At 36.6% G+C, this 144,179-nt stretch overlaps 2 protein-coding genes and 2 pseudogenes across 5 annotated transcripts; 3 read left to right on the plus strand and 1 right to left on the minus strand.

The window, feature by feature from the left end:
• The first annotated feature begins 16,486 nt into the window (after positions 1-16,486).
• On the plus strand, positions 16,487-16,959 carry LOC123576142 (annotated as a pseudogene).
• Positions 16,960-27,756: 10,797 nt separating this feature from the next.
• LOC123610351 lies at positions 27,757-32,889 on the plus strand (annotated as a pseudogene).
• Positions 32,890-44,067: 11,178 nt separating this feature from the next.
• DNAJC19 (DnaJ heat shock protein family (Hsp40) member C19) lies at positions 44,068-48,850 on the plus strand. 4 transcript variants are annotated; one of them, XM_045502871.1, is made up of 7 exons: positions 44,068-44,234; positions 44,731-44,842; positions 45,074-45,125; positions 45,205-45,278; positions 46,359-46,438; positions 46,996-47,066; positions 48,561-48,850. In XM_045502871.1, the coding sequence occupies exons 2-7, from the start codon at positions 44,768-44,770 to the stop codon at positions 48,629-48,631; spliced, it is 423 nt and encodes a 140-aa protein (XP_045358827.1). In that variant the 5' UTR covers positions 44,068-44,234; positions 44,731-44,767; the 3' UTR covers positions 48,632-48,850. The 4 variants fall into 4 exon arrangements, with proteins under 4 accessions (XP_045358827.1, XP_045358826.1, XP_045358829.1 ...); XM_045502870.1 differs by having other exon boundaries at positions 44,734-44,842; XM_045502873.1 differs by lacking the exon at positions 44,731-44,842.
• Positions 48,851-56,981: 8,131 nt separating this feature from the next.
• On the minus strand, positions 56,982-117,930 carry FXR1 (FMR1 autosomal homolog 1). The gene is given in 19 exon segments (XM_045502869.1): positions 56,982-57,406; positions 58,172-58,263; positions 61,791-61,860; positions 61,862-61,872; positions 62,586-62,786; positions 64,545-64,748; positions 69,698-69,760; positions 69,848-69,905; positions 71,317-71,403; positions 76,349-76,458; positions 80,138-80,216; positions 81,510-81,680; positions 83,388-83,504; positions 83,928-84,021; positions 84,244-84,392; positions 84,813-84,884; positions 95,244-95,337; positions 96,950-97,002; positions 117,652-117,930. Coding segments are annotated over 19 exon segments (1,947 nt in total). The 5' UTR covers positions 117,703-117,930; the 3' UTR covers positions 56,982-57,235.
• Positions 117,931-144,179: the final 26,249 nt, after the last annotated feature.

Consider the following 144,179-nt stretch of genomic DNA (forward strand, 5'->3'; position numbering starts at 1 on the left):
TTATAACGACAAGGTGTAGTGCATAATCATGGATTGGTTCCTTGATTGTAAAGAAAAAAATGTTACACTGTCATTGATTCAAGGCAATAAACCATTCAATCTACATCAATTTTTAATTGAATCAGTTCTACCATACATGATTCAGAAAACAGAACCAGACAATCATGCTGAAAAATTAGTATGACTTCTGCTTTTAGGAATTAACACTAAAGAAATAAAGATATTTCAAATAGTTAACAATGTGAGCATATTTATTATAGCATTATTTATAAGAGCCAATATTTTGAAAATAATCTAAATGCCCGTATTGTAACATGTTTTAGGTTGCAAATGACCAAGAACTCAACTTAAAAGGGTTTAAACAGAAAGAAACGTTATTTGTTGGCTCTTATAACTGAAAAATCTCCAAGAGAAGAAGATTTTAGGGGTCTCTTCAGGTTTCATTAATGTCACCAACACTCATCCTTTGATTCTGCTTCATTTTTTTTCTGAAGGTCAGTTTCATCTTCTAACTGGTCCACTTAATGGTTATTATTTGAATACACCAAACAGAGTATGAAAATCTTATTCCCAGAAGTTCTGACAAATGTCTTCTTAAATCATACAAGCTCTAACATGGCTACATGTCCACCCTGAACCTGATCATATGGCTTTGCTAGAGTAATCTCACCCATAACATATGGCTAAAAATTACATAGTGGGAGTTTACCAAAGAAATGCAGAATACAATTACTACTAAGAGGGAGAACTGATACTAAGCAACAGACACAGGTATCTCCCATGATGTCCAGGATTAAGCCACTGCTCAAATATAGTATGATACATCCATTAAAATTAGGTTGAAGAAGATTATTTTTTTTACATGGAAAGATTTCCACAATATATTAAGATAGGAGAAAGCAGTAACTAAAAGAATAAAATTATTTACAACATATTAATAGTGGAGTTTATGAATCCTCTGAACTTAGAAGCAAAATTCTGTGTGAATAAGCCATTTAGTATGGATATGCTTCATAGTAATTATCTGGTTCTCAAAGGGTTATAGTTCCCAAAAAAGGAAAGAATGAATGACGAGGGTGCCCTTGCAATTTTGAAGAGGAGGAAACTGAGGTTCAGAGGGATTAAATGCCTTCCCCAATGTCACAACCATCTGCTAATATCAGAACAAGGCAAGATTCCAGTCTTCTGATCCCTGAACAAATGCTCTTTCCATGTTGCCACGCTGCCTTAACTTAGCTCACTGGGCAGTATGGTCCAGGTTGCAACTTCTTTCAAATTAAAATTTTATTAAAAGTTGAGAACTGGATAAGCTTTTCTATTTTCAAATGTATCACAGAAGTTCATAATGTGAAAGGAAGAAACTAAAAAAAGCAATTTTTCTCAAATATGGATCCACTGATCTCTTAGAAATGTGCACCATAGACTTATTCCCAAAAGTCAACAAGTTCCTTATAGCAATATGTTTATGTCTGATTTATAATAATCTAAAATTAATATTTCAAATCTATATTGATACTCCTAGTAGAATACAAGCTCTCTGAGGGCTGAGCTTTTTTTTTTTTTCTTTTTTGTTCACTATTTATCCCCAGTGCCTAAAACAGGGTCTGAAACATATAAGTATCTGACATGTGAATTACTAATGAACAAATCAACTCATAACTAATTTCTGCCACATAAATCCATTACACATGTTTGTGTCATGTTCACACTGGCACTAAGGTGTCCTGTTTCTATTGTTAAAAGCTAAAGAGAGGCTCCTGGGTGGCTCAGTCAGTTGAGCATCTGACTTTGGCTCAGGTCATGATCTCACAGTTCGTGGGTTCGAGCCCAGTGTCGGGCTCTGTGCTGACAGCTCAGAGCCTGGAGCCTGCTTTGGATTCTTGTGTCTCCCTCTCTCTCTGCCCTTCCCCTGCTCACACTCTGTCTCTATCTCTGTCTCTCTCTCAAAAATAAAGATTAAAAAAAATTTTTTTTAAAAGCTAAAGAGAAAAAGAGAAAGGTAGATTAAGTAAGTAAATGATATGCTTGCACTTACTTGAGACCAAATAATATCTCGGTTTGCTGTACAAATGAATAAAAGAAATTGGTTAAACAGTTGAGTCATGACTGGGCACTATTAATTAGATATGCCAAATTAAAACAAACTTACCCCATAACAGACAGTATCAAACACAACTTTCAACAGATGATTTGGTTTCAGCAAACAACATCATCCAATGTAGTAAATTAAAATTTTTGCTTGTTTATGCTTAATTTATTGATTCCCTTCAATTTTGTAGAAGCTACAAACATAAGAAATGCATGCCTAATTTTAGATTCTTAAACTTTTACATACTTCACAATTATTTAAGTCAGTATCATAAATCTAAAATACTTTTTCCTCTAAAAGTTGTCTTTATATTACTCAAGTTTTAAAACCTATAAAGTAGTATATGTGTGGATCAAAAATTAGGAATTAAAAAAGGTAGGAATTCAAATCCGTTTCATAAAAACCTTATTATATAACCCTGAGTTCTAATACCACTGTGGCTCCGTTTTCATTCGTAAAGGTGAGAATAACTTGAAAAGTATCCAGCAGAATAATTTTATTAATCATAAATTTTAAAAATCTGAAATAATCTGGAAAAGTAATATCCAGTCCAACATTCATTTTACAAATGAGGAAGCTCAGGGGAATTAGAGTGACTTGTCCAACATCAACTAATAAGTCATGGTAGGAATGGGCTGAGAACCTAGATCTAATCATTGCATCTACTGAGAAATGCCAAGCATTGTAAAAATACCTCTTAATCACAATGATGCTTTAACTCAACAGCCTATTGTTCTTAAATTGATTCCTGGGCACTGTTCTTGTTACATTCCTTAAGTACAAAGAAAAGCAGCATACTGTTCTGGATTTATACAATCAGATTTGAGGGCTGACATTATTGTAATTGCTTGGTCCTTGAGTCAACTGGCAGTGCATCAACCATTAAAATCAAAAGTATGTTAAAAAGCAGGAAGATCCTGGCAATGTATAAATGCACTTACAAAGAAAAGTCAAATTTGAACCTATCAACCTTGGCAGTTTTCCTTTAAGAGAGCCCAGAAAAGCCACAGTGGCCATGGAAATTAAAACTGTGTCTTAAATGAATGAGATGCTGAAAATATGAGAAGCTAAGGAAAGAATAATAAGCACTTGAAGCCTCTATACACCAATCAGGGTTTTTAAGATACATTCGGGATTCCATGTAATAGATGAAGCATTGGAGTGAATAATAAGACCAAACTATAAGAATAATTCTGTACTCCTTATCCTAGACTCAGACCAATCAGTGTGATAGTGTACAATTTATATTTAAATGTAAATTTCAAAACTAATTATGATTTCCAAATAGCAGATGGTAATTCAGTTAGAAACACAATCAAAAGAAAGATTCATTTAGTTTGCTTAAAAGGTTTTAGCAAACAGGATGAAAAACAAAGTTCATACTGGTCATGGGTTTCAGAAAGTACACTGGAAGCTGTGGACATCCCATGGATATTATAATCAATTCCATTTAATCAAGATCCTAACTGAACCAGAACCTTCTGATTTCTCTCTGAAGCTGTTCTGAAAACTTGCAGAAAACCCAGCATCAACCCATTCCCATAGGGGTTTCTCTTTAGGAACAATTCAGCCAGTAGATGCGCTGGTTTTCTTTGCCAGGCATCTTAGGCCTATCCTTATAGGCTACCACATACTATATCGTATATCCTAGATTTGCTGAAATGATCTCAATCCCAATTTTTGTATCCCATTATCAGAATCATGAGTCCCAATATTTGGCTAAAGAAATATGATCTCCATGACTTGGCACAAAAGTGAACCAACAAGGCCCCATTAAGGGGACTCTCAAATCTTTGAAGCAGGCCTAGAATTTAATATTAAATTTTTTTAAATGTTTATTTATTTTTCAGAGAGAGAGATAGAGTGCAAGCAGGGAAGGGGCACAGAGAGAGGGAGACACAGAATCTGAGGCACGCTCCAGACTCTGAGCTGTCAGCACAGAGCCGAACACAGGGCTGAAGTCAAACGCCTAACTGACTGAGTCACTCAGGCGTCCCTAGAATTTAATATTAAAGATGAGTTCCTGGTTACCATCATGTGAAAGCCAGTTTCTTACTGGCTTCTCTCTCTCTCAAACATTTTTTTTTAATTTATAAATAAATAAATAAATAAATAAATAAATAAATAAATAATATAGACACTAAAAAAACAATAGAACAGATCAATGAAAGCAGGAACTGGTTCTCAAAAAGATCAACAAAATTGATAAACTTCTAGCAAGACTCATGAAAACAAAAAAAGAAAGAGACAGGACTCGAATAAAATCAGAACTGTAAGGGAGAAATAACAACCAATATCACAGAAATACAAAGGATTGTAAGAGAGTATCACAAAAAATCATATGCCAACAGATTGGGATACCCTGGAAGAAATGGATAAATTCCTAGAAACATATAACCTACCAAAACTAAAGCAGGAAGAAATGAAAAATTTGAACAGACTCATTACCAACAATAAAATTGAGTTAGTAGGATGCATGGGTGGCCAGTCGGTTAAGCATCCAACTTCAGCTCAGGTCATGATTTCATGGTTTGTGAGTTCGAACCCGGATCAGGCTCTCTGCTGTCAGCACGGACCCTGCTTTGGATCCTATGTCCTCTTCTCTCTGCCCTTCCCCTGCACTCGCTCACGCTCTCTCTCGCTCTCTCTCAAAAATAAACAAACATTAAAAGATTGAATTAGTAATCAAAAAACTCCCCAAAAGCAAAAGTCCAGAACCTGATGGCCTCACAGGCAAATTCTACCAGACATTTAAAGAAGAGTTAAAACCTATTCTTCTCAAACCATTCAAAAAAACAGAAGAGGAAGAAAAATTTCCAAATTCATTCTATGAGGCCAGCATGACCCTGATACCAAAATGTGATCTAGACACAAAAAAAAAGAGAACCACAGGCCAAGTATCTCTAATGAACATAGAGGCAAAAATCCTCAACAAAATACTAGCAAACCTGATTCAACAACATATTTTAAAGACATCTCACACAATCAAGTGGGATTTATTCCTAGGATTCAAGAGTGGTTCAGTATTCATAAACCAATCAATATGATACATCACATCAATAAGCAAAAGGATAAGAACTATATGATCTGTTCAAAAAATGCAGAAAAAGCATTTGACAAAGTACAACATATATTCACAATAAAAACCGTCAACAAGGTAGGTATAGAGGGTACATACCTCAACATAATAAAAGCCATGTATGAAAAACCCACAGCTAACCTCATACTTGATGAGGAAAAACAGAGCTTTTCCCCTAACATCAGGAACAAGACAAGGATATCCACTCACACTCTCTGATTCAACATAGTACTGGAAGTCCTAGCCACAGCAATCAGAAAAGAGAAAGGAATAAAAGCCATCCAAATTTGTAAGGAAGAAGTAGAAGTTTCACTATTTGCAGACAACATGATAATATATATAGAAAACTTGAAAGATTCTACCCAGAAACTGCTAAACTAATAAATGAATTCAGTGAAGTCACAGGATACAAAATAAATGTACATAAATATGTTACATTTATATATATTAATATTGTAAGCACCAGAGAGAGAAATTAACAATCCCGTTTACAACTGCACGAAAAATAATAAAACACCTAGAAGAAAACTTAGAGGTAAAAGACCTGTACTCAGAAAACTATAAAACACTGATGAAAGAAATTGAATAAGACACAAACAAATGGAAAGACATTTCATGTTCACAGATTGAAAGAACGAATATTGTTAAAATGTCTATACTACCCAAAGCAATATACACATTTAATGCTATCCCTATCGAAATACCAACAGCATTTTTCACACAATAAGAACAAACAATCCTAAAATTTACATGGAACCACAAAAGAACCCAAATACTCGGAGAAATATTGAGGAAGAAAAATGAGGTATCACAATTCTGACATCAAGTTATATTACAAAGCTGTAGTAATCAAAATAGTATGGCAATGGCACAAAAAAAGACACACGGATCAATGGAATAGAACAGAAAACCCAAAAATAAACTCACAGTTATATGATCAATTAATCTTTAATAAAGGAAAGAGGAATATCCAATGTGAAAAAGACAGTCTCTTCAACAAATGGTGTTGGGAAAATTGGACAGCTATGTGCAAAAAAAGAATGAAATTGGACCACTCTTCACTATACACAAAAATGAACTCAAAATGGATTAAAGACCTAAAGGTCACACCTGAAAACATAAAAATCCTAGAAGAGAATACAGGCAGTAATTTCTCTGACATCAGCCTTAGTAACTTCTTTCTAGATATGTCTTCTGAGGCAAGGGAAACAAAAGCAAAAATAAACTATTGGGACTATATCAAAAGAAAAGCTTCAGCAAAGTGAAGGAATCAACTAAACTAAAAGGCAACCTCAGGAATGGGAGAAGATATTTGCAAATAACATATCAGATAAAGGGTTAGTAAAAAAAATAGAGAGAGAACTGATATAACTCAACACCCAAAAAACAAACAATCCAATTAAAAATGGGCAGAAGATTGGGGTGCCTTAGTGGCACAGTCGGTTAAGCGTCCGACTTGAGCCCAGGTCATGATCTCACACCTCGTAAGTTCAAGCCCCACACTGGGCTCTCTGCTGACAGCTCAGAGCCTGGAGCCTGCTTTGGGTTCTGTGTCTCCCTCTCTGCCCCTCCCCCATTTGCATTCTCTCTCTCTCTCTTAAAAATAAACACTTTCCAAAAATGGGCAGAAAACAACAGACATTTCTCCAAAGAAAACATACAGATAGCCAACAGACACATAAAAAGATCCTCAACATCACTCATCATCAGGAAATGTAAATCAAAACTACAATGAGATATCACTTCACATCTATCAGAATGGATAAAATCAACAACACAAGAAACAACAAGTGTTGACGAGGATGTGGAGAAAAAGGAACATTCATGCACTGTCAGTGGGAATGCAAAGTGGTGCAGCACTGTATAAAACAGTATGTAGGTTCCTCAAAAATTTAGAAATACCTACCATCCACTACTAATACCATTACATTATTTACTCAAAAAAAATACAAGAACACTAATTCAAAGGGATACATGGACCCCTATGTTTATTGCAGCATTATTTGCAATAGTCAAATTATGGAAGCAGTCCAAGTGTCCATCAATAGATGAGTAAAGAAGATGTGGTATACATATGTGGTGGAATATTATTTAGCCACAAAAAAGAATGAAATCTTGGCATTTGCAATGACATGAATGGAGCTACAGAGTATAATGCTAAGTGAAATATCAGTCAGTAAAAGACAAATATCATGTGATTTCACTCATATGTGAATTTATGGAAAAAAACAAATGAACAAAAGAGAGAGAAAAAACAAAGAACAGACTCTTAACTACAGAGAACAAACTGATGGTTACCAGAGGGGAGATGGGTTGGGGGATGAGTGCAACAGATGAAAGAGATAAAGAGTACACTTATCATGATGAGTACTGAGTGATATACAGAATTGGTGAATCACTGTATTGTATACCTGAAACTAATATAACACTGTGTATTAACTAACTGGAGTGAATGAATGAATGAATGAATGAACGAATAAATAAATAAATAAAGACTCGTGATTAGTTGGAAATATTGAGATGATTGGTTCTGTAAGAGAAGCTTTTTTCACTAGCAGGAAAGCAAAGGAATGTTCTGGTATTCAATTGTCACTCACCCATCCAGGAGTGGATAGTGACACCACAATTGAAGTATTCTCTTGGGAAGCTGATTTTGAATTTTTCTTTCTTTTTTATCTTTAAAGTTTGCATGCCTTCCTCAGAGGAAAAGCACACCTCTCTTTGATCTCAGTGGTATCATGAGACTAAGATGCTGCTATGGACTGAAATGTGTCCCTCCAAATTTATGTTGTCGTCCTAACCCTCACTATGACTGCATTTGGAGATAGGACCTTTAAAGAGGTAATTAAGGGGGCATCTGAGTAGCTTAGTCCAACTTTGGTTCAGGTTATGATCTCACAGTTCATAGGTTCAAGCCCCGTGTCAGGTTCTGTGCTGACAACTCAGAGCCTGGAGCCTGCTTTGGATTCTGTGACCCCTCTCTCTTTGTCTCTCCCTCCCTCCCTCTCCCTCTCTCTCTCTCTCTCTCAGTCTCTCAAAATTAAATAAATATTTTTAAAAATTTTAACAAAAAAATAAAGAGGTAATTAAGGATAAACGAGGTCACACAGGTGGGGCCCTCATCCAATAAAACTGGCATCACTATAAAAAAAGGAGAAACATCAGGGGTCTCTATGCATACCTAGAGAAAAGGCCATGTGAGGATACACCAAAAAGGCGGCCATCTGCAACCAGCAGGAAAAACCAAACCTGCTGACACCCTGGTCTTGGACTTCCAGGTTTCCAAACAGTGAGAAATAAATTTCTGCTGTTTAAACTACCCATTCCAGGGTATTTTGTTATGGCATATCTAGAAGACTAATGTGGATACCAAATCCTTAATATAACTTCTCCTACTAGACGGTGCCTGAAACTTCACCTTAGGTACTCCTCTTAAATTATTTAAAGAGCACACAGCTAAGGACCAAGTACATGACATTTGGGACACTAAAAATTAGATAGAAACATACAGTCTTATGAACTCAACACGTTAAGGAAAGACTCCAAGATAATCACATCTGGGAAGAAAGGACATCCCAGAAAGAAGAGAGCCAGAAAAGAGTGTCCTAGATTCTGTCTATAATCTCTGCTCAAATCTCTGGCTAACTCTTGAACCATGTTTGCACAGGGCAAATTGCAATCAGCCTAGATAAGGCTAGAGGAGCTAAAATGAAACTTTAGCTATTGCTCTCTTATAGAAAAGACCAAATTTTCAGTTTGAGCTGAGCCAAACTGACAAAACAAATCAGTATCTTCAAAAAAATAACGAGTGACATTACTGCAAATGGCAGAATGGAGAACTCCAAACCTTCATCTCTCTTAAAGCAATCAACAAGCTGACAAAAAAAAAAAGTCAGAATCAACTTTTTCTGAACTCTGGATATAATAAAAGACTTAAAACATCCAGAAGAACACATAATAAAGAAAGAAACTACTGAGTTTTGGTAAGAGAGGACTGTAGCATTTATTTACCTAAAATCCCCACCCCACCCAGATCAGGTGGCAACCATGAAGATAGTGGCCCAGATTCCTGATGCAGCTTTCTGGTGACAAAGGTGAACAATATGAACCTTGTCCTTAAAGAACTGTAGTTGTGTTTTTGTTCTATCTGATAGCTCACTGAGGTGTCACCTCAGGGACTTCTCTACTCCCTCTTTACACCCACATAATTTAGAGCTTTCTCAGGCCTGAAGAGTGGTGGGAATATAAAATTATGCAGTTCTTTTGGAGAAGAGGTTAGGATTTACTCAAAAATGTAAGCAGAGAATTAACATGTAACCCAATAATTCCAATCCTAGGTACATATCCAAAAGAATTGAAAATAGGTGTTCAAATAAAAACTTGTACATTAATGATTCTAGCAGTTCTATTCACAATAGCCATAAGATAGAAACAACCCAAATGTCCAACAACTGGTGAGTGGATAAACAAAATGTGGCATATCCATATAATGGAATATTATACAGCCATAAAAAGGAGTGAAATACTCATAGACATACTACAACATGGATTAACCATGAAAACATAATGCTAAGTGAAAGAAGCTAGACACAAAAGACTACATATTCATTATTTGACTTACATGAAAAACAGAGTCAGCAAATCCATAAGAAAGAATGCAGATTAGTGATTTCCAGAGGATGGGGGCAGGGGAGAATGAGAAGTGAGTAACCAACTGACACAGGTTCCCTTCTAGAAGATGAAAATGTTCTGAAACTAGATAGTGGTGACAGTTAATATTATGAATACACTAAATGCCAGTAAATTGTAAACTTTTAAATGGTTAAGGGCGCCTGGGTGGTTCAGTCAGTTAAGCGTCCAAGTCTTAGTTTTGGCTCAGGTCATGATCTCATGGTTTGTGAATTCAAGCCCCAAGTCAGGCTCCGTGCTGACAGCATGAAGCCTACTTAGGATTCTCTCTCCTACTTTCTCTCTGCTCCCCATCCCCACTCACTCACATGCTTTCTCTCTCAAAACAAATAAACTTTAAAAATAAATAAACAAATAAATAAAATGGTTAAAATGTTGGGTTTTATGTTTTATGAATTTTATGAATTTATTAGAATAAATGAATTCAGTAATGTTGTAAGATATAAAACCATTACACAAAAATCTGTTGTATTTCTATACACTAATAACAGACTATCAGAAATGAGAAATTTGAAAAACAATCCATTTAGAATTGCATCAAAAAGAATAAAATACCTAGAAATAAATTTAAGTAAGGAAGTGAAAGACTTGTGTAGTGAAAATCTATGAGACATTAATGTAAGAAATTGAAGATACAAAAAATGGAAAAATAATTTTTGATCATGGATTATAATAATAAATACTTTTTAAATGTCCATACTACCCAAAGCAATCCACAGACTCAACACAATCCTTATCAACATTCCAATGGTATTTTTCACAGAAATAGAAAAAACAATCTTAAAATTTGTATGGAGCCACAAAAGGCCCCAAATTCCCAAAGCAATCTTGAGAAAAATGAACAAAGCTAGAGATGTCACACTCCCTGGTTTCAAACTCTATTACAGAGCTATAATAATTAAAACAGTATAATTACTGGCATAAAAGCAGACAGATTAATCAACAGAATAGTGAGCCCAGAAATAAACACATGCATATTTGGTCAATACAATTACAAGAAAGGATCCAAGAATATATAATGGAGAAAGGGCAGATCAATAAACAGTGCTGGGAAAACTAGACAGTCACATGCAAAAGAATGAAACTGGACTTTCATACACCATACACAAAAATTAACTCAAATGGGTTAAAGATATGAATGTAACACCTGAAATTATAAAAGTTCTAGAAGAAAACATAGATGGTAAGCTTCTTTTTTTTAATATTTTTTAAAGTTTATTTATTTATTTTGAGAGAGAGAGTGAGTACATGAACAGGGGAGGGGGCAGAGAGAGAGAAAGAGAGAGAGGTAATCCCAAGCAGGTTCTGCAGGGACAGCACAAAGCCCAACAGGGTGCTCAAAATCGCAAAACTGTGAGATGATGACCTGAACTGAAATCAAGATTTGGATGCTTAACTAACTGAGCCACCCAGGTACCCCAGGTGGTAAGCTTCTTAACATAAATTTTGGCAATAATTTTTTGAATCCGACACCAAAAATAAAAACAAAAGCAAAAATTAGCAAGTAGGACTATATCAAACTAAAAAGCTTCTGCACAACATAGGAAAATAATCAACAAGACAAAAAGGTAACCTACTGGATGGGAAAAGATATTTGCAAATCATATATCTTGTAAAGGGTTAATATTCAAAATATATAAAGAACGGTAACAACCCAATAGTGAAAACAAATAATTCTATTTAAAAATGGGGAGAAGATCTGAATAGACATTTTTCTAAAGACATACAAATGGCCAACAAGCACATGAAAAGATGCTCAACATCATTAATCTTCCAGAAAATGAAAATCAAAACCACAATGAGATATCACCTCACACCTGTCAGAATGGCTAGTATCAAAAAGATAAGAAATAACAAGTTTTGGTGAAGATATGGAGAAAAGAGAAAACTTGCGCACTCTTAGCGGGACTGAAAATTGATACAGCCACTATGGAAAACAGTTTGGAGGTTTCTCACAAAATTAAAAATATAATTATCAGGGTACTTGGGTGGCTCAGTTGATTAAGCATCTGACTTTTGATTTCAACTCAGGTCATGATCTCAGTTTGTGGATTCAAGCCCTGCATTGGGCTCTGCACTGACAGCACAGAGCCTGCTTGGGATTCTCTCCCTCTCCCTCTCTCTCTGCCGTTCCCCTGTTCATGCTCTCTCTCTCTCAAAATAAATAAGTAAACATTAAAAAAATAGAATTATCATACGATCCAGCAATTCCACTTCCAGGTATTTACAGGAATATATATGAAAAATGAAAACACCAATTTGAAAAGATAATAGGCATCCCTAGGCCCACTGTAGCACTCTTTCCAACAGAAAAGATATGGAAACAATCTAAGTGTCCAATGATAGATGAATGGATAATAAAATTGTGGTATATATACCACGGAATATTATTCAGCCTTAACAAGGAATGAATCTTTTTCATTTGCAACAATATGGATGAACCTCAAGCCTTGAGGATTTTATGCTAAGTGAAATAAGTTAGAGAAAACCAAATACTGCATAATCTTTTATTTGCCATCTTTAAAAAACAAAAAAAACAAGATCATAGATACAAAAAAACATATTAGTAGTTGCCAGAGGCAGAGAGAGGGTAAGAGAAAAGGGAGAAGAGGGTCATAAGTAAAAAAAAAAAAAAAAAAAAAAAAAAAAGTTTTTAATTAAAAAATAATTTAAACAAAATTTTTTTAACGTAATAAAATTCAGTCTCCATAGTCTCCAGTATTTTTCACAATGTCCAGGATACAATACAAAATCACTTAACATATCAAAAAATAGAATAAACATTATTTATACTCAAACAGAAGGACAGGAAAGTGTGACCTCAGGATACTCTGGACTTTAAAATTAGCAGACAATGATTTTTCTTAAGTTTATTTCTTTATTTTGAGAGTGAGGGAGAGAACACCAGCAGGAAAACTTCTGCTCTGTGAAAGCCGCTGGTAAAAGAGTGAAGAGAGAAGTCCAAGACTTAGAGAAAATATCAACAAAATATATATTGGAAAGAAGACTCGTATCTAACACATACCAAGAATTCTTAAAACTGAACAATAAAAAAAATAACAATAAAAATAGGGAGATTCATGAGATTCTTTGATGGACTATACCCCACTTCCAGTGCCACCATTCTGTCACTGAAATTATTCTCAAGAAACTGAATGACCCATTGGAAAAAGCCAGGGCTGTTAACATGGGTGTTGCTGTGGGCTTGTCATATATGGGCTGTTCATTACATTAAGGTATATCTCCTCTACACCCAGTTTGAGTTTTTACCATGAAAGGATATTGAATTCTATCAAATGCTTTTCCTACATCTATGGAGATACTTATATGACTTTTATCCTTCATTCTGTTAATGTGTATCGCACTTGATTTATGGATGTTGAACTATCGTTGCATCTCAGGGATAAATCCTTCATGATGATGGGATATAATCCTTTTAAAGTGCTGTTGAATTCAGTTTGCTAGTATTCTGTGGATGCTGCCCCATAATGATGTTTTCTCAATCTTAATATTCAGGGTCTTCCAACACAATGGATGGTCCTCACACAGAGCTCCCAGTCAATCTTCATTTTCCTTCATTTCCAAACCAAGAATAGGCAGATAAAAATCATCATATATTTAAGCAAAATCTACAGCATGGAAGAAAAAAATCATGGGAAGCACAGAAAGAAACTGTCCTTTTAGGAAAAAGCAAGAATTAAAAGGAACAAATAAAAACCATTTTAAAAGTATGCCCTGATTGAAGTAGTCTTTGGAGAGCCAAATATTTCAAACTTATCTCTTGTTTGATACACTGGGATTGTGAAACTTTGGAACAATAAACCAAGATTTGGAGTGGATAAAAGCTACGCTCTTCTTGCATTCTGAACAAAAGTTTATGGCCGGTAGACCCTTAGGAACATTGTCATATATCCTCAGAGATACAAGCACTCTAAAGATTGCTGTCATGTTCAAATCAAAACTAAGATATTAAAGGGGCACCTGGCTGGCTCAGTCAGTGCAGCATGTGTCTCTGGATCTGAGGGTCATGAATTCAAGCCCCACATTGGGCAGAGAGACTACAAAAACAAAACAAAAAAACCACTAAAATATTAAAAAATTTTGATGAGGGGAGGCTTGGTGGCTCAGTCAGTTAAGTATCCGACTTCAGCTCAGATCACAATCTCACTGCTCTTGGGTTCAAGCCCTGCGTTGGGCTCTGGGCTGACAGCTAGGAGCCTGGAGCCTGCTTCATATTCTGTGTCCATTTCTCTGCCCCTCCCCTGCTTTCACTGTCTCTCTCTCTATATATATATCCCTGTCTCTCTCTCTCAAATATAAAATAAAACATAACAAAAATTTTTCTCATTAAAAAATTTAGATGAAGTGTTTGATTGTTATAAAAGAAAAATTAACAGAGGAACCTGGGTGGCTCAGTCAGTTAAGCATCCAACTCTTGATTTCAGCTCATGTCATGATCTCATAGTTAGTGGGTTCAAGCCCTGCATCAGGCTCTGTGCTCTCAGGAGATTCTCTCTTCCCTCTCTTCCTCTCTCTGCCCCTGCTCCACTCACACACATGTGTGCGTGCTCTCTCTCTCTCTCAAAATAAATAAATGTTTTTGAAAAAACAAAAATTAACTCTTTAAAAAAGAGTCAATTAACAATTGACTCAAAATGAAGTAAACAGGGGCGCCTGGGTGGCGCAGTCGGTTAAGCGTCCGGCTTCAGCCAGGTCACGATCTCGCGGTCCGTGAGTTCGAGCCCCGCGTCGGGCTCTGGGCTGATGGCTCAGAGCCTGGAGCCTGTTTCCGATTCTGTGTCTCCCTCTCTCTCTCTGCCCCTCCCCCGTTCATGCTCTGTCTCTCTCTGTCCCAAAAATAAATAAACGTTGAAAAAAAAAAATTAAAAAAAAAAAAAAAATGAAGTAAACAAACTGAATGGAATAAACTGAAGTGGCAAAGTTCTACATCCCAGTTTTCACCAATGCATGAGAGGGAGAGAGAAGGAAAAAAGAAACCAGGCCCAAAGAGCTTTACTTGTTAATCTTCTATAAAGTCAACAAGTAACAATTATTAAGTTATTTAAATTTTACAGCCTTCATAAAAAGATAGAAAACTTCCAGGGCACCTGAGTGGCTCAGTTGGTAGAGCATCCGACTTCAGCTCAGGTCATGATCTCGGGGTTTGTGAGTTCGAGCCCAGCACCCTGTGCTGACAGCTCAGGCCTGGAGCCTGCTTTGGATTCTGTGTCTTAGTCTCTCTCTGCCCCTCCCCCACTTGTGCTCTGTCTCTCTCTGTCAAAAATAATAAATGTAAAAAAAAGAAAAGGAAAAAAAAATTCCCAAGCAAAAATAATATATTAGCAAGTTTGAATTCAAAATTTGATTAAGAAGATAATATGTCATGATTAAGTAAATATTACCCACAGATGTCAGCAAAACTGGCAGGATAAGAAACTCTGAAAGTTCAATCCTCCATAAAATCAATGAAGAAACTTGCAAAAATTGTCAGAATTTATTTAGTCAAGAAAAACTATTAGATATTGGTTAGAAGAGTGAGCTTTGTGGCATTTTAACTTACCCTACTCCCATCTCCTGCTTCCTAGCTATTCAGCAGCTTTGAAAAAACAACAATCCACATTTAGGTACTGGAGGGAGCAAAACAGACCTAGAGCTCTTTCAGAGGCTCAGTTCCAAAAAGGAGTCAGTATTTGATCTGTCTTGTTCCTATAAGGCCCTACTCAAAAGATCTGTCGTTATCAATAAGCAAGAAGGAAATGCCTCATCATATACAAGGGATTCACAATAACATTAATTGCTAATTCCCCACCAGAAACCATGGAGGCCAGAAGGAAGTGGGAAGACATATTCAAAGTGCTAAAAAATTTAAACTATCAACCAAGAATTCTATATCCAGCAAAATTAACCCTCAAAAATGAAGGAGAAATTAAGACATTCCCAGATAATAAAAAAAGTAAGATAGTTCTTCTCTAGCAGATCTGCCCTACAATTAATACCAAAGGAACTTTTTCAGACTGAAATAAAAGGATACTAGACAGTGATAAAATAAAGAGCACCAATAAATGTAACTACATAGGTAAATATAAAAAATGGTAAAAATGTGTTTTTTGTTTTTAATTTATTTTCCATCAAATATAAATGACAGCTGCATAATTCAATAATTACAAATCTACTTTGGAAGGCAAATAAAATTATAAAGATGTAATTTGTGACATAACAGCATATGAGGGTGGGTGGAATGGATCTATAGAGGAGCAAAGTTTTGTATACTGCCGAAATTAAGTTGGTGTTAATTGAAACCAGATTGTTATAAATTAAGAGGTTAATGGTAATCCCTAAAGCAATCTAAGATACATAGCAAAAGAACTGACAACTGATATTTTCTATAGTAGAAAATATCTGCTCTTTCCTTGCGGCCACCCAGTTGCGTGGAGGCGGAGGCTCAGGTGCAGTCAAGATTCAGCTCCACATGGGTGCCTGGGTGGCTCAGTCAGTTAAGTGTCCAAATTCAGCTCAGGTTGTGATCTCACAGTTTGTGAGTTTGAGCCTCGCATTGGGCTCCATGCTGACAGCTCAGAGCGTGGAGCCTGCTTTGGATTCTGTGTCTCCCTCTCTCTGCCCCTCCCCTGCTCATGCTCTGTCTCTCTCTCTCTCAAAAATAAACATTAAAAAAATAGTTGTTGTTTTTTTTTAAAGATTCAGCTCCACCCATAATCTGCCACCATGGCTGAGGAAGGCATTGCTGTTGGAGGTGTAAATACTGAGTTGCTGAAGGCCACTCTCATCCATGATGAGAGTACATGGCCTAGTACATGGAATTCGCAAAGCTGCCAAAAGCTTAATAAGCGCCAAGCCCATCTTTGTGTGCTTGCATCCAACTGTGATGAGCCTATATATGCCAAGTTGGTGGAGGCCCTTTGTGCTGAACACCAAATCAACCTGATTAAGGTTGATGACAACAAGAAGCTAGGGGAATGGGTAGGCCTCAGTAAAATTGACAAAGAAGGAAAACCCTGTAAAGCGGTTGTGTGGTGGCTAAGGACTATGGTAAAGAATTCAGGCCAAGGATGTCATTGAAGAATACTTTAAATGCAAGAAATGAACAAATAGAAAACTTGGTTCTTGTTCCAAGAAAAGAAGGAAAGAAAGAAAGAAAGAAAGAAAGAAAGAAAGAAAGAAAGAAAGAAAGAAAGAAAAGAAAAGAAAAAGAGAGAAAGAAAAGATCTGTTTAACACAAAAGAAAGGAGTAATGGAGAACTGGAGGATCAAAAAAAAAAAAAGACATAAGATATGTTAAAAACAGCAAAATGTGTAATTCCTACCTTATTAGTAATTGTATTAAATGTAAACAGATTAAACTCTCCAATTAAAAGGGAGACATTAATGAACAAAGAAACATGATGAAGCTATATGCTTTATACAATAGACACACTTCAAATTCGAAAACACAAATAGGTTAAAAGAAAATGGAAAAAGATACACCACGTGAAAAGAAATGAAAAGAGCTAGAGTAGTAATATTAACATCAGACAAAACAGAATTTAAGACAAAAATTGTTACTAGAGGGGCACCTGGGTGGCTCAGTCGGTTAAACATCCTACTCAGCTTCAGCTCAGGTCATGATCTTACAGTTCATGGCTTCAAGCCCCACATTGGGCTCTGGACTGACTCTATGCCTGCCTCTCTTTCTGCCTCTCCCCCATTCACATGCACGTGCTCTCTCTCTCAAAAATAAAAAATTGTAATAATTTTGTATTATTATAATTTTTGTATATAATAATTTATTATTGTAAATAATAAAAAAATTCAAAAAATTGTAGTAGAGATAAAGAATGACATTTTATAATGATAAAAAATGTGAACCAAGAAGATATAACATTTATAAACATATATGCATCTAACAGAGCTTCAAAATGCGGGAATAAAAAACTGACAGAATTAAAGAAAGAAATAGTTAATTCAACAGCACTAGTTGGAAATTTCAATATCCTCATTTTCTTTTCATTTTATTTTATTTTTTTTTTTTCAACGTTTATTTTTGGGACAGAGAGAGACAGAGCATGAACGGGGGAGGGGCAGAGAGAGAGGGAGACACAGAATCGGAACCAGGCTCCAGGCTCTGAGCCATCAGCCCAGAGCCTGACGCGGGGCTCGAACGCACAGACCGCGAGATCGTGACCTGGCTGAAGTCGGACGCTTAACCGACTGTGCCACCCAGGCGCCCCAATATCCTCATTTTCAATTATGGACAGAACAGCTAGACAGAAGATCAGTAAGGAAATAGAAGCTTTAAACAACACTATAAACCAACTACACCTAACAGACATCTACAGAATGCTCTGTAACAGAAAAATACATATGCCACTCAAGTGCACATGGAATATTCTCTAAAACAGATGATATTTTAGGACATAAAACAATTCTTATTAATTTGGGAACTGAAATCATGCAAAGTGTATTCTCTGATGACAATGGAGTGAAACTAGAAATCAATAACAGAAGGAAATTGGGGAAATTAAACAACACATTCCAAAATAACCAATGGGTCAAAAGAAATCAGAAAGGAAATTAGAAAATACTGTGAGATTAATGAAAACAAAAAATACAACTTCTAACAATGTGGAACTGAGTCAAAGCATGGCTCAGACGAAACTTTATAGCTGTAAATGCCTACTAATAGAAAGAAGCTAGGGGCATCTGGGTGGCTCCAGTTGAGCATCTGACTCTTGGTTCCTGCTCAGGTCATGGGTCCTGGAATTGAGCTCTGTGTTGAGCTCTGCACTGAGCCTGGAGCCTGCTTAAGATTCTCTATCCTTCCCTCAGGCCCCTCTTCCCTGCTTGTATGGTCTCGGAGAAGGAGAAGAAGGAGAAGGAGAAGAAGGAAAAGGAGAAGGAGAAGGAGAAGGAGAAGGAGCAGGAGCAGGAGAAGGAGAAGGAGAAGGAGGAAGAGGAGGAGGAGGAGGAGGAGAAGAAAATATTTTTTTAAATAAAATAAACAAAAATTAAAAAAGAAGTTTAATTCTGCATATCTCTACACCCTTCCCTTCAGTGACTACACTCGATAATTTAAAAATAGCATTTATACGATCTCACGGTCCGTGAGTTCGAGCCCCGCATCAGGCTATGGGCTGATGGCTCAGGGCCTGGAGCCTGCTTCCGATTCTGTGTCTCCCTCTCTCTCTGCCCCTCCCCCGTTCATGCTTTGTCTCTCTCTGTCCCAAAAATAAATAAACGTTGAAAAAAAAAAAAAAAAAAAAAAAGGGGCGCCTGGGTGGCGCAGTCGGTTAAGCGTCCGACTTCAGCCAGGTCACGATCTCACGGTCCGTGAGTTCGAGCCCCGCATCAGGCTATGGGCTGATGGCTCAGAGCCTGGAGCCTGCTTCCGATTCTGTGTCTCCCTCTCTCTCTGCCCCTCCCCCGTTCATGCTTTGTCTCTCTCTGTCCCAAAAATAAATAAACGTTGAAAAAAACAAAAATAAAATAAAAAAAAAATAAAAATAAAAATAGCATTTATAACATTTAAAAGCCCTCTCTAATACATGGCCCATTTCCTGGCTACTGTATTTCTGTGTAAACAGTAATATTTTCATCACTCACATATAAGACTGGAAACTCTGTCCCCTTCCTACCTTTGTCCCACCTGATCTTCACCAGAAGATTCTCTCTCTCATCCTACCCCATGCTCACACCAAATGAAAAGAAGATGATTTACCATAACAATAAATTAACTGCAACAGGAAAGGTTTGTTTGTTTGACAGGACTCCAGTGTGGAGATGGTGAAGATCCAGGGCAAGCCAGAGCCTGGTAGGGGGAGGGGTAAATGGAAAGAAGACAGGAGAACAAGAGGGAAACAGACTTCCTAGTGCCCCAGGTAGTGAATTCTCAACTGTCTGAAAGGTGACCTGAGGAAAGAAGTTCACAGAAATCATTCAACTCCAAATTTATCCTTGATTCTGTCTAATGAATGCTGTCTGGTATTTGAGACTGAGCCCATATGTCTTTCTAACTATGGCAGTTAATTTATTACAAACTATATTTCAGTGTATGGAGAATGAATGATTCTGTTCTTAATTCCATTTTTCTTTTCATTTGCTTAACAGTCACTAAGCCCCTCCCCTACAAGCTAATCCTACTCTCCTGACAGATTCCTTTCAGTGATATTATTGCTTCACTATTCTTTTTTTCCTTTTATAAAACCCTTCAACTTTGAATGATCTAAGCATCTCAACTAAAGGATATGTCAAAAATAAAGAAATGCAAGCATAAATGAATTGTGTCTTTAAAACAATAGAATTTGGGGAGCACCTGGCCGGCTCATTGAGTGAAGCAAGTGACTCCCAACCTCAAGGTTGTGAGTTCAAGCCCCACATTGGGTGTAGAGATTACTTAAAAATAAAATCTTTAGGGGCATCTGGATGGCTCAGTCAGTTGAGCATCTAACTCTTGATTTTGGCTCAAGCCATGATCCTGGGGTCATGAGATCAACCCCCTCATCAGGCTCTGTGCTGAGCATGGAGCCTGCTTAAGATTCTCTCTCTCTCTCTCTCTCTCTCTCTCTCTCTCTCTGAGCACCCCCCCCACCCAGCTTGTACTCTCTCTGTCTAAAATAAAATCTTAAAAAATAGAACTTTTTATAATTTATATAGAATCACTATTTTTAACAATATCCTTGTTCTAAGGATATTGATCTCACCTCTAGGCTAATGACTGCCAAATTTGATTTTTCCATACCAAATTCTAACTCATACTCCATAATTCAGTTGCCTATTGAACTTTCATTAGATGTCTCATTGTCACAGCACCAAAATACTTAAATGGCACTTGATTCCCACAGAGTTCCCAGTAACAAATCCTCTCATGGTCCTTCTGTATCTCACTTGTTCCTGGGAATTAGGACAGCTTTGCTGGTGCCCTCATTTCAATAAGCCCATCATTAAGGCAACAACTTCAGCTTCTGCCTAAAGTTTCTCTCTCCACAAGGCTCAGGCTCAAATCTAAAGTACCAAGGTCTCCTCCTCCCCATTTCCAGTCACATCTGATGAGGGAGCATAAAGCAAGCTGAGGACAAAACACAAGCTAGCAACCTCCCACCCCCAGGTGGGATTTTTGTGACATTCCCCAGGCACTCCTGGTAGCCCAAGAACAAAGGAAAGGACAGAAAACAAGTGGTTAAACTGACAGAGTCTCCATCAGTTTACAAATATCTTATCAACAGCCTTACCTCCAGGAACTCCCTACTATCTTAATGAGAATGCTTTGCTAGAGGTAAAACAACCCTAGCCTGACAATAGCTAGGCCTCCAGTAATCTGTGAGTCTTCTTTAGCATATGGAAATCCCTTTAAGAAACTTCCTCTTAAAAATGAAAGACTGGGACTTCATCAAGATAAAAAGCTTCAGCACAGGGAAGGAAACAATCCACAAAACTAAAAGGCACCAAAAGAATGGGAAAAGATATTTGCAAATGATGTTATCAGATAGATAAAGGGTTAGTATCCAATATCTATAAAGAACTTCTCAAACTCCATACCTAACAACAAAAACAACAACAAAAATCCAGTGAAGAAATGGGCTAAAGACATGACTTTTCCAAGAAAGAAATCCAGATGGTTAACAGACACATGAAAAAAATGCACATCATTCATCATCAGGAAATACAAATCACAACCACCATGAGATACCACCTCACTACCCTATGACCCAACAATTGCACTACTAGGTATTTATCCAAAGGATACATAAATGCTGATTTGAAGGGACACATGCAACCCAATGTTTATAGGAGCACTATCGACAATAGCCAAAGTATGGAAATAGCCCGAATGTCCATCAACTGATGAATGGATAAAAAAGATGTGGTATATACAATGGAAAATTACTCAGTACTCAAAAAGAATGAAATCTTGCCATTTGCAACAATGTCGATGAAACTAGAGTGTATTATGGTAAGCAAAATAAATCAGTCAAAAAATGACAAATATCATATGACTTAACTCATAAGATACAAAACAGATGAAAATAAGGGAAGGGAAGCAAAAATAATATAAAAACAGAGAGGGAGGCAAACCATAAGTGACTCCTAAATATAGAGAACAAACTGAGGGCTGCTGGTGGGGTGTTAAGCAGGGGAAAGGGCTAAAGGGTGAGGGGCATTAAGGAGGACACTAGTTGGGATGAGCACTGGGTGTTACATGTAAGTGATGAATTACTAAGTTCTATTCTTGAAAAAAATATATTTTTTTTTCTTAAAAAAAAAAAAGAAACTTCTCTTGACTTACTTCCCCCAACTCCACAGTATATAAGCAGTCACTCTTCACAACCATCCAGTGCAGATCTTACTGCCCATGGGTCCTGTCCCATGCTTTAATAAAATCACCTTTTTGCACCAAAGATATCTCAATAATTCTTTCTTGGACATTGGCTCTGGACCCCCAACACTCCAAAACCCTGTCAACATCCAACTACAATCCTTATGCAATTAAACCCTGTGACAGTTTATCTCACAGGTCTACATATAAATCTGTTTTAGACTTATAGTAATATCACTGTAAACTAGTCTGTTCTCTCTTTTCTCTCTACTCCCTCCTCTCTCTCTTTCTCTCTTTTCCTCTCCTTCTTTCCTCCCTCTTTATCAACTAAATTCAAAATGTCACATCAGCTTGTCCATTCCATTTATAATCTATGTTATAAGAGCTCCCAAGGAAAATTAGATACATGAGACTATATGAAAACTATATGAAGAGATCTCTTCAACTATGTTCCTCTTCATTGGAAGTAAATGGAATAACCATGATTTGTGCTTTCAAGCAAGGTATGCAAGATTTTCTATGTCCATTCCCAGCAGATGAACAATATTTTTACAACAAAGGAAAAAAATGCCATTTCTTCACATTCTTTGTTAAGATCCTTTATTTATTTATAGTCAGATCTTGCTAGTTTTTTTATATTGCTATAAAGAACACGGAGACTTTGGATTTCAGTGATGGTGGCCAAAGTAATTCAGATCATCCTCTGAAAAAAGGCAAACTGGAAAGAATAGATAACATACATAAAACATTGACTTGGATAAGTCAGGACAGCTAACAAGATTAAAGAATAATTTATCTGAAATATTAGAGAAGTCAGAGATTCAGAGAGTTTAGCCAAACATTGGCCTCTTTTGCCTTGACTGGTGGCATTTGCCAATTTTGGGTGAGGTGACTGAGATACTATAGAGCGTTTTTTGACAGGTTTATGCAGCAAGGATGACAAAATTGATTCCAGGCTTCCCAATGATAAGAGCTCCAGTAAACCATCCATCTTTGTATTACCACTCCCAAAGAGCATTCTCTGTTGAGTTGAGAGAACCAGAATGAAACCCAGCTTCAAGTTAGTTATCTGAGTGGTTTAGAAAATATTAGTTGGATTAAAGTAATTACATAAGTAGGTGTTTGTAGACATTTGGAAAAGGGAGAAAAAAATCCCTTATGGAAAATGTAACATTTCTCAAGTTCCAACTAATTTCTACAAACAATTTTTAAATGAAATATCTGGCAGAAAATGAAGTATAAGCAAATACAAGAGAAGTCAGGACAACAAACTAGAATAAGTATAAACAACAAACAGCTCTAGATTTGATCATACATGAACTTAAAATAGCTATGCTTTTTTTTTTCATTGAAGAGATTAAAAATTTTGTCAGTGAGCTAAAACTATACCCAGTGACCAGAAAGTTTATAAAGAGCCAAACAGAAATTCTAAAATTGAAAAGGAACCAAAATTAGGAACCCAACTGCTGTGTTTAGCAGCATATTAAACTTAGCTAATGAGGGAATCTATAAACTGAAAGATCAGGAAAAAAAAAAAAACCTTTAATAATGAAGCACAGAAATAGAAAAGGATGCACAAAACAGAATTCAGAGTTTGGTGGTTTTAAGAAATATCCATAATATATCTTATATATTCCATATATCCACAATATATCTTAAGATATATCCACAATATATATTTGACATTCGTCCTCTCAAAAGTTAGAGTTTAATTCCTCTCCTCTAGACTGTGGGCTGGACTTAATAATTTACTTCTAACAAATGGAATATGGTGGAAGTAACAGTGTAGAACTTCCAAAATTAGGTCATAGAAGGCATTACAATCTCTTCCTTGCATTCTCTCTCATTTCACTTAATCTGGGGATAGCCAGATACCCTATCATGAGACATGCAACAGCCTTATGAAATATACTATCCACGTGGTGAGGAAATGTGGCCTCCTTTCAAGAGCCATGTGAGCAAGCCATTTTGAAAGAGTTCCCTTTAGCCACATAAAAACCTTTAGATGAGTATGGTTCTAACCAACATCTCAACTGCAACCTCATGAGAGAGCCTGAGCCAGAATGATGATTGCTCTATAATTCTTGATCTAAAGAAACTGCAGTATAACTAATGTTTGTTGCTTTAAGCTATAAATTTTGGGGTGGTTTGTTATTCAGTCATGGATAACAAATTCACAGAATAAAAGAAAACAGATGCAGTAAGAATTTTTTACACGTTATCTAACTGAGGTTTCAGAAAAAGAGAAAACTGAAAACAGGGTAAAAATAATACCTGAGGAAATATGACTGAGAATTTTTCAAACCGAAAACAAAAATCCATAGGTTCGTGAAGAAAAACTATTCCCAAGAAATGTAAATTAAAAAAAAATCCACATCTGGGGCACCTGGGTGGCTCAGTCGGTTGAGCGTCCAACTTCGGCTCAGGTCATGATCTCGCAGTCTGTGAGTTCGAGCCCTGCATCGGGCTTTGTGCTGACAGCTCAGAGCTTAGAGCCTGCTTCTGATTCTGTGTCTCCCTCTTTCTCTGCCCCTCCCCCACTCATGCTCTGTCTCTGTCTCAGAAATAAATAAACATTAAAAAAAAAACCCACATGTAGGTATATTTAAATTGCTGAGGGAAAAAAAGATAAAGATAAAAACTTAAAAGCACACCCCTCCAAAAAATGATAGAGGTACAAAACTATACTGAGAGACCTTTCTTCTTACCAGAATACAATGGGAACCACAGCTAATGAAATGGCTTATTTAAAGTTATAAAAGAAATTAGCTATTAATCTATAGCTATATAGAGAATATACCCTTTAATAAACAAAACAAAGATATTTCTGAGTAAACAAAAATTGTAGGTCACCAACAGGCCTGCAATAAAGAACTACTGGAAGTATTTCTTCAGGTGGAGGGAATATGATCACAGACAGAGGCATGGAAATGAAGAAAAGAAAAACGAAAAGAATAAAGAACAACAGAGATGATAACTATAGGGGTAAATCTTAGTGAATACTGACTGTATAAAATAAAAATAAGGTTTTCAGCATTTAAAATGCATGTATAATTAAAATATATGAAAATAACACAGAAGGCTGAAAGGGGAAAAAGTCTTTTAAGAAATCACAGAAGTATTAATGTATATTAGATTCTAGTAAGTCGAAAAGCCATGGTATACTATTAAGAGTAGCCACCACAATAACAGTAAAAGAGTGTGTAACTAACAAGTAATGGAAGAGCAGAAACAGAATTCAAAAAACAAAACACTTGACTAATCCAAAAGAGGATAAGAAAGAAACACTGCAGTTAAATTCTCTGCTCAGGGTCTCACATGGCTGAAACCAAGTTGTCAACTCAGGCTGCAATCTCACCTGAGGCTTAGGGGCCTCTTCCCAACTCAGTGCAGTTATTGACAGAATTCAGTTCTTGCAGGTGTAAACTAAGGACTCATTTTCTTATTGGCTGTCAGCTCCTAGAAGTTGTTCTCAGCTCCCAGAAGCCACCTTCAGGTCCTAGCCACAGGCCTTTTGAAACATGAGGGCTTGCTTCTTCAAAGCAAGTGGGAGAATCTCCTTCCAGTCTGCTATGACAGTTTCTTACATAAAGTAATATAACCACAGGAATGACTATCAAATCACCTTTGCCATACTATGTAATCTAATCAAGAGCAATGAGCCCACCATGTCCACAGGTCCAGCCCACACCCACAGGGATAAATCATGCTATGGATGAACACCAGTGCCTCGGAATCTTGGGAACTATCTTAGAATTTGACTTACAGTGTGGACTGTGGGGAGGGAGAGAATACAAAGGAATGGGAAAACCTTGAATGGGTAGAGAGTAACTGGAAAAGGGAATAAAACGGATTGAGGAGTGATGACAAGGGCAAAAAGAGCTGAGCAAACAGCATTGAGGGGAACTGGGAGCGCTTAGAGCTTTGCCTGTCAATAGATTTTGTGTGAGGCAGACAGTAAGAAAGAGACAATAAGGACACAAGACCTTAAAGAAATTCTTCTATTACGTCTTAGTCCCTCTTAAAATATTTTCTTCAGAGACCACCGAAAATATCTTAATTTCTTTCAACAAATTGTATGTGCAGTTATTTTTGTTTGTTTTTATGTTCTGCTTCACTGTTGTTCCTATCAGTGCAAATATGTGCTCAGAATGAACTTCAACATGAGCCAACATTGTTTTGATTATACTGGAAAGATCAGGCTTAGGACGCAAACAGACCTTAAATAAAATCTCTAGTCCTTCACGTACTGGCTAAGTTATGTTTTTAAACCAAGAGCCGCTTATTAAGCATTATGTGCCTATGCTAACTGATGTTGCTTACTTTAGCTGATGATCAAGCTATTGCCTCTAGTGGACTGTTTTATCTCCTATAACCTGGTTAAGTGACAGCTGTGATCACCAGCTTATCCAGAGTGACAATGAAATAACTAAATGTTGTTAATTGCTTCATTAACTTCCTTATGGATAAATTGCTTACAGATAAATTCCCTAATGTCCTTATGGTTACATGCATTAAAAAGGGTATCTATAACTGTCTCAAGTACATAATAAATGTCAGCTTCTACTATGATAGTTTTTATTATTTCTTGCATCCTGGTAAACCAAATAGCATATATTATTATTAAGTCATGATCTGAAAAACAGAAGAGTGAAATTAAAACATGTCAGGAGGAAAGATCATACTAAGATCATGCTTCCCAGCCTAGACTGCAAAAGCACCACAGAGGCTGAGGTTTTCATCTGTCTCACCATAGATTTTTTCTCAGAGCTCTGCTCTGAGTGTTCAGTGAGTACAGTAAGTGCTCAATGAGTACAATATTTAATAAATGAAAACAATATTCAATGTCTGAATACCAGTTGTATTTGTGGTGCACAATGGCCTTATTGAGGGATCCAGGTTCGGATCCAGGTTCAAAGTAGAGGTAGAAGACTTACCTGTCAGAAAGTGAAGGGCTTGGTAGGGCTTAGGAGAGTGGAAAATAAATTATGTTCTTGATAGAAGATACTGTAAGTAATAAGTTCATTCATTTTACAAATATCCTTTGAGCACTTTCTATGTGATAATAGATATGATAATAGACCTTGTAAGGAGTAAAGTATATGAGACATGATTTCAACTCACAAGAATCTTCAGTTCAATAGAGAAAATACTTGTATACCAATAATTTCTATACAAGGCTAGATGAGGTAAGCAGCATGTATAAAACAAAATTGTACAGTTTAGAGAAAAGAGATCACTTTAGACCATGGACTAGCTCAGTGCCATGAGCCAAATTCATCCTGTGGGTTGTTTTTGTCAAGGTCCACAAGCTAAAAAGGTAGTTTTCACATTTTGATAGAAGAATAAATAGATTACATATGGCCTGGACAGCCTAAAGTTTACTATCTGTTACTTTACATAAAGTTTATGGACACCTGTTCATAATGAACAAAGAAGAATAAACAAAAGAAAGCTTCACCGCAGGCACCCTGGATCTGGGCCTTTAACTGATGGACAGAGATATGGGATGGGGAAAGGGCACTTGGAACAGAGAGAATCGCTTGAATAAAAACCCAGGGGCAGTGGACTTGAGTGCACATCTGGAGAATAATGGTAACAAATCCTATTTGGCAGGACTATGAGGTTTATGAAGGGAGAAGTGGAAGAGTCTGGAATGATTGTGTGGTGGGTGGGCTAAAGAAGTTGACTATGCAGTCACCAAGGACATCACAGTTGCCAGGAAGAATTTCATGGGGTTTTTGCAATGGCCTCTCTTCAAGGACTCTAGAAGATGATTTGTTTCACAGTAGAGCACTACAGCAATGAGATGCTTATGACAATTAGCCAGGAATGAATCCCATGCTTCATTCTGGCCACCAAATAACTTACGAACGCAACACGTATCCCCTTAACTTCAGCCTACGTCAAACTGAAACTCCCAAACGGGTGCCTAAAGACACCTTGTTTTATTACATCTCATCTCCTCCACCATCTACCTCCCTGAAAATGTGATTTAAAATGGGACTTCAGACAGACCCTCCAGTGTAGCTTTTGTTTCACATGACACTATGTTATTAATTCATGACACTATATTATTAATAATATTCACCAACAAGTCTCAGACCCACTATTTCACCCTCATTTAGTGGCAATCTCCTGCAATCAAATAATTGTGCTTGTCTGTCTGGCCCGGGCACAAGATGCACTTACACAGACTGTTCTGCTGGTCAGTTCCATTTGCTGACAGCTCAGCAGGGAGGGCTCAATTTACTCAATGCATAAAGCTACTACATACACGTGGAACCCTGGCTGGGGAAGGGGGAAAAAGAACTGAGAAACACAACAGAAAAAGACATGCAAAGATGGAATGAAATGGAGGGTTGATTGGGAAATCTCCGTTTGGAAAAAGGCACCTAGGCTACCCCAATTTCCAAGTCCCCTGAAATTCTGAGTGCCTCAATTTTCCTTCCTCACAGACTGAGAGCAGAGTCTTTACCCACAAATACATGCCCCCTAAGTGCTGTCACCCTGGTCAAATACATTTCATTTTTCTCACTGGCCCTCCACTCATGCTCTGGACCAAATAAGGAGAACAGTTCTGGTAATTAAAAAGTAAATCAGGAAGTCAGACTAAGATGCAGTAAGGAAAAAATGAAACAGCTTGAGAAAAGGGAAGCAAAAATCACAGGAGACATAGTTATAAATTATTTTATAATAGCCACAGGGCAGGGCAGGCTCAGCTGACTGGATGCAGATGAGGCTGACTGGAGTAAACAGTGTCTGGACCTTGGGTCCTCCTTTCTGGCTTCATAGCAACCCCTCCACTTCCCATTACCCTAGGTCTTTGAATGGTTCCTACCTGGGCAGTCTTTGGTCCCACTTGTTCTAAATCTCTTCTTTCTTCCTTTCTTTCTGTACTCCAATTAAAGTATTCCTCTTACTAGTTATAACCCCAAAAGTATCTCTTAAAATACTTCACAGAGGAGCTGTTGATCACAGCTCAGTATTCATATCCAAACAGGGAACAACAAGATGAATTCCCAATGGTAGATTGTCAGGTCATGGCAGGATCAGTGGAGGAAAGGAGGGCAGGAATAGGATAAGTGGAGGTGGAATGAAGAAGGAAAGGAAGAAAATATATACTGAGCACCATTTAGTTTTACATATAGCATTATGTGAGCAGCTGCCTACATAAGATTCCCTAGGCTAAATGGTTGTTAGTCAGGAACTTAAGACTCCATTAATCCAGATCTGAGATAATTCCTAAAAAACAGTGGTCAGGAAAGACAGGAAAAGGTAATTCTGTGACCCTCTCATCTCATGACCCTAACATTACACACACCTGGAGTGTGGACAATAAGGGTGGGCAGTTACTGAACTGTGTCAGCGCTTTAGAAGTCAGTCAACCACTCTGAGGCCCTGTATAAAGCAAAGCTGTTGGGGAAAAAATGGTCTCTACACTTTCTTCTCGTTCTTAAATTATATAATTTAATTTCATCAAAATTATTAGATTCAGTTAAAATAATTGAATTAAAATATTAACTATAAGGTTAAAATATGTAATTCAATGCATTTGTCAAATTTCCCCCTCTATAAGGTCATTCCTACAGCAGATAAACATGCTTTTATTTCTTCCATCTTAAAAAAACAAAAACCCCTCCTTACACTATTTCTCCCTCTGGGAACTGTCCTCTTTCTCCAATTCCTTTCTCAGCAAAATTCTTTGAAAGAGATGTCTTATAATCCCTATCTCTATTCTTCTGTCCCCATCACAGCACAGAAGCTCTTCTCATATCACCAGTGATCTCTAGCAGTCAATTCTCAGTTGTTGTTTCATTTGACTATTAGCAGCATTTTACACACTTCTCCACTCAACACTTTCTTCATTTGACTTCCAGGACACCACATTCACCTGGTTTCTGGTCACCCTTTAGAGTCTAACTTTCTGGTTCTTCCTCATCTCCCTGAATTCCAAACACAGAGGATCCACAAAACAGCCCTTATTCCTCTTCTTTCTCTCTCCACTTAGGCAATCAATGATTTCATCTGTTCTTTGGCCTTGAAGACTATCTCTGGGCTGATGACTCCCAGACCTCTCTCTTGACATCAGACTTATACATCCAAAAGCCTATGTGAAAACATTCTTTATATACCTAATTGATATCTAAATTCAAATTTAACATGAAAAAAGTTCCCCAGCTTGTTCTTCCTGAAGTCTTTCTGGTCCCATCCAGTGGCAACTCAATCCTTCCAGCTGCTCAAGCCTAAGCTTTTGGAGTCACTGTTGATTCCTTTCTTTTTCTCACACACTACATTTCCTCCATCAGCAAAATCTATCAGTTCTTTCTTCAAAACATAAGCAGGAGTCCGGCCCTCCTTTCCATTTCCACTGCTACCATCATCTCCTACTTGAATTATTTCAGTAGCTTCTTAGAACAGTCACCACCCATGTTAGAGACAGACAGAAAGCATAGCCAAACAGAGTAACTGGGGAGAATTTAATAAAGGAACTATTTACAAAGGTATCAACAGGATTAAGAGAAACTCAAAATGATGGCCAAAGTGTCTGCGTCTAATAAGGCCACTGGGGCCTTATTAGTAGTAGTAGTCACTACTACTCTTAGACTTGAAGGAGCAAGGAGTGGGAATAACACACATATGTTCACATGCGAACACACACATACGACAGAAACTGTATTCTTCAGTGGACAAACTCAGTCAGCCTGTGGCAACCACTAGGTATGAAGATGGAGAAATGAACATCATTAACTGACTGTCCTCCTACCTTCTCATCTTCTGATCATGGACATAAATGAACCCCAAGCCAGAATACAAGAGAGCTTCCTAACTTCGTGTGTTCCTCTGGGATATAGAGCAGAATGGAAAATGACAGAGAAGGGATCTGTAGGGAAAAACAATACATCTGGCAAAATATCCTCATCTGCAAAACAGAAATAAGTATTATTGTCATGAAGTAAAGTGAAAATAATCTACATAAAGAATATAGCACAATGTCTAGCACATAGGTTTTAGGGAAAAACAATCTTATTTGCCTGGTATCATATTTCCAAGTGTGGAATTTTATGGAGCTATGCTTTCCATACTTCCTATCATGACCAATTAATGGGCTGTAAACTTCATGGGTTTTCCAAGCATTTTTTTCTAAGAAACAGAAATGACCAGCATACATCTCATGAAGTAAGGATAAATATTGTCTCAAAAACATTCATTTCAATTAAATTCAATTTAAATACACATAAAATTCAAACTCAAAATAATACCTAGGACTCAGAATGTTTTTTCTCCTTCCATTTGGGAGCTACTGAAGCCTTGGCTATCTCACCCCTCACTTATCTCGTGACCACTACTTCCTTGAACTGCTCTTTTGTAATCTGGGATTTTGCTAGCAAAACATCTTTGGCTCAGATGAAATTCAAAGAGGTATTGCCCTGGCTTGGGTACCCCAACTGGTAAGCTACACTGGAAGACATATTATTTTAGTATTTAAAGATGGAGTTGTTCAAATTCTTGAACTCTGCGATCCAAAAGGCCTCACAATTTTGCAGAAAGGAAGAAAATTTCAAATGCAGATATTCATTTGAAATGGTTTTTCAAATCCTATATTGCTTGTGTCACTGTTTTACCTTATGAACATGATGGAGAAATTCTAGCTACAGGGAATAAACACCAAATTGTCTTCTTTGAGGTAGAAAAAGATTATAAGCTAATCGATTATGTTACTATTCTTGGACCTGTTTGCCAGTTAATATGGTCTTTGACCTCCCATCCTGAAAGTACTTTACTGATTATCTGTAAAACGGCTATGCTCTTGAAACTCTATTTCCAACCATTAAGGAGGAAGGGGAAGATAGTGATGTAGTTTCCTATGAAATCAAAGACATGTGCATAAAATGTTTCCATTCCTCAGGTGTCAAATCTAAGATTCTGTGATTAACAGAAACAGAAAAGAGAAATAAATAAAAGGAGCCAGAAGAGAAAGAAATGAAAGAAAGGAGGAAACGGACAGCAGCAGAGATGAGAGAAGATGGAGAAAAGGATTTCCAGGGCAAAAAGGAGGAAGAGAAACCATTACCTGAAATCTTTATTCCATCAATTCCCTGTCACATCCTCTATGGATTTTACTCTGAGCCAGGGAAGTTCTAGGCTTTTTTGGGAGGGTATGATTCTGGTTTTCTATATCATTGTGAGTTCCCCCCATATGACAAAAGTAGTGATATCACAGAAAAGAAAGATGAACTTGTTGATTTTCATCTTCTTGAAGATACAGAGGATAATACCATCCAAACTATCACTGTCAGCATTAACCAAGATATGATGTTTTTTTGGAATGCAAATGCAATGCAAATTGCTCAAAACAGAGCAATTCAAGTCTATATCGTAAATCAGAAAAATCGTTCATTGACAACTATGGTGGACTACTGGCACTTCAATATGCATGACAATATGCATGGATGGATTAAAGGCATCTATCCTAGCTTGATGACCATTTCTTGGTGACTACTGGAATAGATAATAATATTTTTGCTTTCACCATTTTTTCTGAATTTGAGCTAAAGAAAGCCATCAAAGCCCAAGTGCTGTCGCTCAGGTTTGGAACTGAAGCAGAGCCAATTACAGAAGACATTGAAGATCCCAAAGCCTACGGTATTGAGAACGCCAGAAGAAAAAGAGAACATGATAAGTTAATGAAAGAAGTGAAAGAAATATAGGTGGGAAGAAAGAACAACTCAAAGCTTTGAGGAAAAAAAATTTGGAAACTCCTAGAAATGAATGAATAATTACCAAAGCGAGACATCTGAGTGGCTCAGTCATTTGAGCATCTGACTCTTGATTTTGGCCCAGGTCATGATCTTAGGGTCATGGGATTGAGCCCCGTGTCAGGCTCTGCACTGAGCACGGAGCCTGCCTAACATTCTTTCTCTCTCTCCTTCTCTCTCGCAAACAAACAAACAAAATTAAAAAAAAAAATTACCAAAGCATACACAATTTAAATGAACAGATTTTGATCTAGATTCCAAAATTCATGCCAAGATTGACAGCTTATAAAATTCAACAAGTGGGAAAGGAATTTGCTTCGGAAGAAGAGAAACATCAACTTGGCTTCATGAAGCTACAGAACAGATTTCATGATTCATTGGAAAGTGATACTATTGGGGAGCCTGGGTGGCTCAGCTGATTAAGCATCCGACCTCAGCTCAGGTTGGGATCTTGCAATTTGTGGGTTTAAGCCCCACATCGGGCTCTATGCTTACAACTTGAAGCCCGGAGCCTGCTTCAGATTCTGTCTCCTTTCTCTCTGCTCTTCCATGTTTGCACTCTGTCTCTCTCTCTCTCTCTCTCTCTCTCTCAAAAAATGAATAAACATTAGGGGCGCCTGGGTGGCGCAGTCGGTTAAGCGTCCGACTTCAGCCAGGTCACGATCTCGCGGTCCGGGAGTTTGAGCCCTGCGTCAGGCTCTGGGCTGATGGCTCAGAGCCTGGAGCCTGTTTCCGATTCTGTGTCTCCCTCTCTCTCTGCCCCTCCCCCGTTCATGCTCTGTCTCTCTCTGTCCCAAAAATAAATAAACGTTGAAAAAAAAAAAAATGAATAAACATTAAAAAAAATTAAGAAAAAAAAGCAAGTGATACTATTGTGGTTCATGCCATACAAAGTGATCACAAGTATCCTCCTATAGGTTTGTGAAGCCCTCTAAGTACTCCAAGTCCAAATGAGTAAGTCAATCAAAGAGAAGAACAAGTAAATTGGAGAGGTTTGAAAAAGGGAGCTGGAGGAAAGGGTGGCCAGAAACATACAGGTGGGATTATTAGTGTGCTGGAAGAATCGATTACAGAAAAAAGGAAGAAATGTCGGCATAAAACCCTAAGTGAAATTATAGTGGAAAATCAAATTGAGAAAAGGAGGAAATATATAAAAGCTGAAAGGGCCCAATTTAAGATTCAGCAGTGAAAAACAAGAATGGAAGAAACTATACAACAGTAAATCTTATGATGACTATGAAGATCCCAAAGATGCTCAAACTATCAAAGAGGCCCAGTTGTAACACGGCAGACTTCAATCTGAAGACAGTCTCAGACTATAAGATACCTGAGCACATGAGAATAAACACTGTCAAGAAGAAAGAGAAACTGGGACACCCAGACTCCATGGCCCATTCAAAGAAAATGCACATGAACAAGTGCATCCTCTCTCTTCAAGACCTTAAAGTGGCTGTCATCAAAGAAATACAGTGCCTGGTACAAGAACTGAAGAGCATTCAGTCGATTCTTCCCCACATATCCCAGCATATTCCTAGTCCCCAAATGCCCCAGATACACCCAGGACAAGTTCCAGAAAAGAGATTTCAATATGATGAGGAAATGCTCCTAGTTTTAAGCAACAGTAAATGAAGAGTCAAGATGAAAAGGCTCCCTGAAGTGGAACAGGCAGCATCTGCAGGCCCAGGTGGAGGATTCCAGGTACAGGAAAACTTAACAAAGAATGTCGGGAGAGGTATGAACAGCTTATCCAAAAAGAGAGAGATGGTAAAACTATAAGCAGAATAGAAGAAATAGTTTGTCAACTAACGATCGGAAAGTTTGGCGGTATGATATACCTAGAAGTCCTTCAGACGGTTTCTGTGAATACAACGCTTGGAGAGCTAAAGATCAAGAAACTTTGAAAGGAATTACTGAATGCAAAAGAAGATGTGGTAGGAAAAGCTTGCTCAAGTGTGATGGGAGCTGATGACAAAGACCAAGGAACACACTGAAAAGCTTCATCAGATGAATGATTTATGTATCGAAAAGAAGGAACCTGAATCTCGGTTGAATACCTAAAGAACCACCAGGGCACTGCCTTCCAGGGCCCTAGGAAAGCAGACATTGTGGCAAAAGAAAAGGTCACAGAACTGATCCAAGTCCAGGCAGAAAGGATTTGGGTCTTAAAGGAAGAGGTTTCTTTTACTTCAGAAAGGTGGTCTCATCCTCTCACCCATTCAGCCTCCACAAGAGAATAAGATGAAGCCCGTATGCATTGTCTCTAAGTATGCCTTTTTCTCAAATCCATCCAGGATTTCTGACATAGAACTGACCAGAAGTTGTTTCCTTGTCTCCTGCAACAATCCTATTATTTTAAAGTAAACTTATCTAAAAGTCTAAGACCAGATCCAGTCATACAGTTTTAATAATTTTTCTCCAACTTGGTTACCTTAGAACTGACTGAAGCACTTAACATCTATTTCCTATTGAACTGAATCATTTTTGATCCGTTTGGAACCCAGCGGATTGAATATGGAGTCTCAGAAGGCTGTACCTCAAAATTGCAAGAAAGCATCTGTAATACATCGTGTCTTAGTAAATTTGTCTCTTGGTTATTGGAATTTTTAGCCATTGGCAAGACAAACTATCATTCAGCAATCTGTGAGAAAACTTGCTTTTTTCCAATGCTTAGAAAATAAACTCTGAAGTCAAGTGTTCTCTGAGAGGACAAAAAGTAAAAGCACAAACTATTCTGCCAACATTATCTTAGAATAAGAAATGCAAATTAGAATTCAGACATTGTTAACTTCACAGAGCAGTTATTTAAGGGTTCAGGATGCAGGAAACACAAAGCAGTTTGCTTTGGACTGGCAGAAATCAGGAGACTACCCAGTTTCCTGAATCACCTCTGGTTTCAGCAAATTACTCAGCTCTGAATGGAGTAGTGTGTTTTACAAAATGGTCAATAAGGAGGCTTTTCTCTGAAGATGTTTGCAGCTCTACCAGTATTCTAGGTATTTCCATAGTTTCTCATGTCCTATGCCATTTTCTTTCAGGCTCTAGTAGAGTCATTTGCTGTTTTTGATATAGATCCAGAAGAAATGGTAGGTTACATTGCCCTGAGAGATCATCTCTAACAATCACTTTTGATTGTGCATAACATTTTTTTTAAGTTTATTTATTTATTTTGAGAGAGAGAGAGAGAGGGAGAGAGAGAAGGGGGGAGCATGATTGAGCGAGCATGAGTGGGGGAGGGGCAGAAAGAGAGGGGGAGAGAGAATCCCAAGTAGCCTCCTCGCTGACAGAGCCAATGCAAGGCTCGATCTAAGAACCATAAGATCAAAAAAAAAAAAAAAAAAAAAACAACATAAGATCATGACCTCAGCCAAAATCAAGAGTCAGATGCTTAAGTGACTGAGTCACCCAGGCGCCCTATGATTGTGCATAACATTTTAACTAATTTGAAAGTGTCCTTTTCGTTTGGAGGTTAAGTGCTCATGGGAATTCATGGCTGTACCCACTTATGGTCCCACTGATATTTGGATTCCTATTAGTAATAGAACAGAGCAATTTAGATTCAGAGCTCTAATATTGGTCCATATTAATGAGCTACTCCAATGAGCTGTCCCAGAGTATAAACTGATTGCTGAGAAGCAAAGGTGAAGAAGCTAATATTGCATCAATGCAGAAAGTGACTCAGCAATGTCAAGTCTTCCTAACCTGATGAGGTTGCTGATCTATGCCCCAAATTAGATAGGACTTGTTTCTTCTCATAGATTTTTTCCATATTCCTAATTAAGAGGTCTGAATATGTCAGACCTATTACCATAAGTCTCTGGTATAGGAGCTTCTATACTGGAGAACATCCTTTACCTGCTTTTTCTGTTGTATGCCCTAAACTATGTGTGCCTTTCAAGCATTTTAAAATATGTGTCAGTCATTGCTACTCCGCCCACCAACTCCAGTTATACACCACAGCACAGGGGAAGTGCCCTGCAGGTCCTCACCACGCCAGGGACTATCCAAAATGACCAAGCGGAAAAATTCCCCTCAGAAGAATCTCCAGGAAATAACAACAGCTAATGAGCTGATCAAAAAGGATTTAAATAATATAACAGAAAGTGAATTTAGAATAATAGTCATAAAATTAAGCGCTGGGCTTGAAAACAGTATAGAGGACAGCAGAGAATCTCTTGCTACAGAGATCAAGGGACTAAGGAACAGTCACGAGGAGCTGAAAAACGCTTTAAATGAAATGCAAAACAAAATGGAAACCACCACGGCTCGGATTGAAGAGGCAGAGGAGAGAATAGGTGAACTAGAAGATAAAGTTATGGAAAAAGAGGAAGCTGAGAAAAAGAGAGATAAAAAAATCCAGGAGTATGGGGAAAATTAGAGAACTAAGTGATACACTAAAAAGAAATAATATACGCATAATTGGTATCCCAGAGGAGGAAGAGAGAGGGAAAGGTGCTGAAGGGGTACTTGAAGAAATAATAGCTGAGAACTTCCCTGAACTGGGGAAGGAAAAAGGCATTGAAATCCAAGAGGCACAGAGAACTCCCTTCAGACGTAACTTGAATCGATCTTCTGCACGACATATCATAGTGAAACTGGCAAAATACAAGGATAAAGAGAAAATTCTGAAAGCAGCAAGGGGTAAACGTGCCCTCACATATAAAGGGAGACCTATAAGACTCGTGACTGATCTCTCTTTTGAAACTTGGCAGGCCAGAAAGAATTGGCACGAGATTTTCAGTGTGCTAGACAGAAAAAATATGCAGCCGAGAATCCTTTATCCAGCAAGTCTGTCATTTAGAATAGAAGGAGAGATAAAGGTCTTCCCAAACAAACAAAAACTGAAGGAATTTGTCACCACTAAACCAGCCCTACAAGAGATCCTAAGGGGGACCCTGTGAGACAAAGTACCAGAGACAACACTACAAGCATAAAACATACAGACATCACAATGACTCTAAACCCGTATCTTTCTATAATAACACTGAATGTAAATGGATTAAATGCGCCAACCAAAAGACATAGGGTATCAGAATGGATAAAAAAACAAGACCCATCTATTTGCTGTCTACAAGAGACTCATTTTAGACCTGAGGACACCTTTAGATTGAGAGTGAGGGGATGGAGAACGATTTATCATGCTACTGGAAGCCAAAAGAAAGCTGGAGTAGCCATACTTATATCAGACAAACTAGACTTTAAATTAAAGGCTATAACAAGAGATGAAGAAGGACATTATATAATAGTTACAGGGTCTATCCATCAGGAAGAGCTAACAATTATAAATGTCTATGCGCCGAATACCGGAGCCCCCAAATATATAAAACAACTACTCATGAACGTAAGCAACCTTATTGATAAGAATGTGGTAATTGCAGGGGACTTTAACACCCCACTTACAGAAATGGATAGATCATCTAGACGCACGGTCAATAAAGAAACAAGGGCCCTGAATGAGACATTGGATCAGATGGACTTGACAGATATATTTAGAACTCTGCATCCCAAAGCAACAGAATACACTTTCTTCTCGAGTGCACATGGAACATTCTCCAAGATAGATCATATACTGGGTCACAAAACAGCCCTTCATAAGTTCACAAGAATTGAAATTATACCATGCATACTTTCAGACCACAATGCTATGAAGCTTGAAATCAACCACAGGAAAAAGTCTGGAAAACCTCCAAAAGCATGGAGGTTAAAGAACACCCTACTAACGAATGAGTGGGTCAACCAGGCAATTAGAGAAGAAATTAAAAAATATATGGAAACAAACGAAAATGAAAATACAACAATCCAAACGCTTTGGGACGCAGCGAAGGCAGTCCTGAGAGGAAAATACATTGCAATCCAGGCCTATCTCAAGAAACAAGAAAAATCCCAAATACAAAATCTAACAGCACACCTAAAGGAAATAGAAGCAGAACAGCAAAGACACCCCAAACCCAGCAGAAGAAGAGAAATAATAAAGATCAGAGCAGAAATAAACAATATAGAGTCTAAAAAAACTGTAGAGCAGATCAACGAAACCAAGAGTTGGTTTTGTGAAAAAATAAACAAAATTGACAAACCTCTAGCCAGGCTTCTCAAAAAGAAAAGGGAGATGACCCAAATAGATAAAATCATGAATGAAAATGGAATGATTACAACCAATCCCTCAGAGATACAAACAATTATCAGGGAATACTATGAAAAATTATATGCCAACAAATTGGACAACCTGGAAGAAATGGACAAATTCCTGAACACCGACACTCTTCCAAAACTCAATCAGGAGGAAATAGAAAGCTTGAACAGACCCATAACCAGCGAAGAAATTGAATCGGTTATCAAAAATCTCCCAACAAATAAGAGTCCAGGACCAGATGGCTTCCCAGGGGAGTTCTACCAGACGTTTAAAGCAGAGATAATACCTATCCTTCTCAAGCTATTCCAAGAAATAGAAAGGGAAGGAAAACTTCCAGACTCATTCTATGAAGCCAGTATTACTTTGATTCCTAAACCAGACAGAGACCCAGTAAAAAAAGAGAACTACAGGCCAATATCTCTGATGAATACGGATGCAAAAATTCTCAATAAGATACTAGCAAATCGAATTCAACGGCATATAAAAAGAATTATTCACCATGATCAAGTGGGATTCATTCCTGGGATGCAGGGCTGGTTCAACATTCGCAAATCAATCAATGTGATACATCACATTAACAAAAAAAGAGAGAAGAACCATATGATCCTGTCAATCGATGCAGAAAAGGCCTTTGACAAAATCCAGCATCCTTTCTTAATAAAAACCCTTGAGAAAGTCGGGATAGAAGGAACATACTTAAAGATCATAAAAGCCATTTATGAAAAGCCCACAGCTAACATCATCCTCAACGGGGAAAACCTGAGAGCTTTTTCCCTGAGATCAGGAACACGACAGGGATGCCCACTCTCACCGCTGTTGTTTAACATAGTGCTGGAAGTTCTAGCATCAGCAATCAGACAACAAAAGGAAATCAAAGGCATCCAAATTGGCAAAGATGAAATCAAGCTTTCGCTTTTTGCAGATGACATGATATTAAACATGGAAAATCCGATAGACTCCACCAAAAGTCTGCTAGAATTGATACATGAATTCAGCAAAGTCGCAGGATACAAAATCAATGTACAGAAATCAGTTGCATTCTTATACACTAACAATGAAGCAACAGAAAGACAAATAAAGAAACTGATCCCATTCACAATTGCACCAAGAAGCTTAATACCTAGGAATAAATCTAACCAAAGATGTAAAGGATCTGTATGCTGAAAACTATAGAAAGCTTATGAAGGTAATTGAAGAAGATTTAAAGAAATGGAAAGACATTCCCTGCTCATGGATTGGAAAAATAAATATTGTCAAAATGTCAATACTACCCAAAGCTATCTACACATTCAATGCAATCCCAATCAAAATTGCACCAGCATTCTTCTCGAAACTAGAACAAGCAATCCTAAAATTCATATGGAACCACAAAAGGCCCCGAATAGCCAAAGGAATTTTGAAGAAGAAGACCAAAGCAGGAGGCATCACAATCCCAGACTTTAGCCTCTACTACAAAGCTGTCATCATCAAGACAGCATGGTATTGGCACAAAAACAGACACATGGACCAATGGAATAGAATAGAAACCCCAGAACTAGACCCACAAACGTATGGCCAACTCATCTTTGACAAAGCAGGAAAGAATTTCCAATGGAAAAAAGACAGCCTCTTTAACAAATGGTGCTGGGAGAACTGGACAGCAACATGCAGAAGGTTGAAACTAGACCACTTTCTCACACCATTCACAAAAATAAACTCAAAATGGATAAAGGACCTGAATGTGAGACAGGAAACCATCAAAACCTTAGAGGAGAAAGCAGGAAAAGACCTCTCTGACCTCAGCCGTAGCAATCTCTTACTCGACACATCCCCAAAGGCAAGGGAATTAAAAGCAAAAGTGAATTACTGGGACCTTATGAAGATAAAAAGCTTCTGCACAGCAAAGGAAACAACCAACAAAACTAAAAGGCAACCAACGGAATGGGAAAAGATATTTGCAAAAGACATATCGGACAAAGGGCTAGTATCCAAAATCTATAAAGAGCTCACCAAACTCCACACCCGAAAAACAAATAACCCAGTGAAGAAATGGGCAGAAAACATGAATAGACACTTCTCTAAAGAAGACATCCGGATGGCCAACAGGCACATGAAAAGATGTTCAGCGTCGCTCCTTATCAGGGAAATACAAATCAAAACCACACTCAGGTATCACCTCACGCCAGTCAGAGTGGCCAAAATGAACAAATCAGGAGACTATAGATGCTGGAGAGGATGTGGAGAAACGGGAACCTTCTTGCACTGTTGGTGGGAATGCAAATTGGTGCAGCCACTCTGGAAAGCAGTGTGGAGGTTCCTCAGAAAATTAAAAATAGACCTACCCTATGACCCAGCAATAGCACTGCTAGGAATTTATCCAAGGGATACAGGAGTACTGATGCATAGGGGCACTTGTACCCCAATGTTCATAGCAGCACTCTCAACAATAGCCAAATTATGGAAAGAGCCTAAATGTCCATCAACTGATGAATGGATAAAGAAATTGTGGTTTATATACACAATGGAATACTACGTGGCAATGAGAAAAAATGAAATATGGCCTTTTGTAGCAACGTGGATGGAATTGGAGAGTGTGATGCTAAGTGAAATAAGCCATACAGAGAAAGACAGATACCATATGGTTTCACTCTTATGTGGATCCTGAGAAACTTAACAGGAACCCATGAGGGAGGGGGAGGAAAAAAGAAAAAAAAAAAAAAAAAAGAAGAAAAAAAAAAAAAAAGAGGTTAGAGTGGGAGAGAGCCAAAGCATAAGAGACTGTTAAAAACCGAGAACAAACTGAGGGTTGATGGGGGGTGGGAGGGAGGAGAGGGTGGGTGATGGGTATTGAGGAGGGCACCTTTTGGGATGAGCACTGGGTGTTGTATGGAAACCAATTTGACAATAAATTTCATATAAAAAAAAATGTGTCAGTCATTAAAATAAACAAATAAACAAATAAATAAATAGATACATACATACACACACATACATTAAATTCAGTGCGTATTTGTGTGTGCATGTGTGTGTGTGTGTTCAAGTATGTATGTATTCTCTGTAATGTAAAATGTATTTCTTACTAAGAGATCATAGTCTCAAAGTATTTGAAAGGCACAATGCAAGAACACTTTATCCACTCTCATCTCTCACTTATTCTTCCCCAAGAAGTTACTTACCTGACTAGCCAATTTGGGAAAAAAAATTGAGCAGAGTCCTTTCTCATTCTCTTGTCCCTACAAGCTCCCTCTTTTGTCTTCTCTTACTCTCTGTAGTAGACAAAATAATGGCCCCCAAGATAGCAGGTCCTAAAATCAGGAACCTGTAAACAATACCTTATATGGCAACGTCTCTGCAGCTATGAATAAGGATTTTGAGATGCAGATATTATCCTCGATTATAGGATTGGGCCCTAAATGCAACTGTTGCATCCTTTAAAAGGGAGGAAGAGGAGATTCTATACATAAAGTCAATCTGAAGACAGAGTAGAGAGAGATTTCAAGATACTGACCTTCCCTGAAGATCGAAGTGATGCAGTCACAAGTCAAGGAATGCTGGCGGTCAATAGAAGTTAGAAGAAGCAAGGAATGATTATCCATTCTTCAGTTGCTGGAAATTTCAAAAGATTAATTTTAAAGGTTCTTTCCATGCCCTTAGTGTGAAAAGATTACCAGACTTATATCTATGAGTGAGGTGAGATATCCTGAGAATTGGGAAGGCTCTGCACATCAACTTGTACTTCTACATGCCTCATAATAATAATGGCCAATACACTGAGTAATAATTACATGCAGAACACACCATGTACATAATTCGGTGAGGTGTGCATCATTACCCTTGTTTTACAAATGAGAAAACTCAGAGTCACAAATAACTTATCCAAAGTCCTACAACTAATGACAGAACTAGGTTGTACATCTACTTTGATTTGCCTCCAAAAACAGAGCCCTGTCCACTTCAACTTCAAGTGTCTCTCTGTGTTACCTATCCTTGGTTTCCTGAGACTGGGCTTCTGTATGTTAACCTGTTCCTCAAGCAAGCTGTATGCTGCAGTTTGTACATACAAAAATATACATAATAAGAAATTCTTTACATATTACATAACAAGAAATTTTGTTCACAAGAAATGACATTTACAAAAATATCAGGGCTAGAAGAATTCTTAAAGATCCAAATAGCGAATCTTTTTACAGAAAGGGAAAACAAGGCCAACAAATTTGCATACATGTCTAATATGCAACCAGCTAATCAAAGCAAAATTTCCTTGCAATGTAAGCAAATTTTTAATACTTTGTAAATTCTAAGTGGAAAGTAACTCCAAACTTACTTGATCATCCAAACACTGTAAAACTTCGATTAATGTCTCCGTTACTTTTCTCTTCCCAAGCATATATGTAGGGCTATATGAAGCTGATGCCTTGTAATGGCAAAACCACCCCTACTTTTTGAGGGGTTGTGGCGATTTGGGGATCCCGTGATCAGAATACTAACTGTATTTAAAGTGGTAATTCCACTTCACAAAACAAACCCCAAATATTCCCACAAGGTCCCATCAAGTCACAAATTAAAATTCTTTTAAATATGAGAATGCTACCGAGCACCCCTGAAACACAGTGTGGTTTGTTGTTTTAGTTTTCTGGGACATATTCTCGTTTGCTATACTGGCTTGCTACATATTTATTTGGCTTCAGGTGGAACTGTTACTGCACATTTAAGAATATTCATTACCCTCGACAATCATAAACGAAATAAACGGTGAATGCATGTGCTGAGAAGGGAGGAAAAACGTTCTGAGTAAGGCTACACAGTATTTGTTCACGCCCTGTTGCACCAATACCTTTCCCCACAGGAATTTCCAAATACCTCCGGCCAGGAAGCAAAGGGCAAAACACAGAAAAGCCCCAGCTTTGAGCCCAGTAAGGAGGCCATCCGCCCACCCATCAGCCAATCTGAAGCCGTATTCCGCACCTGCCCACTGCTTGAGCGACCTTTCCCCTACGGCCCACTGCGGTCCCCTTTTACGACAGTTTTCCGGCCTAATTTGCGGCCGCTACTGCCGTATTTCCTGGGCACCTGTGTCTGAGCGGTTTGTGCCTGCTGGTGTCCGCGTCGCTCTCTGGTAGGGGCGTGAAATTTTGTGGCTGCGGCATTTGGTCTGGAATGAACCGCGCTCTCGGTGGAGGCCGGGGAGCCGAGCCAGAGCCATGGTGAGTGCGGTTTTCTGGTCCCCTGGGCGATCTCGGGCCCAGGCCACAATCTCAACTCGTGACCTGGGAGGAGGGGAGCCGAGGTTGTCTCCCCAGTGAGACTCTGAAGATGTAGGGCCCCGAAGAGTCGCACCCTCTAGGACACAGAGCTGCTGGCTCAGCTCTCTAGGGCCTTTGTGTTCTACTATGGCCTTTGTGCAGGGGGCTGCAGTCCCTGGTCCATTGTCTCCGAGGCTGAGAGATTAGTGGAAACGCGTTTGATTAGATCTGCCCTTCCGCAAACATCCTAATAGTACCTTCTCTACTTTGCTCTTTTTCCTTGGCTCTTGCCGATACATCTCTTCTCGGTTCCTGAACACATTTGGGCGTCGGTTCTGTGGTCGAGAGACGCCCCAGTGCCGAAGGCACTCTGAAAAGCGAGTCTAGTGAAGTCCACATTTGACGTTGAGATGCGTTATCAGAATTCTACAGTGACCTTAAACAGTTCTTTCTCTAGCAGAAATTTTATTTCCATTACTGTTGATTGAACTTGAATGTGGCCTCATTTGCCCGGAGATGCAAAAGACGTTTTCAAAGGGAGGGAAATCATTCTTTTCACTGCTGTAAAGGTAAATATGCAAGTCGGCTCGCCCTTCCCTTTCACAGTGAAAATCCAGTATCTCTACAATGAATTGGACATAAAAGTCCTTTTAAAGGGCCATTGGGTAGGATATTTTCATCCTAAAAGTTGTTTCTCCCTTTGAAATAAAACTTGTGATGAGGTGGAATGGGAGAATGGGTACCATAGAGAAGGGTGATAATTAAAAGAAGTAAATATTTACTCTGCTTCCCCTTACCAGGCCAGTACAGTGGTAGCAGTTGGACTGACCATTGCTGCTGCAGGATTTGCAGGTTTGTTTATGGTTTGGAAGTGGAAATGAAGCAGGGAAAGTTGGAGACTTTTTAATTATTTTGTTGCTTTTGTTTTTAGGCCGTTATGTTTTGCAAGCCATGAAACATATGGAGCCTCAAGTAAAACAAGTTTTTCAAAGTCTACCAAAATCTGTAAGACTTACTAAACATTTTTGCTAATTCTTTGCTGTGTTATGAAGCCCAGAGTCACATTTGAAGAGGGTAAATTTCCAAACATCCATGAAGCTCTTAAGAGATTACTTTGGGCCCCTTCTCTTGCTTCCCGCAAGAAGGGTTCTGAGCTTTGTAATGTTGTTACCCTGAAAAAAATCAAAATGTTTTGTGTGACAGATTTGGGGCTGAGGGATTAACACAATTCTGGTACCATGAAAATCAATTCTACTTCATTGTGTAGATACTATTAACTCCAGCATCATTTGTCCACAAATTCTTGCCTTCCCTTATCTGCTCTACATCACAAAAACACAGCAATCTAGGAATCTGCAGTGATCCATTCTTAACTGTGTGGCCCTGGCATTCTCTAATAGATACTTGGATATCACTGGAATTAAGTAGGCTATAGAGTATGACTGGATATGAATGTCACACCTTCCATGGTCACAGTTCAGAATGAAATTGGCTGTGGCAGCCTGTTGAGTATTTATTTTTATTGTTGTGATTGAATGTGAGAGAATAGAGTGATGGTAGGCTTTACCAGTATGATCTCTGACATAACAAGGTCAGAAGAGCTGGTAGCATAATTTTCTCGATACTTAGTCTTGTTTTAGTAGTTGCCTTGACCCTCAAAATACCCTTGACTCACTCATCTGAAAACATCTCCAAATCCTTTTCTTGAGGAACTTGTTTTTCTAAAACATATAATCATATTCTTACATCAAATTTTTTATCTGTAACACAGCTAACTTGGAATAATCTTCCTGTTATTCCCAGAACTGGCTTTGAGGCACTGTTGTTTTGTCTTACATTTTTAAGACAGTTTTTCTGGGGGGAAAAAAAAATATGGATGTTTAACGATCATTAAAGTATTTGCTGCTACTTACAAAGCTAAAATACCATAGGAGTTGCAGTTAAAATTCTCTGAAAAGTCTTAATTTTTCTGCTGTTTCTAGGAACAGTTATCAAAATTAAACTTTCAGTTTTTCAGTTATCAACTTTAATAAACATTCAGTTTATTCTAATAACCCATTTTTACGAATGCATTTCCTCTTTCAGGCTTTCAGTGGTGGCTATTATAGAGGTGGGTTTGAACCTAAAATGACAAAACGAGAAGCAGCATTAATACTAGGCGTAAGGTAAATAATTTCTAATATTTGTAATATTTTTCTACAATTCTAGAGCTATGAGCAAACATAAAAAGATCTTTTGTTAAGAGTTATAATAGTTGTATACATTTTTAAGATCTAAACACTCCCTACAAGTCCATTGAGAAGGCACTCTGGTACATAAGCACTCAATTCATTGAAAGGCTTTTAAACAGATAATTGCAGTGCTCAGTGTTGTTCTCTAGAACACATTTTTTTTTTTTTTTTTTTTTTTTTTTGTGGTGAAATTCTGCCTTCATTTCCAGATACTTAAACATGTTTTACCTTTCAGTAAAAGGGTTTTTATGATTATCAAGTTCAACTAATTTTTTAAGAATGTCTTATTTTTCTAAGGAGCAGTTTAGTCCCTTGATTCAGAATATTCATCTTCCTTTTGTGATATGAAAGAGGTTCCTAAACCACTTCTCATATTGTTTTGATGACTTGACTCCAGTTTCACAGCATCTTTAATTGGCTTTTATATACAATTTTTTGATGTGATCCAGACATAGTCTGAAGTAAACTATACTTTTTCCTTTTTAAATTAGCCCTACTGCCAATAAAGGAAAAATAAGAGATGCCCATAGACGAATTATGCTTTTAAATCACCCAGACAAGGGTAAGTACCTGTTAAATTCTTACACATGTTTTAAAGTGACTAGTTGTTACTAGTGGAATAATTTCATATTTAATTCTTGGCTGTTACAAGGGAAATGCTTAAATCTGTGTGTAAGCACTGTTGCCCAGGCTGGATCCGTTTTCCGGTGTCTTAAAAGAATAAATCCTGAGTGAAAAAATTTATAGAATAATGACCATGTCATTTGAAAGTAGGGGTAAGCATTAACAATGTTTTCAGATCTTAAGTAGTGATAAAATGTGACTTCTAAATACTATTAATACTACTGTTTTTTTTGGGGGGGGGGCATATTCTTAAAGGAAATGTTAAGTTCCAGTTAAACTAAAAATTTAATTTTTTCTATCCATTTAGACCTTTGAACTATAGGTTTCCTAGTTAGAAACCTATAGGATATATTTCTCTCTGATACATATCTAAGTAGCCTTGGCTGTGTTCAAAGAAAGCAAATAATTATTTAGGAATACCAAAATAGAGACCACAAAATACATGTTCCAGTGCACAAATCTTTTTACTTTCGTAGGATAGGCCTTTCATTAAGAGTGTTTTGAGTTTAAACTTGATTGTGATTGTTTTTATCTGACTGTAGTAGCCTCCTTTAACGAAATTTAGCTTGCATTAACTGGGGGGGCTTCTGATTCATTAAGTATAGTATGGTGCCTATAACATTGCATTTCTACCAAGCTTCTTACTGGGATGCTGATGCTTGCTGGTCTGAGAATCACACTTTGAGAATCATTGCTCCAGCAGAGTAGTAGGAAAGCACCTGCAGATAACATCATGAAGGCACAATTAGTAACATGAAAAGAGAAAAACTGTGAAGGATAGAAAAGGAGTGCAAATCATAGTGGGGTCTTTCCAACAAAGCTCAGAAACCTCTGAGAACATCATGTTTTCAAAATAACATAGTACAATAAATTCATGTTCATTTACAACTTATAATCATCATAAATAGGTAACATACACCATTTCAAGGTCACATGTGGAGGTGTTTTTAATCCGATTTGTCAAGTTTAAGTTTTTAAAGGTGCCATTTTTGTGGAAATATTCCTCATGTGATTTACTTCGTTTACTGTTGATCATACATATTACCATACATTTGGTGATCTGGTTGCAGTGTCCTCATTATTTTCTGCTAATTCCACCTATCAGATGAGCATAGGGATCCTTGAAGAGAATAGGTTTTCACCAAGCAGAAATTAAGAAGCCATATTATAACTATTTCTTTTGGGGCACCTGGGTAGCTCAGTCGATTAAGCAGCTGACTTCAGCTCAGGTCATGATTTTGCGGTTCGTGGGTTTGAGCCCCGCGTTGGGCTCTGTGCTGACACCTTAGAGCCTGGAGCCTGCTTCTGATTCTGTGTCTTCCTGTCTCTCTCCCCCTCCCCCACTCCGGCTGTGTTTCTCTCTCTCAAAAATAAATATTAAAAAAATATTTTTTTAATAAAATAACTATTCCTTTTTTCTTTCTTCCTATAGGAGGATCTCCTTATATAGCAGCCAAAATCAATGAAGCTAAAGATTTACTAGAAGGTCAAGCTAAAAAATGAAGTAAATGTGTGAATTTTAAGTTCTTGTTAGTTTATGTATATGCGTGCTAGCTTTTTATAATAAAAGGCCTCAAAGCTACAAATTTTAAAAATGATTTAGCACAAGCTAAACCAAAGCTTGGGTATAAGTTTCTTTGAATTTGAGGATTTTAAATCAGATGATAAAATATTTGGAGATTTAACACTCAGTAATTATGGATAAATGCATACCATCTGAATAGAAATATTTTTCATTATTCATTTAGCGAGTAATTTTCTTACCCACTTCAAGGCAAAATCAATGTGACAGTCTGACTTTGAAAGGGCTCCCAATCTAATGGGATGCTGATAAACTGGTAATTAAAATACAGCGGGGATAGGGGCACATGGATGGCTCAGTCTGTTAAGCATCTGACTTCAGCTCAGGTCATGATCTCACAGCTGTGAGATCAAGCCCCACATAGGACTCGGCACTGGGCATGAAGTCTGCTTAAGATTCTCTCCCTCCCTCTCCCAGGCTCACACACGTGCACACACGCATTCTCAAAAAACAAAAACAGAAACAGTGGGGTATTAGGATGGCATGAATTCACACAGGTTTGTTATAGGAGGGATTCATCTTATTGTGAGAAAAGGCTGTTCACAGTTCAGAAAACTGACCCCACTGCTTGTAACCTTAAATTTTAAAAATGAATTTAGGTACATCTTTGACCTAAGAAATATATCTAACTATATTATTGACAATTTAGATTTCATACATTAAAAACTATACCACTGTAAGATGTTAGAGTATAGGTCTTGTTTTTAATCAAGAAAATAATTACATTGTATTGAACTAGCCACTTAAAGAAATGGAAGAAATATATATATATATATATATATATATATTTGCATAATAAAGTTTTGCATTTGCTATAACCAAGGTTAACCATAATTAGTAAAACTGAAATGAAATGCTCTCAGTTATCAAAATACTCAGCTTGGCAGCTTGGACTACTGGAGAATTTATACTCCTATTTAAATGATATTTGAGGGTAAAATGGCTATTGTCCTAAACCTAAAACCTAGGGATCTTAACCACAAGACCTGTATAAAACATATGAAGTAAATAAGTAGTCTGTGGCCACCACTGGAAATACTATCTTTAGCTCTAAAATGGTAATTTATACTACCTATCATCTAAACCTTTCAGTCATCTTAAAGTTCCTAATTGTCAGTGGAGAACACAAGACCTTCAAGGTCAAAATGGTGGAAGGCAATCATATTTAGTGTTGGAATGTGTTTACCTGCACTTCAGAGTTGGGTTAGACCTGCTCTAGGTTTATTTCCCATCCTGTTTCCTTGTTTAAAATCCGATCGAGTCCACTTGTTAAGATTTAGAGTATGAGAAAGCACCAGTTTACAGCAGCCATGGGTGTTACATATGAGAAGTCTTTTTTAGTAAAGAGGTATGAAGGTAGTTTGTGATTCAAAGTAGTTATGTTCTAGAAGTTACTGAAACACTGAATTTAACACCGAACCATTTGTTCATACCTCTGAACTTCTGGGTCCCATTTTTATCAGCCAGTCAATATATAACCTTGTTTTATGTGTGCTTCTATTTAAAGACATCTTATTCATGTTGTTGATTCATTAACATTAAACTTGTAGTCAACAATATGGCTCCTGTCAGCATATCGCAGCCTTGTGTTTAGGAATGCTAGGCAGCACTTCACTAGGCTTGAGGACAGTTAAAAGGGAAAGCCATCAATAAGGACAAAAATGTGAAGAACCTGGCATTAAATGGACCACAGAAGGCATACCTGTTTACAGTATAAATGAAACAAGGCAAGCTTCACTTTGGGCACTGGGTGATTAAATTTTTCACTACTCTTTATGGCCACGAATGACTAGGAAAAGTACCTACACATGTTGATTTGGGGGTTACAAATAAATTTTACCAAGTAGGTGAATTTGCAAATAAGGAATCTAATGAAGAAGACCAACTGTATTTTGGCTTACTAACCTTTTATTTCAGTCTTTTCGACTAATCAAGTTTCTTGAACAAGAGCTTTGAGATATTATCAATTAAAACTAAAAACAAATTTTTGAAAGACAAATAGAGTGTTAATATGCCCACAGGCAGTCAAGCATGAACCTTGAAAGGGAAAACGTCATGTAGTAGGTATATTTTTAGGTGTGTAATACAAATAGCACACCTGTTTAAAGGCAAATATTAAGACAATGAAAAATGCTTTAAAATAACACTGAGCACAACAAAGCATGTTTTTCTTTCACAGTAATCAGTTTTATTTCCTCTAGGCTTACCTTAAATGGAAGAATCCACATTTCATTGTAGGCTATTAAGCACTCCTACCATTTTTCTTGGGGAAAGGTCACTTGCGAGAGGGCTTCCAGATCATAGTGGGTAATTGATTCAAGTATGATCTGTGTAAAAGGGCCTTCCTCTTTTAATGTTTTTTTTTTTTTTTTTTTTACTGAAATACTTGATGTGTAATGTTAACGTTGACTACTTAACAGTGTGCTAGACAAGCATTTAAGCGTTTCACAAGGAAACAATAGTGAGATTAAGTAATTTACCCAAAACAGCATTCTGAATGAGAAGGCTGATCTTTCTCAAACCTAAAGTTCCATGCTTTGTTAACCTCTGCACTGTGGTACCCTTCACATATTTGAACACCCAGGGATATTTGCCTTAGTGGTAAGGAAATTTGAGTCTGGGACTTTGTCCTTATACCTTCAGCTTGGGGCCTTTTTATCAGTAGGTACTCAAATGGTTTTTTAAGGGTGGGGTGGGGGGGGAAGTGGAGGTATGAAAACAACACTGGGACATAGGAATATCTGGCATACCAGAGATTTAGTTCCCCTAATTTTGCCTTGACTGCCTCAGAGTTGACATTATGAGTCCTATGCTGCTTTATAAAAAATGCTTTGTTGGTGAGGAAAGTAGGGTATAATAAGTGGTTCTCAAAGTTAAACCTTTTCCCTCTCTTATTTTCCAAATGATGGAAATACCTATGGGGGGGAAAAAAATTGGGATGCTTGGGTGGCGCAGTTGGTTAAGCGTCCAAGTCTTGATCTCAACTGAGGTCATGGTTTCACCGTTTTTGAGTTCAAGCCCCCCATCAGGCTCTGCACTGATATTGCAGAGTCTTGCTTGGGATTCTGGTTCTACTTCTCTCTGACCCTCCCCCACTTGTGCTCTCTTTCTCAAAATAAACTTAAAGAAAATTCCAGTTCTACAAAATCAGTATCCCAGAACACCCAAACCATTCAAGAACTTGTGTGAAAATAGGTGGAATATTCATACATATGTATTCTAATTCTAGAAGATTGATTATATGGTTTTCTCTGCTATCCTTACTCTAGAATCGAAGCAAAAAAGGGCATAAGGCAGCTAGAAGTAAAAAGTAGGTAACTAGCATCTTTAATACAGGGGTAAAACCCTAAGCATGTTAACTGTGCCACACTACAGTTATATTCAGTGTACTGAAAATGTACACCTTACCTTAAACCCTGCGTCAGAAATGATTATTTAAAAAATTCACTCAGGCAGAATGCTTCAAAGAGTTGACAAGTCACGTTTAAGTTTCAACACTCAGGCTAGAATTGAAACAGTTGTTTCAATGGGAGAACAGGATAGAAAAAATATCTAAATTTGAGATAAAGTACAAAAACACTGTTTAAAATGTTAGAGTGGGTTTTTGGTTATAAAAAAGAATCTTGGACTGAAAGTAACCTTGAGTACCAGGAAACATCAATGACCTAAGCTCCTTTTGCTCTTGGCACTGTTGAGTACTGTGTATCTCTGCTTACAGCCAAAGCCAAGTGTTGCCTTAGCAACAGAATATAGAAGGAGCTTCTATCCAGTGTTACTAGTTTTTCCTGACCAAAAGACAATGTCTACAATCCAGTGTTAAGGTCTAATATGAATATGTTAACACTTGCTGTTACCTTAGTACAAGTGCAATTAATGGCATGTCAAAAGTAATGTTTACATTCTTCTTTACAACCTGAAAATGGGCAGGTTGAAAATGAAGCTCAAACAGGTTGACACAAGCTCCAAGGCAATATAAATTGGTTTATCCATAAAAACTGTGGGAAATTTTTTGCAATACTCTCTAAATTAAAAAATGAGCAACTACTTTTGACAATGCAAGTAAAAAAGTTACAAAATTATTCACAGAATACCCCTGTAATTTCACCCCAAGAAAAATTTACCAATCACTGAAACAAAGAAATTTGGCAAGTTATTAACTAGTATACTAGGGAATAGTGGGGCTTTAGGACTGAGATCAGTGAAAAATAATCTTGCCCTTGCTTTTTGCTATCTTTAGACTACACATGGCATAGTTGGAAATGTCTGGCTTAAGTACACAGAAACTCCCAATTCTATAAACCTGTACCTGCAATTTTGAAATTACCAAAGTAGTAATACGCAAACCAAATGTACTGGTGGAGATCCTCTTAAAGAGAAAGCTACATGATAGCCTACACCTTATTTCAGTACTTGAAGTAGTAATATAGAAGGTACAGATGATTCTTTATAACGTGATCCGCTGATAACCTTTTAAAAAACAATACATTTCTGAGTGTATGTACATCTCTCACCAATAAGGGGTTTTCAGGATGATTAGACTCCTGGTTGATTTCTAGAGTAAAATGATCATACTTAAAAAATCATACATAAGAAAATGCCACGTTTGTAGGTCAAAAATGGTCAACTGTGGCAATCTCCTGTATTTCAACATATTGGACTTTCAACGAGTGCAACTTCAAATTACTACCACTTGCCAAAATTTAACTATATATAGCAGACTGATTGTTGCTTTGAGTTTCTGAAATAAAACCCAAATGCTATCAAAGGTTGTGACTACTATCCATTCAAGAAAGCTAATAAAACAAAGTTTAAAAAAGGAGTCCCCAAATTCACTATACCAGATGTCCTTATGAAAAACATAGGGGATCCTGGGAGGGGCCCCTGAGTGGCTCGGTCCATTGAGAGTACCTTGATTTTCAATTCAGCTCAGGTCATGATCCCAAGAGCAGAGCCTGCTTGGGATTCTCTCTCTGCCCCTCCCCTGCCTGCGTGTGCACTCTCTCAAAAGAAAAAAGGTATAGGGGATCCAAACCATAATAGCAAAGGTAGGAAACTCAGTGAGGATTCACACCATCCTTTTATCTTTTGGAATAATGCCAAACACAGATCCAGTTCAATCCAAATTCCTTAAAGCCTTCTAGAAAATCCAAGTGTAAAAGTAATTTACCTTTACTCTCCAATAATCACCAGTACAGGGCTTAATGCATTACAACCAGGTTTTCCATTCATCTGTCCTTCCTTAGATTAAAAGCTTTATTGTAGGCATAGCCTGTGAGAAAACTAGGTTGATTTCAACCTCAAGAAAATGCAAATCTGTGTGAAGTTGTATCTGGTACTATTATCCAATCTAAGGGCAACATTGTTAATATGCCAACTCTGCAGAGACCTCTCCCAAATTACAAATCAGATTTCTAGCAAATAACCGCTACAAAAATACCCGATGTTAGCATCGAGGTGATGGATCCGAGCTACTAAAGAATGGCTGACATGGAGACCCAGAAAACAATAAAATACCAGCTACTTTTGCCTCTTCCTCAGTAACTTATTAGTGTCTCTGTTCTTAGATATTTTACTTCCCTAAGTGTACCTGTATTTGTTTTGCACAACTATTTAGGCAACTTCCCTCAGTCTTGTTCTAAGGAATGTCTGAGGTTTTCATGAACAGTTTGATGTCCTGCTTAACTCCACATTAAAATACACAAAACGACTTAAAAATTGGTGTATTCTTAGTACAATTTTACCAAAGGTGACTGTTTTACCAAAAGTGACTGATCCATCAACAAAGACCCATACACACCATTTTGCAAGTTTTAGGCCCACTGAAGGCTTTAAAAAGGTGATTCCATGGGCGCTTGGCTCACTCAGTTGGTAGAGTATACAACTCCATCTCAGGATTGTGAATTTGAGCCACACGTCCGATGTAGACATTACTTAAAATCTTTAAAAAATAATGAAATGAAAAGGTAATGCCAAACCCAAGATCCTAGGCTTGCCAAAGTTTCAGGAAAAGATTTTTATCCCCACATAATCGTAATAAGCTTCCAGATGTGATTTCACCTAAGTATACTGAAATATGGGGGTTGCACAAGACGTTTGGGCTTTTCTGTTGAGTGTCTTTTAGCATGGCCTAACTTAGCAGTAAGTTTTCCCAGAGCAACATCTCACTTAACTGGTGTAGTAGCCAAAAAAACATACATCCCTCTCAAATAATCTGGTGGGCTACCTAATCACCAATAGCTACCGCCTTTGAGGAATAGGCTTTTCTGAATCAGAGTATACGGTATTTACCCAAGAAAAGACTCATGGTTCTGCAGTACAGAAGATGCTGGGTTTAGTCACTCGTAAATAATGAAATCTTGATACTAATTTCCTAGAATGTGGTTATTCTGAACAAGTGCTTGTACAATACCCACTTTCTAAGATGGTTTTAGGTTACTTTCTCAGTGAAACAATCTTTATGGCAGAAGAATCTTAGTGAATCTATTCTACATGGAAGAAAATGAAAAATCATTTTTTTCTTTACACCGTATTTACCACTTTGGGGATTAATGAAAATTCTCTTAACTTGTAATTAATCTGTAACCCTGTTACTCTAGACAAGAATTAAAAGGCCAACAGTTTTACTTCTTTCTTTTGATGGTTAAAAAAGACATCTGTGGGTTAAGTTTTTTTTAAAACTCAGGATATGATTTGATACTGTTATTCAAAATCCAAGGATTGCACTATTCATACCACACCTTACTTATAAATTCTATTCTTAGGATTTTAGGGAAATGCAGTTAATGCCATCACATTTCAACCTCAGTGATAATAAACGTGAGGTCTAGGGTTATATGTACACTGACCTGACAATTATTACATTTTTAGCAATACCTTGAAATGTCTTTCAGCCATTATAAATTAACTAAAACCACTTAACAGTTTTATGCACATAACAAATTAACACAAATTATGCACATAAAAAACACTTTCAAACATCAAGTGACAGAAAGGGCTGTCCTTCTTGCTCAGTGGTCTATATATACCACTAGAGAAAAAAATCCTCCAGTAAATCCACAATTATCTGATATGACCTCACAATTACCTGCATAATTATATCATTATTACTCTTTGAAACACTTTATGTGAAGTCTTCATCTTCCTAAAATTAAGTAATGTGGCTAAAATATATACAAAAAATACAATCATTAGTTTCACAATCTTCAAAATTATTTCCTTGAGAATCAAAAACCAAGTTCATGGTCTACTTCTTACTTAAAAATTACTCACCATTCTGATTTATAAAAATATTTTTTAGTAAATTATCAAAGGCCAAAGTAAAATTCTGCATTTTATCCCACTGCCTTCCAAAAGTTGCCTTTGAGTAGATTATAAAACTTTTCCTAATTATTAAATGTATGACCAATTCCCTAAGCCAATCTATTCTAACAGACTAAATTTTAAGCTTTCAGAGGTTTCGTTACAAAATAATTAACTCATCAATTAATATTTTTATACTATTTATGAGCAAGTAATGCTTTTTTAAAAGCAATTAGGATAACTATTCTAGGCCTATTACTAGTTCCAACTACTATGCTATAAAAAGTATACTGGTATAAAAAGTAGAAAGTTAAAAATCAGCAAATGGAAGATCAAAGTTTATTTACTACCTGCATACAAAAACATATTGCACATCAAACAACCAAAATCAAAAAAAAAAAAAAAAAAAAAAGAGAAAAAAGAAAAAAAGGAAAAGAAAAAGAAAAAAAGGAAAAGATACTCTACTGAAGACTAACATGTACTTTTATACAGAATAAACCTGGAAATTGATCTTTTCAGTAGTTCAGGTTATCTCTGAAATGGACATGACTAATTCAGCTTAGTGTTTTAACTAAAGCTATGTTTGATTTTTAAATACTGTACACTTTAATAAATAAACCAAACAAAGCCTCAATGTAGAACAGTCACTGCCAATATCACCCAGTGTCCCTGCAGATGAGAGTTTAACAAATGTATTCCAGTGGTCTGCAGATTTTCCTCAACATACAGCATTTAAAAAACACATTAAAACAGACCAGTTTCCAGACTAAACTAATGAAGAATTACAATTCAGTGCAAAATATTTTAGACTGCATTTCATTCTAGTTTTCCTCAGGTGAAGAAGTGGTTGCATATTATTAAAAATGTAACAAAAGCAGCTAATGCTTTCATAAAGAATATTACGTTAGGGATCCCACCCCACCCTCCTCCCCCCATCTCTGCCATATTTTGAAAACAAAATAACATTTCCTATAGCCAGCAACTTTTTTTAATGTTACATATACTATTCTCAAGGCACATCTGATGATATATTTTATAACACAGTAGGTGTCAAAGTATGTTTAACATATGATTTCTTCAGGATCCCTCCCCTTTCTGAATTCCAAATGGAGGAACTGAAAGTGCGATGTAAAGACTGGCGATCCATATTCTATCTTTGGCAAGCTTGTACAAGCACTATTGTAAAATGTAATGTAAAAGAACTGTAAACTAGGAACTTCTTCAGTTTATGAAACACCATTCAGGACTGCTGCTTCTTGAGTGTTTTCTTCTTTTAAGGTATTAATCTTTTCTTCTCCTGGAGTACGCTGTAGCTTAGAAATTTCATCGCCAGAAGCACTAGTTGGGCCATTTATTGCCTTTTCTGAAGGACCATGCTCTTCAATCACATCTTTTGCCTGCCAAAGGGAGACAACTTTTTCAACTTCTTTATAAATGAAATCTATAGCTGAGGAGGAAAACAGCTATATAAACATTAGCTAATAAATAATTTCAGTTTCACATACGACATTGGATCAAAGAATTAAAATGTTTTTTAAAAGTTCCAAAGCATATACCAATGTATTCCACCTCTACTGGTCTTTCAACTCTATCTCTAGTACCTAGCAGTCCTTAACAACAGGAAGAATCTGGATTTGTTTACTGAAAACTTGAACCTAATTTAATTTTAACCACTGGAAAGCTCACCATGTAAAAGATATAAGGTTAATACCCTAAGCAAATAATGCCTATTTTACTCACCTTTACATTTCATATCCGTTAAAGCATTTAAAAGACTTGACACTTAAAGAGGTCTATAGCTATCACTGAGAAGAGAGATATATAGCCTACTGCTCCCCAAATTAAGCCAATAGTCTCTGTCCAATATCTTTGGATAGACTGAATTTTACAAATGCTATTTGGAATTCTAAATGAAAAGTATTCCAGGCTCAAGCATGCATATCTTCAGTTACCTGGGGCCAAGAACAAAACAAAGAGTAGTCTTTAAAATATTATTTGTCTAGTTGGGGAAACAAGTGATCATACAATAAGATAAGAAGTAAACATAAAGCTAAACCATACCAAAAAAAAAATAAAATAATAAAATAATAAAAAACAAAAACAAAAAAAAAAACAGAAACGAAAACCAAACCAACAAAACCTACAGGTTAAATTCTCCTTACCATTTCTTTCTTGTTTTTAGCCAAAGTTTCCCTTGGGATGTTTCTTTGTCTGCTCTGAGACTCAGCTCTAGAAATATAATCTGCAACTGTGACTGTTGAAGATGAGAAAAAAATTACAGGTGTTGAAAAAATATTTCTAAAGTTTATTTATGGATAAAGAGTAATTTTACTTTTAAAATAAACTGATGGTGGGTAACCCAATTTCAAAATTTTAAGCTGGGTACCACCTCCAACCAAAAACAAAGCTTGAAAAATGTGCCTGTGATTTAGTGCTGACAATAGAAAATTCCAAGCTGGAGATCATGGAAGCCTAGATTTAAGTCAGCTTTCTTAAGAATCCAGCCATTGCTTCTGGTTGACTCCACGGTTGGGATAAAGTTTGATATAGAAATCCACAACCAAGAATAGGAAATGCAGCATTCTCAGCCCAGTGTTTACAATTCTCAGTGGGGAAAAAATGGGGCACATCTGGTGCAAATCACGGTGTGCTATACTTCACCTGAGATATAAAAGATGTACTCATATATTAGTTGTTTTTGTTTTTTTGTTTTTTTTTTTTAAGTACAAGATATCCAAGTGTGGTATTTTACAGTCCTTCTTTTAACATTTCACACTAGAAACCATTGTGAGTGATCTAAAATAAAAAACTACAAGCAAACTAAAGATGGCAGACCATCACCCTAAAAACGTGGACAATAAATCCTGGTGGGGAAAAGGGCCGCCATTAATTCTGTAACAATCCCTTCCCTGCTTCAATAATCTTTCAAGGGACTAACTGAAGTGTATGTGTGTTTGCAAGGAAGTGGATGGCAATAGTGACATAAGAAAAAGACTAACACAAGCTAACACCCTTCTGCCAACCCAAGTGGAAAAAAATGATCTCTGTTCTACAGGTACTCTGGCCTCACTTTACACCTCAATCCTTTCTCTTTAGGACTTTATAGCTTAGAATTTACTGATTTGAAGAAATGTAAAATGATTGCTCTCTTTCAAAGAATTATTTTCTCTCAGAAACTGGTGAAGAAAATCTCTGATTATGTGAAATACAAGGTATTTTAAATTACAGGATGAGAGCAGGTTTATGTAAAGAATGAAAACTTCAAGTAAATTTTAAATTATTTATTTAAAGTCACTAGGGGAGAAATGGTCAGTCCATTAGTTTCAAATTATATGAAAATAAATCATTTTGATAAAATAAGAAAGCTGCATGGTATTTACAATTCACTTTTTTGTGATCACAAATTAACATAATCCTTTTATAAGATCCAAGAACGTTCTGAAACTATTAATCTTTTTAAATCTCAAAAAACCACTTAATTCAGAATGCAAATCATTTATTAGAAACAGCACTAAATAAAAGATGTTTCCTGTCTAAAACTGCCTCTTGTCTTCCAAATTGTAAGAAACTCACTGTGCTCATTTTGAAGCTTTTAAAATCATTTAAATCCACTGTTAATTTATAAAAACACTTAGTAATAGTTTCCACAATTAAGAAGAGGAATACTATCAAATCCATTTCATTATTATGCACACATATATGGTGGCAAAAACATTCTAGAAATGATTCTAGTTTGTGTAACACCTTCATGAATTCATTCTGTTTCCATAGTTCAACCCTTAGCGACACTTGGAAGAACTCAGCTACTTGGAAACCCTTCTGCATAGACAGACATATTGCTAACTTTGAGTATGTGACAATTGTTAGAACCCTTCATCCACTATGCACACACAGAGAATAATATACTTTTTTGATATGGGTATCAACATTAGAGGCACATAGCTGGAAAGGTAAAAACTTACCAGTGCCCCTCCCCCATAAAGGGAGGTACAACTAAAAACAAACTCAATTGACTCAAAACCTGTTTATAGCTAGTCCTTACAATACTAGCCACTTAAAAGGTCAATGAAGATTAATTAATAATTAGAAAAAAGATAGGCAATTTGTGCAGCATAATTTGGACTGTAGAATTTCCTAAGTGGTCTAAGTAAACCAACTTGACACAAGTGTTATAATCACATTCTTATTAGTAAGGAATATTCACTGCTTAATTTATACTAAAGACAACAAGAAATCTTGAGCAAATGAGAATAAATTAAATTATATAAGGGAATGTTGACATTTTAGGAGGCTACTTTCCTAGAAGCACTGCCAAGGGCAAGGAGAAAATGATGTGCCTGTTCCATTAATCCTATCATGGGGGGCTGGAGGGGGGGCTTTTAACAGTTTTTTAGGGGGAGGCGGCGGAAAGGCAGGCTAGGGAACAAGAATTTCTAGGAAAAGTGGCGATCCAAAGAACAGACTAAAAGAGGAATAAATGCACTACAGAACACAAACCATCGTATTACTGGACACCCCAAACTACTCAATTTTCAATTAATATCATACAGAAAAATCTGCCTCTTCTTTAACACCACTATGTTTTTGATGTCCACTGACTTAATAAACCACCATCTAGTTAAAAAATTATGTTATATGTTAAACCCACAATGTAGCTTGAATTTTCTTATTTATAAACTATGGCCAGAAAGTACTGTATCCACCACTGTGCCAACTTTAAAGAACAAAATAAATATGATCGCTTGATCTAAAGAATATTTCTAACACTACAGAGAGAAGAAGAGAAAGGAAAACAATAAAAAAACTTGGTGGAAACTTTCTATTTTTGACAATATTAAATTCCTTTTAAATTTACAACTACCTTTAAAACACGGACTTTTCTTCAAGAATGGAACTAACACCTTTAAAACCAGTTTTCCCAAATGTCTCTGCAACCACTAAACCTAAAATATTAAAGATAGTTGAATTTACATTCTGTATTTGGGGAATACACACCCAAAAATTTGCTTTTGTAAAGAATGCAGAAAATGATTAGTTCAAAAGGGGTTTATTTTTGGTGCACACATTTTCTTCATTGTGAATATACACGTGATTCTCTGTACACAGGAAACGGAATTATGTTCAAAATAATATAGACACAGCAAACAAGTTTCTTTGAAGTTACTAAAAATTATGTCTACTTAAATTAACATTCTAAAACTAAGTAAGTACTATTAATTTGAATAGTTAGTAGGTGTAAGGGAAAAGGCATCACACTACAGTAAACAAACAAAACATAACATGCATTCCTCTTATTAGAAAAAAGACACTTTCAAGTATTTTTCTCATTTATGCTTTTTTTTTTAACTGTGGGTATTTACAATTCCCACAAAAATGAGGTGCTGAATACAGATATAGTGAGCAGCACCATGCAAAAGTTGCCCAGTTTTGCCAATCAACCTCAACCACAATCTACAACATAGTCCCTGGGATGGCAGGCCCCAATTCAAGTATGAAGAATCTGCCAAGTGGACAAAATAATGGTCTTCTCAATAGTATTTCCATGTAAAAAAATTAAAACACAACATTAGTTCAATTAGACAGGTTACTAAACATTTACGAAGTGAAGGAAGAATGCATTTTAGTAGTCTTATTAGTTGAGAAAACAATTTATGTAATGCACATCTTGAATGTATATGCACACATGTGTACATGTAAGTATAATATATTTAGAAAGCAGACACATGACATTTTTTTCATGCTTGTGACCTGGTGTTGTCAACAGGTCCACTCAAAAGTTACCTGGCTGTCTATCTTCTGCCTGACCCCTGAAACGACGCCTGCGGCTACGATTGCGTCGCTGGGGTTTTTTTTTCACTATCATCTGTAATTGCAAAGTTTACCATGAACTATTCTGACAAAAACAAAAAACAAAATAAAAAAAACTTCTTTCCTTCAAAGATTTAAGAAAAGCGAGAGAGAACCTTTTAATTAAACAGGGAAGATAAAACGACATACATTACTGACAGGAAAATAATTTTGTAGTTTTAACCATTTCAAATAGATTAAAAATGGAATTACCATCTGGAAAGTAAGAGGGTTTTAACTCTTAATTGAACAAACTGAAAGACTTAATTTAAATTACCATGATTCAGGAATAAAGTCTTCCTTTCCAATACAATTTAGTTTTTAGCAAAGTTAATAACATTTTAGCCCTTTGAAAGTTAATGCCTACTCAATATACATACCTTCACTAATGTCATCATAATAATTTCTAAAGAAGCAAGCTGAAAGCCCAATTTTGGTTTATGAACAGTGTATTAAGTGCCTTGCAGTTTGAATATTTATATTGATTTAATGGCATCAAAGGGCACTTTTAATAAACACTTTCAAGTTTCAAATAATTTGGCTATATAAATCTGAAAACCAGACATTTCAGACAGATACAAAGCTATCTACCTTGTTTGAATTGAAGTAAACACTAAGAAAACTTCAGTTATGTGAATTGCATTGTTTGGGTTTTGTTTTGTTTTTTGAAAAAAGCATCATACATTAACAATAGACAATAATATATCTTTTCCCTAAGTGCTTACATACCTAGCCCATTTTCGTTAACTGAAGCTGTATCAGATTCAGTCATCCCATCCATCAGAACAGCATCTTCATCAGTCCTTCGTCTACGAGACCGCCTACGACGGTTAGTACTGTGATGAGATTCGCTGGCATCAGTGTCTGCAGTCTGATCAGATTCTGTATTATCAAGTAAGCTGTATGGATTGCTGTCTGGATCTTTGAGCACTATATGCATGTCAGAGGCAAGAAATATTCGTTTAAGAGAGCTGCAGTCATTAGAAATGCTTTGATCTATATTGAACTACATCTACAATTCTCCCCCTATATTCCATATTCAAAAAAAATGTTTCCTGTATGACTATTTTTCCTGGAAAGTAATATGAAGAACTTTAAATGGCAATGAAAAATTAAAGCAGAAGATGAGCAAACACCCTCACCTTCCTACCACTTCTCTTTGACTTGTTTTGAAAATGTATTAGAAAACAGTATATTATTACTTGCTATTTTTGACATTCACATCCTTAGCTAGTCCTACCCAGAAGCTAGAGAAATGAAAAGTGGAGAGACATAAATACACAATTTTGTCCCCTTTACCAAGTTCAAGGTGTCAGCTGCTTCTTCGTGCTAATGTTAATGTGCTATACCCAAGTAAATCACAACACCTGCATTCCATGGCATAATAGAAATGTTACTAAACTGAAGCAATCAAAACAAGTCTATACAAAAAAAATCAAACTAAGAAGGTTCAAATTCTAACTGGTTATAGGAAAATATAAAGTTGACTAGTACTCCCATCTCCAGAAACAAAGAATGAAGGTGGGGTAAAGTAGGGTGAGGGTGAGAAAGGGAAAGTTTTAAGATATAATCATAAGGAAAAAAATACCCATCTTACCTATGTGCATTTATTGCCTCCACCAATCAAATTATAGAAGAAATTCACCTAATCACGATTTTTCCTTTCTAAGTTTCCGTAACAGCTAGCAAGCTAGCATCTTTGCAAAAGACACTAAGTTTATCCATTAATCATAAGCACTAGGTAAAGTACATTTATTGTGCAATTCAGCATACTACAATTTTACAAACCTTGGTAATAGTGAGCAATGTAGTAAAATATAAAATTATTTCCCTAAAAGCCTGTAAAATAAACTTAGGGCTCAAAGAAGATCACTGGAACCGGAGTACCTTTCAAAATTGTGTGATTTGTTCCAGTTTTTTGTAGTTTGTAAGCAAGTCTGGTATATATTTAATTATATATACGTATGTTCTATAACATTTAAAATACCATATAAACTTTCACGAGGTGTATATATATACATTAAGAAAACATGGTTTTCTTAAAGTGGTATACAATAAAGATATGTTAAGGCTGTATCTATGACATAATCTAGTTCACACATCTCTAATGATTCTGTCCCCAGCCCATTAAGCTAAAGCAAAAACATTCTCACAACTCCTACCAAAAAAAAAAAAAAGGAAGGAAGAAAAAGACAAAGTTGCTCATGCATCTCAGTTCTCAGTCTACTATACAGCTCAATTCCTCAAACAATAAAAAGTTTTTAAATTTCACAATTCTTCCCTGTTCCCAAAATCGTACACAGAGCAGCAAAAGTTCTCAGCTGATTTTCAACATTAAGAATATTTAGTATTACATAACTTAGATCTCTCTTTGCATTAGAATTTTCTGGGTCTGGCAAACAGAAATATAGAACCCAAAAATTCTAGCGGAAAAAAAAACATTCTAATTAATTACGTAAGCCCCCCAAAACTAGAGAAATCTTTGACCACGGAAACAGGATCAGCCAACCAAAATTTCTGACTGGAAAATTCTAGCTAAACCTTCACTGAGAAACACTCTCCAAGGTTTCTCCTTATCATATGCTCCACTACCTTCCTCAGCGAGAAGACACTTGGGGAATGAATTAACTTGTACAAGGTTATACTGTTTACAAAATAAGGATGCTGACATAGTATATAAAAGACTACCAGAACTGATGGAGGATTTGCCACCACGTGGTCCACCACGACCTCGACCCCCTGAAACACTTCTCCCTCTTCCTCCTGGGCGTCTCCTACTGTCACGCTGATGTCGGCTCTCTCGATCATCTTCTCCTGCCAATGACCAATCACTCAGCTCGTCTTTACGCTCAGATTCTGTTTCAGAGGGGTTAGACAGCTCAGAGTTTGTACCTTGGGAAAGAGAACATAAGCCAATTAGATTCCTGATTTTTTTAAAAAAGGGAAAATAAGGAGTGAAACTTTCCAAAATTATTTCCTACAAATTATTTTAATCACCCTATTAATTGGCTGATTCAAAGGAAGCTAAATTAAAATTAATGTGAAATTTACTAAGTAATAATCAAATATAATATTATACTAATAATATAGGATCTACTAGTGGGAGATTAAATATTGGTTTAGATATACTATAACTTGGTAATTAGCAGAGATTTCTGTTTCCATGAATACAGAAAATAAATATTAAAAGCAAAAAAAAAAAAAAAAAAACAAACTGGTTTAGATGTGCAGAAATACAGCCAATATGCCAATGTAGTATTACAGCAAAGACACAAAACATTACATAGATAATGCAAATGCAGTTAGTATCTGGAAATAGTCAAAAAAAAAAAAAAAAAAAAAAAACTTGCCCACTTTTAGGTTTTAGTATAATGAAATAACCGCTATTATATCTTAAAGCAAATTTAAACATATTCAGAAAAACGAATAGTTTAATTGTACAGTGTATTCTACCATTATTTTATTGATTCTAGGAAGCACACTATTTCACACTTTAACATCTCTGAAATCACAGTGTTTCTCATAATTGATAGTGTCTTATAAATTGTGAGTGTATCTTTAGTGGTTGTACATAAAACAATTACATTTTACGAACAGTGGCTTAAATTAGAATACACTATTTGAAATTACAGAATAAATTTTAAGAATGTTACTGAGAAGACAACTTTAACCTGACAGAAAAATTTATCATGACTCTAAGAGTTTACAGACCATTTCTAAGGTTCCAGTGACCTATTTTAATAGTGATCTTTTAAAAATTTAAACATTGCAAAGATTCTATAAAAGCCTGCAATATCATTATATCACAATTATGTGTTAGATTTAGATGACTCAATCACTACAATACTCATTTCCACTTCTATTCTTTGTTAATTCTGGGATGCCACTTACATCCCTCCCTTTTATATCAAATATCCAAATAGATCTCTCCTTGAGAGCCCAGTTCAATTTGTAGTTTCAGACCAATTTAACTGAAAAGACTCCTCCCCTCCTCTTATTTCCTTAAAAGTAACATGTATCTATCATGCAATGCTGTCATGTGTAGTTTTCTATTTTTTTCCCTTTGGATTTACATCTCCCTTGGCCTATGGTAGAGCTTTCTTCTACCTCTAAATGCCCCCCCGCCCCACACCTAACAATGTGCACAACAATTCTCTGTTAAAGCAATCTGCTGCATGACTTTGATGTTCATTTGCTCATCTCCCAAATAAAAGTGATTCCATGATAAACCACAAGTTCCCTAGAGTTAAACCCCAGTCATTTGATGATGGAAGTAAAACGTAAGAATTCTTCAGATGCACAACAGTAAGGTACCCACAATAAAACTTAACAAATGAAGAGGCCTAACAATTTCCTTTCTCCTTTAAAGAAAATTCTTCAACATTCATCTTTTTTTCTCCACTTGACATTAAATAGGGATGTAACCAGTCAATGATATAAGAATGACTTAGTTGGAACTTTTATAAAAAAATACAGCAAGTTTCTAGTATTTACACTCAAGTGTGTTTATTAGGAACGAGAATCTCACAAAAGAGAATGTCTCTCCCAGACACTTATTTATCCAAATGACAAAGAAGAATTTATTAACTGATGTCACGGTTTTGTTGGAGTAAGGGCAATTTATCATTTCATGAGTAGTGAAAACATCCTTTGGAATGTATCTGAATTTATTGACAAACCTATGCACTGCCTGAAAACATTACCAAAATCTGAAGTAATCTCATTTTTTAAATTTTTACAAAGTCCCTATTGAATTCTCTCTAGAAATACAGTGTATTTAACTCAGTGTCACAAGCAAGGGAATTCCTACTAAAGTTTAACCTAAATCTAATATTCACAGGAGTGCTGATACATAGGGGCACATGTACCCCAATGTTTACAGCAGCACTTTCAACAATAGCTAAATTATGGAAGGAGCCTAAATGTCCATCAACTGATGAATGGATAAAGAAGATGTAGTTTATATATACAATGGAATACTACTTGGAAATGAGAAAGAATGAAATCTGGCCATTTGCAGCAACATGGATAGAACTGGAGGGTATTATGCTAAGTGAAACAAGTCAGAGAAGGACAGATACATATTTTCACTTATATGTGGATCTTGAGAAACTTAACAGAAGTCCATGGGGAGAGGGAAGGGGGAAAAAATAGTTACAGAGAGGGAGGGCGGCAAACCACAAGAGACTCTAAAATACAGAGAACAAACTGAAGGTGGATGGGGGTGGGGGGGGTGGGGAAGAGGGGAAAAAGAGTGCTGGGCACTGAGGAGGGCACTTGTTAGGATGAGCACTGGGTGTTGTATAAAAGCCAATTTGACAATAAATTATATTAATAAAAAAATATAGTATTCAAAAGACTTAAGGGGGAGTGGTCTAAATCATAAATACATTTCAGTAGATAAGACAGATACTGAAGTCAAAAACAAAAATGACTAATGAATTGGCTAGTGCTTTTGCTTTATTCATATTAAATAAAGCTTAAACGTTTCTGGGATGGCAAAAAGAACTTTGCAGATGTGATAAGGTTAAGGATACTGAGGTGGGGAGATTATCCAGGTGAGGCCAAACTAATCGAGTGGATCTCAGCTACAGAGAACCAGAGACAGAGCAGCAGAACTCTACAGTCACTGGCTTTACAAAACAGACAAAGAGGGGGTCAGAAGCTGGAAATATCAAGGGAACAGATTCTAACCTGGAGCCTCAAGAAGGGACAAACATACAGTCCTGCTGACAATTTTAGCCCACTGAGCCTCATGTCTGACTTCTGACCTAGAAAACTCTTAATTCATCAGTGTTAAAGCCTTTAAATTTGAAATGTGTTAAAGCATCAACAGAAAACTAACTGTGTTGAAATCACTGCAACCATTCTTTTAATTTTGTAAAATAGAAGTTAATGAATCAAAAAAAAATGATTTACACTGGGCTTTAAAAATGATTCAAAGTAATCCATTTTTTCATGACTCCAAATACTTATTTTTAACAGAACTTTACATCATATTTTCCCCTCTCCAAAACTTCTAAAAGCTCTTATGAAGATGCTTTACATCCTTTTCAATGATCATGACTGCTTAACAGCAAAAGTACCATGTTTTATCAACTCCAATATGCCATCCATTCACTGAAAGACATATTTTGTGTGCCACTAAAGAAAATGTTGCCAATTGCAGTTTTAAAACATCATCCATTCTAAGGTATATACCAAATTCAGTGCTACTAGAAAAAGTTTCTTACATGACTGACACACACACACACACACGTAAATGTGTGTGTGTGTATATATATTATCACCTAAAAATCCTGGTATTAAGTAGACAAGAGAACATCTATAACCAAATTCAAATGGTTTTCTCTAAAGCCCACTAAAATTCAATAGCTATTTCAACAAACGCAATGATACTACTAGTCTGCAAAGTCTCAGAGGTAAGAGTGCCATCTACTGAACAACTTGCATAACTTTCTTCAATCCAGAGGATATTCCCTCTACCACTCATAAAAACTTATTATCTAATCATAAAAACTTATTATCACTTTCAACAAAGGTACTTTGCAAAAGACTGGCCTCAGTAAGTTGACTTCCCAAAGGCTTATAAAAGTCTTCAATGAATTCACCATCCTCATCATCCAAAAAAAAGCCAAATCTAATTATCTGTACTAGTAATTTGTGGCTCTAGAATCATTCAATATACTTATTTTCTCTTTAATCACTCATTATCTGTCTTCTGTATTAAATGTATTTTCAAGAATACAGTAGTACTTCACAATTCTCAGATCTTCACATGCTAAAACATGTTCCTGGAATTTTGCTTTTCAGCTCTCAATACAGAGTTAACTTTAAATAATAAAAAATATCAAGAAATTAGAACATGGAAATATATGAAAGGAAAGGGATAATTAACCTTTCAAGTCTACAACAAATCAAAGTACAGATTTAATATAATATTGGCATTATTAGATGAGACTTCAAACATGAAATCAGATGTGGAATCTGCACACTGTAAGCTTTTATGTATTCCCACTTTCTCTAAATGCCTTCTATTTTGGAAAAGGCTTATGAAATATTTTCCTAAAGCAGTTAGGATGAACAGAGGAATGGAGAAAAGAGAGGAAAAGAGAAAGGGAAGAAAACAAGGGAAGAAAAATCAGGTCACTGCTAAGATCCAAGTCCAAATGCAGAAAAATGGAACTCCGAAGCTGAAGAAGAATAAGTGAAAATTTAGGATTAGAAAATTGTTGACCACCACCATCCACTGGCCCCTTCATACATCGGTTAGGGCCCCATCCTCACAATGAAATACATTTTAGAAAAATGTTCATCTATAATGTATTGATTTGGTTCTGGCTTTTAAAAAGCCCTCATTTTAGTGAAATGTTCTTTGACAAAATATTGGCAGATGTGAGAGATTTATATTCAAAACTGCCAACAGAGCTATTAAGTATATTTTAAAAAGCTAGTACAGATGTGCTACATGCAACCTTAGCACAGTAATTAGCATAGTATTTCATTTTTACTTCTCCTGGAGGGTAGGCAAAAGAGGATTAAAAAAAAAAAATGATTCCTAGCAGTATCATCACCATTAGGTTTGATATGTTTACATTCTATATATAAATGTGTACAACAATTCCATATATATTTAGAATAAACATGATCATGAACTGCCAACCTAACAAAAAACATGTCTGATCTCATTACATAGCTCCTTGAACATCATATACCTTTTACAGTCATTACTATAAAGACATATGACTTGGAACACTCTCCTGCCCTCCATGCCAAAACAGAGTGAAGAACTAACTAAATCAAAAAGTTTAAAAAAAAAAAAAAAAAATTGTTTTTTTTACCATAACCGGAGGTGTAATTAGGGCCCCGACGACCTCTGCCTCTTCCACTATAAGACCTAGAACCTTGTACAGAAGAGACGGTACTTTCATCAGTGGCATATCCTTTTTCCTTTTCAGGCCCTCTGGTGGAAGAAGGTCTGAAACCCATACCAATCTGTCGTAGCTGTTCATCAATCTGTAGGCGTTCCATTCTTAGCTGTTCTACTTCCTATGAGTAAAACAAAAAAGGTAAATATTCTTCTATGTTGTATCATTTTTACCATCTTAAAAAAAAAAAAATGAAGCTATACTACTCCCTACCAATGAAAGAAACTATGATCGTGACCAATTATTTGGTAAAATACAACTGTGTACTTAATAAATACACTTCACAAGGTCATTTGCTGACTCAATTCATTAAACATTTATTAAATACCTTACTGAGCACCAATTATGCTAAGTGTTACAGGCATACAATATTAAAAAAGACAAGGACTCTCCATGTTCAAGGGTATGTTAAACGGACAAGCATTAAACTATTTGTTGGTGGTTACAAGGTAGAATAAATGTTTCTTATGCTAGGGCAGTATTCTCACTGGGAGTTTTAGTTCCTGTATGTAATAATGTATGTATGCATAAACTGTTAAATAGCCAATAATTACACAACATTACCAGACTCACCCCTCAAGAAATTAAAACTCTGCTAAGTGGGATATAGGTGCCATGTATAAGAGGGACTATTAACCTACTTTTCCATCAAAACAGTGACACCCAAGTTGTGGCCTAGAGGTACCAGGAGACTTGGTCATTCAGAAACTAAGGTCATTACAAGATGTGAGGGTAAGGTTAACTTGACAAAGCTCTGGACTAAAAGGTAGTAGAGTACTAGAAGATAAAGCATGAACATAAACTGCCAGACTGAACTAAGATTTCTAGAGATGAGTTTCAAAAGAATGGTATCAGATGTGCTTTCAAAATATTAACATAGCAGCAATGATATGAGTGACTAAAAGAAAAACCCACTACTAGAGACAGAGCTGTTGAAGGTTTTACAAGAGAAACTTAGTAATAAAAGTAAAAAAATAACAATTGTAACTTTTAGTAACTTATGGGGCATTTTCCCAAAACCATTGCTCTTTATTTGTCAACTCAAATAGATTATATTAGAAACAATGGTTAAGATCAAATGAGGTCTACAGGGTAGTGCATCTGATTCAGAGAACACCAAAGTTACCAAGAAAGCACACTTTCACTCCCAGTTCTCTGCCCTATTTGCACCTAAAACATCAAGGTAAAATAAAATGGTTTCAGTGTAGCACAGGTAGATACATAAAGTGATGACAGTCACATTATAGGAACACAAGCATAATCATTTCCTAAAGAGTAAGGAAAGAAATACAACAGTTCAGAAAAAAGAGAAACAACGTGCATAAAGCCCATCATTTTATTATGGGACTTTAAATTTTTAAAATTTTTAAAGGACTTTTTACTTTTAAATTCTCATGTAGAAAAACAGGGTAAATCTGAAGCTTGATTAAATTATTTTAAAATAAAGAACTGAAATTTAACATGAATATAAAATTGATGTAACCTTTAACATGTGAAGCAACAATGACATGAATGTGGAACAGCATACAAACCTTTAGATAAGCAATATGGTACTCTAAAAGAACTTGCACATTTCCAATGCTTTCTTTAGTGCCAACAAATACAAACGGAACCATACCCTGTAAGAAAACACAATGTCTTCAGTATTTAATATTTTAACAAAGTTCTAGTATAAATGTGACATACCAATGTATAATTTGGAAAACTTTTCTAAAACAGCGATTTAAAATTTTAAATTTTAAATTTTTACTTTTAAAATACCAGTTTATATCAGATTTTCTAATTTCTAATTCAATCTTTCTCTGTATACAAACCACCTTTTAAAGACATTTTCCTTGAACTGGTATGAATTTACAGACTAGATATCTCACCTTGGTGGTGATGGCTTTAAAACGGTAAATTACATCACCTAGATTATCCCTGACAAGGGCACATAACAAAACCGTTAACGTCTGTGTATTGGAGGGAGTGCTTCCTGACCATTAACACAAGTGTCACCTAAGGAATACAAACATTTACACAATATAAAGGAATTACTAATATGAGCAAATATTTAGTCACCACTATGAAAGCAAATCACAGGATTAACTTTGCTGAATTTATGAAGTAGTACACTTCCAGCTTCTTAATGGCTAAGGAAAATAAGTAAAGCCTAAATACACTCACCCAATCAGTTTCAGTGCCTTGCCTTATTTTGATTCTACAAATTAGTTCCTAACAGCTATTTAAACAGATTGGCTAAGAGAGCCTGAAAAAAGGGAATATAACAAGCTTAGGAAGTACGGAAGTCTTGACCCTGTACTCTGGAATTCACAAGCAGATATAAGAGAGTGCAAAGTGAATTAATAAGGGGGGGGCGGGGGGAGGGGTGGAATCTAAAACATTTTAAGCACATACTATATTTCTGGGAGTATATTATTTATTCTACATCTGTATCTTAATATTCATTAAAAAGTAACTTTAATACTCCAATTAAAAAAAATAGTCCACTTTTACAGTTGAGAAAGCAATTTGCCCAAAGTCATACAATTAGCAAACCAGTCAGCCAATTTCATATCCGGTCACCTAACTCCAAATAACAACTACATGTTACTTGCCAGAATCTACACTAAGGAAAATGGACAAATAAAACAAAGTCCCTATTCTAAAGGCAATCACAATCTCAGAAAAGATACTAAACATTTCTGCAATAATCTTATTATGTAATATTAGTGATATCAATAAAAAACACAAGAATATTAAAGTAGAATATGGACTATGCCACCACCCCAGATATGGAAACTTTGGGAATTCCTAAGAATATTATTAAAGTAAATGTTAAAAACAAATAGAATTTACCAAGTAAGTAAAGAAGAGAAAGTCATTCCAGACAGATGATCTGGAAGGAATTAAGAGAAATACAATGCCTTGACCCTGAAGATGAGATGCTATCACCAGTTAGCTACCTCCAAAGGACAGGCAGAAACACAACCTTAAAGGCACATATACTACAAAATATTTTAATGACTACTATAAAGCCACAATAAAAAATCTGAAGAGTAAATGATTATTACTAAATATACAGATTTCTAAGAGTTTTTTCAGTGAAATTTCTTGATTTTTTAAAAATACAAGTAACTGATCACTTATATTTAACAGATGGCACTGAGACTACCAACTAGCACATGGGAAAAATAAAGCAGGATCCCTGTTCCTAATACATACACATACACACACACACACACACACACACACACACACACACACACACACACACAAATCCACTGGAGTGAAAAATTTACATACTTAAAAAAACCCCGCAAATGAAATACAAATGAATTTCTGAATTACCTACATGTAGGAAAGACCTTGCCAAGCATGGCAAAATCAAATGTCTTAAGTCATAAAACAAAAGTCTTAAAAAATCCCAACAGCATAAAAAATTTACAGGGGGGGGGCGTATCAAGGAGAAAGAAAGAATATTTACTACAAATATGAAAAGACAAAAGACTAGCTTCCTTAAAACACAAAAGCTCTAGGGATGCCTGGGTGTCTCAGCGGACTCTCGGGCTCCACGCTGAGCTTGGAGACCACATTTATAAAACAAACAAACAAACTGGTGGCAAGTATGTGGAAAATAGACATAATTCCTACACTGGTAGAAGGAATGTGTGGTGTGTGGGAAACTAAGAAGATCTAAAAATTTAAATATCTTTTACCCTTTGATCTAAGAAATCCACTTCCAGGAATTTACTCTCCAGTTGTAAAGGATGTTTGCTGCAGCACTGTTTTTAGTAGCAAAACAAAGACATAAAAAAAGCAACCAACAACCATCTAAAATCTATTAGACACAATGGAGAGAGGAGAGATATGGACAGAACATAGACACTCATTTTTTTTCACACTATACCCTTCTGTGCTAGTCTAACTTGTATATAAATATTATTTATTTTTCAGTGAAAAACTCAAATCCACCAACATGGGGCTTCAACTCAGGACCCTGAGATCAAGAGTCACATGCTGTACTGACTGAGCCAGCCAGGCACCCCTCAAACCCAATGTTAAAAATTGATATAAAATATTTATCAAGCACCTAACGCTATACAATTCATTGGGCTAGAGTAGAGAATATGAGAATTCAGATTTCATTTCTTGATTCAGAGTCCATAATGTGGCTTGGTGAGGTTAAGATAATAAACAGAAGATTGAGAGAAAAACCATTAAATACTCAATTATACAGATAATAATTGCTATGATAGAGATAGAAAAAGACCCTCTCAGGCTAAAGGTGGGTCACCAAGGACTTCAGAGTAAACAAGCTATAAACAGAGTTGGCCACGGGATTTAGCTTATGAAATGGTAGCCACAAATAAGTGAATGCCAACCTTCAGATTTGACTTAAAATGCGATGTTTTGAAAATTTTTAAATTTTACACATTATTATAGGTTTCTAGCTTCTCTTAATACCAAAGATATAGCAACACATAACACACACATTCCCACATGGCAACCAGATAAAAGCTAAGCAGCATCTGTTTCTTTTATAGAAATGGACCGTGTACTCCCCTATCCCTGGTCTTGTATAACCCAACCTGCTTCATCATTTAATAATCTGCTTGGTTTCTGTAAGCATAGAAGTTTCTTAACCCTGGCACAGAAATAGGGGTGACACTGGCCAAAACTACAAACAGTATATAGTACGGTGAAGTTCTTATTTATGAAGAAAGACCTAAAAGAGTCAGCCTGCAACAAGATTTTTCTTTTTTTTTTTTTTTTTTAAGTAGGCTCCACACCCAACATGCGGCTTGGACTCTTGACCCTGAGATTAAGAGTTGCTTGATGTATCAACTGAGCCAGTCAGGTGCCCCACAAGAAAATGTTAAATACTAGAAAGCAACTAGAGGTAAGTCAAGCTAAGAGAAGAACAGATAAGTAGATAAAACTAAGAAATTTACACTGGATTCCTATAATGGCCCTAACCAATACACATCTTGATAGTCAAACCAATTTTTAGGCAGTGGTTGTATGCCAAATGGATTATTTTATACATTAAATATAAAGGGGAAAAGTGCAAATTCCAATACTATGACACCTTGATTTTAATCCCCCTCTCAAAGGCAATGGGAGGTAGGGTTGCTTAAAAAGTAAAATTTACTTGAAATTTAAAGCAACTTTGGAAGCAGTGTAGGCATGAAACCAATTTGAGCCACCAACTACTCATTTCTCTAAGTCATGTGTTTTTCCTTTTTTTTTTTTTTTTTTTTTTGCCTCTACATTCTAATTAAAGGGAATAAAGGAAATGGCTCTTCAGTAGGCATCTTTACAACATCCAACACATGAGGACTCCTTTGACTACAGTTGTTTTTGTTTTTTTAAAGAGGTGGTTTTTCCCAACAGGCTAACAAACTCTTCAAGCAATAATCTATTCTGCAAAACTAAAGCTGCTTTCTAGGAGATAATTTGGAAGAAAATGCTTGCCTTATATTCACAAGCATACAAAGTTTAAGACACTGGAGCCACCCAGTTAAGAGATCCTTAAAGGGATGGATGAGAAGTAAGGAAGTGCAGTATAGACAAAACATTAACATGTGAGAAGGGACTGAACAAGAAATTCCAGAAAGTTGTTGTCAGAATAGCGACACAGGGGCGCCTGGGTGGCTCAACTGATTGAGCATCTGACTTCAGCTCAGGTCATGACCTCAGGGTTCGTGGATTTGAGCCCCATGTCAGGCTCTTTGCTAACAGCTCAGAGCCTGAAGCCTGCTTCAGAGTCTGTTTCTCCCTCTCTCTCTCTCTCTCTCTGCCCCTCCCCCACTCATACTCTGTCTCTGTCTCAAAAAAAAAATTAAAAAATAAAAAAAAATTTTTTTGAAAAGAATAGCAACATAAAACCTTAAAGATTTCAATTAAGAAATAATCAGGGCTTTCAGATTCCAAAAAGGGTCAAGTACACAGTTATTTACTAAGAATTCCTTTAAAACAAACTTTTGTCAGAGTATCAAATTTTACAGCTCTATCCTCTTGTTAAGTACAAAAAATAACTGTTGAAATTATCAAATTGAAGTCTTTTTATCAAAAATGGGGTTTTTTACTGAAGTACTAAGAAACCAAATGAGATCCCAAAGCCCACGTTGAAAGATGACTTATTTTCTAAGTATGTAAAGCAATACAGTAAGGGACAAAAAAATTTTAAAAGAAAAAAACCCACTGTTATCAGAGTGGAAGTACTTCACTACATACAACTCACCAAAATGATTTCCAAAATATAAAATAACATCGTAAGTCAGCCAAGAACAGAACATGGTGAAAGAAAGAAGAAAGGAAAGAAGGGGGGGGGGAGGGAGGGAGAAAGAAAGAAAAGAAAGGAAAGAAAGGAAGGAAAGGAAAGGAAAGGAAAGGAAAGGAAAGGAAAGGAAAGGAAAGGAAAGGAAAGGAAAGGAAAGGAAAGGAAAGGAAAGGAAAGGAAAGGAAAGGAAAGGAAAGAAAGAAAGAAAGAAAGAAAGAAAGAAAGAAAGAAAGAAAGAAAGAAAGAAAGAAAAAGAAAAACAGGCAAAGCTCAAACCAAATTACATTTTGAATACTTACATCTTCTCTAGGTAGTTTATTTTCATTGTCTCCTTCAATTCTCACCCGAACCACACCAGATTTGTCCACTATTTCCTGAATAACTTTGCCATTTTTTCCAATTACTTTTCCTTTAATAAGAGAAAAAAGATAGCAATAAGTTAAAAATCAGTACTGCTATCCTTCCAACACTATCTCCCAAATAATTTGACTTGCTATCAAATTTTTAAAAACCAAGCATAGTTCCATCTTCTTAATCTCAATATATTCATCCTGAAAACTACTAAGAAATTTTTATCCTTGGTCTGAAACTTCCCTTCTCTTTAGAATTCCTAAGGCTATAGTTAACTAGGATTGACAATACTGCTCACATGTTAAGATATTTTCAAAGACTAAACATGTTCTATGTCATTTTTCAATATTTTTAAAATATCAATGCAACCCATTCCAAAAGCTTAGATATACAAATAAAGGCAAAAGAAACACTTTTATTTTGGCATTAATCATAACAATTTGTTTATTATATATTATTTTTAAGTTAACAAATTCAATCTTGCTTTCATATTCAAGTTGCTACTCATCCAAAACACGCCTATAATTTGAACATACTTTTAAAATGAATATTCTCTTCAATGAAATGTCTGTAACATTTTTCACCAGGTTTTTAAGTATTTCACAGCTATACAAATACACATAGCATATACATGGTATGCTATCTTCCTAGATATGAAATACTGTATACAGACACAAATTCCAAATTATTTACCTTCTCCACACTTAACATGTAATGTGTCAAACAGCAGTTATTGAGTATCCAATAACGAAAACAGAAACTAAAAGGGGGGAAGGAAGATTCTCTTCCCCTTAGGAAATTGCTAGTTACAAATACAGCAAAGTCAAAATACCAAAGCAATACTGGACAGTGTTACCTGGTAACAGAAGTAAATATTCAGGTAACCTTTCCTGTATGAAACAGATGTGTACACTCCTTATAAAAGTTACTAAGTCCAAATTCCCCCAGCTTGTTTTTTTTTTTTTTTTTTTTAAACTAAATTAAGCAATCTATTTCTACAATAAATTCATTTTGGTTGAAAAGAGTTAAAATAGAAAATTTTCCTATTGCATGTTTGAGAACAGTTTCCATTAAAGAATAAATGGGAACAACAGCAACAGTAAGTGGGTCAATACAGCAAAGACACCATTACACTATTACACTATTCTCAACCCTCCTTCCCCATTAATAACCCTACATTTAAAAGCAGCAGCAACTGAACAGGTAAAAAAGAAAAAAATACAGTAGGACAAGGGATTCACATGATGTAGATCTTCTCTGAGCAGCCCTAGCAGCAGTATATAAAAGCAACCTTCATTGTTAACACAGTGAAGCTCAAGCAGCAACTCCATCCTTGACCCTGCTAAAAATAAGCAAATGTCTTTTCGAAAAAACAAAAATCAGATTGATATATCATAATCCCTCCCCCAGAATCATTCATTGCCCCTTCCTTCTATGAACTATACCACTGGTGAGTGTACATCCATCACCCTTCTGGGGTCTGTGGCAGGGACCTACCTGCAAGTTTTATTTAGTCCCACCAGAGACCGTCAATATTTTAACTGATCATTTCCATAGTTTAAATTCCAAAGCATATTGACAAACTGAAGCAGACCTGTAGTATAAATTGAGCACTGAGCATAAATGCTGAAGGGACAGAGTAAAGAAGTGATTAAGGAAGGCTTCCAGGAGGTGAAAGGTTTCAATTCACTTTAAATCAATGACCACATAGTATTTTTGACTTAGGAGGGGTGGGAATTCTAGGGTCTAGAATTCTTGGAACCTGAATGTATAAGGAAATTCTCTTGAACTTACCCACCAAGAAGTCCTCATTCCCTTCTACTCCTCAGTCCACTTTTTCTTTTTCACTTTGACTAAGAATTTACTATTTTTCAAAAGACTGCTTCACCCATAAAACATTTTGAAGCAAAACGTAGCATTATTATACACAACAACCAAGAAATCTTTACACTATCTGAGTATTTCACTAATGTAACAGTTCACTAATGTAACAGTTGCTGCTAATATATATTTTCTGAAGAGTCCCAAATAATCCAAATCACCAAAGCCAACCAAGACAGAGTAAAAAAAGAGACATGACACATACTCATATCACTGCACAGATAAATGAATAAACAAAAGAACCAGAGAACTACAAATATATCCAATTTCGTTATTTCTGAAATATCAGGAATTTTTACTCAAAATTAACACTACCACAAATTCTAGAAGACTAAGGCTATCTTCTACATACTTGTTGGGTTGGAAAAAACCCTGATTCCCATGCACACACTCATAGCCAGATCATTTTTACAAGTGAAGAAACCAAAGTTAAATTATGTTCTGTGAAGCAGCAACCACGATGTTAGTGCTGATGGATGTCAATAATTGTGATTTAAACAAAACAGGGAATCATTTTCAAAAGCAGCTTTTTGAAGGTGATTTCATTTAACAATAAACATCTGATTATATTTTGTGTATTGTTTATTAGAATTATACCAAACCCTTCAAGCTTAGACTCAATTTTAACATCTAAACTCATCTTTTCAGTTCAATCTACAGTGAATAAAAACAAATAAAATGGAATTAACTTAATCAGCAGTATGTCATACCTATCCAAATGCTTAGGCAGAGCTAGAAGCAAACAGATAGTTGAAAACAAAGAAAACTGCCCAAGTTATTGTGCTGTAGACTTTTGTCCCAGGGTATATTAACTTGTTACTGGTCAAAACAAACATCTTTTTAAATATTTTCTCCAGCTAATTTTTTTTTTTAACAGTATTTGAAAAATAGAACACCTATAGCAAGAAATCATTTCCTAAAGGCATAACAGGCCTAATTAAATATAAATGAAGCCCAAGGGGCTCTGTTTCAGTAACGTCAAGAAACCACAACAGTGGACAACAACTCAAGCCCCTCCTCTAAACATCTCTGCTTTCTGTGAATGCTTATTTTTGTATTAAACGTTTAGGATAATCACTATTTAATACAGGACAAAAATTTCCCCATTTGTCCTAAATAGCATTTAAAAAGGACAGTTAGCACAGATGTAGAGGATTTAATACCAAAGCTATTAAACAACTCATCCCAAACTATAAAGCTCCTTTACAGCTTCAAACTCAAAATTTGGGGGCGAGGGAGGAATCTCAAAGTTTTGTCACTATCTTAATAAGCCATGGGTACAATAATTTTCATTAATGGTGTCAGAAACTTAGTAGTGAAAACTCCCCTCCTATCACAATCACCATCCTTTTCTCCTGCCCATGACTTCTTACCTTATTCTATGCCTTTGCAACAACCAATTATTATTTATTCAGGGCCTACTGTGGAGAAGTTTATTACCCTATTGTTAGTCCACTCTTACTTTTTCTTCTGCACTAAACAAAAGATATATCACAAACACCTTCTCAAAAATTACGATGACAACTTTGATGGACATATGAATGATAAAAAGGCATTAAGTGAATAAGAAGATAAAGCTCAAGGGATGAAACGGCTTTTAAAAAACTTAATGACAAACTGTTGTAAAAATCATGGATCTTATCAGTGAGTCACTCTGTACAGAAGAAAACTCCTTTACTTTTTTAATAGGATAATGAGATACAAGACACACACAATGTTACTAAAAAATGAAAAGTACCCCTATCAAATGTTCCCGTAACTATAAAACATGGTTATCAGAAACATTAAATCTCCATTAAATCACTGTATATAATTACTAACATTTAACTTATTTAATAGTTAGTATAAGTACCTACCAACAAGATTCCTAGGAACCTGAATAAAATCCTCCACAAATTCCAAGAAACCTCTAGCCTTTTTTACAGCATCAGCACTCTGCAGAACGAGGGAAAAATAAACATAAAAAAGAATCCTCAAGAAAACCCCAACCCAAAATAAAAACAAAGAAATGAGAAGTTCTGAATTATTATGCTCTAGTACAAGATTCTGCTCAGCCCATCAATGTGACATTTTAAGAAATTCATGAAGTACTTAAGAAAAAAAAAGAATTATAAAAAACCTAGGAAAAAGTATACTATTAGAACATCTCTTAAAAAAAAAAATCTCTTCTAAGCCCTTTTAAACTCCTAATAAAACAGCAAGAGTTAAACTTACTTATGTTAGTCAAATTTTAACCTCATCCTAAATGTATTTGTTCTACACTCACATGTTCAATTTCTTCAGGTGAATGCTAAAAACAAATTGTTCATGGGGCAGCACCTGGGTGGCTCAGTGGGTTAAGCATCCAACTCCTGATTTCAGCTCAGGTCATCATCTCATACTTCGTGAGATCGAGCCCATTACTGGGCTCTGCACTGATAGCACGGAGACTGCCAGGGATTCTCTCAACCTCTCTCTCTGCTCCCCCACCCGTCTCACACTCATACACTCTCATAATAAATGAAGTTTAAAATAACCAAATTGTTCACACTGTCTACACTGTCTGTGCAGTTTTTTCATTCTCAACATAAGAAATTATTTAAAAAGCTATTTTTGTGCAGACATATTTTTTAAAAAGCACCTACTGATTATGATCATTAAAATTCCTGGGGCACCTGGGTGGCTCAGTCAGTTAAGCATCTGACTTGGGCTCAAGTCATGATCTTGCAGTTTGTGGGTTCAAGCACTCCATCGGGCTCTGTGCTGACAGCTCAGAGCCTGGAGCCTGCTTCTGATTCTGTCTCTCCCTCTCTCTCTCTGCCCCTCCCTCGTTTTGCACTCTCTCTCTCCCAAAAATAAACGCTAAAAAAATTAAAAAAAAAAAAAAAAAAGAAAAAGAAAAAGAAAAAGGCTCCTCTACTATATGCTATTTATAAATACCAGTGCCTGACATGTAGGAAGCCCTCAAAACAAAGTGCATTATTTATAATGCACATAAATCGGGAGTTAAAATCAGAAGCAGTTGGGTTAAGAAACTTCAGAAAACAGTACATATTAAATACTCAGTAAATCTCTCACTGCCCCATATAATACAATATCCTCTTTAACCCACCTCCACGCATGTAATGATTACTTGGGCTGACTGATTTTTAAGTATTTTATCACTGGGAAACTGAAATTCCAGAGAAAATACAATCAAACAATAGTTATGCTGTAAGTTACCCAAGGTGGGGTCAGACAATAGCTTACCTCTCCATAGATTCTGAATGTGCCAGTATCTTCATCTAGCTCAATAGCCGTAACTCCAGGAACCTTCCTAGCTTGCTGTATGTTACTACCATGTGTTCCTATTGCCAGGCCCATTAGATCTTCTCTCACAACAAATTCCTCATGAAAAGCTGCCGCAAGTTGTTTTGTGCACTAGTAAAAGAGGTATTTTAGAACTTATTACAAAAGATTAAAAATAAAGTTTTTTACACATCAGTTTGCAGCATTACTCATAACAGTCAAGAAGTAGAAGTAAACCAAATGTCAACTGAATGAACAGATAAACAAAATGATATATGCATACAAAATGATTCAGTCTTCAAATGGAAATTCTAGGAGTGCCTGGGTGGTTCAGTCGGTTAAGCGTCCCAACTTCGGCTAAGGTCATGATCTCACAATTTGTGAGTTCAAGCCCCACATCAGGCTCTGTGCTGACAGCTCAGAGCCTGGAGCCTGCTTCAGATTCTCTGTCTCCCTCTCTCTGCCCCTCCCCTGCTCATGCTCTCTCTCTCTCAGTCTCTCAAAGAAAAAAAAGAAAAAAAAAAAGAAGGAAATTCTAACACATGCTACAATGTGGACTGAGAACACTGTGCTAAATGACATGAGCCAGTTAACAAAAAAACTAATACTGTATTATTCCAGTTACATGGTTTCTAGAGTAGTTAAATTTATAGCAACAAAAAGTAGAATGGTGGTTGCCTGAGGTTGGGAGGAAGGGGATACGGAAGTTGTTTAACGGGTATAGTTTCAGTTCTGCAAAATGAAAAATTCTGGAAACTGGTTGATTAACAATGTGAACATACTTCACACTCCTGAACTGCACACTTAAAAATGGTTAAAATGAGGGGTGCCTGGGTGGCTCAGTCAGTTGGTTGAGCATCCAACTCTTGATTTCAGCTCAGGTGATGATCTCATGGTTTGTGGGTTCAAGCTCCTAGGGATTCTCTCTCTCCCTCTGTTGCTGCCCCTCCTCCACTCAGGCTCTCTCTCAAAATAAATAAACTAAAAAAAAATTAAAATGGCTAAGATGGTAAATTTTATGTTGGATCTTACCATAATTAAAAAAAAGAACTAAGAAAAAATATATAAAGGATACTCATTTGGCATCATGTATAGGGGGAAAAAGAGTTTGATCAGCCTATTTAGTCATGATCACAGAAAATAGTAATTCTAAAACAATGTTCTGGAATTACTGATACGAGTTCCCCAATTCAGAGGATTCATTTTTCACAACACAGTCACATATCCCTTATTTGGAACTTTTAAATTAATAAGGGTATGCACAAATTTGTCCTAAACAAACGTCAATTTCTAAAAGATTTGAATGTATGTTGGGTTCTCCTAACAGTGGGCCAGTGAAGAGTAGGAGAAAAGAGAGGAGTACCTTAGGATGGGATAGAAAAGCCAACAACACGCTCTTTTTAAAAACTACATGCTATGTGTCCTCCTCTCCTCTTACGTAAGAGTTATTAAACTGAACTACTTACTAATGGAAGTGTGTTATGACTGACAGCTGACAGGGCACTAAAAAACGGTAAGGACAGAATAAAGAAAAACTAGCAATACAGTTTTCTACTGGACATCCCTAATGTGTTTCTAAGTTCTTTTAGCACCTGTTATCTCAGTCGTAACAAAAAACTCAACAGGCATTTAGCAAACATAAGGCTATATTTGGGGAAAGTAACAAAAAACAATTGTTCTATAGACACAATGACTCCTGGTATTAGCCACAGAACAGGTCCCAAGTTGCCTTACCTAACAGTCAAGTAGTTTGAGCCAGGGAGCTCAATATACTTATGAATAATATACTTATGAAACTAAGTGGGACACACAAAAAATCTTTTAAGTAAACCCACTTACTTCTAAATGCTTAGTGGCCTCTTCGTTTCTGGACATAAGCATCAACTTCGTACGAATACTTCGCAAATGCATGTCACTTAAAATGTTTACTCTCTTCACAGTTGCTTCACTGGCAGACTATTAACAAACAAATTAATCACTCAAAAAATCTTATTTTTCAAGATAATACAAAGGGCTTCCACATAAAGCCTTCCTTGATTCTCAATTACTACACTTCTCTCCTCACCCACCATACCCTCTTCCACGAGTAATCTTACTCTTTTCTGAATTCCCATATTATTTAGTTCTGCTATTCAAATTATGATTGGTGGAGACAGAAGGATCCAGGATCCCACACGTTAATAATTTCATGTTGTTAAGAATGTCGTATTTTTTCCTAATTCCACAAAAGAATTTAACATTTTATAGCTGTAAAAATTTTTCTCGCACATGGATTAATAAATTCACTATTGTACCAAGTTAGCTTTTATCTTTTGAAATACTTAATTATAAAATCCGGAAAATATCCACTGACTACCTTAAAATATGGAATTATCTTACCAGTATCATTAGCTGTGTGGTTTCTGGATGGTAAAAAATTCTGCATGCTCCTACTGCTTTCTTAAAATCTTTATGTGCATTTTCATTAGCACACCTAGAGAGGAATTCATATTTAAGACTTAAATAATAGATTAAATTCAGAAGGCAATTATAACACAAACTAAGTTTTTCATTTCGACACTACCCATTAAAACTTTTATTAAAAAGATTTTCTATCAGAAGTTTCTGATTGGGTATTTGGGAAAAAAAGATTTTTGTAGCACTAAAAAATCCTCTTAATTCACAAAGCAATTCAGTAGTAAACAAAACTACTCACGCCTCTCTCAAATCCTCAGGAACATCCACTGTGCATTTAAAGAAGGTATTTTTTTTGACAGTTTTATTTTGATTGACAGGCCGAAGTCGTTCAAATGTGACTATTTCATTGTAAGTGGCATCACAAGCAGCATATTCAATGACATAAAACTAAAAGACATCAAAATACTTTTAAAATCCCATCTGAACAAAAATAATGAGCTTTAAATGAAATTCTAATTGCCTTGCTCAGCTTAACCAGTAGACCCTCCCCCTTGTGGCACAAATACTAAGTACAGCTTAGTTACGTCAATCTGATTTGCCTTAAAACTAGATTATATGTTCTTACAAGCATGAACCTTGGTGTCCTCACATGTTTGAAGTGCACCCCTGGAGAGCAGCTTTGATGTTTGCAAGTTCAGAAAACAAATAAAAATTAATGGTCTGATGAACTTTTTAAATGTATGATGAACTATTTATAAAGTAGGCATTTAGAAACAAAACTAAGAGTTGAAGTAGCATTTACAGAAACCAAGAGTTGAGGTTATTTCCCTAGAAACTAGTCACAATGCAAGCGTTAACCTTACTTACCTCTCCTTTCATCATTCGAACTTTAGCCAACCACCATCCACATGGTTCTTGGTCATTTGCTCTTGAATACACCTAAGAAGAGGGGGAAAAAAAGGTCCTTATCTTTTTTGAATGAAGAATCCTTCATTCTGAAAGACTTCAACATTATAAACAATGACTTATTTTAAATGCGAAATCCCATGAAACTCCAGAATCAAAAATGTCACTGTACTGAAACTAGTGTGCTACAAATAATTTAATAAAAGAGTCATGTACAGTTAAATTTTACTACTGAAAAACAAAAATGAACCCTTTTTTGGGCCATTTGGCTCCTTGGAAATCTAATTCCAAATTTGTGAGTTTCCTAAACATAAGTATTTTAAAGAATTCTTCTCACAAGACAGTTTAACACAGTGTGAAACAGAGTTCTTTCAGTTTCTGTCAATACTGTTCATCTGTAAGCACTGTGTTGTGGTGATGCAAGTATCAGACACAAGGATAAGCTAGAACTTATTAAAGATGTATTTGAAATCTGATAACTATTTTTAAAATGTTGAAATCAGGGGCGCCTGGGTGTCTCAGTCAGTTGGGCATCTGACTTCAGCTCAGGTCATGATCTCACAGTCTGTGAGTTTGAGCCCTGCGTCAGGCTCTGTGCTCACAGCTCAGAGCCTGGAGGCTGTTTTGGATTCTGTGTCTTCCTCTCTCTCTGCCCCTCCCTCACTCACACTCTATCTCAAAAATAAATAAAAACATTTAAAAAAAAATTTTTAATGTTGAAATCAAGAGCTGTTTTCAAAAAGAAACCCAATTTTAAAATTCCTTCAAGGATAGGATATTTAGATTCCTTGCTGAAGAACCTGAATCAAATGCACAAATGGTTCACCTGAACAATAAATATTTAAATTCTAAATTTAGTACCTCTAGCAGGGTACATAAGTATCTTACAAGCATCCTATGCAACAACAACAACAACAACAACAAAAATCACCTTATATGCTCTGTATTTGTACTTGTAATCAAGTAGTTTGTTAACATAACACATTAGAGAAGTTTCCATTAGGGATTAGAGTTATTATGATACAGCATCTTGTTTGATATATCATTTTCAATACGTGGAAATCAGGGGGTGGAGGGGGGAGGCTGGAGGAACAGATGACCAAGAAGTACCCCACAAAAGTCTTGATTATATGAACTAAGGATGCCTCTGCAGAGAAAACCTACCAATGATAACACCCATATGTGGGTTAAATGCAAACTATTAAACATGCAAATACTGTTGGAAAGCCTGAAGCTTCACTGAGGTGATCTGAGAGTAATCTTGAAGTGGGGGAATACTGGGAATGTAAATAAGTCGAAACCTCATGATCAACTTCACAGTGCACCATGATCAGAAAAAAGGAAGACCTATATACCAATCAGGCTCCAGTGGACTTAACTTTACCTGTACATTTTTTATGAGCAAATCTACTTTGTCGCAACTTTTATCCTTTCTTATAGGTCTCCAAAAAATAAATTCTACTTTCTTTAGAGTAAAACAAAACTCATTCTATCTTGCAATTATTGTATGTATCCAATGGAACCTCTCTGGGGAAATCTAGTGATCCTGTTTCTTCTGGATCTTGAAACACTTTACTACTTCACCATCATTCATCAGTTATTTCCAATTGTGCTTTAAAAAAGTCTAAAGAAAAGAATGATGGTATCACCTGAAAGAACACAACAGTGAAATATAGTGTTACTACTGCATCACCCTGTAGTTTTACTGCATAGTCTTTCAAGAATAAAGTATAAAAAGACTGGAGACACCATTCTTGCAGTCTGCCTTTGGTTTTCACTGAACAGTTAAGAATTCAGAATTTTTAATTTCCCACCTATAACTGTAAAGACAAAATTTACAGAGGAAGAACTTTCATAACTTCAGAGGAATCAGGACTGATGCAGATAGCACCCTAGATTCAAATGATGAATGTGAAATTACAAGCAGAATCTCCCCAATATGAAGCCCTTAGATGACAACAACCTAGATGAATATTCTCAAACAATACACTTCTAAGGAGAAAAAGGAAATTTAGTATTCTCATCCAGTTAATCATTCAAATTGGACTTCATCATACAAAATCCTGAGACAAGACTGGGGACCATTCTGTTTTTCTAAAAGGACATGTGACCATATTCCATATTCTTTCATCTTTTGTTTGCACACCAAAATGTACACCATACAATTCATAAATGGACAAATGCCAAAACAGCTGTGCATGCAAAGATAACTAGAAAGAAACAGATGATGAAGACATGAAAAAATTCAATGGATTAGTCAATGCAATCGGTTAAATATGAAAATGGTGTAACTGTAGCACAAAGATGACTATGGTCTGTTCAATAAAATTAGAAGCTACTAAAAGTTCCAAAATATTCTTAGAGTATTGGATTCTGATAATTACAATTATATAATTATAATTATAATTCAAGTATAAGATGAACTAGAATGAAACGATAAACCAGAACTTACTAGTTGTGTTTTAAATTTGACATTGGTATCTGTAAGATGAATTTATTCTGGGTTTATATGCATGAGCTGATGAGCAATAGGGACCTGTTCTCACTTTAGGTAGATGTATTATCAAAACAAAAAAATACGAAATAAAAAGCTGAATTTGCTGGGGTGCGTGGATGGCTCAGTCGGATGAGTGTCTGACTTCAGCTCAGGGCATGATCTCACCGCTCCTGAATTCAAGCCCTGCATCGGGTTCTGTGCTGACTGCTCAGAGCCTGGAGACTCCTTCAGATTCTGTGTCTCTATAGTTCTCTCTGCCTCTCCCCCACTGCCTCTCCCCCATGCGCTCTCTCGTGCTCTCTCTCTCAAGTAAATAAACATCAAAAAAAAAAGTTGAATTTGCTATCTTTTAAATGCTCATTAAAATCCTTAATGTTGACTTTCAGCATCCTTTTATTATTAACTTCTGTGAAATTATATGTGAAATGACTTAAAAAAAAATTGTTTTAATGGCCCACTGGACCCAAATGGAAGTGATGACCATTTTCCCCAAAACGCTGCAGATTACAAGAAAACCCTAAGAACCAGAGGGAAAGTGTCCATGCCAAGTACTATTTCGGAAAGGCAGTTCAGCTAAGCAGACTGGAGTATCTCTTGGTGATCTAGTGAATGGGTGCCTCAAAAGTTTGCTGACAAAAATAGGTCTTTAATCTACCTAATCCCCTTGTTCTAATTCTGTTTTCACCAAAACACAATCTTCTAGGAATCTGGCTTCCTATTTGAGTTTACCTCCAAAAGAGAGAATAAACCATTCTGAACTGCCTTGAGGCTTTATCTCTCATGAACATTAAAATGCTGGATTCCATTCTATACTTAACATCTACCTCTGTAAGCTTCATTAGTAAGTTTACCGCTGAAAGACAAAGCCACTCAACTCACATAAAGCCAACTAAATCCAAGTCCCTGAAGCTTGAATCAAACAGTATGAATTTGGCTCCACCTGAGTGCAGTGGGTCAAATCACATTCTTTATAAAATGAAGAGTGTATTCCATACAATAAAAAAATCACTTTATTGACCCAGCATTGTTATTGTGACCTACTATACTATGTCTCAGATGTTGACTACTATATTTATGACTACATCATTGGAGTAGAAACACCTCATAGAAATTCCCTTTATTCAGACTTTAAATTTCCAAACTATTCCAAGGGAGCAAATCACACTCTCAAGCGATGACCCTCATTGTTTTTAATATTCTCTTTCTTCAAATCCAAGGAAGATCTTTAAAAGAAAAAAGCAGATCAAAAAGCACCTGTGACAGACCTAAACACACAACAGTACTCAAGCTGAAAAAGTCCAGTTTCATGTAGTGGAGGATACAATATGAAGACTCAAATTCCAAAAATCTATTTCAGGGTTCTTGCTACCAAACAACTCCAAGTCAAATCTTATTACAAAATGGTCTCCAAATTCTAGCACACTACCAAACTATTACTTAAATGGAATTCAGTCTGGATCCTAACGTAATCAACTGTTCATTCAAGATAATAACGTTCAACTATCCCTTTCAAAGTCACAACCAAATAAAGATAATATGAACACCAGAAATAAAGAATGTTTATTAATTTCACCGAATTATAAAGAAAATTTCTAAATAATATTAACCATTAAACTGAATTATTTAATCACAGCAGCTGGTTTTATAACTGAGATGTATCTATTGAGTACTATTCCTCTGTATCCGCTATCTCATTACAATCATAATCTATTATGATAAAATGGAATATGTACATTAGAAAAACAAGCTTAACTTCTAGAACACACTAATGTGACTTATCTACCTATACAATAGTATTTTCTCATCTGTGTATGTTGCTGATACTTTTAACAAATGAGTTTCTTAAGTCTTGGAAAATATCCATTTCCCACATAATAAAGATGAATATGTTCACCTCTTCTTTAAGAAGCACATTTAAGAACACTTCCCAAGCACTAAGACTAACAACAGACTTGGTATTATAAGAAAGACTACAAATAGGTAAAATTTTCAGACTGGTTCCAAGAATCAAACGGAGACATTTTTTAAAGGTACAACGGAGGGTTGCCTGGATGGCTCAGTCAGTTAACCTTCCATTAAGTCAGTCCAACTTCAGCTCAGGTCATGATCTCACTGTTCATGGGATCAAGCCCCATGCTGGGCTCTGTGCTGACAGCTCAGAACCTGGAGCCTGCTTCAGATTCTGTGTCTGTCTGTCTGTCTGTCTCTCTTTCTGTCCCTCCCTGGCTCTTGCTCTCTCTCCCAAAAATAAACATTAAAAAAATATTGTTTTAAATAAAGGTACAATGGAAACTACACATATCTTGCATCTTTTGTATAAGTCAAATACTTATTTTTTTAAATTGTTTTACATTTTTATTTATCTTTGAGAGGGAGAGAGAGGGAGAGAGAACGTGCACACATGCAAGAAAGGGGGAGGGGCAGAGAGAGAGGGAGAATCTGGAGCAGGCTCCACACTGTCAGAACAGAGCTTGATATAGGGCTTAAGCTCACAAACTGTGAGATCATGGCCTGAGCTGAAATCAAGAGTCAGATGCTTAACCAATTGAGACACATAGGCACCCCTAAAATACTGAATTTAAAAAATTTTAAGGTAAGGGAGTGTCCTATCTCAAAGTATTCTTATTACCTTTACCTACTTTCTCTCAAGGCCTCTATCCCAACATTTATTAAAGTATTAACAAAGCCTGACAATCTGCCATAAAATGAGAGAAAAGTCCTATGCTGCAAGAACAAAAATGTGCGAATTCTTATCTCAAACAAAAAGCATCACAATTCAAAAGAAAGAAAGAAAGAAAGAAAGAAAGAAAGAAAGAAAGAAAGAAAGAAAGAAAGAAAGAAAGACAAAGAAACAGGTTTTTTTAATCAAATATGTTAAACCCAAGAAGAAAACTTTAAAAACCTTGTAAAATGATACACTAGCCTTAGATGTCAGACTTTCTATGTAATGTGTTTGTGTGAGCTCACGTATTAACTTACTGAACAAGGCAGGTATCTATAATAAAGACAAAACTTCACATGTAAAATCACCAGGGGAAAAACATTTTCTACTGCACTTCCAATATCTCACATTATATAGCCATCTTAAGAAATTCTAAAAAAAATCTTTGTTTTCTCATTACCTCCAACTTCACAAGCTGAGCATTTTCTTAGCAATCTTAAGTTAGCAAAATCAAACAAGCAAACAATCACTTAATGAAAAATTTAACTGTATTAAATGCTGTAAGGATTTTAAAACCTATGTCACCGCTTCTTAAAAGTCAAAAAAGAAAGTGACAAAGAGGGCTTAAAATAAAGCTTGGAATTGTAGACCTCTCAAAATCATCTTTCTATTTATAAATCATATAGTGTTTTCTTGACACTGGACCAATGACATTAATTTACGTTCTCTAATTCCACGTCAGCCTCAGGTTGACTGGAAAGGTAAATCCTCAAGTAGCCTAACATTTTTATAACAGAAATATTTTAGAGTAAATCATATGAAATTGTCAATATTCAGCCATTCCTGACTGACAAGAATGAAAATTTCAGATGGCTGAACTTTAAACAAATGCCTGAAAAGCTCCACAAAAAGCTCTCTCCTGGATCATTTTTGTTCTAATTCATTACTGACAGCCAAATCAAAGTGATCTTTCCCTTCTGCAAAAAGGAAAGGTTCCCAAAGGTGCAAAAGAACAGGAGTTGCAAGTCTGGCACAAAACTGACAACACCCTGTGAATACAGCATAATTAATGTATTAGAGAATAACACTTAAGACAAAAACTGAAACTGGTTCTCAGCTTCCCAACCTTCAGGCTATACGACCCAGGAAAGATTTAATAAAGTATTCACAGCATTTAGAAGAGGCCCTAAAGAGACTGTTATGTCAAACTGAGATAATCTGTTTAAAAAACCAATTATTCATATATTACACATGTTAGTGCTATACAAGCATCAGCTATTATTACTGCTTTATGATGTGACTAGCAGAAACAGTGGCTGATGATTTAAATATATCAATATACTAAAATATACTGTGTACTAAGTTAGAGAAGTTAGATTAAAAACCTAAACACTCCTTAATAAAAAAAAAAAAAGAACAGACCATACCTGTAGAAATACTAAAAAATACTAAAAGTATCTTGAAGGCCACACCAAAAAAAATTGGCAGATTGGAATAAATTATAACTTTGTGGCAAAAGGCATTAAATACACTTTTTAACTGACTGGGAGAAAGTACAACATATAACACAAAAATGGGGGTATAGCTCAGGGGTAGAGCATTTGACTGCACATATAACACAAAAACCTACATAAAATACAAAAATGTTCTATTATCAAAATCTACATGGACAAAAAAACTCACACAATTCATAGAACAAAGGGCTAAAAGCCAATAAACTAATTTAAAAGAAGCTCCATATCACTAGTGATCAAAGAAATGAACACTCAGAAGACATCACCTTCCTGTTATCAGGTTTATAAAACTTTACAATTAATAACAACCCAGCCGGCCAATCTATGAGGAAACAAACACCTTTATGTGTTAGCCAATGTGTAAGTGGTAAATCAAAAATGCATTTTGGAAGACAAAATTGGTACATTTTGGTACCATCAAAATTTGAAATATACATGCCTCCAATTTAGCAACTTCAATGTCTTCTAATTATGATACACCTATCTTAATAAATATGATGGGGTGCTTAGAAAGAATGAGGTAAATCTGTATATGCAGACATGAAAAGGTCCAATTATATCCTAACTGAACACAGAAATCACAAATATAATGTATTCCCAATTTCTGTAACTTCAAAGAAAACATTATTTATAAATGCAAATAAAAAAGCTGAAGAGAAACACAACTCTGGTAAATGATAATTAAGATATGGTGAACAGACAAGCACACCCACACTAAGAGGGAAGGTCTGCTTTTCACTTTATAGAATTCTGTACCATTTCATTTCTTATATTACATTTTACTTAAATTTAAATTAAAAAGAGAACTATCTTACAACCTACTAATCACACCACTGGGTATTTACCTAAGAAATACAAAAACACCAATTTGAAGGGATACATGCACCCTTATGTTGACTGCAGCATTATTTACAATAGTCAAACTATGGAAGCATCAAAATGTGCATCAAACCAAATGTGCATCAACTGATGAATGAAGAAGACATAGTACACACACACAACATATACAATGGAATACAATTCAGCCACAAAAAGAATGAAATCTTGCCATTTACAGTGACATGGACGAAGGTAAAGGGTATAACATTAAGCAAAATAAGCCAGTCAGAGAAAGACAAATGCCATATCATTTCACTCATATGTGGAATAAAACAAAAGAAAGAAAAAAAAAAAAAGGAGGATAAACCAAAATACAAATTCTTATAGAGAACAGATGGTTACCAGAGGGGATGGGTGAAATAGGTGAAAGGAATAAAGAGTACACTCATCTTGATGAGCACCAAGTAATACATGGAACTATTAAATCACTATATTGTACACCTAAACTAATGTAACACTGTATGTTAACTACACTAAAATTAAAATTTTTTTAATTAAAAATTAAAAAAAAAAGTGGAGTTTTCAAAAAATTGGTTCAAAATATAAAGCACCAATAACTACAATTCCTAAACATTCCAGGTCATGTAGACAGATTCCTAACTAATGATAGCAAAAAAAAAAAAAGGGGGGGGGAGCCAACAAATCCATGGGTAGAGTATCAATTTTAACTTTACATAAATTTTCGAATTTTTCAAAAGTGGAAAAAATGACAAGAACATCTTAATTTCAGATAATGAGTCTCACAATTTAAGGAGCGAATTTCACCAACTGAACCATAAAACACAATGTGAAATAAAATACTCTGCAATCATCAATTTCCAATTCATTCCATCTCTTACATCAGTATTTTGTATACTGCTGGGGAGGCAAGCCAAAAAGACGTCCAGGAACTGGATAGGAACTTTTAAGTCTGAGACAGGGGAAAGCGCAATGTAACAACATTGTGAGCACACCACCAAGTTTTTCCTTAAATCTGAGCCTTTACACTATCAATGAGTATCTGACCAACAATTTAAAAAGTATGAAAAGCACTAATCTCAGAATCAACCACCACACATTCCTAATTCTAGAACATTTCGAAAAATGAAGTCATTCCTTGCTTTTCCTAATTACCAGAATTCCAGAAGGAAGAACTTCTAAAACAGAAATAAAATTTGAAAACTGAAAATAAATCAAGCTCTTTTACCATCCCTACAGAAATTAATTAGGAAAGGATACAATATTGAGAAAAACATTTTTTCACTGAAGTCCAAGCGAACAGGTACAGTAGTAATTAGCAGCATCACCACTACCAGTTCATCACCACTACCAGTTCATAGTACTACCCACCAGTAACCTACTTCACATTCCTTAATTTTTAGCAATCACTTTGCCACTTTGTTTCCCTGTGTCTTCCCATACCATCTATGACATTTCCCTAAAGGACACAAATACACCAAGACTACAGTTACAGATCTCCTTATAAAAAAGTTCTTAGTACCCACTTTTGGTGGAAGTGAACTATAAAAGAAAAAAGTGAGTAAAGTGAAACCTATACCATTATACCATTAGGGAGCAGGCTCATGGTGCCCAGACACAATTAAGTTACAACATGCCTTGATTTACCAAAAACAAGAGTGCCCCCACGAACTTAGAGCAAGTAATTAAAATCTAGGCTGAGTATTAGGATGGAAATGCTTTCAGGCTGTCAGGAGTGCCATAATTCTTTGGTTTCCTGGTATATAACACCTACAGTTAATGGGAACTCAAAATTTACCATTAAAAATTACAGGAAAAAAAGGCAAATAACTAAATTCATGTGCAAAGTGCTCAGACCATTGTCTGGCACAGAGTAGGTACTGGTAAGTGCTTATAAAAACATTTAGACAGCTATTTCATCTGTATAGGTTCTCCTATACCTCTGGTTTCCCTACCCCTGCCCTACATAAACTAGGTACAAAGGAAACCTGAAAATTCTTTCAGTATTATCAAACCAACTCCCTGTGAGAAATATATTCAGCGTATTAGAGCACTTGAAGGAATTATGTCAATTTCTTGAAAATCACAAATTTCTATCTCCAACAAACTCATAACACCTCTATTTGACAAGTATTTCCAAGTTTCATTTTACATAACATCAGGCATATTAACCAACACTAACATACTTAAGACAGACATCTAAAATCTACTAAGTGTAAAAAAAAAAAAAAAAAAAAAAAGCTATATACAAAGAAGCAATACTATATGATCCCACTTTTATTTTTAAGAATAGGTGAGAGTGAGCCTGGGAATGACAAAAATGGTTAACAGCAGTTTTGTTCTCTCAGCAGCAATTCCTGTTTAGTCCTTTGTGTTTTTCTGTACTTTTAAAATTTTCTGGACATTTCTAAAATATTCAACAAGGCAATATGCTAAATACAAAATTTCACAGTTACATATCAACGATATTAACGTTCACCATATTAAAGGATACCTACTACAAAGACACTAAAAAAAAAGCACAAGAGAATTTTCAAGTAATTAGCAAAAAGAAGGAAAACAGCAACCAACACCACACAGTTGTGTCAGATTTTATACAAACCAATACAAATGTACTACCATGTTTAATTCCCAAATTATTTTCATTTTAGTGGTAAAAAAAATTAATCAAGGCCACAAAGGTAAAAATGGTAAAGCTGAGACAATGAATCCCTGTTCTGGTTCCAAAACTCAAGCACTACTATATTACACAGCCAATTAACAATACAAAGAATAGAGAAGAGGAATTATATTTATTCTCTATCAGCTAAAGAGACTTTCCTACAAGGATATTTAAAACAAAACAAAAAAAAGCACAAGAAAATAAAACTTAAAATACATACCTCTACTTCGTCTCCTTCACTAATTTCTTTTTTTATATCAGGCGGTGGTGGTAATCTAACTTCATTAAATGGAACCTGGCGTTCTGGCTGCCAGCTGAAGGATCAGAAAAATAATTAACAATTTTAGAATAGATTATTCTATAAGCCCCTAATATGGAAACTATACAGTCTATGCTTAGAGGTATATATTTTTCAAGTTAATCATTTAGCTTTCCCTAAGGAAAAACAAGCTTCGTTCATATTATTTTTCCAAGAAATGAGTTTGTTGAGGTAAAACAGACTTTGCAAGACTGTTGATGAAGTTTCTAAATTAACATTAATAGTAATTATGTATCACCATCCAAATTACTCATCCTAAGGGAATACATACGTTATCCTAAAAATGAAATAGGCTAAGTTCATAGTAGTAATTTAGACTCAAAATAATGTCACATCTACACTGCTGCCAATAAACGGCAGTGCAATCAACTTCTCTCAATTTTACAAGTAAATGATCTATCAAGGAACAGAATTTCAGAGATTATAAAATATTAGCTGCATAATGTGTACATGTTCACAGAAATACAGAAAATTACTCAATTATTTGTCATGCCTGAATTATAAAAGATTTTCTTACACAGAATTTATGTTTTCTGCAATGAATTCATACAACAATCTTAAAACCTGGGAAAAGTTTACTTTCAATCTTTGTAGCAAATACTGTATTAGAACAAATTTAGGAGGTGTCTGGGTGGCTCAATCTGTTAAGTGTCTGAGTCTTGATTTGGGCTCAGGTCATGATCTCACAGTTCATTAGATCAACCCCCAGGCTGAGGGAGTGGAGCCTGCTTGGGATTCTCGCTTTCCCCCCTCTCTCTGCCCCTCTGACTTGCACACACGCACGTGTGCTCTCTCAAACTAAAAATTTAGCTGTTGCTTAACTCACATTTTTTGTGTGGATATTCCTACTCTAAGTTCTAATAGGTCATTCATATGCCTGGGAGGTACATCAGCACATGAATTCCTATAGCTCCCAGGTGCAAATGCTGTGCAAAACATCAGGAGATAAGGAATATTTTTGAGTGCTTTCTTTTCACCATTACAGTCTAAATGGCAGCTGCTGAAGGCAGAAATCATTCCAACACTTGTTTCTACATGACAACAGCTGCTGGGCAGCTACCTTTTAAAAAGTGGAAGTTGAAGATTTCTTTTCTGACCTTTAATTATACAATGCTCCTTTATAGCTCTTCCTAACCAAGTTTTAAAACTACATGACCTAGATCTTACAACAGTTATAAAACTGATTATTACTCCTTATTAATATCCAGCTTAAATTAAAAGCAGCCCAATACTCAACTCTGACTACCAGTAGCCATGTGAAAGGCCTTCTACATCATTTCAACATTCTTGGATTTTAAGAATTAAGCACTGCATAATCCCATTTGTGCCACCTATTTTTACAAAAAATACTGACTCCTGTTCACCTATGTTTTGGAAAAATAAAAGTCAGTCATGAAAAAGTGACAAGTACGTTGTGGGCAGAAAAATGGTGAAAAGTCATCAAAACTAGAATTACTTGAACTGATAAGATGATCAAACAACCAAAGATCCCCACCCAAGAGCAAAATCACTTTCACTGGCAACAGGAATATCCAAAAGCAAACACCAATTTAGCAAAACCAATCGTTAAAATCAAGGTCTGTATCAATTTAAAAAAAATAACTTACTTGTTCTCAAAAACAACTGTGAGGGAGTCTTCATGAACATCTTTGATAAATCCCTGTGAAAAACAAAAACGTTATCAAAAGCCTATCAATATTCAATCAAAGGTTATACTGGGGTGCCTTGCTGGCTCTGTCAGTAGAGCATGTGACTCTTGATCTCAGGGTCATGAGTTCAAGCCCCATTTGGGGCACAGAATGGAATTATGAGAATTTAAAACATTTAATAGTCACCATAGTACTTGGTGAAATTATGATTATAAATATTAAATTATAATCAACTGTTAGTAAAAAGCATGACTTCATTCTGAATACTAATCTCCCATTAATTTAATCTCATTTTTTCCTAACTTCCCATCTTCCTTCACTTAAAAAAAAAAAAACGGGGGGCTACAGTAAATACATTGTTGCAAAACCATTTGGGGATGAATATAAAGATTCTCAATAAAAATCAGGGGTCATTTTCTAGTTGAGTATTTTTAATCTATCGTCATCTGACTGATGCAACTGAAAGAAACTGTCCGAGGACGTTCAAGAGAGCAAAGGACTTAGGTGTAGAATAATGGTTCAAGCGCTTGCTCCATGACTGTACACCTTGGGAAAGCCGTCCTTGGCACTTGTATGATTACAACTGACATTAAATGATACTTTATATTACTGTCACACAGAACTGCAAAGTTCTCAGCCTTAGTCAAATGCTTACACACACACTTTGAACCACAAGATATTCAGTAAATAATTTTCTAAAACATTTTTATCACACTAAACTCCATAATGTCCACTAAAAACTAGCTAAATAAAGAACACACTTGCAGTACCTGCTTAAAACAAAGCAGGAATGAACATATCCTGTTGACCTCATCTTCCTCCCAAAGTCCATTAAATAGTACTAAAGGAATTTTAAGGCGTAAACTGACACAAGAATTAAGACAATAAAGAGAAAACATTACAACAAAACTTTAGAAATTTACAAAACAGAAGAGGAAATGTCAGTTATTTAAAAAACAAACCAACAATTACTAACATTGAATACTTACTACATCAGACATAATTCTAAGCAAATTAGCAAACCCAACATTGAAACAAACTGGCAGTAGAAAAACCGAAAAGCAAGAAGATCAGTACTACAGAAAACTTTTGGAACTACAGACAGAAATTCTTAAAAAAGGAGAGAGTAACAGATGTGGCTTAATACAAAAACATTTTCCTTAATAATGCAGACTCACCAATCACAGAATGTAGGTAACTAAAAATCTAAGGTCAGTGCACTCTTCTCACGTTTGCTACTCAATTAACTGCATCATTTTGTATTTGGCCCTGATTCTCACTCCAGCTTCAAACGTCTATTACCTGCTTTGTTTGTGTACTTTGGGACATTTCAATGCAAATATCCTCATATGAGGCCTAAAATTCAGAATACATTCCTTTTAAGAGTGTTACAGAAGCTCCAGCCATGCAATTCTGGAGATCTTTTTATTCCTTTCTTCCTCAAAGTTAAAAATTAAGAGCTAGGGGCGCCTGGGTGGCTCAGTCGGTTAAGCGTCCGACTTTGGCTCAGGTCACGATCTCACAGTCTGAGTTCAAGCCCCACATCGGGTTCTGTGATGACAACTCAGAGCCTGGAGCCTGCTTCAGATTCTGTCTCCCTCTCTCTCTGTCCCTCCCCTGCTCACGCTCTGTCTCTCTCTCTCTCAAAAATAAACATAAATAAATAAATAAATAAATAGATAGATAGATAGATAAATAAATAAATATTAAGAGCTAGCATTCCACTTCTGATTATCTGACCATGCTATAATGACAGCCTAGCCAGTTTCTTTATTTCTAGTAGGTTCAGCCACACATCCACTTTCAGCAATAATTTTGGTCATCACTTTCATAGTTACATCACCAACAAATCTCTTTATTAATACCCGTAACATCTGTAAGGAATACTTCAGAAACTGAAAATTTCCAAGTTCACGAATATGACAATAAAACACATCTTGCCATTAGAAATGAGTCATATTTCCAACTTTCACTAATTTTCTAGTCCTTCACAAACCACTTTCGGAGTCTAGAATGTTTCACTAAGTAACCCTTAAGATTTCTGTATAGTTTACACAGTGAATTCGTTCAAATAAGAACTTCAAGCCACTGGGGAAATTCTACCCTTCGTTACAGTAAAAATCTTTTTTTATCCTATCTAAAATTCAATGCTTATTCATCTCTTTCCAGCCCCATCCCCTTTACTTCCATCACCAACACCAGCTTTATTTGGATGCACATTTTCCACAAACTTTAAGAGAAAATACAACTCTAGACACCTATTCTTATTACTTAATACCCCTCAATCATGAGATTAAGCAAATTAAGAATTGGACACCCAGAAGGTACCTGGGTGGCTCAGTCAGTTACATCCTACTCTGGATTTCAGTTCAGGTCACTGATCGGCTCAGGTCACTGATCTCCTGTTTATGAGATTGAGCCCCGAGTCTGGCAAGGAGCCTGCTTGGGATTCTCTCTCTCCCTCTTTCTGTCCCTCCCCTACTGGCTCTCTTTCACTCAAAATAAACCGGTTAAAAAAAAAAAAAAAAAAGAATTTAAAACCCGGTTCTTAAAATGTATTTGGGCTGTGATGAACAGGAAACATGTTCTAATCCCCAAACTCTAGATTCTAAGGATAAGGTACCTCTAATGGCCAGATCTCTATGAAACTTTGTCCATTTAATTCAGGACTCAGTCCACACTCCTGAAATTATTTCTGTACATTCAAAGTCACCAGAATGATGATGCTAGGTCCCTATACACTCAAGACCCAAAATGGCAGGGTTGGGTCTTTGCCAACATCTTGGGAGTCAGGGGACACTGAATTACAAAGGTCATATTTCTCTGCACAAAGCAGTAGGGGGCTTTATGACTAAGTCTTCACAACTTCTGTCCACCTTGTATTCTAGTCCAACCTTTGGGGATTTGTTTCTCTCTTCCTATTCACTATTCATCTGGCCCAGGACCCATATTTCTCAGAACAAAACCTTTGAGATTTCTTTCTTTTCTTCCCATAGATATGCAAACATGGAAGATTCATCATTACAAAATGGTCTCTTTATATGATTATATGTAACACTATTAACTGTAATTTAAAACAGCATTAATAAGCAACAAGGCAGTATACCACATCTAAAATGTGATGAAATATCTCTAGGGGCACTTGGGTGGCTCAGTCGGTTAACCATCCAACTCTTGATTTCAGCTCAGGTCATGATCTGTTTTTGAATTCGAAGCCTATTTCAGGACACTGTCAGTGCAGAGCCTGCCTGGGATTCTCTCTCTCTGCCCTTCCCTTGTTCATGCTTGCTCACTCTCTCACTCTCAAAATAAACTTTAAAAAAAAAAAAAAAATTAAAAAAATTAAAAACATATACGTATCTTTAAAATGCTATCCCCAACAAAACAACAAATAGAACATTACATAGTAAAAACCTCAGAATGTCATGAACCATGTATAAAATTGAGATAAGGGACACGATGAACAGCAAGAATCCCTGAGCTATAGAAGAACTGCCTGAAGTGATTTTTCAGAAGTATTTTCAAAAGTATTTTTCAAAAATAAATTTTTCTTTAAATTTCAACAATTCAAGCATTAGATAAAGCAAAAAGCGGCTGGAAAATAAAACAGACAAAAAATATTCTAATAGCAGTAGCAATGAAAAAATATAATCTTAGATATGCCTCCACAGTTAAAACAACATAAATGTACAGGACCTATGTACAGAAATTTGAAATTCAACTAATGAACATAACTAGAATACTCAGGAAAATGTAAATCCTATCACATTCTTTGATAGGAGATCTTGATATTGTAAAATTTTCAATATGCCCGTCTATGAGACCCCACTAAAATACTGAGAGTGATGATTCCATTGGGGGAAAAGGGGCCAATATTAATAAAATTACACCAAAGTCTGTTTAAAAAAAAGAAAGAAAGGAAACACTCAAAAAGGAAACTTAAGTGGGAGTAGGAAGTAAAGATAACACACTATCCCAATCAAATATTTTAAGTTTTAAGTAATCACTACACCCAACGTGGGGCTCAAACTCACGACCAAGATCAAAAGTCAGATGTTCTGTGGACTCAGCCAGCCAGGCACCCCTATGCCTACCAAATAGTAAAGCTTATTTTAAAGCTACAATAACCAAGACAAAAGAAAACACATTTTAAAGGAAAACAGATTCCAGAAACAGGTCCAAGTCACTTAGGAAATTACAAATAGAGGGAGGAATGGATTGTTTTTAAATGGTACTGGGACACCTGGATAATTATTGGAAAAAAAATGAAATAGATGTTTTCACCAAAAATAGAATTAATGGATGAAAGACTCAAAGTGTTTTAAATCAATAAAGATCCCAAACCACAAGTTACTTTTAACTTCAGAGTAAGGAAGGCCTTTCTAACCAAATAAACAAAACCCAAAAGCCACAAAAAGTTTGACAAGTTTACAATACCTAAAAGCTAAAATAGGTAAACAATCATCACATGAAAAGAGTAGAAGAGGATGGAACACAGCAGAGTTAAATTCCCAATTTCTAAGTGTCAAGTGAGCTAAAAGCTGAACAAAGCTAATAAGCAAAAGTAACAATGGGTATGAACTATATGAAGGGGTAATCACAGAAAAAGTTGTAATTTCAATAATATACAAATCCTCTTTAAAATCTTATGTTTACTGTCAATTCCTATGAACTTCCCTTTTCTCCTTTCTATCTTGCAGATCCTTCCTTATCAGAATATAAATAGTAACCTCATTTTTTTTAACATTTGCATAATGTATTTAGCAATTTTGAGGTGAGAGCTTAAATTGTCTGTGGAAAGAACAAGGTGCACAGAATTATCTACCTAAAAGGCAGACAACACTACAGCTGAAAAACAGTTTTCAACTTGATGAAGGTAGTCATGGGAGGGTGTAGGGGGTGAATCCTACTGATTAAACAGAAAAAAACATGGTATGAATTACTTCAGGAATGGGAAGAATGAGATTATAAATATAGTCAAATATCAGGACAGATGAATCAGGGACCCTGTCTGTGGAAAAGTTAACTAATAATCCTGAAGATAAAAATTTCTACCAGGGCGCCTAACTGGCTCAGTAGTAGAGCACACCTGGACCTTGGAACCTTGGGTTCAAGCCACACGTTGGGCATAAAGTTTACCTAAAAAAAAAAAAAAAAAATGTATTTTTCTTTTATAGCCCTTCCAGATCCTTCATTTTTGTAAAAGGGAAGCTGAAACCACATGCACACAGCCCCTAAATTCACTCCATAGGAGGCTGTAAATGCTGAATTTAAAAACTCATCTTCTAGGGGCAACTGGATGGCTCCACATCAGGTTCGTTACTGTCAGCCTGTTAGCACAGAGCCCGCTTTAGATCCTCTGGCTCCTGTCTCTGTGCCCCGCCCCGCCCCCCCCCCCCCCCCGGGGCTCTCCCAAAATTAAAAAAAAAATTTTTTAATTCTGTATTTCTGGATGCCTTTTCCAATGTGTTAAAACATCACAGCTGATGGCTTAATTATAAGCAAATTTGTGACAAAATACTGTATTTCTAAAAATTAAGTGGATTAAAAAATTATATATTAAAGGCACTGGGCTCAGTTTCTTAAATCCTTTGTTTCCTCTGTGCTAACTCTCCATTTCCCCAGCTACATCAGTAAAAGTTACTGCTGTGCATAAATAGGATTATGAAAACATAACCCATGAGAAAGGAAAAGTTGACAGCATATAAAAATTCACCTCAGGTCTTCCTCTGCCACCACCACCCCCAAAACCTACCCCCATGGATTTGATGATCACTTGTTATCCCTCGATCAATTACCTACTTATTTACTGACTGGCCCCAGTCTACCTTCCTAGCTCTTCACTTCTAATTTAATCTCTCTAAAATCAGGATACATCTCAAAATTGATGGCATCTTAAGAGAACAGCAGATAGCCACATGGCAGCCAGGATATAAATGTCACTGAACACCCTCAAACTCGGTTTGCCTGCAATTTTCTGTGGCACTTGACTGCAACCTCTTGGCATTTCATTCAGCAAACCAACAAAAGCAAGGATAAAGGTTTCTTACCAGAAGGTAGTTCTGTTGACACCTTCTGATAAAATCAAGAAAACACCAGCACCAAAACTTACAGAGTGGACGAAAATTCTTGCAAGAAAATCCTGGAGTTAATACAGGAGAGTTCTTTTTAAAGTATGCTTGCAACATCAATGCTCTCTTTGGCACTGAGGAAGATACTGTAAGTAGAAACACAACCACCTGAATGTGAAGATACTTTAACCAATTTAATTTACTTACTCCTTCCATTTTACGCATTCAAATGTTTAAGAAACCCTTCAGGAGCCCCTGGCCCACTCAGTCTTGAGCATGCAACTCTTTCGGGGTTGTCAGTTTGAGCTCCACGTTGAGTGCAGAGATTACTTAAAAAATAAAATACTGAAAAATAAATAAAGGGGTGCCTGGTGGCTCAGTTAAGTGTCCAACTCTTGATTTCGGCTCAGGTCATGATCTCACGCTTCATGAGTTCAAGCCATGCACGGGGCTCTACACTGACAGCGCAGAGCCTGCTTGGAATTCTCTGCCTCTCCCCCACTCTCTCTCAAAACAAATAAACTTTAATAAATAATCTTTCAATAAACATCAACATCCACTAAGATTAACTGGCAATATTTCTTAGTGCCACTTAGAACTGATACCACTTTAGATACAATGAAATTGTACTATCTCCCACGAACTTACCAAATCTGTGTACAGAAAAGTAACCTATTCCTTGGACTCTAAACCCCAATTTCAACTGTACAGGTCATCTCTGCTGCTAGCTCACTCTCCTTCCTCAAACCAACATGTCAACAATCAGAATCATCTCTTGTCCTGCTCTGCACTCTACATGTTATGATCCATTTTACAAGGGTAAAAATAAGGCAACTGAATATAGCACACAGTATTTCTCAACCAGGGTATTAAGAGAACACATACAATCCATTCACTAAGCATTACCATGTGTGATGAACTTCTCTCCCATGCATCTAGAATGGTACAAGCTATGCACTAACCTCGGAAAAATTAAATAGTGCTTCTATATAATTCAGATGAGAAACTCTATCAGATTATAACTGACTTAGATAATAGGTTCCCAAATACAGGTCATCATCATTGCCTAAGTAATTTTTTATGTCTCAATTTGTAAGCTGAAGGAATCAAAGCTTCTTAAATCAAGGTATTCCCACGCACTCAAAGGTGTGCCAGAAGTACTTAAAACTACTCCTCTCCCTAAAAAAATACCATCTAAAAACCTTCCTCCCAGTGCTTTTATGTCAAGTAATATAATAGTTCACATTTAAACATTTTATGTTTCTGGACTATATATTCAGGTAACAGATATAAAAAGACCTCATTAAGGAAGGGGGAAAACATTCTTGCTAAAAAGACTAGAGTGCAATGGTTTCACTGTTTTGGGTTTGTTTTTTTTAAGATTTTTTTATTTCTAAGTAATCTCTACACGCAACATGGGACTTGAACTCACGACCCTGAGACCAAGAGTCCTATGCTCTTCCAACTGAGCCAGCCAGGTGCCCCCAGCGCTTTCGCTGTTAAAGACTAGGTCGCAGATACACTACTTACTATGTGATCGGTAAAACAAGAGGGCCCAGGGCAGTAAGGTAAGGATAAGACTCCTAGGTGGCTGCATTTTTGCCAAAAACATGTCACACATCCTCCTTCAAGGACTCTTTACGGTCTTCCCAGAGCACTCCAGAAGACTTTCTGCAGCAATTCTCAGGATGTTCTATCAACCCTGAATGAGACCCAGCTCTCCTGGATGCTGGACATCCTCCTCATAATTCCCACACATGCAAAAACAAAACAAAAAACCTTTAAAACAACAGATGATTTTTTAATACGTGGTACTAACACATTTGCCTATGAATATTCAAACATAAGTCTTATAATTAAGATAAAATAAATGAAAACACCACAAAAGAATTTAGGAAATTATATGTATAAACATGACACAGGCTGTGTTTAGCCAGGACTAGAAACTCTGGTTTCTGTCGAGGAAAAAAATAGTTCAGCAGGTAAAACATAAAACTTCTCTACAACCCAGAGATACCAAAAAGTCAACAAGAATTAAATGAGAAGGGGACACTCTTAACAATAAATGAATCCTAAGAGATCTCAAAAAGTGACAAAAGGCACAACAGGAATATGGGCAAACATCGAACAATTTACAGAAAAGCAGATCCAAACGGCCAACAAAACATTAAAATTCTCACATAGAAATCTGCAAATCAAAGTTCCGATATGATAATCCTTTAGGTCCAACAGAGACTGGCCAAAATTAAAGATTATAGAACCAATTTTCTGGCAAGGATGTAATGAAAAGCATTTACATTTACTGACGGAGGAAATACAAAGGGTCAAGCCCTGTGGCAAGTAATGTTAACATTTATTAAAGTTAAAAAAGCTCTCTTCCACCAAGCTATCCCATTCTTTGAAACTTATCCAATGGAAACATGTGGAATAGCAAAAATGTGAGAACAAAGTGAGTGTCTATTAAACTGGGGAATGGCTGGATTTCATAATTCTTGCCATGGAACATTATATGACCATTTAAAAATAAATTACACTCCAAGTGAAAACAGCCAAAATAGATTATCATACTTACATAGAGCAATACTAAAAAAAAAAAAAAAACCTACATTCGTGTATGGATATTTATCTATGCACCATTATAGGAGTAGAGAAAAATCTAGTACGATACGCTCCGGTTATGCTACCTAAAATGGAGTGTGAATGAGAGGAGATTAAGTGGCAAATGGAAGCAGGGAAAAAAACTTAAAGCAAGTTCATGAAAACTTAATGCATGGGTGTATAATTATACATATGTATATGTATACATATGTATAAATATTCTTTAAAGAGTTGAAATATATCTTAAAATACTTTGTCAACCAGCATTTTCCATACAGCACATTTATACACCTTTTTAATTTTTCCATCTCTAGAGATCTCAATTCTGCATTCTAATTAACAAACTAGTTTGATGCTTACAACACCTAAAAGATCTGAATTGTAATTTGATTCCAGTATCAGGCACAACCATTCAAGACTGATACTGCAATCAAATTTAACTTCAAACAGTATTTTTTTGAAGGGGCACCAGGGTGACTCATTTGGTTAAGTGCCCGACTTCAGCTCAGGTCATAACCTCACGGTTCGAGGGTTCAAGCCCCACATCAGGCTCTGTGCTGACAGCTGAGAGCCTGGAGCCTGCTTCAGATTCTGTGTCTCCCTCTCTCTCTGCCCCTCCCCAGCTCTCACTCTCACTCTCTCTCTCTCAAAATTAAACATAAAAAAATTTTTTTTTTAAGCCGACATAACTAAATCTAGAAATGGACATCATTTCAAATCAATGGACACATGTTCCACAGATAAAAGTCTGCAAATTTACTAAATACGTTGTACATTAAATTATTGGATAATGGGGTAAATTTTACCACGGAAAAAATTATTTCAGGTAAACCTCCAGCATTCCTTAGTATTGAGCACTTAAGAGTTCTGAATAAAAAAAAAAAAAAAAAAGAAAATGACAATGAGGCACCTGGGTGGCTCAATGACTTTGGCTCAGGTTGCAATCTCGTGGTTTCTGAGTTCGAGCCCCATGTTGGGTTCTGTGCTGACAGCTTGGAGCCTGGAGCCTGCTTTGGATTCTGTGTCTCCCTCTCTATCTGCCCATCCTCTATTCATGCTCTGTCTCCCTCTCTCAAAAATAAACATTAAAAAAAAAAAAAACTAAAAAAAATAAATCTTAAAAAAAATAAAAATAAATTTTAAAAAATGACAATGAGAATTTCCTAAGGATGCATAAATACCTACTAATGCTTACATACCACAATGTTCTTGGATTGTTAATTTCACAAATTTATAATACCCAACAGTTCTCCTTGAAAATGGAATTACTTGAGGCACCTGGGTGGCTCAGTTAAGCATCCGACTTCGGCTCAGGTCACGATCTCATGATTTGTGAGTTCGAGCCCCGCGTCGGGGCTCTGTGCTGACAGCTCAGAGCCTGCAGCCTGCATCAGATTCTGTGTCTCCTCTCTCTGCCCCTCCCCAACTTGGGCTCTGTCTCTCTAGTTCTCTCAAAAAATAAATAAATGAAAAAAAAAATAAAAAAAGAAAAGAAAATGGAATCACTTACTGGTTCAACATGGCCACCCAAAACTATTGTGACCTTTCCAGTTGCAAAGAGTTGAAGTTCCCTATAGTTCTATGTATCCATAAAACTCAGTGATAACATCAGAACTCAACAAGGATCAATATGTAAGCCTTAAAAAAGTTTAATATTCGGGGCGCCTGGATGGCTCAGTCGGTTGAGCGTCCGACTTCGGCCGGGGTCACATCTCGCAGTCCGTGAGTTCGAGCCCCGCGTCGGGCTCTGGGTTGATGGCTCAGAGCCTGGAGCCTGCTTCCGATTCTGTCTCCCTCTCTCTCTGCCCCTCCCCCGTTCATGTTCTGTCTCTCTCTGTCTCAAAAATAAATAAACGTTAAAAAAAAAAAAAGTTTATGGGGCGCCTGGGTGGCGCAGTCGGTTAAGCGTCCGACTTCAGCCAGGTCACGATCTCGCGGTCCCTGAGTTCGAGCCCCGCGTCAGGCTCTGGGCTGATGGCTCAGAGCCTGGAGCCTGTTTCCGATTTTGTGTCTCCCTCTCTCTCTGCCCCTCCCCCGTTCATGCTCTGTCTCTCTCTGTCCCAAAAATAAATAAAAACGTTGAAAGAAAGAAAGGAAAAAAAAAAAAAAGTTTAACATTCAAGTAATCTCTACACCCAACATGGGGCTTTAACTCAAGACCCTGATATCAAGAATTGCGTGCTCTTCAAAGCTAACCAGATGCCTCCCCCCAAAAAAGTTTTAAGTTGAATGAATCAAAATCAGAAACGATGAAGTCAATTTTGTGTATATGCTATTACATTGCCTAAGTTTAAAAACAAATCAAAGACAAGAATGACTGAATCACTTGTTCATTCAACAAACACATAAGGAAGGTCTACTATGTACTAAATACACATTCTCAAGTCACTGGAAAATTTAAGACTTGAAAATATCCTACCACCTGAAAAGCTATAAAAGCAAAAGGTTACAAAACGGGAAAGAAAGAAGAAAAGTTTTACTATTATTAATTAGCTAGTGTTAAGAAAGGTGGAGGTACAGAAGCCTGAGAGAAATTCTTGACCCTGAAGAGATCACAAGGAATGCACATGCTTCTGCCAACAATAACTACAAACTTCATAAATTATTACTGGGGGAGACTGCTACTCATTCTCCCAAAAAGGCTAAGCAAAAAATGCTGGGGCTTAAAGGAGACAAGTTGAAACAACTGATAATTAACTGAGATTTAATGTTGGCCAAATTTTGCCACAGCTTTCAGCATCTTTTAATATAAGGACAAATAAAATAATTCTACATTTTTAAAATTTTTTTTAATGTTTATTTATTTTTGAGACAGAGAGAGTGAGTGCAAGCAGGGGAGGGACAGAGAAGGAGGGAGACAAAGAATCTGAAGCAGGCTCCAGGTTCTGAGCTATCAGCAAGAGCCAGAGGTGGGGCTTGAACCCACGAACCATGAGTTCATGACCTGAGCTGAAGTTGGAGGCTTAAACTACTGAGCCACCCAGGCGCCCCAAAGAATTATACATTTAAATATACACATTCGGACCCCTAAGAATTGTACATTTAAATATACACATTCAGATCAACAAAGCAACCCTTTGTGTTGCTTCATTTTGTTTTGCTCAAGGTATTTAAGACTTGGTTCTAGGAAATTTAACAGAGCTATCAAAAATCTCTTATTATTGGGGCGCCTGGGTGGCGCAGTCGGTTAAGCGTCCGACTTCAGCCAGGTCACGATCTCGCGGTCCGTGAGTTCGAGCCCCGCGTCGGGCTCTGGGCTGATGGCTCGGAGCCTGGAGCCTGTTTCCGATTCTGTGTCTCCCTCTCTATCTGCCCCTCCCCCGTTCATGCTCTGTCTCTCTCTGTCCCAAAAATAAATAAACGTTGAAAAAAAAAAATTAAAAAAAAAAAAAAATCTCTTATTATTGGCTAAACATCCACCAAAGAATGTTCTAAAGCCTTTTAATATTCAACACTATGTGGCCAGATTATCCAGAGGTGTCACGTCATAAGAAAATTTGAATGTGAATAAGAAAATGTGAATAGTAAGTTTCATGCAGTTGGCCCTTGAACAACCAAGAGACAGGGGTACCCACCATGTGTATTATCTGATTCCCCCAAACTTAATACTAATAGACTACTATTGACCAGAAGCCTTACCAATTAGTCTACTAACACGTTTTATATGTTATATATACTTGTTACAGTAAAGCTAGAGAAAAATGTTAAGAAAATCACAACAAAAATATTTACATATGTAAGTGGACACACAAAGTTCAAACCCATGTTGTTAAAAGGTCAACTTTATATGCATATAGGAAGCATTTCAAATATTTCCCAAGATACTTCATACAAGGAATAATGTAAAGCCAGGAGAGGAAAGTATATTTAAATCATAACTGTCTAGCATAAATTATAATCTGAGGCAAATATCTAAAGATTCTAGTAACCATACTAAAGTTAAAAAAAAAAAAAAAAAAAACAGGCAAAATTAACTTCAAATTTATCCCAATATATCCAAAATACTATTTTAACATGTAATCAAGATTCTAAAATTATGATGTCCTACCTTCTTTTTTTCATACTAACTCTTTGAAATTCAATATAGATTTTACAATTAAAGCACATCTCAATTCGCACTAACATACTTCAGCCCTGTGGCTTATGGCTATCATATTGGAAAGAAATTTTTGTAATGTGAAGGCACAGATCAAATCATTTCTCCAGGAATCCTCCCAATTAGTTCTGGACTCCAACTGTATTAATATGTATTAATAGCTTGTTAGTAACTGTATCTAATTAATAATAGTTTCTTAAGCTATATATTTGTACTTTTAAAAAAATCACACTTTGAGGCAGAAAAGAAAGGCCCTGGCAGGCCAACAGGCTCAAAGAAGATGAAGAGGAAGAAAATGAAGATGAAGAGGAAAAAAAAAAGAAGAATAACTGGCTATCCTGTAATGATGTGTGTAGAGTGGGTGTGTACTCAGCTGACTGTTCTAAGAATGTGAACTCAAGTGCAGCTCAATAAAAGCTGTACAGATTGTTATACAGCTGATAACATTCTTTGTAGAGAAAATATTTTTTAAAATGCAGGTTGTAGCTTTTTGAAGGGCTACTACAGTTAGATTTTTAAAGCTCCTGAGGGTGAATGTTTCTAATTTATTAACTTGTGTACTGTAGCACAGCAAACTTGTAGAAATTAGCATCCATAGTAAATTCTGGGGTTTTTTTTAATGTTACATTTTGGGTTTTTTTAATGTGTGATAAAATTATGTGTATTTTTAAAAATCACACTTTAATGAAGTCTGAAAGACCAGTGGGAACCATGAATCAGTCTATTAATTTTATGGACCTGGATTCACTTAGTCTCATTTCCTCAGGTGTTGATAACATTATCTCCCCTTCACTGTGATTGAGAAGACTAAATGAAATAAGTTCATGAAAAGTACCTGTGCAGTCTGATGGATAGCCTGAGTGCCAATAAACAGTAGCTTTGTTAGGAGCTAAATGAGACCTAAATGAACCTAGCAGAGACCACTCAATAAACTGTTAAATCTAACTGCCTAATACTGCAGATGAAAGAAAGAAAAAAGGTCTTACAACCACCTAGTACAAGAAGTGGAGTCACTCATGGAACAAATATTGCTCTTCTCACTATTTTAAAAAAAGAGGGCAGCTCCTGGGTGGCTCAGTAGGTTAAGCATCCAACTCTTGATTTAGGCTCAGGTCATGAGCTCACAGTTGGTGAAGAGATCTAGCCCCACACTGAGCTCCGCACTGGCAGTGTGGAGGCTGCTTGAGGTTCTTTCTACCCCCACCCCCCGCCCTTCCCCCACTGGAGTTCTTTCTCTCAAAATAAACATACATTTAAAAAATGGGGGGGGGGGGGCACGCCTGGGTGGTCTCTGACTTCAGCCCAGGTCACTATCTCAAGGTTTGTGAGTTCAAGCTCATCAGGCTCCACACTGACAGTGTGGAGCCTACTTGGAATTCTCTCTCAACCCCCCTGCCCCTCCCTCACTCGTGCACTAGCACACTCTGAGATCTCAAGATAAACTAAAAAAAAAAAAAAAAAAAAGCTAGTTTGGGACACCTGGCTGGCTCCATCAGAAGAGCATGGTGATCTCAGGGTCAGGAGTTTGAGCCCAACAATAAGTGTAAAGATTGCTTAAAAAAAAAATTAATTTTTTTTAAAATGAGCCACATGGGGGGCACCTGGGTGGCACAGTCGGTTAAGCGTCCGACTTCAGCCAGGTCACGATCTCGCGGTCCGTGAGTTCGAGCCCCGCGTCAGGCTCTGGGCTGATGGCTAGAGCCTGGAGCCTGTTTCCGATTCTGTGTCTCCCTCTCTCTCTGCCCCTCCCCCGTTCATGCTCTGTCTCTCTCTGTCCCAAAAATAAAAAATAAATGTTGAAAAATAAATAAATAAATAAAATAAAATACAATAAAATGAGCCACATGGGTGGCTCAGTTGGTTGAATATCTGACTCTTGATTTGGGCTCAGATCTTATGTCCTGGGGTCGTGGGATCAAACTCCACGTGGGGCTCCAAGCTGAGCATGGAGCCTGCTTGGGATGTTCTCTCTCCCTTTCTGCCCCCTCCCCCCCCACCCATTCACACACACTCTAAAATAAAAAAAGTAAAAATTTTAAAAAGCTAGTTTGCTACATCCTTAACACTGTGGTAAAACCTCACTTCTCGAATTATCAAGTGTCTGCCTTGTCTAATTAAAATACATTATAAGCTGACTACCCTGAGATTTCCTTTGAAGATCCTCTAATATCACACTAAACTAGGCACCGGAAGTGAGAAGCCCCTAGATTTAAATCTCTTTTCGGCTACAGTGTAGTCTTGGACAAAGTTATGGGTTATTGTCAGTTTCCTAATATATAAAATGGGAATAAAAACACATGCCTCATGGAGCCTTTGAGACAAAAAAAAAAAAAAAAAAAAAAAAATCAGACAATACATATAAGCTTCATCGACTATCCGGCAAATAACAGGCACTTATAGTAAATTACTTAAAATAACCCACACAAGAATCTGATGTTACAGAAAATGTACAGGTGCATGAAAACATGGAAAAGAATATGTTTTCTCTTAATACATAAAGCCAAGGCCTTGATGATTTATCTCTAGGTAGATAAAATTTTTTCATTTTTTGCTTTTCTGTTTTCAGGTTTTTTATACTTACATGCTACTTTTTTTATGTTTATTTTTGAGAGAGAGAGAGAGAGAGAGAGAGAGGGAGGGAGAGACACACAGGAAGAGAGAGAAAGGGAAAGAATCCCAAGCCGACTCTGCGCTGTCCAAGCAGAGCTCCACTCAGGGCTCAAACTCACAACAGGGAGATCATGACCTGAGCTGAAATCAAGAGTCAGCCACTTAACCAGCTGAGCCACCAAGGCACCCCTACATACTGCTTTTATCAAAACTTTACAGACAGCATTTAAGTTTAATTTTTAAAAATTAAGTGGCCTTTCCAGTTAAATCTTAGTTCTTTTACGTTTTAATAAAAAGACATTTTTTTTTAACGTTTATTTATGAGACAGGGAGAGACAGAGCATGAATGGGGGAGGGTGAGAGAGAGAAGGAGACACAGAATCTGAAACAGGCTCCAGGCTCTGAGCTGTCAGCACAGAGCCCGATGCGGGGCTCGAACCCACAGACCGTAAGATCACGACCTGAGCTGAAGTCGGACACTTAAACCGACTGAGCCACCCAGGCGCCCTTAAAAAGACATTTTAAAACATTGAAAACAACTAGGACAATCTTTGGAATTTCCACATCTGTGTAGATACCCCATTTGTACATGTATTAAATTTAATAATAAAAAAGGTACAACTAAAAATATTTAAAATATCTGGATATGTAGGGTTTTAATTTAACACAGTTTCCCTAATATTAATCAGCCACCAGGAAGCCTGAGTGGCTCAGTGGGTTAGCATGTGACTCTTGATTGATATCAACTCAAGTCATGATCTCAGTTTGTGAGATTGAGCCCCAAACTGGGCTCTGTGCTGTCAGCACAGAGCTTGCTTGGGATGCACTCTCTCCCCCTCTCCCTCAAATATAAATAAACTTCAAAAAAAAAAAAAAAAAAAGAAAAAAAGAAGTAGCCACCATCTTTTCCCAAATTATTAATCTGCACAAAGAAATCAATATGCTAAACTAACTTTGAAAGATCAGTACACTCCCAGAAAACTCCTTTACTAAAGTTCTATAGGTTTTACAACATTTATTAATGTTAATAAACCTATTGCCTAACTTACTCTCTCAAACTTCATTTTAATATTAAGGTAAAGTAATGGGAAATTTTGGAAACACTGCATTAGTTTGAAATTTGTAGTCAAGGAATCCCTGGGTGGCTCAGTCCGTTGAGCGACTGTTGGTTTTGGCTCAGGTCATATCTCGAGGTTCAGGAGTTCGGGCCCTGCATCAGGCTCAGTGCTGACAGTGGGGAGCCTGCTTGGGATTCTCTCTCTCCCTCTCTTCTGCCCCTCCCCTCCGCTCTCAAAATAAATAAACTTACAATTAAAAAACAAAATGAGGGGCGCCTGGGTGGCGCAGTCAGTCGGTTAAGCGTCCGACTTCAGCCAGGTCACGATCTCGCGGTCCATGAGTTCGAGCCCCGCGTCGGGCTCTGGGCTGATGGCTCGGAGCCTGGAGCCTGTTTCCGATTCTGTGTCTCCCTCTCTCTCTGCACCTCCCCCATTCATGCTCTGTCTCTCTCTGTCCCAAAAATAAATAAACGTTGAAAAAAAAAAAATGAAATTTGGAGTCAATTAGTAAAAGCAGAAATCATAGAGCTCTGAAAGTAATTCTTTTACAAAGAAGGCCTGAAATTTCATTCAGCCATCTTAGAGATTACATATTTGCTTGGAACACCATGAAAACTTTCCTTTACATCAGCTAGGAATTGAGGGGTTACTTTCAACTTCCATTTAAATGATATTCTGCCCATGGCTATGCAAGTTGCAATGCAATTACAAAGTCCATTTATATAATAAATCAGTTAAAAAGCATTTTAATGACTCCAAATGGGCATAAGGTTTTTTTTTGGATGGTAATGGAAATGTTCTAAAGTAAGGTTGTGATAAGGTTTACACAACTCTATAAATACGCTAACAATCATAAAATGTAAATTCTATCTTAAATATTTTTTTTAGAAAAGCTCCTTAAATGGCCAGTAGTATAAACCCTAAGATGTCTCACTCTAGGTAGAAAAGGCTATAAACACAAATTTTTATATAAAATTATATCCCCTATCAGGTACTTAATTAACATATCTCCCATTAATGTATCAAGATTTTTATCTTTTTAACAACTATAGATCCACTTGTTTAAAAAAAAAAAAGGCAAGATGCAAAACATATTACGTGTTTTGTTTTTTGGGGTTTTTACTGAAGAAAAAAACGATCCTAATTTTAGGTCACATCTTCAGCTTTTCACTGATTCCAATTAACTTGTAAAATGCAGTTTCAGTTCCACCAGAAAATTTTTAATAAAGGTCTACAGAACACTGCCTCAAGGAATGGTGACACTGTCTACTAAACCCAGGACTCTGAAATTCTACTGAGATTTACAACATTTACAGCTGTGTGTGTATATGGGGGGAAAGGAAAAAAAGGAGGAAAATCAGAATCACCTGCACATTGAAAAAGAAAAAAAAAACACTACAAAACAATAAACTAAAATGTTAACAGTTGTTATCCCAAGGCAACTTTTGTTTTCAAAATGCCCTCACTGACCACTATTATTGTTTAAATTAAGAAATTTTACTTAAAATTAAACTGCTATGCTAAATATAAGAAACCAGACTCAAAATACTAATCAGCATAGTATATGAATCTATTTATAGGACATTCTGGAAAAGGCAAAACTATGAGGACAGGAAAACCCCCTTGGATCTGAGGGTGAGAAGACAGGATGATTACAAAGAGGCATAAGGAAGACTGGGGGGCACAGTGGAACTCTTCTTTCTCTACAATGTTGATGGTGGTTACACAACATTTTACCAAAGCTCATGTAACTGTGTACCAGAATAGGTGAATTTTACCACATGCAAATTAACCTAAAAACTCATATACTTAAAAATACTAAATTGCTTGTGCCATAAATCAATTTTTCCCCAAGTAGGCAATTCTGTGGATTAAAAAAATTGGGAATCTGAACTACTTCAGACCCTTCACTTACACAAAAGAAAACGGACTCAAGATTTATTCAAGAGTCCACTGGCAGATAATGGTAAACTGAAGTAGAGACCTAGAATTCCCATCTATTTAACTTCAAATCCAGGGCTCCTTCCACTTCACCATTCCCACTCTTTTCAGAGTTCTAAAGATCTCAGTTTCCACAAAGTACAAGTGGATTATGACAGGACATAAAATTCTGTATGTTCAAGTGCAATTATTTTGGTACAATGTGGCTAGGATCTTTCCCAACCTCTGCAAAAGAACCACCTTTATTTATGAAATAAAAATAAGTAATGGACTCAGTCTAAGTAGAATCAAGTAGATTTGTAGAGTATGAGTAAGAATCCACAATACTTTAGAGTTCCAAAATGGGAATATTGTGAATTTAATTTTTAAAAAACTATGAAAAACCCAAGACTGTAAAAAACAATCTTTAAAGTTTTAGTAAACTGATGACCTTACATAATGAATCTTACAAAATAAAAATAAGAAATGAAAAACAGCTTATTTAGCAACCAACACAATACTTTGGCTAAACAAGAAATGTTCTACCATCTACATGCTGCGAAATGATTTAAGACAAAAAATCTTTTTTCTATTTTTCAATTTGCCAAGAGGAAAGAAAAGTATACCTCCATTACACAATTGTATCACCAAAGAGGAGTAATCTGAAACTTTTCCGGGCGGGGGGGGCAAAAAACGATGAACCTTACCTACCCTTAACAGAAGTATGGCAAGCCCATTCTTTGTGCACTGTGCCACAACTGTATTGTATCCAGGGTCTGAGAAGGCAACCACTAGATTTCAATAACAGAAGTCAATGAAATATCTACTCAAATTTCACTTGGGTCTTGTCTGACACCAAGTTTTAAATCTTAACTGCTAATACATCTAGTCAAGCAAAAAGACTCCTTTCCACCAGGCAGTCAGTTTTCACTTCAGGTTGACCACCTAAGGCTACTTAAACTTGTAAAAAGCTTAGGGAGATCCTTTAGACGCCAACTGCGATTCCCCACCATGCTATTACCACGTGACAGTTAAACCAAATCCACACAGCTTATCAGTAAACTACAAAAGGAAAACAACGCTGAAATAGGAAATTACGACCATCAAGTAAAACATAATCCTGTGGGATGAAAGGTACGCCGAAATGAAACCCTGGGAGAATGCATTCTGCGTACGCACAATACTCCTGTTTTAGGAGAAGGCCCTTCATAAAAATAGCCAGGACTCTCAAACATTTGAGATCCTGGCTTAGTGAGATTGACTGACAGACAACAGCTGGGGAGATTTTGTATTGATCTCGAAACATTGTGGTGGTATACTTTTGGAGAAAGAATCGGGACAAGGGACCTTTATATTGTTAAAACTAAATTGTAAGGATTTCATTTTCAGTTATGTGACCCCTGCACTGGAAGCCCCCACTAAATTCCTCTACTCTCGAATTCCTCTTCTGTTTTCCAGCCCGATCCCATAATAATACATCTCCCGGTGCAAACAAACAAAAAACCTCGTGGGGAAGAAAAAAAATCAACACTTCTTTCCAAAAACACTGGGCAATATAAAGAAACTAGTCACCTCCCCACCCGTCTCCCTTATCGATTTCATTTTTTAAATCTTGCTTTAAAGCCTATAACTCTAACCTTTTCTTCCGTAATAGAGGGGCTAAGGCGCCGCCCAAATTCCCAGGCCGCAAAAATATTTCAACTCGCCACATTAAAAGGTTTTCCTGTTTTCCCTTCGATCCTAACCCTCAATCCGGTACCCGCTTCCCAATCAGACACTAAAGTTTATTAGCCCAAAACCCTAAAACAAAGGTGAATTCTTAAGATTCCGCGACGCACCCCCCCTCAAAGGGGTGGGGAGGGGTCGGAGCAGCGGGCCGACGCGCTCCCGCTCGGCTCAGTCCGAGGGGCGGGGGAGCTGCTGTGACCACACAATCCCACCACCTCCTTTCACGACTCCCCAACCTCCCGGCGCTCAGGCCTACTCCCGGGAAGCTCCCCGCCGCCGAGCAGCGACTGGGCTTCTCTTCACCGGCCCGCCAAGGACTGCACTAGCATCCAAGAAGAAGGTCCATAAGTAGAAAAACACAAGAGGTGTCCGACGTGTTGTTTCAAAACATAACGGAGCCCGGGCCCCCGAGACCGTTAAACCGCGGGTGGAGGGGGGAGAAGCGAGGAAACCAGGAGCCTCGGGCTTCGGCCTGGCCGTCCTTTTCGACCCCAAAGCTCACTCTCCAGGACCACCAGCATTCTCCCAAACCTGACTTAACCCCCACAACACCCGACAAAGCGGCAAAAGGGTCGGTACCTTGTAGAAAGCCCCGTTGGAGCCACGAACCTCCACCGTCAGCTCCGCCATGTTGGAACCGCAAAGGCCGCTGGGAAGAGATTCTAGAAACTTTCCAACCAGAGGGGAGGAGGGGGGAGGGGCGTAAAGGAGGCGGGGGGAGGGGCGGGGAAAACACAGCGGGGACTGGGATCCCCCGCCCCACACCCCTGGGGTCTCACAGCAACGACCCCGACTCTCCCACTGAGATCCCTCGCTTTCTTACATCACTCGTCCTGGGCTCCGCCCGCCGCCGCCCACGCCCCCGTTCGCCTCCCGACACAATCGCCCGACCTTTACTGACCCGCCCCTACGTCCCCGCCCTCCAGTGCCCGCGGCTTGCCCGCTCCGGCCAGTGGGTGCCTCCAGCTGCCCAGGCGTGAGCTTCCCTGACGCCGCCTGCCCCACGCATATGCTTTCCTTGGAGCTCGGGCATTCTGCCCTAAACTTCTTGCAAGTGCTGGTAGCCCTGGAGTAGCTTCCTCACCTACGGAAGGGCAACTTTGGGGGCTCCAATTGTCCACTGCACAACTTTTGGGCTGAGCAGGGAGCATAAAAATGTACCTATGTTCTCCGAATTCTTTCACCTCACTCGTTTTTATTTAAGTCGGATGGCCCTCCCTTGACTCAAATTCCGCAGTTCCACACCTCCTGACAGTTCGCCTGAATCCTCCCTCCACCTGTTAACGTTTCAAATGCTTAAATGTCAAGCTAAAGCTGTTAGTTTTGGGTCAGAAGTGTGTACAACCTGCAGCAGAGTTTAGGTTAGTACCCATTGTTATAAGTAGGCGGAGAAACTTAGTTCTGAGCGGGAGACCATGTTTTCCCCTTCCGCAAATCCTGCAAACTTCCACGAAAAGGATCAAAGAAGAATCATCTTGTATGGCTTTCTACCAAGCATTATGACGGAGATATTTTGAGTATCTATTTTAACCATACTAAAAAATTTTCCCCTAGCAAGGCCGTTGGAAAAAATATTAGGACTCTTTTATGTGTGTGTCTTATTAGCATTCTGACAGAAAAAATTCTTTAAAAAGGGTGCTTTGCTGACACTGTATTCTCAAAGAAACGCCCATGGGCCCAGCCTTTCTAGGACAGGGGGTCTTAAATGTACATAACCTTTCATCGGCACATCTACATCTCCAAATGTTCAGAAGGAAAACAATATATAACAGTGTTCAGTATTGTTTTGCACTGTACAAAATGACCTTTTTACAATGTTAATTATGGTGAGGAAACTGTAATTAAACTGAATTCATCAATGGGTAATGGCCACCGTTTATTAAGGGCTTCATCTGCCCAACACTTTTTAATATCATCCTATTATGATCCTTCAAATTACAATGCCCTAGTTTGCTTTTTATTCCAACAGCTTTATTGAGATATAATTCACATACCATACATTTCATCCATTTACAGTGTCCCATTCAATGGATTTTAGTACATTCACAGAGTTGTGCAATTATCACCACAATCCATTTTACAGCATTTTCATCCCTCCAAAAAGAATCTCTGTACCTGTAGGCAATCACCCCCCTATTTCACACAAGTCCCAGACACTATGCAATCTCTAACTTTCTGTCTATAGATTTTCTTAATCTAGACGTTTCGTATAAATGGAATCATATAGTACATGGTCTTTTATGACTGAGTTCTTTCAGTTAGCCTCTATGGTGTTTTCAAGTTACATCCATGCTGTAGCATCCATGTATCACTATTCATTCCTTTTTACTGTCAAGTAAACCATTGTATGGATATACAACATCATTTTATTAATTCATCCATCCTTTGATAGACATTTGAGTTGTTTACATTGTTTTGTCTATTAGGAAAAAATGTTGCAATGAAGATTCCTGTACAAGTTATTGTATAGATGTATGTATTCATTAATATATGTAGAATTGAAATTGCTGATCATATTGATACCAGCAGGCCAGGTTGAAGGACCCCGAGGGGGTCCCACAGGACCAGCCAAAAGGGTCCTTGGCTTGACATAGGATGGAAATCAAATGTAAGCCAGCAGGACGTGAGAGCAGTTTACTGAAGATATAGAGAGAGCAATTGACAGAGTGAGTATCCAGGAAACTCAGAAAGGAAAGGAGGGAGTCCCATCTTTGTTTGGGGAGAGAGTGCTGGAGGGGTTATTGAGAATGGAGTTCTGATCTACATGTCCTGTTGAGAATGGAGTTCTGATCTACATCTCCTCTCAGAGTAAGCAGGTGTCATTCCTTGGAGCCAGGGGGTCTTGGTGTTGAGATGTCTAGCTCTAGTAGTCTGGAATGTGCATTATGGTAGCTTCTTCTGGTCATTCTCACCTGGTCTTTAGATGTAATTTACTCTGGAGAACTATGCACTGTTTTCTTCTACTTCTCAGTGTGAATGACTTTGGGTAGGACTGCAAAAATTCCATTTGGAGACAAACTAAAGCATTCCATATTATCTGAACTTTGAAGAATAAAAGTTGGTCCTCTTCAGGACTTGCATGCTAAAAACATGCGAGTTTGCCCCCACCCCTGACCCCTTGCCGCTAACACTTTACTACTCCTGCTTGGTAGACCTATGATTTCCATTAAGCAATTGAGATTCACAGCAAAGACATTTATCTAAGATCACACAAGTTCTAAGTAGCAGACTAGGATTGAAGTCCTCCCTTTTCCATTTCCAAATCCCCATCAGTGACCCTGTTTGTTATATTCATAATGAAATATTACACAAAGTTTAGAATTTTGAATAGATCTATTTTCATCATCTTAGACGTTTGTCATGAAAAGGAAAGAATGTCAATTATATCTCAATAAAACTGGAAAAAAGTAAAAGTAAAAAAAATCATTAAAGGAAAAGGAAGGCAACATGCATAATCACATTTAAAATATTGTGTGTGTTTATTATTAGTGTATATTTCCACAGGGGAAACTTATGGTAGCCATAAATTTTATAATTGTTGTATTTTTTGCATATCTGGATCTTTTGGAATGAGCAAATCACTTGATTCTCACAAAAATATTTCCATTTTTCAAGCATTATACCATGGACTCCTCTGTGGCCATTAGAGATGAAGTTTTAGAGTAATATTTATTAATATGAGAAAATGTTTATAATATACTAATAAAAAGAAGATTGTTAAATATCATGTGGAATCGATTTTGTACAGAAAATTGTAAAGAAAATACATTGTAAAGACTTCTACCAAAATATTAACATTGGTTATCTTAAAGCAGTAGCATCATAAATGATCAATTTTCTTCCTGTTTTCTGTTTTCCAAAGTCTCTACATTGGCAAGTAGTACCATTTCTAATTTTAAAAATTATAAATTAGTATGGAACTGCAAAAGCCCCAAATAGTCAAAACAATCCTGAAAGAGAAAAAAAACAAACTGGAGGCACCACAATTCTGGATTTCAAGCTATATTACAAAGCTGTAGTAATTAAGACAGTATGGTATAGGCACAAAAACAGACATATAGATCAATGGAACAGAATAGAAAACCCAGAAATGGACCCACAACTATATGGTCAACTAATCTTTGACAAGGCAGGAAAGAATATCCCATGGAAAAAACACAGTCTCTTCAACAAATGCTGTTGGGTAAACTGGGCAGCACCATGCAGAAGAATGAACCTGGACCACTTTCTTACACCATACACCAAAATAGATTCAATATGGATGAAAGACCTACATGTGAGATACGAAACCATCAAAATCCTAGAGAACACAGGCAGCAACCTACCCTGGCCATGCTCGCTCGCTCTCTCTCTCTCTCTCTCTCAAAAATAAACATTTTAAAAAATTAAAACCAAAAACTGTCTCCCTCTCTCTCTACCTCTCCTCCCCCTCAGAAATAAATAAACATTAAAAAAATAGAATTGGGGTGCCTGGGTGGCTCAGTTGGTTAAGCATTCAAATCCTGATTTCAGCTCAGGTCATGATCTCATGGTTCGTGAGGTCAAGCCCTGGTCAGGCTCTGAGCTAACAGTATGGAGCCTGTTTGGGATTCTCTCCCTCTTCTCTCTCTGTCCCTCCCCTTGGCTCCCTCCACCCATTCTCATTCTCTCTCTCTCAAAATAAACAAGTAAATCATTAAAAAAATTTTTTTTTTAATGGTTTATTTATTTTGAGAGAGAGAACATGAGCTGGGAAGGGCCAAAGAAGAGGACAGAGGATCCAAAGTGGGCTCTGTGCTGACAGGCTAACAGCAGCAAGCCCATGGCAGGGCTCAAACTCACAAACCATGAGATAACAACCTGAGCTGAAGTTGGACACTCAACTGACTGAGCCACCCAGATGTCCCTAAATAAACATTTACAAAACAGAATTAAGTATGCACCCAATGAGACTTTGTATGTACACAGCTACTGAAACACTAAGAATTTAAATTTTGATCAAGTTTTTGGCACTATATTTAGTTTGAGTTGTATTAATGAAATGTGTTATGGAAACATGCTATATTCATTTTAAATCTTCTCAAGGTACTGCACTGGAAAATAATTTTAACCCAACTAATTTGAGACTGTGAATTTTCCTCTCTCAAGAAAGGAAGAAAGAAACAAAGATTTAGAAACTGTGAAATACGGGTACCTGGATGGCTCAGTCAGAAGAGCAAGCAACTCATGATCTTAGGATCATGAGTTCAAACCCCACGTTGGTGTAGAGATTACTAAAATAAATAAATAAATAAATAAATAAATAGCTTTATTATTTTTTAAATGTTTATTTACTTATTTTTGAGAAAGAGAGAGAGAGAGCTGGGGAGGGATGGAGAGAGAGAATCCCCAGCAGGCTCCATCCTGTCAGCTCAGAACCTGACTAGGGCTTGACTTCACAAACCATGAGATCATGACCTGAGCCAAAATCAAGAGTTAGATGCTCTGGAAATGCATGCTGGTGCATCCACTCTGGAAAACGGTATGGAGCTTCCTGAAAGAACTAAAAATAGGGGCGCCTGGGTGGCGCAGTCGGTTAAGCGTCCGACTTCAGCCAGGTCACGATCTCGCGGTCCGTGAGTTCGAGCCCCGCGTCGGGCTCTGGGCTGATGGCTCAGAGCCTGGAGCCAGTTTCCGATTCTGTGTCTCCCTCTCTCTCTGCCCCTCCCCCGTTCATGCTCTGTCTCTCTCTGTCCCAAAAATAAATAAAAGTTGAAAAAAAAATTAAAAAAAAAAAAGAACTAAAAATAGAACTACTCTATGACTCAGCAATTGCACTACTAGGCATTTATCCAAGGGATACAGGTGTGCTGTTTCAATGGGACACATGCACCCCCATGTTTATAGCAGCACTATCAACAATAGCCGAAGTATGGAAGGAGCCCAAATGTCCACTGAAGGATGAATGGATAAAGAAGATGTGGTATATATATACAATGGAGTATTACTCGGCAATCAAAAAGAATGAAATCTTGTCATTTGCAACTATGTGGATGGAACTGGAGGGTATTATGCTAAGTGAAATTAGTCAGTCAGTGAAAGACAAAAATCATATGACTTCACTCATATGAGGACTTTAAGAGACAAAACAGATGAACATAAGGGAAGGGAAACAAAAATAATATAAAAACAGGGAGGGGGACAAAACATAAGAGACTCGTAAATACAGAGAATAAACTGAGGGTTATTGGAGGGGTTGTGGGAGGGGGGATTGGCTAAATGGGTAAGGGCACTAAGGAATCTATTCCTGAAATCATTGTCACACTATATGCTAATTTGGATGTAAGTTTAAAAAATTAAAAAATTAAAAAAAAAAGAGTTGTATGCTCAACCAACTGGGCCACCCAGGAGCCCCCAAAAATAAATAAACTTAAAAAAAAAAAAGACTGTGTGAAATAACTTTTAATATTTCAACCAATAGTTTCCAAGATAAATTGTGCCCTATATCATAAATAGCTAATGAAAGACTCAGGGGTCATAGTTTAAAATATTTTAGCTTTTGCTCCACAGGCATTTTTAATTTTTTAATCACAATATATGTTATCAGTCATTGAGTATAAGAACTAATATTAAAGAAAACTACATTAAACCTAACTATCGAGTTCAGTTGTCTTCATATTATAATGCCTCAATTTATTTATTATGATATTGGCAACTAGAGTGAAAGAAGAAAGGCACCATATAAGTTTTATTTTGCAAGTCAGAAATTGAATCTCATTCCTCTCCATGGCCCTAACCTAATGTAAAGTTGAATTTAAAGCAAAAAAGACTAGATTACAAATAATAAAATCAAGAGCATAGGCTCTGAATGTGGATTGCCCTTCTGAAGTTCAGCTCTGTCTTTTTTTTTTTTTTTTTTAATGTTTATTTAGTTTTGACAGAGACAGAGAGACAGAGCTTGAGCTGGGGAGGGGCAGAGAGAGAGAGGGGCAGAATCTAAGAGCAGGCTCCAGGCTCTGACCTGGCACAGAGCCCTACGCAGGGCTCAAACTCACAAATCATGAGATAATCTGAGCTGAAGTCAGATGCTTAACCAACTGGGCCACCCAGGTGCCCCAGCTCTGTCATTTTCCAGTTCGAATTATATGTGAGTGAGAAAGAAAATTTTATTAATGTTAAGACACAATGATACTAGACTACTAACATTTCTACTCTACTACTTCAAAATAAATTCCAGTTGAAACAAAAACTTAAGGGTAAAAATAACCATGGAATTATGGTAAATAACAGGTAAATATAGTAAATAGTTTAAAAACTATTGTTTGACTGATTCTGCCAAAACAAAATATCCAGAAGCCAATGGGGAAAGACTTGGAAATGTGAATACATGAACATTTAAAACTTCTCAATGGAAAGAAAATATTTGTCATAAACAAAGTCAAAATATAGCCTGAGGGGGAAAATAACTGAATTCCTTACTAAACAAAGATCTCTTGCAAATCATAAGGAAACAAATAAGCCCAAAGAAAAATGGATAAAGGACATGAACAATTGACATAAAACTAAATATAAATGGTCAATACATATTTAAACTCAAGTAAAACTCTCAACAAAAGAAATACATCTAGATACCACTTTTTTCCATTTCTGAAAAATAATGACTTATAAATAATATAACTCTCTAGAAATAATAAATATGTATAAGTATATAATAAAGTTTGATGAAACATTTTAGAAAAAATTTGGAAAAGAGTCATATTGGTACACAAATATGTAAATTGGTTCAACTTCTTTAGAGACATTTTTCTTTTTTTTTTTTTTTAAGATTATTTATTTATTTTGAGAGAGAGAGAACACAAGTAGGGGGGCGGGGGAAGAGAGAGGGAGACACAGAATCCAAAGCCACCTCCAGGCTTAAGCTGTCAGCACAAAGCCCCACAAGGAACTTGAACTCGCGAACCACAAGATCATGACCTGAGCCAAAGTCGATTGCTTAACCGACTGAGCCAACCAGGCACCCCTGGAAACATTTTTCAATGGTCTCAATGTTTAAATTAATCATACTGTTTAAGCCAGCAATTCAATTTGTAGGAATTTATTCTACAGATCTACTCAATAAGGTTGCAAGATTGTTCATAAGGATTTTTATTGGTGGAAGGAACTTATAGTCACAATTAAGAAAAAATAAATAAAAAAGGTAAGAAATAAAAATCAATGCTAAATTAACCCTTCATACAGCAATAATTAGAGCAAACTTATCCATAAAATTAAATAATATACACCCATTGAAAGGAATGGGATAAGACCTTTAGACTCAAAATTACCAGAACTTCTATTCTGCTGGCCTAGCTATAGATTTCAGACTCACCAGCCCTTACAGTTTTGTGAGGCAATTCTTTAATCAGTCTCTGTCTCTGTCTCTCTCTCCTCCTTAGAATCTCCTAAGTGATGGGAGTGTCTTTTGTTATTCACATGGAGCCTTTTTGAACACTCTTGCGTTTATGCTAATGTGTTTTAGCCTGGAACCCCTTATCTGGCTCAGAATTGGGCTGGTCACCAAAAAGACTAAGAGATTAGAGCTGTTGGAACTTTCAGCCCCACCTCTGACCTCTGGGAAGGACAAGAGTGCAGTGGCTGGAAACTAAAGCTCTGTAAAAACTTTTTTTTTTTTTTAATGTTTATTTATTTTTTGAGGAAGAGACAAAGCAAGGGCACAAGCGGGGGAGGGACAGAGAGGGAGACAGAATCCAAAGCAGGCTCCAGGCTCTGAGTTGTCAGCACAGAGCACCATGTGCTCCAACTCATGAACTGCACGCAAGAGCATAATCTGAGCCAAAGTTGTATCCTTTACCAACTGAGCCACACAGCCGACCCTGTAAAAACTCTTGAATAAGGAGATTTGATGACACATCCACATACTGGAAGGGTGGTGCATCCTAGTTCCTCAGGGACAGAAGCTCCCATGCTCATGATCTTTCCTGACCTCACACTATGTACCTCTTCATCTGTATCCTTTATAATTTCCTTTATTATAAACTGGTAAACCTAAGTAAAGACTTCTGTGAACCACCCTAGCAAATTAATTGAACCCAAGGAGGAGGTCATAGAAAACTCTAATTCGTAGGTTGGTCGGAAGCACAGGACATCCTGGACTTACTTAGCTATTGGCCTCTGCAGTGGGTGAAGTCTGGGGGTTGAGGTAGAGAATAGCCCCATAAATAAGCAATGACGATTCAACAGAACATACTGTGTTACAACTCTGTCCCTGTAAAGTGGATATTCCAAGGAGGAATGCAATTAAGTGGCACCTTGAAGACATGAGTTATCATGTAGTCAAAGAAGGATACATTCCAAACCCAAGAACAATGGGAAAAATGACCAAATGCATGAAATAGTAACATTCAGTCCAGTTAAAGATTTTTAGTTTGTTCACATAGAATATGGGAATATTTCTATGTCATTGTATTATGCCATGTAATTGAAACATATTGCACTCATTATTTTCTACCAACCTGTAAGCTCTTTGAAGGAAGTTTTTGGTTTATACTCAACTGCACTTGGTATTTAATAAATATTTACTAAATAAAAATTTAGTAAACATTGGGACGAATACTGTAAGCCATGTTAAGAGGTTCGGAATTATTGTATTTCTTAAAGGCAGCTGTGTAATGTAATGTAAAGTAAAAGTAACAACACTAGAGTCAAACTGCTAGCTCGGCCACTTACTAGCTATAACCTTGGGCAAATTATTTAACCTCTCTGTGCCCTGGTTTTATCACTTGTAAAACTGAAATGAAAATGACTACTCCAAAAGAATTGATATAAGGATTCAATGAAATAATATATACAAAGAACTTAGAAGAATGTCAGGTATATTTTAGATAGATGTTCAATAAATGGCGATGATGGAGTCAGATAATGAAGAAGCCACCACAAGTTCAGAAATAGGGTGATCACTTAACTACGTTTGGGTTTTAAGAAAGAAAATTTATCAGTAGAGAGGAATATAGATTTAAAAATCACAGTAAAAACAGAAACCAGATAAAAGGCTATTGCAAGCTAGATAAGAGATAAATAAAACCCAAATAAAAGCAATAAGAGTGACGAAAAAGAGATAAAATAGAGATATTTAAAACGTTGAAGCAATGGGACCTAATAGCTAGATATATGATGAGAAATGAGAGACTCAAGGATAAATGTTAGCTTTTACCTGGGCAACTGGGCACATAATGATGCTATTAATTTAGAACATAAGGGGAGATTTGTGGAGGGAGATAAGTTCTGTTCAGGAAATACTGCATTTGAGATGTTTTGAAAACACTCTGTGGAGGTTTAGTAGAGGTGTAGGGTAGAGATTAAGTTTTGGGAGCCTATGGTGAATATTTAGCATTTAAGATTAGGAAAGTGGATGAGATTTCCTAGGAAAGCTTTTGAGGAGAAAGTAAAAGAAGAGTGAATGCAATTTATAGATGGACCATCTATAAATGGATGGTCCTTGTTTTTAGGGAATTTTTCTTCTTAGAAGGTAAAAAGCAGGGGCGCCTGGGTGGCTCAGTCGGTTGAGCGTCCAACTTCAGCTCAGGTCATGATCTCGTGGTCTGTGAGTTCAAGCCCAGCGTCAGGCTCTGTCTCAGAGCCTGGAGCCTGCCTCAGATTCTGTGTCTCCCTCTCTCTCTGCCCCTCCCCTGCTCATGCTCTGTCTCTCTTTCAAAAATAAATAAACATATAAAAATAAAAATAAAAATAAACTGCACAAAGAACCCCTAGTCTTTTCAAATAAATGAGTCTCACACTTAAATTAAAATACTGATTCTCCAGGCACCTGGCTGGCTCAGTTGGTTAAGTGTCTGACTCTTGATTTCGGTTCAGATCATGAACTCACAATTCATGGGATAGAGCCCCGAGCAGTTAATCAAGAGCTGAAATCAAGAGTTGGATGCTTAACCGACTGAGCCACCCAGGTGTCCCAAAATAAATAAATATTTTAAAAAAATAAAATAAAATACTGATTCTAACAAAAATGGTAATTTTAATACTCTAATCAGCACTGATTCTAACAGTGCTTCTGGGGTTTAATAATAATAACTGAGCACTCATTACATGCCAGACACCATACTCAGCTCTTCTACATGTATTGCTTCACTTAATTTTCTCATTAGCCCTTAGAGGGGTGGCCATTATCATTCTGCATTTCACAGAAGAGAAAACCAAAGCTCAGAGATGTTAACCAATCAGCTTAGAATTCAAATTCAGTTTTTCTAACTCCAAAGTTCATGTTTTGAACTGCCAAATTATAATATCTTAGTACCATTAGCAAGCTAATTACGGTGGAATGGGCACAAGGGTTAAATGATAAGAACTGCCTCAAAAGATGGTGGAGGAAGTCGGGTTAAGAGTGGACGAATGGGGCACCCAGCTGGCTCAGTTCTAGAGCTTGCTACTCTTGGTCTCAGAGTTGTGGATTTGAGCCTCATGTTGGATGTAGACTTAAAAATAAGATCTTGGGACACCTGGGTGGCTCAGTCAGTTAAGCATCCAACTTTGGCTCAGGTCATGATCTCGCTGTTCCTGAGTTCAAGCCCCTCGTCTGGCTCTATGCTGACAGCTCAGATCCTGGAGCCTGTTTCAGATTCTGTCTCCCTCCCTCTGCCCCTCCCCCACTCACACTCAGTCTCTCTCTCTCAAAAATAAATAAACATGAAAAAATAAAATAAAAAAAATAAAATCTTAAAAAAAAAAAAAAAAGGAGTAGACAAAGGATTTGATAATGTAGCCAAGAACAGGAATCTGAATTTGAGAACCAGGTATTGTCTACTGACCTTCTGAACATACTTCTACTTTTCTTAGTCCTCACTGGTATTACCAGATCTCAGACTTTTCAGTCCTGGATTCTATGCAAAGCACATAGGATACACTTTCTTTCTTTTGAAAAATTATATATCTTCTCTTGTAAGTTTTTCTTTTTGTTGAAAGTTATATCTAATTTAAAGAATCAGTTAGTTCTCAACGAATTTTAGAAACTTCAGTGCCCCACTCTCATCTATAATCATTTCCCCTTTCCCAGAGATAACCACTTATAACTTATTAGCTATCTTCTGTATCTCAGATAATATGTAGGCATTAGCTATTGACTTCCCATTGTGGAAAAGGAGGCCTTAGGTCTTTTCTTTTTACTACCACCACAGCACATGCACACTTTCTATTGTTATCCTTTTACTTTAGTCTTATTGGAATTTAGGTTGGATCAATATATTATATTATGTAATAATAGTATATGTTATATAATATATATTCATATACTCGGGGGTGAGCCATAAGATAAATAAGAGTTAGTTTACTGGGATGACTTAAAAAAAGTTTTTTAATGTTTATTTATTTTTGAGAGGAGGGGGAGGGGCAGTGAGAAAGGGGACACAGAATCCAAAGCAGGCTCCAGGCTCTGGACTGTCAGCACAGAGCCTGACTTGGGGCTCAAACTCACAAACCATGAGATCATTACCTGAACCCAAGTTGGCCACTTAATCGACTAAGCCACCCAGGCACCCCCGGGATGACTTTAAAATTTTCCTGGAGGGGCACCTGGGTGGCTCGGTTGGTTAAGCGTCCGACTTCGGCTCAGGTCATGATCTCACCATCTGTGAGTTCAAGCCCCGTGTCGGGCTCTGTGCTGACAGCTCAGAGCCTGGAGCCTGTTTCAGATTCTGTGTCTCCCTCTCTCTCTGCCCCTCCCCTGTTCACGCTCTGTCTCTCTCTGTCTCAAAAATAAATAAACGTTAAAAATTTTTTTTTTAATTTTCTTGGAGTTTTAAATTATTTTGTTAACTTGCTTAATGTTTTAATTATTTATCAGCAATTCAATCCCAAACTTTTCACTAATTGTTTAAATGTCATTTCAACAAGTTTGTTCACAATAAGCCATTCTAACAGGTTTGTCTCAAAAAAGTATCTCTCAGGGATTTTTTTTTTAACTTTTTCTAAACTGAACTGGTTATACTCTTCACCAGACCCATAGCTATCATCCTGAGATCTTCCTTCACCAACATCCTAGGGTTTCACTTCACCTCTCTCCTGTATTAGAGTCTCGTTTATCTCATTTTTTTTTTAATTTTTTTTTCAACGTTTATTTATTTTTGGGACAGAGAGAGACAGAGCATGAACGGGGGAGGGGCAGAGAGAGAGGGAGACACAGAATCGGAAACAGGCTCCAGGCTCTGAGCCGTCAGCCCAGAGCCCGATGCGGGGCTCGAACTCACGGACTGCGAGATCGTGACCTGGCTGAAGTCGGACGCTTAACCGACTGCGCCACCCAGGCGCCCCTCTCATTTTTTTTTAAAGATCATAATCTTCAGTTGCTTCCGCAGAAAGAATGTGGGGAAGTAAATTTTTCTACATTTTTCTGTATCTTAAGTATTTTTATTCTACTTCATAGATGATGATAGTTTGGCTGGCTATAAAATTTTAAGTTGAAATCATATTCCTTCAGACATTTGAAATACATTGCTCAAGTGTCTTCTTGTTTCCAATGTTGCTATTAAAAAGTCTAAAGCAGGGGCACCTGGGTGGCTCAGTTAGTTAAGAATCCAACTCTTAATTTCAGCTTAGGTCATGATCTCGTAGTTCATGGATTCAAACCCTGCATTCCGTAGGGCTCTGTGCTGACAGCATATCCCTGCCTGGGATTCTCTCTCTTTCTTACTCTCTGCCCTTACCCCCACCTCTCTCAAAATAAATAAATAAACATTAAAAAAAAAAGAAAAGAAAAGTAAGGGACTAATTAACAGAGAAATCAGGATAGCAGTTACCTCTTGAGATGGGAGAAGGAAAGATTTTCAATCTGAGAGGAGTTTAAAAAGGGTTTCTAAGATACTAGTAATGCTTTATTTATTAAGCGAATAGGTTTATGGAGTTCAACCTATTATTGATTTTGTTCTCTAGAAGATCTGCTTTTTATATGCTTTTATGAATACATGATATATCTAAAGTTTTTTAATGTTTATTTATTTATTTTGAGAGAGAGAGAGAGAGAGAGAGAGAGAGAGAGAGAGAGAGGAGGGGAAGGGGCAGAGAGAGGAGAGAGAGAATCCCAAGAAGGCTCCTCAATGTCAGCAAAAAGCGTGATGCAGGGCTTGAACCCATGAAGTGAGAGATCATGACCTGAGTCAAAATCAAGAAATTAGATGCTTAACTGACTGAGTCACCCAGGTGCCTGTGTCTAAAAATTTTAAAGATGATTTTCAAACTAAAAAAATGATAGGCATTTCCAATTTTACTATACAATTCTTTGTATTTTGGATTTAACTTCTTTGGCTAATTTTGACTCTACAATTTCCATAACTGCAGAGAATGTATACTTTGTAGTACTTTCAAAATATATTTGGTGGGGGGTGCCTGGCTCACTCAGGTGGTAGAGAATGTGACTCTTGATCTCAGGATCATGAGTTCAAGCCCCACAATGGGCCTACAGCTTACTGAAAAAAAAAAAAAAATACACACACACACACACACACACACACACACACGTATATATACACACACATAGAGAGAGAGACACATATACATATTTAAATATATATATTTGGGATAAATAAAACTACTTTGAAACACCACTGAAAATTTTTTAAGTTTATTTATTTATTTTGAGAGAGAGAGCAGAGGAGGGGCAGAAAGAGAATCCCAAGCAGGCTCTGCGCTATCAATGTGAAGCCCAATGCAGTGTTCTATCTCACAAACCATGAGATCATGACCTGAGCTGACATCAAAAGTTGGACACTTAACTGACTAAGCCACCCAGGCACCCCTGAAACACAATGGAAACTTAATAATGTTTTCTCTAATTTCCAATATAGAGAAAATTTCAAAGCCAAAAAGATGGAAATAAATAACTTCCAAATATTTACTGTTCAATACTCTCAAGAGTTAATAAGACAGGAGAGGGAAATGATTTTATAAGACATATTTTTAAACAGGCCATATCACTTCATAATGATATGAAATGTGCATCAAAGAAAATTATTCTAAAACTCTATGAAGCACAGCAGTACCACAGTTCTGGTCAATTATGATAAGAGGAATTGGCTGGAGCCCATATAATCTGAATGTGAATTTGATTAAAATTGTTTTGCTTTAAATCTATACTTGGTGATGTTGAGAAAAAGATACTTCTATATAAAGAACATTTAATCAGGTAGATTCAGTTAGGCAAAAATGGGAAAGAAAACATCTGTTCTAATTGAGGGTAAACAGAAGCTTTTTTGGTTGTCTTAGATTCAATGAATCTTTTGACCTGGTTTAACTGTTTTGTTTGTTTGTTTTTCTTTGGTGAGTTTTCATTCTGTTCTCTGTGAATAAGCTAATGATTTAAGAAAACGGAGTTGCAGTAATTCTTCTAATGACACATTTCTATTAAGAAACCATAAAAGCTGGGGATGTAGAAGTTGTATTGGATTTAGTTCACTAAATAAAGTTAGGTTCTTATCCATAATAAGTTTTTTTTTTTTCCTCTGACAAGTATTATTAGATGTTTTAGTTAGCATAAGCAATGTAAGCAAATACATTTGTATGGAGACTAAGAATTTTTAAAAAGTCTAATGTGATCTTAAAGAATAACTAATTCTTTTAAAAACTGTTCTTCATTTATCTATCAATTAAACATTTCTGGGATATATACAATATAGGGTTTAAAAAATGTTTATTTATTTACTTTGGGCGGGGGGGGGGCACGTGGAGAGCATGTGCGTGTGCACGTGTGCAAGAGGTAGAGAGAGAGGGAGAGAGAGAATCCCAAGCAGGATCCGTGCTGTCAGCCCAGAGCCCAACACAGGGCTCAATCCCATGAACCATGAGACCATGACCTGAACTGAAAGCACCCAACCAACTGAGTCACCTGGGCACCCCTACAATATGTCAAGCATTTGTTAAGTATCAAGTATATAAACAGCAAAAATACATATATACAGTTAATTTCTTTGACTCTCATTCTTTTTATGGGTATATGTTGAGCAAAATTTTTTATATTATGTGAATTACCCTTCCTTTCCCCAGGGAATAAACAGTGGGAGAAAAGGGGGAAAAAAGGAGATAATACTTGGATCTCCAATTTCCTATGAATTCTCTAATTTACTAATTACATTGTACATACGCTTTAATATCAAAATAGAAACCATACTACTATTATTCATAGGTCACATTGTATTTTTAAACTAAGATAACCTTGGTATTCATCATGAGAAAGACCAAGATATACAACTTCACTTGGGAAATGGCTTAAGAAGTTAAAAAAATTGTTAATGCACCCATGAATCTTGATATTTTATTACAATTTTATTTTCTGAAAGTTGCCTATGGATTTATTTTATTCCTTTTTCTGATCTTGCTTTGTAAATTCTTTTTCTACCATGGCTAGAAAATAGAAACATTTTCTTGTCTACTAAGAATTATCTTCTTAGGGAAAAGGATGTCCTTAGTAAGATGACATTTTTTGAGAATAATATGTAATTAACTCATAACAACTCAACAAGTGTGATAACTCAGAATTTCATTTTAATGACTCCTCATTCAAAAACACCAGTTTTCTAGGCAAATATGTTGTGAGGCAGTTTAAGATTGTTTTGCTATTACGATTGCATTTTCCATGCAAACATGTTCATACTAATGGATTACAGGAAGAGTAAAGTGATCAGAATCTTAGGGGATTGCATTACTAGTAAAATTATTTTTTTACGTAATAATGTTCAGGGCACCTGGGTGGCTCAGTTGGTTAAACGTCCAACTCAGCTCAGGTCATGATCTCATGGTTCACGAGTTCAAGCCTGGTGACTGACTCTGTGCTGACAGCTGGGAGCCCGGAGCCTGCTTTGGGTTCTGTGTCTCCCTCTCTCTCTGCCCCTCCCTCACTAGTTTTCTCTCTCGCTCTCTCTCAAAAATAAATAAAAACATTAATTTTTTTAAATAATAATTTTCGGGGCGCCTGGGTGGCGCAGTCCGTTAAGCGTCCGACTTCAGCCAGGTCACGATCTCGCGGTCCGTGAGTTCGAGCCCCGCGTCGGGCTCTGGGCTGATGGCTCAGAGCCTGGAGCCTGTTTCCGATTCTGTGTCTCCCTCTCTCTCTGCCCCTCCCACGTTCATGCTCTGTCTCTCTCTGTCCCAAAAATAAATAAACGTTGAAAAAAATATATATATAAATAATAATTTTCAATAATGAAAATAAAGTTTTATGAAAGGGAGAAAGAGCTCCAACTTTAATTTTCCATTCACCTTGCAAATATTTATTAGACTTTTACTGTGTTATATGTTATCCTAGGTACACATACGATATAATAGTATGAGAAAGATGGATAGAGTCATTGTTCTCTAAGAGATTTCAGTTTATCAGGCCAGAAGGTGACTGAACAAGGAATTACAATAGAATAAGACAGGTTCCAGATGGGGAAAGGACTGGGTTCTATTAGAGCACAAAACAGGGCATCATAATGTAATCATAGGGAGAGGCAATGTATTATTTCCTGGAGGAAGTGAGGTTTAAGCTGAGATCTCACAATAGGAAATTACATAATACATCTATAATTGGAATATATGGGAATTACAGTTTACCCTGCAACAAAGAAGGGGGTAAGTGGTGCCGATCTCCTTATACATTGGAAAATCTGCATATAACGCTGACTTCCCCAAACCTAACTACAAACAGCCTGCTGTTGACTGGAAGCCTTACTGATAACATAAACTGTCAATTAACACATATTTTATGTATGCATTACATATTGTATTCTTACAATAAAGTAAGCTCTCTTAGAGAAAATAAAATTTTATTTATAAAATCATAAGAAAGAGAAAATACATTTATAGTACTATGATATATTTATTGAAAAAAAATCTACATAGAAGTACACCTGTGCCATGCAAACCCATGTCGTTCAAGGATTGGCTGTGTAATGAAAATACTTAAAGACACATCCACAAACCTTCAGTAACTTGACATTTGACAGATAATTAATTTTTACAAATAGACGATCCTTAGGTGAGTAACTTTAACCCCACTTTAAAGAATGGGAAACATGTTAAGGATGCTAAGGATGCTATGGATGCTAAGGTGGGATTCTAATCCCTTGAATCAATGTAAATGGAGCTTAGGTATATTTTAAAAAAGTAAAAATACATAAATTTGACACAAAAGTTTAGGCCTTTCTTACATGTCAACTTAAAATCAAGAGAACGAAGAATGTAAAATGTTGTTATTCAGGAAGTCTCAAAGCATACTGAATAAGACAATGACAAAGTTTAGACTCATTCCACCATCAATAATCATCAACACATTATTATTTTGTGATAGAACGTAAAGGATTTTTTGTATTACCAAGGAATCCAGTATGTAAAAATACTTTTTGATTATTTTAAGAACGTATTTATAAAGCCACTTGTATGAATACCAATGAAGGAAAGAACCAATTTAAAAAAAATCAGGTTGGAGCTTCACAGTCTTGCCAAATTGTCTGAGATCTCTGCCAGAACCTATCACACAAGATTATTCTGAGAAAATGAGATGTGTTTTATAAACTCCTAAAGGCTGTTTAAATCTCCTCTCCTCCAACTTTCTCTTGTACCCTCAGGGCTGCCACCAATGCCTACTATGTAATAAAGTAAGCAAGGAATCTCTGCCCGATGGAATTATTTCTAATCCTATAACAATGAAATACTGTTTGACAGAGAAGGGTGTTACTCTGTGTGACCACCTGTCTCTTCATGATCAGCTCTGCTTTTATGTCTTCTCTATTTTAGACTTCATTGTAAGCTTGTCACAGAGGAAATTGTTAGTTTTGTAACATTATGGAAAATTAACTACTGCAGTAAACCCTAATTACTTGATGCTGGTATTCTCATTTTGGTTCAGATTTACACATTTTAGAATGAATGGATCTGGTGGAGGCATACAAGCAGTGTTTCTCAGGGCTATTCCAATTTTGTGATATGAGAGCTATGACTTCTTTGAAATGCTTTGCAATGCTGTGTGTAACCAGACCTAACTTGAATTATTTGACTTCTACAGCAGTTTTCTGTAATACTTGATTTTTATAGCAGTTCTCATATAGTCCATCCCACTGGCAACTGACTTTGTCCACCTTGTGGGATTCCTTAAATTTGGTAGTTAATTTCTATACTAAATTTCCACATGTTTATCTTCTTTCTAGAACATAAGCATATAGTAGGCACTCAAAAAATGTATTGATTAGTTAATAAATGCAAGTGTTACAGTTGTATGCCTCTTCATATCCTGGGATTTGGCAAAATAAGTCACATAAAAATCTTAGTAGAAATTCATGAGTTTTGAATTCAGAAGGATTAAAATTGCAGTAATACTTTAACATTTCTAAACATGTTTCCACTTCTTTAAAATGGGAATATGAGGGGCACCTGGGTGGCTCAGTCGGTTAAGTGTCCGACTTCAGCTCAGGTCATGATCTCACAGTCCATGAGTTCGAGCCCTGCGTCGGGCTCTGTGCTGACAGCTCAGAGCCTAGAGCCTGCTTCAGATTCTGTGTTTCCTTCTCTCTCTGCCCCTCCCCTGCTGATGCTCTGTCTCTTTCTGTCTCAAAAATAAATAAAAACATTAAAAAAATTTTAAATGGGAATATGATACCCATGTCAGTAGAATGTTGTGGGAGAAAAACACCTAATACTTAACACTTATAATTCCATTTTCTTTCATCAAAATACATATCCTTTATAGATCATGAACTCTTTGGGAGCAGGGACTATATGTTAATCACATCTCTACCTTAAACACTTAACAAAATGCCTGGTCTGGCAACAGTATTTGGCAATTTTTTTTCATTTAATTTAATTAATGTTATTGAACAAATGGTAGTGGGTCTCCTATAAATAAGTTGGAGACTTATCATAATTGGATATTTCATTTATAGATTTATTTTCAGCTAGCATGCTTTCATTTTTCTTCAGTTATGTAGATGTCAAGATGGTCAATATTTATTGGATACTTAGTATACTGTATGTGTTAAGGCTTTCAGTAATGTTGGTTCAATTGAATTGTGGGGCTGTTATACAAGAGGTAAATGATATGAGTCCTTTCCCTCAACCCAGCTTACAATCTAATTGAAAACACAAAAATGTTCTTATAGAAAAGATTAAGAAAATTTTTATTTCTTTTTATTTTTTAAAGATTTTATTTTTAAGTAATCTCTACACCCAACACGGGACTTGAATACACAACCCTGAGATCAAAAGTTGCATGCTCTAGCGACTGAGCTAGCCAGGTGCCTATGACTGAGAACATTTTTAAAGCAATAAACAAGTAAATGAGACATATTAGAGTGGCTTTCAAAGTTTTTACATCTTGAACCAGAGTTAGAAATACATTTTGCATGGTGACCAAGCATATATCCACATAAATAACTAAAACAAAGTCATGAAAGAATGCATAGTCTTATTTTATGGTTAAATTCTATTTTTTTATCCCATCCTATTTCATTGTATTTTGTTTAATTAAAAACATTCTAGAGTCTGCCAACTAAACTTAGCTTATGACCCTATAATGAGTCATGGCCTATAATTTGGAAAACATTGAGCTTGTTAGATTACTAATAATACTTTTTCATTTACCTATGATAACATGTTTTCTGTGCTTTCAATTTTTGGTTCTATAAAAGTTAAGGACAAGTACATAAAATGACTACTCAAAAGCAACCATTTTGTATGTGGTAGAAATTGTTTGACAGGAATAAATTTGATAAAGCTATGGGTTTCTAGAGAGAATAATCCAGGGCCCTAAGTGTGAACTAGGCTAAGTTAAGTAGAGAACTGTAGGAACAGGAATGGTGAAAAAGGCATTGTCCCCAGAAGCAGGGAAAATAAAGTGGCATCAAATGAAATCAGAGCAGAGCCAGAGACATAGAGAGGGAAAGTGGCTCATCAAGACATTTGAGATATGAGATCAGGTAAGAGGATCCAGGGGGAAAGCAATTTGACTTGTAGTCACTTGGGATGACCCCAAAATACTTGATAAAGTATTGTGGAATAAGGGGACTATGATAGTCAGCTAAACATAAAGCAGATTTGATGTGAGGCTCCATACTGCAAAATTGGTTTCTGGGATTATGTTTTTGCTTGCAGATTGGTCATTTAATATGGTTTCTGCCTCGATGTTTCTTTATGTGGTCTCAAAGTCACTTTGAGTTGCTTTTAGAATTGAATTAGTAATTTATACTAATCTATCTTTACTCTAACACATAGTCTCCTTTTAACCAGCCAATTTGTGTCAGACCAGAAACGTTCATTTTTGAGATTATAAAGGTACCATTTGTCCAGTACTTACAATGTGTCAGGCATTGCTGTAATCACTTTGCACGTGTCAATTCATCCAAACTTTGGAATGACCTTTTGAGGTAGATGGTATCGTTACTCCCTATTTTATGAATAGGTTGCATAGGCAGAAATAATTTGCCCGACATCATACAGCTAGCAGGTAGCAGTGTCTGGCTTCAAAGTCCTTGTTCTTAAACATTGTGTAGTACAGGCTGCCTGAGGCTAGTATCTGAGGACCATAGCAGTCCTCAATATTGTCCAGGGCCTAGCCAGCTGATGTAGGATGCCCAGGCATACTCTTTTGATGATTCAGCAGTAGCATACATAAAATATACACATTGCAAAAACTTAGGAACAATGATATGCATGAAAGAAATGATAAATTAATCAGGCATAGATAAAATATTTAATGTCATTACAATTTGTACAAAGAAATTACATTAATTTTGATGGGATTAAGCAGGGCAAGCTACTTCTGATATTAGCAAAAATGAAAGCGTTTGATAGACAAGGAATTACTCCCAGCTAGAGAAGATGCACTACCTCTTTTCACCACAATTTAGACCTTTTGCTGGGTATTTTCTGTTTGCTTTGCTGGACCCTTTCTCTACTCTTTCTTTAGATTAGCAACCTTTAGCAGCAACCAGGGAGGTTGACCTGCATAGGCTGCCTCACAGGCTTTTTTTTCTTTGAGCTTTGAGTGTTTGCTGCTAAGAGAGAACCCCCGCAGGAGATGGTAGAAGGGCCATGAGCTATTCGGGAACTGGTTCCACCATCTAACATATATTTGCATCTATTGACTGAAGTTAGAGTGCCTGTCAGACCCTCTCCACAGAGCTTTCTTAGTCTCCAGGTTCTGGAAGCCACACATCCCCCTTGCTCTGCAGGCCTTGCAGTGGCAAGGGAACCCAATTCCTACTGCACTATCTCATATGGTAATTTCCCTATATCCTGGGGGCACTTTTACAATAGGTTCTCTCTCTCTCTCTCTCTCTCTCTCTCTCTCTCTCTCTTTTAATTTGTTGAAAGAGAGAGAGACAGAGAGAGAGAGAGAGACAGAGAGAGAACAGGGGAGGGGCAGAGGCAGAGAGAGAGCGAGTGAGAGAATCCCAAGCAGGCTCTGTGTTGTCAGCACAGAGCCCGATGCAGGCCTCGAACTCATGAACTGTGAGATCATGACCAGAACCGAAATCAAGAGTCAGACCCTTAACCAACTAAATCACTCAGGCACCTCTACAATAGTCTCTTTAAAAAAAAATTTTTTTAAGTTTATTTATTTATTTTGAGAGAGAGAGAAAGTACAAGCAGGGGAGGCCAGGGAGACAGAGAGAGAGAGAGAGAGATTGAGAGAGAGAGAGAGAGAGAGAGAGAATCCCAAGCAGGCTCCACACTGACAGCACAGAGCCCAATGCAGGGCTTGAACTCATAAACTGTGAGATCATCAGCTGAACCGAGACCAAGAATCAGTCGCTTAACAGACTAAGCCGCCCAGGCACCCCAATAGTCTCTTTTTAAAACTGTACTTGAATGATCCAATTTGAGTATGTCATCAATTTCCTACCAGTTCCTCACTGATAAAATCCTTTAGGACTCTACTGCTTTTGACCTTACCCTAAAGAATTTGAAAATAAATAATGTAAAATGCCTAGGATATTCATAACGCATTTTCCCCAACACAATGAAGTAATACTTATTCTCTTGTGTTTTTCCGTTCATAACATGGTAAAAGAAAGAAAGAGAGGGTACAGGAAGAAAAAGGAAGTAGAATAAAAACAGGAAGTTAACAGTAAACCAGGAAACAAAAGGAAATTAAGGTCAATCAGATGGGCAGTAGGGTAAAGTCATGAAGGGCTGAGAGTCTGAGGCCATCAATCCTGGGCTCAACCACACAGACACTTAATAACAGTGTGACATTGAGAAAGTTACTTTCCTTAAAATTTGAACTGTTGAAAATAATATTTCCTACCTCATAATACTTTGGTAGGGATTGAGGAAAAAACATTTGTATCAATCCCTGGCAAACTTAGGCCTTCAGCTACTGATTTCTTTTTTTCTTTCCCCTAGCCTTTATTGAAGACTACTAAAATATCATGTAACTATTTTGGGTGTATTTTCATTGACATGAAATTAATTCAGAATTTGAAAGAGAACCAAAACCTACTCTTTCTGATTCCTAACACAAAAGCAAAATTAATCATTCCAACCTGCTCATAACCTGTTTCATAAATTTAGAGATTTAAGCATGAATTCAAGATTTTCAGGATCAATTCAGTTCATATTCCATAAAATAGAACTTTTGGTTTAATAAGGTAAACACAAAAATAGAATTTAACAATAAAATATCATAGAGGACACCAACAAACATGTCTATCGGTTCTTGGATAATTATTTCATTTTACCAAGAAATATTTATAAGAATCATGTGTAAAACAACCAAGAGTATTTTGATTCACCTAATATATAATTCACCTCGCTCTCTGGAAAATGTGATTTTAAAAATGTGGAATGCTTAGCTGGTAAGTATTAACACTTGAAAAATAGTATTAAATACACCAAGAATATTCACTGCTTTCTTTTAATTATTAAGAAATCATTATCCACTGGGGCATCTGGGTGGCTCACCTGGTTGAGTGTCCAACTCTTGATTTTGGCTCAGATCATGATTTCACAGTTCGTGGGATTGAGCCCCATGTTAAGCTTTGTGCTTACAACACGGAGTCTGCTTGGGATTCCCTCTGCTTTCTCGAGCTCTCTCAAAACAAATAAATAAATAATAATAAAAAAAAAGAAATCATTGTCCACTGGTTATCATTTTGCCTCTTTTCTTATTTCCCCATTGAATAGATTAAGAAAAAATACACACTTAAAATATGTAAAAAACATAAATGATATGTAGGTATATATGATATATTTTTAACATATTATAAATATATATAAATATTAATAGATTCAGAAATATGTTATATATAATAATATATTTTTCATAATCCAAGATGAACAAAATGAAAGTTTAATGAATACATGATACAGAACTTACCACCATATGTGCAATAGTTCTCTATAGCATAATTGATGGTATTCAATAGGAGTATAGCTATGATTATAATGGACCCGTACTTGGAAATCAGTGTTTTTTCTCAGTATGACTTACAAAGTACAATGTGTATATAGCATTTTGAAACTTTCCTGTAGCATTTAAAAATCAAATTCAGATAAAATGTACCACGTAGCAGAGAAAATCTTCAAATATAAACTCAAGAACATTTAAAAATCAGGGGCGCCTGGGTGGCTCAGTTGGTTAAGCGTCTGACTTCAGCTCAGGTCATGATCTCATGGCTTGTGAGTTTGAGCCCCACATCAGGCTCTGTGCTGAAAGCTCAGAGCCTGAAGCCTGATTCTTATTCTGTGTCTGCTTCTGTCTCTGCCCCTCTCCCGCTTGTGCTGTCTCTGTCTCTCAAAAATAAATAAATGTAAAAAAAAAAATTATTTAAAAATCACCTAATTGCATCCACACCATGAATGGTATGGTGTTCATGCACATATGTGAACACATATGTGTATATATCACGTTTACAACTGAAAGGCATTTGAAAAATATGTATGCGATCATAAATAAAAATTAGTGCCTTCTAAGTGTAGAACAGTATAAGCCATCTTTTTGATAATGGAAAATATTAAATAAGAGATATGAATCACTCTTGTAAGAAAGGAAACCAGTTTTAATTAAGGGGAGATTTTGAAGCAATCATTTGGCCCCTCAGTTTACTCAGCAGCAAAGCAGTAAATGCCCCTGCTCTGAATTATTTACAATACCTTATTCAGCAAATTAGCTGAACCAGTTGGGCTAAGATTCAAAGTTGCACTTCAGACTGAATTTTGTTATACTCTCATTTCCTTCATAGATTTCCTCCTCCTCTGTCACCTGATACCCAAGTTACAGAAACATACAAGGTCTCTTAAACGTGCTACAGAAACCATATTCTACTACAAATACAAACTCTAACTCCTTTTCTTGGTTTACTTTTAAGTTTTGTGAATCATGCTTTATGCTGAAATCATAAAGCATAGCTAGTGTTGGATATAAAGATAGTTTACATTTTATGATATTATCACTAATTCCTGTTTTTAATTTGTTTGCTTTGTGTCTTTTCCACCTTCCCATGGGGCTTTTTTTTCGCTAGTCATTGAAAACAAACAAATCTACCTCAGTGTAACTTATGTTGCTTGAGAAAGCCGTTCCCCCTGTCAGTTTTTCTGCTGAAGTTTAAATTAAACTTACATTAAGGATGTCTTATGGTTTTTTTGAACTCCAATATAAGAGAAGCTGAATGTAAGCTTCATGGCAATAATATTTTTTATTTTGCTCACTAATGTAGTCCAAATACAGTGCTGGTACACTGTGGAAGTTTAATAAATATTTGTTGACTATGATCCTTTTTTACTGTAACAAATATAAACAATACAAAAATGCTTAAATTTAAAAATAAAAGATTTGTCTTCCATCATCTTGATTCTCAATAACTACTATTAAGTGGTATGTGTCTTTAAGACTTTGTTCTATGTATATCTACTTTTTTTTTTTTAGTTCTTAGTGATAATACATATTTTTATATGCTAATTAGTTATATATATTTCTAAATTTTTTTTAACGTTTATTTATTTTTGAGACAGAGAGAGACAGACCATGAATGGGGGAGGGTCAGAGAGAGAGGGAGACACAGAATCCGAAACAGGCTCCAGGCTCTGAGCTGTCAGCACAGAGCCCCGACGCGGGGCTTGAACTCACGGACCGCGAGATCATGGCCTAAGCTGAAGTCGGACGCTTAACCAACTGAGCCACCCAGGCGCCCCAATATATTTCTTATTCTGTTTCTATGCTTTGCCCTATTTTTCATTCTAGGAAAAATGGTAAATATAACAAGCTTCTGCTCTATGGCATCAGCTACAATTCATTCCTATGTTCAGTTACTGCATTAGTATTTTAAAATCATTTGGTGGGTTAAGTCACATTCTGAAATTTCCAGAAAGACTATTCTGATTTGTTACTAAAATATTATATAAGCTTGGAAAAGTTATTCACCATCTCCATGCTTTATATTCCTTGTCTATAAAATGGAGGCAACCTATGAGTATGTGGCAAACTTTGGTCATAGAAAATGAATAATGAGTAGAAATTTCACCTCTCATGATCTAATCCCATGCCACCCCTGACTAGGAATGAAATAAATTTCACATGCTGCAAAAGTAAGAGCTGATAATAGTCCCTTTTTTTCCTGTGTGATTAATAACATCATTTCAAATATAAGCTTTAAAATTTTGAATAATATTGGAACACTATGGCATCATACAATCAAAACTTGAGAAAGTATTTATAATTAGAAATCACAAGTGATATGAAACAGTTGGGACAGTTACCTAAACTTATTTAGGGTGAATCAGAATTAGAATGAAAATGTCTTATGGATTTTACTAGTGCATTTAAAAATTCTCCCTAATTTTGTAAGCATCTTTGCAGATACAAAAGAAAACTTGATTCTACCTCATTGCATTTTAAAGCAATCTTTTGGGGTACCTGGGTGGCTCAGTCAAATGACCGAGTCTTGATTTTGGGTCAGGTCATGATCTCACGGTTCAGGAGTTCAAGCCCCACATTGGGCTCTGCACTGACAGGGCAAAGCCTGCTTGGGATTCTCTCTCTCCTCCTCTCTCTGCCCCTTCTCTGCTCATGCACATGCTCTCTCTCTCTCTCTCCCTCTCAAAAATAAATAAATAAAAAAAAATCTTTGGTCAAAGTACAAAGAGATTGCTCTGGATGTTAGTATAAAAATGCTGAGAGA

This window comes from Leopardus geoffroyi, chromosome C2 (genome assembly GCF_018350155.1).
Source record: "Leopardus geoffroyi isolate Oge1 chromosome C2, O.geoffroyi_Oge1_pat1.0, whole genome shotgun sequence".
Taxonomy (NCBI): domain Eukaryota; kingdom Metazoa; phylum Chordata; class Mammalia; order Carnivora; family Felidae; genus Leopardus; species Leopardus geoffroyi.

Excerpts from the sequence above, each read along its gene's own strand:
- DNAJC19 (XM_045502871.1), top strand. The coding sequence starts at position 44,768 with ATGTGGCCTCATTTGCCCGGAGATGCAAAAGACGTTTTCAAAGGGAGG. Across the intron at positions 45,279-46,358 it reads TTCAAAGTCTACCAAAATCT|GCTTTCAGTGGTGGCTATTA; the intron begins GTAAGACTTACT and ends TTCCTCTTTCAG. Across the intron at positions 47,067-48,560 it reads TTTAAATCACCCAGACAAGG|GAGGATCTCCTTATATAGCA; the intron begins GTAAGTACCTGT and ends TTCTTCCTATAG.